The sequence below is a fragment of the Fistularia commersonii genome, chromosome 11 (assembly GCF_037954325.1).
Source record: "Fistularia commersonii isolate RoL2024-O1a breed Wild chromosome 11, RoL_Fcom_v1.0, whole genome shotgun sequence".
Lineage (NCBI taxonomy): Eukaryota > Metazoa > Chordata > Actinopteri > Syngnathiformes > Fistulariidae > Fistularia > Fistularia commersonii.
This window is the reverse complement of record NC_141294.1, coordinates 274,718-408,632: the sequence shown is the minus strand read 5'-3', so window position 1 is coordinate 408,632 and position 133,915 is coordinate 274,718. Positions and strand designations below refer to the sequence as shown.

Below are 133,915 nucleotides of genomic sequence, written 5' to 3'. Positions count from 1 at the left end.
CATGCTGTTCTGTGCCCGTCGGTTCTAACATGGTTTTTACTCATATTAAAGAAAAGCCAAAGCCCAGGCTTGTGAGGAGCAGGGAACAATCCATGATCAGTGGTTCAAAGTCAAATTTGGTTCGGATACAAATCATCGTTTAAAATTGCACCAGACGCATTGTCGTCAGTCGCTTTGCCGCTTTGACCGGTGGGTCTTAGATTAGACGATCAATCATTTACCTGTCAATCAATACTAGCTTGACCCTTTAATGTGCCGACCATCTGGCGAGTGCTTACGAAATGTCACTTTCGCTGGAAACGGTGATGATGTGCATTTGTAATTTCACCAGCCTCTCACACATCCACCCCCCTATTGAGCCTGACGTTCAGCCGCCAGGTCGGGACAAAAAGATGAAAACATGGAAGAACCCGGAGGTCGAGTCACCAAAACATCCAGCTAACATTAGCGCGCTCAACAAAGTCAAAAAATGAGCATGTAGCGGCGATGCTGCGAAGCTTTTCTGCTAAGCTACGCTGCTATTCTCAGCGATGATGCTACTCTGTGTTTCTCACCTCGACGCTCCGCGGAGCCGGCAGGAGCTGCCAGGATCTAATATTCACGCCGGACACAAACTCCCGAGGCTCCCGCCTCGCAGCCACAAGGTCCTCGGTCCGAATCCCAGCGGGGCCTGCGGGCGTGGAGCCGCCAGGTTCCCCCCGGCGACCCACGGCGTCGCACACACGACCGTCTGCAAGTGTGGACGGGTGAACGCTTGTCTGTCGCTCTGAGAGGTTTGAAATGAACGGGTGAATGTCGCACGTCTGCACGCGACGTGTGGACGAGATGTCTGGGCGTGAGGTGCGAGTGAGAGGGTGAATGCTGTGTCTTTGTACGCCGTGTGTGTGTGTGTGTGTGTGTGAGCCGGCGGGTGCTTGTGTGTCTCTATGATGCTAGAAATGAACGAGTGAATGTCGCACGTCTCCAAAAGATATGCGAACCAGTGAGCGAACGGCCGTCCGTCTCCATGAAACCCCGCCTCCGGCCCGGGCGCCGCTCACATCGGCTCCGCCCCCCCAGACCGGGACCGCAGGACAATGAACGAATCCTGACCCCCAAGCGAAGCTCCCCCTCTCCCTGCTGAAGTGGCTCCTCACAGAGGCGGCGCTGCGAGGCTCAGCGGTGGTTTACCTCCCCTCGTGCCTTCCCAGCCCAGAAAAGTGCATCGCCATCACAGGAGGCGGCTGACGGGGCGACGCCGAGCCCGACGGGACGCGCAGTGCCTCGGGTCGGGAATCAGTTCCACTTTGTCCTTCGCCATCTTCAGCTGTAGCACACACACACACACACACACACACACACACACACACACTTGCACGCCAGACTGTGAATGATTTACACTTTGTATTCCTCCAAAGCTCTGAAAGAGACGTCATGTTGTGTTGCCACTCTAACGTAGTAAAATGCATTGTAACACACACACACACACGCTCACACACACACACACACACACACACACACAGCACCCCCCCATGCCTCTGGCAGCTAGTTCTCTGTCACTCACAGCGCAGAAGCTCAAGTCCTGAACTTGCACAAATGTCTTCTGGCGCCAGGCTTTGGTTGGACCCCGAGGTGCACGAGCGGCGAGGAACTTTGCTCGCCGCTCGTGCAGGAAATGTTTTTATTTCACACACACTCTCACTGTAGCATTTTTTTCAGTGAAATCAAACGAAATCATTTTAATCATAAGTTATATTTTGTGGTATCCTTCCTTATCTTATTAATCTTCTTGCAAATTTATTCAGGTCACATGTTTTGTTAATTAAAAAAAATAAATGACATTTTAAAATAATTTTTGTTTGACTTCCATTTGATTTTCCTGCTGTTTTTTTTTTTTTTTTTTTTTAATTATTGTTTTATTTTAACTTCCAGGTGGGTTGAAATGCTCAATTTTGAGAGACGTCTCAATAAACTGCTCCCTGTCGATAGAAATGGTCTCTACTTGTAGATCGCTTTCACACTAGATTACACACACACACACACACACACACACACACACACACACACACACACACACACACACACACACACACACACACACACACAGATGGGAGGAGCTCCCCATGTGTCAGGTAAGCTTCGCAAACTGAGCCTCAGTGAACGTGAACTCGCACTCTGTGAGCCGTCCGCCATCTCCATCTTAAACATGCCGTGTCCACCTTCTTCTTCTATGTTCTGGTTGCTTCCTTTGGATCTCCACGGCCGGTCATCTGCCTCCATCCTCTTCTCCCACACCGACTCCCCGTCCTCTGTCCCTCCGGTCTTCCTCTAGACCTCCGACCCCGGCATCCTTCTCCACGGTTCTTCACCGCCTCTCCTCTGTCCGTGTCCAAACCATCTGAGCATGCCTTCATCTCCAGAACATCTAACCCGATGGACTCCTTCCCAATCCTCGCTGTCCATCGTCCTCATCTGGCCCTCAGCCTCCCGTCTCCTCCTCAGTGTCTCCAAAGCAGACGGCGTGGCCGCTCTGGCTTCCATCTTGACGCTTCCATCTTCTCTCCCTGAGGAGTTGTGTCTTCGTGCCAAAGCTCAGCAGGAATAATTCATGTTTCTTGAAGCCCGAGGTGTCGAGCCGAAGCTCCGTCCACGTGAGACGTTCATGTTTTGCACGTCCACGTGAACCAGGAGCCGCCGTCGATCCGCAGCTTCGTCTCCAACCTTTGTTTATCGCCGCGGCCCGTCTGAAAGCGGCGCCCGGCAGCTTCTGCGGCGAGCGACGCGATAGCAAAGTACAAACAGCCTCCTCGAGGTCACTCCGCCCGCTGACGCCCTCCCAAACAAGATTACATGAATCAACGCCGATAAAAAGGCCGCGAAGGAACCGGAGCCGGCCGAGGGCTCGGCCTTTTCACTTCTACAGGCGACGCAACAGATCTGTCAGAAACTCCCTGCAGGACTTGGTGAGTTGGATTCTCAGGGAATGAAAAGCACGGCGGTCACGCTGGAAAAGGCCGGCGAGCCACATCTCAGAATCACATGTGTGTGTGTGAGCATCGTGCGTGCATGAGCATCGTGTGTGTGTGTGTGTGTGTGTGTGTGTGTGTGGGTTTGCCAGTCAGAAAGTATTCAGTTTTATCCCGTTCAGGAGCGGGAGGTGGACGGGACGCGGCAGCGAGAAGGATGAGGCGGTGCTGAAGAAGAGCTGAGCCCAAAGGAGAAGCTCTCCATTTACCTTTGGATCCACGTTCCCTCTCCAGCGTCCGTCTGAACGCAGCGTGGGCGCCGACCCACAGCGAGCGTTTCCTCCTTCATCCCTCCGAGAGGCGAGGAGCTCCGTCCTCCACAGCGCCGGACACTGGAGCGACGTCTGACCAGACGCCTCCCGGATGCTGATCCCGGCATGTCCACCCTGGAGGACGGCCCGGGAAGACCCTGACCCTGACCCTGACCCTGACCCTGACCCTGACACACCAGTTGGAGGAGCCGGGCCGGGCGGCCGACGGGAGCCAGGTCTGGATGGGTGGACGCCGCCGGGCCTCTGGGCACGTCTGACCAACACTGAGAAGAAAAGAGGCTCAACCTCCATGATTCTCAGATTTCTCGCGGCTCCCCGACCAACATTCAGCCCGGCGGAGGGCCTGTTCTGATGAGATGTTTGGAATACTGGAATCAAACACAACGTGCGTGGAAAGGATGTGCGGGGGGGGTCGCAGCTCGCTTCAAAGCAAAAAGTACAGAAATACCAGAAAACAAATGGAGACAAGCGGAAAAGTGCAACCTGGGTTCACCCGGGCCGCCGTGGCTTCCTGCCGCCGGGGCTCGGGGCACGCGGGGCGGCTCGCTAAAAGAAAATATCGCCTCAAAAAGTAATTCTGCTGTCAAAGTTGAACAGCACGCGCTGTAAACACGGCTTCGCTGATCTCACGAACACACTCTTCCTCAACCGAAGAAGTTCTCGTCTTCGCCGCGTGTCGTGGCACGGATGCAGGGCGTCCACCTCCTCTCGCGGACTCACGGACGGGCCGCCGGGCACAATCTGTGTGCGGATCGCGCCTGCCGGAGTTGTAGTTTTGTAGTTTTTTAGTTTCAGATTTCAATGTTTATGGGTTCAAGGACCCGTCTGTAAAAACAACAGCTCTACGTCCGACCGCCAGCGGCGGGTTAGCGGACGTGTCGTGTCAGAACCTCAGCCGTCGATCACGGCGGGTCCCGGGAGGCCGATATAGCGGTGACCTCGTGCCGACCGCGGCGCGCCGAGTGACGGACAAGAAATAAGATAATAGAGACGCGTTCGGGGACGACGGGCGCCGAGACGCTTTCCGCTCGCAGGCGTCAATAAGACGGGGAACCGCCGGAGCACAGCCGCATCCTTGCCAATAAATTTAACAAATAAACAAAAATAAAAAGATTAAGCGGCTTTCCAGAGGACTAAAGAACTCCTTTTGTTTAAGGCACTGACAGATTATTTTGTTTTGTTGGAAGAGAAAGTGTCAACAAAGGGTGTTCCTTCGGTTAGCTCCACCCAGCCAACCGTGAAACGGGGGTTTATTTTATTCGAAGTTGAATGACTTTGGCGATCCAGACAAATATATGCTTTCAGCGCAGAGCCGCGGCTGAGCGAGCCCAGAGGTGCAGGTGGGCCGGTTCCAACGCTGAGAGAAAATACGCTTTTAAAACGGACACGGGCGGCGAGTGAGGGGTTCTTGGTTCGATCCCTGATCCTCCAGGGAAATAATGAACCCTTAATTGCCCCGTTGGCTCCGTCACAATTGTATGGGTTGTGTGTGTGTGTGTGTGTGCGTGCGTGTGTGTGTGTGTGTGAGACGGTCGTACAAAGGGGCCCGAGTGGTCCGCCGATGAGAAACGCGCTCCGTAAATGCAGTCCATTTGCCGTAATTGTCTTCTATCGCTGTCAAATTGGAGGCGACGGCGGCGCGCGGGAGCGGAGAATTCAATTTGTTAAATTGGATAAGTTACAGCGGAGTCACTCTCTGCCGCCGCGGAGAAGCAAAAAGAATTGGACCCGTGTGAATCACTTGACGAGAGCGCTCGCCCAACAAGGATCCCGCGGACGCCACGTGGCCGGTGCTCCTTTGGATTCTCCAGACCAGGAGCCGAGGACGCCCACGACCTCATGAATCGGAGGTGTTTGAAAAGCGGCGGAGCTTCTGCCCTCCCGGGGAAAACGGAACCAGAAGCCCGGGGGAGCCGACGTAGAAGAAACCAACCGATCCGAGAACTTTGTGCGGGAGAGTTTCTCCGGCCGGAGTCGCCATCTACAAGTTGGAGGACGTGAACGTGGAGCGAGCGTCGCAAGTAGGAGAGGCGTTCATAATGTGGAGGCCGGGAGGAGGCAGATGTGGAGCAGAAGGACCGGAGCATCGCAGAGGACGGGAGAACATTAGCGACCACTGGCTGAGAGCAGAACACCAGCCCTTCCCGTCTGCTCTTCCACCGCCGGCCGCCGACCTGCCGGCGCTCAGACGACCTCCTCTGCTCTCTGACGGCCGCCGGCTCGGCCGGAGGTGTTCGGACGGGATCCTGGGATCCTGGCGTTCTGCAGACACCAGGTGTCAAAAAGTCAAAGTCAAGTTTAAAAGAAAAGCAAAAAGGTACAGAGAAGGAAGCATTTCACCTTGTTTCCGCCCAAATCATTGGTTTGCTAAAACAGGAAGTCTGATTTTCCACCCTTCGATGAAATCCAGTAGCTTTACCCGGCGGGCGGCGGACGGGCAGACGGCCCTCCCGAGCGGGCGCCGACTGGACGTCCGACGCCTCACGGCGACGCAGCACCGGACGGCCGGTGCTTCACGGAAACTGAAGACGCATGAGACGGATGAGTGCCGGATCGGGACGCCAGCTTGTCGACGGCGGGAAAACGGCGGAACGCGTTCCAGGATTCGGGCGGCTCTGCAGAAAACCGTCGCCCGGATCTGAATAAATGACGGACAGTGCGGGACGGACAGAGGGCGTCCACACACGGACGGGCCGGGAGACGCCAACACCTTGACAACACCTTGACAACACCTTGACAACGGCCCGACACCGTGAGCCCGTGGCGGCGGTGAGCTCACCTGATGCGGCTGCGTGAGGCGGCGGCGGTAAATGATGGGACGCCGAGAAGGACGGAACCATCTGGAGGCTCCAAGAAAAAGAGGCTTCCTCTGTAAACCTGCTGTTCTTCTTGTTCTCGGGTTTTATTTCCTGGAAAGAAAAAATTCCAAGGTCTTGCGTTTGAACTCGGGGTTCTCGGTGTCTGGGTGTCTGGGTGTCTGGGTGTCTCCCCGGCGTGAGGAATCACTCGTGGCCACGAAGCCGCCGTTCAAATGGGACTCTTTGTATTTGCTTCCAAACGCAGCTCTTTTCGCCGGCCCTTCCGGCGCCTCATCGTTGGCTCTTTCTCTCTTTTCAAAGAAACTCTGCGCTGCATTTTTCAGCAAGGGTTAGGAGGGTTAGGAGGGTTAGGAGAGTTAGCGAGAGTTAGCGAGAGTTAGCGAGAGTTAGCTCGCCGCCGTACTTGCCCAAAAAACCTTCTGAGTGGCTCGAGCGCGGGAGTTACACGGGGGCGATTTTTTTTTTTTTTTTAAACAAAACACCCGCAAGACTTACTTTAAACAAGGTCATTCTTTCTCAGCGGCCCGACGGTCGGGCAGAGCAGCTCCCGGATGAAGGCTTCCCAGCAAAAGGCGGTCGTCGGTGTTTGTGTTCTTCAGCGGGTGGTGTGAGATCCAGCTGAGGCTCTGGGGTCGCGTGGAAGAAGCGGCGTCTTCTCATTCCCATGTTCTGCGTCAGAACCCCTGCGATGCCCGGACAGGAAGTTTTATAGACAAATAAATGACAGGGTTGAGCTTCGGTGTGACTGAAACCCTTTGCGTGCCGGATCGTCTCCGGCCGGAGCGCCGGCTCCGGTTTAACACTGAAGCGCTCGCAAAGAACAAAACAGGCCGTGTGTAATGAAGGAATCGGGGCGTCGCCTCCGACTCGCCCTGTTATTAGTGCTGATGGACCAGAGGAGGATGAGCAACCTTCCCGGCATTGTGCGCACACACACACACACACACACACACACACACACCTTACATCTACAGACATGTTCGCGATTTCATTCCCGCCTCCCATTATTTGCAGCGATGCACTTAAAGACTGCACGTGGCGGCAACGTGCACAGTTTATGATGCAGTGAATGATGTTCTCCTGCCGGGTGAACCGGGGCGACACCCCCCACACACACACACACACACACACACACACACCTCCTGCCAGCCGGAGACAGACACCCTCTCACCTCACAGATTTCAAATTCTCTTGGACCATGATGCCAAAAAAATTGTGTGTGTGTGTGTGTGTGTGTGTGTGTGTGTGTGTGTGTGTGTACCAGAAACAAATGAATGTTTATGGACAACATGCAGGTCCCTGAATGCACCCCATCTCTTTCTGGGGGTGCACACACACACACATCTACCCCATCCTGCAAACCTGTATGTATGTGTGTGTGTGTGTGTGTGTGTGTGTGTTTCTGCGGGCAGTGACAGGCCTTCATCAGAATAAATCCCGCAGGGAGCTGTGGGCGGTGCCGGCCTGATGTTTCTATCAGGGCAGATCTTCGTGTCAGTTGTGGAACATCATCCTGGTGCAAAGACTCCACGGGAAAGCCAGAGACACGGATGGCTGCCGGACCTGCAGCCGGACCGGCAGCCGGACCAGCAGCCGGACCCGCAGCCGGACCTGCAGCCGGACCCGCAGCCGGTTCTGCGGTTCCTCCCGCAGTCCGAACACATGCAGGAGCTTCACTGGAGACCCTAAGTTGACCAAAGGTGTGAACAAGAAGGTGAATAGAGGTCCGTGCCCGTATTCCATGTGAATGAAGGGGTGAATGTTGTTTGTATGACGTGTGAATGACGGAGCGAACGGCCTCGGGAGTGAAGGGGTGAAAGGTTGTACGTCTGCGTCGGATGTGTGAATGAGAGGGTGAACGTCCGATCGTCTCCAACTGACCCTGAATGTTTGCGTGTGCTGTGAATGAGTGAGTGAATATGTACGTGCGATCGACAGGCTTCCTGTCCAGGGCGACCCCGCCTCTCGCCCAGTGACGACCGGACGGATGAGCGGTGAAGACAATGAATGAATGAATGAATGAATGAATGGATGGAGCCTCACGTCCACAATGGAAGAGAAGCAGCTCAGCGGGGCGGAACGTGGCGGCCGTCGCTCAAACTCTCACGTTTAGGTCGCGACCTTTCCGGCGGGCGCTCTGATTTCCCAGCTAAAAGAGGAGAACCCGAACGCACCAATTCGGGTTGTTTTTTAAGGTGCGAGCGAAAGTTAAGCAACGTAAACATAAGCTAAGCTCCCTCCTCTCGGCTCTCGGACTCAGAACAGCTCCGAGGTCCCGTCTTTACGTTACATGACGACCCTCCTCCCTCCGGCGGAGACAGCTTTCTGGTCCCGGTGTGGCTTAAGAGCGCCACCGATCCCCGGCACCTCCGGCACCTCCGGCACCTCCGGCACGCCGAAAGACCACGGGCGCAGGACCTGAGGTGGTTCTCTGAGCCGAGGTCCAACATGGCGGCTCCTCCGTCGCCCCGGGAGACGGTCCGAGGCTTTGCAAAAAGTGCAAAAGGCAAGGGAGCCGGCGCATCCTGGGAAATCAACATTTGAGAAAATATCAAGGCAATTAGAGGAACGGCGACATGTTTAAACGTAAGGCTCGGAGCAGCTGCCTGCAGGAGAATAGTCTTGATTGATATTTCACTTTTTAAGGCGTCTCATTTTCCTCGAGTCTCCCTTCTGAGCGTCGATACGTAAGTTTGCGTTAATGCTTTATTCAAATCCGAGCGCCGCTGTCACCGGCTGCTGCTTCCGCACACACACACACACACACGCGCTGGCTTTCTGCAGTCCATTCAGTGCTAATTAAAGTTGTATAAAACATAACGAACACAGCGGTGTGTGTCAGCCGGCTCCTCCTGGGACCCCCCGCTTCTTTCAACCTCCAGCTCATTAGCCCGCTGTTTAGTCGACGTAAAGAACATCAGTCGGGGCCGGAAAGTGTTTTTCACGCGCGGGGGCCAGACGTCGACACGGAAACAGCGGGTCTTTCTGATGAGCCCATAATCACCAGCATCCAACCATCCGAGCCGCTTATTCTTAAATTCATCCGAATCCCCCGGAGTCGGCGCTCACCGGTCCAGACCAGAGAAAGTAAAGCATAACAAATATAAATGAAAAAAAAAAAAAAGGATATTAGATATGGACCTAATTAAAGTTTGCAGTGTTAAAAAAAATAAAAATAAATAGGGATTCAGTCATTAATTTCTATTGGGGAAATTACAAATAAAATAAGAAATAAATTAATTAAAAAAACAGGCAGAGTCGGAGATTGTTTGTGTCAAGGTGATTCCAGTGCAGAGAAAATGCTAAGTGTTTGACCTTGCAGTTCAATGCCATGAACCTCCTCCTCCTCTCAACACTTTGTTTCTTTCTAGATAAATCTGTGACGGGGAAATACAAGTCCCAGCACAAACGCTATTATCTCCCTCCTTGGTCTGCTGAGATATAACTTGCACATACAGATAAAACCATTAAAATTATCTCCACTTGCACACCGACGGATACAAATTCACACAGTTACACAGACACACACACAGACACACACACACTAACACACACGCTAAATACGCACGCCAGAGTATCCAGTTTACATTATCCTGAGATAATCTTAACAGAGTATCTGTGACAAAAACCAGAGCCGCAGTGTGTTTGGATAACCAGAGTGCCAGTTGACCTGATTTGTGCAGTTACATCAGGAGAAGGCATGGAGGTACGCACACACACACACACACACACACACACACACACACACACACACACGCACACGCACACACACACACACACACACACACACACGCAAATGAACAGGTGTTTTGTTGCTCATGTTTCTTTTTATCGTCAGCCTGAATTTGACCAAAAACAAAAAGTTAGAAAAGTGAATTCAGCCATGGCTCCGGCGACGCGTTCAAACGTCAGGAATCTCTCAAGACGGCATCAGGAGTGCTTTTCAATTAAAAAGTTCAGTTAAAACTCCTCCCAGGGGTTTGGAAAAGTCGTTTCTTGATTTGGGACAGATTCGATAAGTCGCCAGCAGTGACAGAAACACCCGGGGGGGGGGCTTTTATCGTTTATAAAACACAATGCGTGTTGCAGGGACCCGGGCGTTTATCTGCCAATACAAACGAGCGGACGGACTGGGACGGAGTGTAAAATTGGGTTTTTAATTTCTGCAAATGCAGGCCGGCGCTTCAGATTTAATTTTTCAATTTACCTATTTCATTTTGACGCCCAGCGTGGGAGTATTGGTGTGTAATTTAGCCCCTTATCGTTAAATAACGTCGTAGGATTATTTTCCGCTTGCCGGCGAGCAGAGGTGCGAGAGACCGTGAGTTTCAGCGTCTTCTGGATCGAGAGGCCGGGGTTTGGCGGCCGCTTTCAGACCGTTGACAAAAGTCCAGCGTCCTCTCGCAGGTTCTCGTCGGCTTTTTTCCCTGGACGATCCGTGAGCGAGCCGGCCCGCCGCCCGACAGATTGCGTCCGAGGCTCTGCGCCGTCGCCGGGTGGCTCGCAGGAGAGCTGAGCAGGTCAGGCTTGTGAAGCCGCGGGTCTGTTAGCTCGCGGCGCTGCCCTGCTACCTCATGTTCTCCGACGGTGCAGCCGCCGCTGTTTTTAGCATCCGCTTCATTTCGAGTTGTGCTTGGGATTGATCTTGGCTGGGGTCGCAGGTTTCCTCCCTGACGGAGCCAAATCAGCTCCTTTCTTTAGTAGTAGATGTTTTTCGCTGCGTTTGGCCCGGAGGTGGCGGCTCCCGTGAAGGCCGGACGCTTTTGGGCCTCTGCTTGCGAGAGCTGCGGCCCGAGGGTTCGCGTTCCCACGTGAGGCTCTGCGAGGATGCGAGGGTCTCAGGAGAGCCTCAGGGAATTTCTCTAAACCTGGTTCAGGCAGGCGTTGGGGCGGCGGGGGAACTGTCGGGAGCTGAAACGGGAAACATCCGCTGTCATTTCCTGAGATTAAATCTCCCGTAGGCGGCGCCACGGCCATTTCTAGCCATCGATTAGCGATTCCACCTCACGGCAAGAAGGTTTCTGGTTGGATTCCAGCAGGACGACTTCCTGTGCGGAGTCTCCACGTTCTCGTGTCTGCGTGGGCTTCCTGCCGCGGCCCAAAGACATGCAGGAGACCCCAAAACCTCCAGGTGGCCGAGTGTGTCCACAGGATGTGTGAATGAGAGGGTGAATGTGTTTCTGTGTGGGTGAGTGAATGAAACACTGAATGCATGCGAGTCTGTCGATGACGCGTGAATGGGTGAATGGTTGTATGAGAGAGTGACTTGTAGGATGTGAATGACAGACTGAATGGTTGTCTATCTCCATCTGGCATCGGAATGAGAGGGTGAATCCCGTTTCTCGCCGGACGCCAGCCGGGACAGAGTCCGGCTTCGCTCCATGATTGAATGAATGATTATTTTAGCGTGAGCTCACAGACGTCGATGCCGAGGCATTTTCTGGGCGAATCAGCTGTGATTGTGGCGGCGGCGGCGGCTGTGTCGCGTACAGCCGGGATAAACGTCCCGGGCTCCTCATTAGCAGGTTTGTACTTCTACAGACGTCTGGCATGTCGACCCCAGAAAACTGGCATTCCTCATATAGTGACGGAACAAAGTCCTTCCACATACCTTTGAGTTTTTGCCGCTGCATGTGAAACAAACTGGTGTAAATCAGCGCCTCCCCGCATATATTTATCTTCTCTGCCGGTGCCAAGTACACTGGTTTATTTCAGTATGACGGGATACGGATGGATAAAATAACTTACAGTCTCTATTGGCTACACGCTTAGAACCTCAGCAACTCAGAGTGACAAGCAATTTCAATTTTCTGTTCTGTTCTGACACGGAGACGGAACCAGTTGATCCGGAGGAGCCGCCCTTGAGGGCCCAGACCTCCTCCGTTCATTCATTCATTCATTGTCTGTCTGCAGCGGGGCGCCGGAGCCCATCTCAGAGGTCATCAGGTGAGCGGCGGGTTCGGGTTCGGGTTCCCCCTGAACCGATCGGCAGCCGATCACCCTCTCGTCCGCTCATCATTTAGACGTCCAGCCGTTCACACCAGACATTCGCTCATGACGTCATTCCTCGGCCGAGGCGCACACGCGTTCACACGTCATGTTGCCGTTCACCGCTTCATTCACACATTTGGGGGTCTTGGTTTTGTGTTTTTGTCTCCATGAGTGTTTTAAAGTCCACCCGGTGCGCCCAGAGCGCCCAGAGCGCCCAGAGCGCCCCGCGGAGCCGCGACAGACCAATCTCAGTTCCACGAACAAACTGACACAAACGTTCAAAGCAGATCGTCAGCGTTCGTCTGCAAAATGTGTCACGCAGCTGCCGGCTTTGAATTCACCTGAAAAACTGCCACCGTTGCGGCTCAGCTGAGAGCTGTCATAATAATGTAACAGACACACACACACACACACACACACACACACACACACACACACACACACACACACGCACACACACGCACACACACGCACACACACACACACACACACACACACACACACACACACACATACACGCACACACACACACACACACATTTTTTTTGCAAACACCGTTGCTTTGACACAGCAAGATGCTTTATAGCGCTCAAAATCAAATCAAACGCACTTTATTGCATTAAATGAAATATTTACATTCAGAAAGTGTCAGAAAACAGAGAGAAAGGATAGAAAATGGCCTTTGATTTTCTTTGACAACATTCATCCAATTGGCATCATGCAAAGTTTAACTCTTTGAGGGCTGCGGCGTGAAATCTCACCCAGAGGGAAGCTGTTGTGCCAGCCTGTCAGGTAGTTCGCCAGAATATAATAGATGCTTCAAAAAAAAGTGACTTGCATCAACCGCCTTAATTTCTCCGATTTTCAGAAAGCCTCCGAGGCCATCTTAAATGCCGAGATGCCTTTTTCGGCCGCAAAGATCTGGCATTTTCTGATCTGCGGGTCTTCACGTCTGCGAGGCCTTTTCCAGCACCCAGTCAATGACCTACAATAACAGGACGCGTGTTAAAAGGAGCGGGCGAAGCGTTCACGTCTGCGTTTAAAAGTAAAAGGCTTCACCTGCTTGGCGTTGCTCCCCGCCGCCTTCTTCATCTCGTCCTGCAAACCTCGGGACGTCTTGAGATCCTGCGCGGAAGCAGCGGGAGGCGGATCACTCGGACGGACGCTCTTATCGAGGGTCCAGAGAATTTTTTTTTTAAAAAGCGGTAAAGAAGGACGGGGTCGCTGTCTGGGGCCAAAGACGTCGGACACGCGGCAAGAGAACCAAACTACATACGAAACCGCAACCGGCGGATAGAGTTTTACTGTGAGAGGAGACGGGCTCGCTGTCTGCGGCCAGCAAAAAGACTAACCTTGAGATAGAATTTTGAGATATCAAATAGTCTTCTGCTGCAGGCCTCAAAGCGCTGGTGCTCGGCGTGGATCCCGTGGTGCCTCAGTGTTTTAGCGACCACCTCCTGCAGCATCTGAGGACACGCAAGACAGAAACACACATTTTTCTATTAGCGAAAGACTGAACTATTAAAATCTGCTCCTGTTTATTCCCTCCCCGCCGAACGCCGGCGCCCGCTTCAGAGGCTCTAATTTTAGCACGCCGGCCTTTTTTTTTTCATTTCTTTTTTTTTTTTTTTTTTTTTTTAAAGGAAAGCAATGTCAAAATGCCTCGACTTTTAGCGGAAATGCCTTTACATCCACGGTACGGGCTCGCGGTACAAACACCAACTCCTATGCCGGAAGAGTTGACGGGAAAAAGAAAAAAAATCCCTGAAATAAATAGATCCGCTTTTAATCTTGTCACCGCGACGCTTCTGAGGCACCATGAATTATTGTGAGGAATCATTGGTGCCATTCAGTCTCATGAGGAGCAGAAAGGCTGCTTTTAATCTCAGCCCTGAATAAACTGCTATCATTACTTCTGAATAGCGCCAACTGTTCTTTGCTATACTTGTGTTTGGATGATAAGCTTGTTTGCATAATAATCACCAATCGGAACGAGTCAAGGTCGGAAGCAAACTGCGAGCTGTACGTAGGACAGAGGGAAGGGTCTGCAGGTAATACAAGGGGGTGTAATCAAGTATGCCGCCATGGATGTCTTTGTGTGCACATGCAATGCTGAGTGTGTGTGTGTGTGTGTCAGCGGCAAACAGCAGGTGATATGATAATTGCGTAGCTGGTAAAGTGCTCCTGCCTTGGCATCATGATGAAGCCCACACATTTGCAGTGATAACATGCAAAGCATAAATCACTTATCCTTTTCTGGAGCGACCGCTCCGTTCTCATTCGTCAGGCGGGCCTTGCGTGCGTGCGTGCGTGCGTGCGTGCGTGCGTGCATCGCGCCAGTCTTGCTGGATGTTTGTGGTGAAAATGAATGTACGCGCATTATTCATAGGTACATATTAAAGCGGTGTTAATGTCTCAGCGATTGCTTTCCAACAACAAAATGCCTGAGCCGGCTGCTTGTCAACACAAATCACTCGCAGGCTGCACTTCTTGCTCGCCGTGACTCATTTAACTCCTTTCTTAATGTCGTGCAGGAAAACACTCTGAGTCGGGGCAGAAGGGGCCGTCTGCGCTCCGAGGACTTATACGGGCAGGTTTTTTTCTTGTTTATTTTCCGTCAGGCATGAAAAAGCTCCTGAGTTCGATGTGCGACCAAACGTAACGAGCGGCAAACTCACCCTGTTGTGTTTCTGCGAGCGCGACTCCTTGAGGGGCTTTTCCTCGGACGGAGTCCGATCCGTCGGATCCGTCGGATCCGTCGGATCCGTCGTCTGCTCGCCGGATGTGGTTTTGTCGGCGGACGAGTGACTTACCGAACCTGGAGACGTAACCGTGGACGGGAGGAGAGACAAAAGCTAATGAACACAAATGTGTGGCCGTCCAGAAGAAAGATCACTTAAAACTCTCAAGGCTCTTCACGTCGACCACAAAGTTCTTCACCGATCCTGTCTCGCTCCGTTGATTCTCACTCTCTAACCGGTGCAGAGTCGGGCGAGGCCATCGCATTTACAGCAAAGCCCAAAATCAAGATCTGGAACTTTAGGAGCCACGTCGACACGATTGTGGTTGTTCACTAGAATCTGATCTTGCGGATGGACACGTTAACGCAGGCGGATTCCACGCCGGATGTTTTGCTTCCTGATGCTTCCCGACAACGCCGTTTAAAAACAGTTGGACTCGCCGCAGGGCAGCCCTGAGAAAACCACGGCAACACACCAGCGACGAGTGTGTGTGGTGGACTCGCCCGTGAGGAGACGGAGAAGCTCTGGTCGGTGAGATACCGACAGCGAGAGCGTCGACCGTGAGAAGGCCGAAGACGTTTACGGGGATTTGGTTCAGCGGACGGCGGGAAGGTCGAGGGTCGAGGCGTCGGAAGAGTCACTCAAAGCCAGCGGGGGATGATTTGAATTGGACAGGTTTTTGAGGAGAGGAGGAGCGGCTTCACTCCGCAGATAATATTTTGCAAAGCGTGCACGTTACATTTAGCAGCACATTGTAGCATCGAAGGTGGAAGCCAGGAAGTGAAGTGAAGGAGCACCAATGAGAAGCTCCCCCTCCTTCGCTGCCGCCCGCATCTTTGTCCCATCAATGCAAACCCATAAATATCCATTTATTTCTTTTTCTATACATTATTAGTGATTTATAAAGTATGGTTTTCTTATTTAAGAAGATGGAACAAAACCGAGGGCCGCAATGTATTAATAGCGTTTCCGTTTAAGTTACGAGTCCGTTAAACTGGTAAGTCAAGTTCTTACGGCACAACCCGGCTTTAAACCCGGATCGACAGTCTCTCCCAGCGCTTTGCTTTAGTTTTACCTGAAGACGTCCTTGCGACAGAGGACGAGGAAGATCTGGACCGGGCCGGCTGCTGCCTCAGAGACCTGACGGCCGGATGCGTCCCGCCGCTGCTGCCGCTGCTCTGAGAGCACAGGGAGTCGCTGCTCTCCGACTTGGCCAGCCTGCGACGTTCAGACAAAACAGATGACGAGGCCGAGCCTCGTGAGAACCGCCGAGCGCAGCGGCGGCTGCGAGGAGCCCCCTTTGCAAAGACTGTCAACAAATCAATCAAGAAAAAAGTTGTTTGTGCTACGAGGGAATCCGGCGCCGCCGAACCTCTTTTGAGGAAAACCTCCGGATGCGTCCGTGTCCCGGCGGCGGCGCTTGAGTCGAGCGACGTCGGCGTTCTGCAGAGTCTCTCCGTCGGGTACGCTCCCCGGCTCCGACACGACGGCGGGAGAGGGCGCGGGGCTCAGGGCGAAGGCCAGCGCGCCGGGCTCCTTGGAGCAGGTCGTGTGGGTCTCGAAGCGAATCAGACGGGACTGGAGCCGGGCGAAGGCCTGGTCCCGGTCCAGCGAGCGCCGCTCGTCCAGGCAGAACCTGGAGGGAAAACACACAAAGGAAAACTTAAACCGCGAAACACGCCAGAAAAAGACTCAATGCAATTGTAATGTGATTTGTCCAGCTAGCGGATACCTTGACCTACAAGCTTAAGTGGTTCCCTGAACGAGCTCGGAACTCCAATCGCAAAAAACCTATCCGAATTCAAAGTGTCCTGCGGAGGAGGTCGGGGGAACACGTTTTTCAAGCTACTTTCCGCCCATCAACTCTTCCATTTTGTCCCCCAAAACCCTGTTAAACTCCCCGCGGGTCACTGGAGCTGAGGAAGCCTCTGGACGAGGGCTGAAACATCTTCAAGGGAAGCAGTTTTGGACCAGAGGTTGGGGAAGTTCAGTCATTTGGTGCTTTATCACTTCTATCCAACTCACTGGCTGCACACTTACTGTGCTGCTAAACGGAAGCTGTCGCTCAACTTGATGTATGCCGTTTGTCACCGATAACAACCCGTCCGTCTCTTCCTGGACAAGACCACCGCACACACACCTGGCTGGTGTTTTTCCAAGACTTTCTCCTGGCTTCCTACAGCGGCGCCACACACAATAATGTTTTGACACGCCGGCGTCAAACCCTCAACCCGCTCGCTTGTCACTAAGATCTCGGCTGGTACCGTAACGCCAAAAAATGACAAATGAATAAATAAAAAAACAACACTATTATTAGAATGACGATTGAAAAAGCATAGTAAAATTGAATCTAGTTTTTAAAAAAAGTTAGTAAAAATGAACTGAGCAAAGTCTTGTTTCTTGGCCGTTGATGCACTCATAAGTCAAGGTTATACTCAATTTAAACCTACAACCTGCACAGTATTGCTGAAGTTGTTTTGATTGCCACTCTGGAGTGTGTGTGTGTGTGTGTGTGTGTTTTACTCTATGCCGTGGTAGTGGGAGGCCGAGGCCTTGCTGAAGGGCATCCGACTGAGCCTCCCTGGAGAAAGGTCCGGGGACAACTGGAACATATTATCGCTGGAAGGGAAGACAAACGACAGAGGGAGGGAGGCAGACGGGGCGAGAAAGGAATCCTTTAATGAAAGAAAATGCAAGTGTTTGCATATTAATCAAAAAGTAATAATCATGGATTCAAATAGTTCTGCGTCAGAAAGGAATTAATGCCTGTACTAAGCTCGCTAATGGTGCTAATTACATGCCGATTATGAGCTTATTGAGCCTCCGTTCAGAGACGTCCAGGAAACAAACCTGAGAGGAAGAACATCATTTTTACCACATCTAATCTTGGAAAATTTGGAAACCTTCGGCAATCAAAAACGTTACAGGTGCTCTCCAAATATCAACCACAGCGTGAAATCCAAAGGCGGAATATTAGCAAACTGTGCTGTCGGTAAAGTGGAGACGGCGCTCATTCACCAGACTTGTACAATACAAATAAATTATAATTCAAGAGGTTTTATACCTCAAAAATAGTCACACGCGAGCACCGAGCATTGATTGTAATTAAAGGACGACCGACGATACGATGGCAAGCGAGGAGCTCAGAGTAACCTGGCCTGTAGCGTCGGAGCTGCCGCGGTTAACGGACAGGAAATAAACCGGTGAGTTTGAGCTCGCTATCATCACATCCACATCCTCACGCTGCCGTCCGGCCTGGAGCGAGCTGTTTCACAGGAAGTAACCACACCTCGCTTCCGCCTACCCGACCCCCGCTGGATTCATGGACTCCACGCTAGCAAGGTCAACCGTCGGACAGAAATACCCGACACGGGTTTTGCTATTCTGAAGTTCTAAAGCGTGTTGAGAATATTCCCTTCAGGGGAGAGTCTTGAGTCAGTTAGAAAAAATGCTTTAATGCTGTCGTTGCACCGACGGCGCAGTCGGAGCCTCAGAAGTCATCCTATGGCTGTCTTACTTCATCACGTCCGACATGGAGGAAGGTTCAAAGATGGCTGAGCCTACCCCCGGTTGACAGCCAGCGGTTGTAAGTCCCCGGTCGGCCTGCCGTCGGGCGTGAAGTGCTTCAGGAGTTCCTTGGCATCCAGTGCGGCGCAGGAGCCCCTCTGACCGTCTCTGGGACCCAGCAGGCTGTCGCTGCAACCCGGACCCAGCAGCCGGAGTCTGGGACACCACAGGAGAGTTACTGGCCGAACCCGGTCCGCAATAAGACGGCGAGAAACCCGGGTCACCTCGTCTTCTGCCGTCTCTTCTGGAGGCTCTCCAGGTTGTGGAGGACGCTCCTCTCCGGCCAGACCGACTGCTGATCAGAGATGTTCTGGAAAGCTTGGAAAAGAACAAAGAAGGTTTCACTTCAGGGGAAACGGATCGGTCCCCGTCTATCACTTGCAACTTAACAACAATATGGTAACACTTGAGAACTCCTTCAAAATTAACTGATGCTGAACACGAAGCCTCCTGCCAGGAACCAAACGTCCTCTGTTGGTTTTGTGCTTTGGCCTTCGACTCGCCCGCAACATTAATGTCCTATTATTTCCCATCTTGTGGAGCCTGTTGATTTGCAAACAGTGAGCTCTTTTCTGTCGCCACCGACCGCTCTTCCTCCGGACCGGTGCCCCAAATAAAAAGAAGATGACATTTCAGCCGGTTGGCGTTTCCACGGCAACCACCGACCCAAAGTTAGACACCTTCACCGGGACAGGGAGGTTTGTCCAACGGTAGTTATTGGTATGGCGCCGAGAAACTTGTTCTTCCAAATGAGATAGAACAGGATATTCATTCCTGCCTGTTCCCTGCATGGCGAGGGGACTTCAACGTCCCGCAAATCCATTTCAGAGTGATTCACCTTGTAAATATGACCTTGTAAATATATTCATTATTATAATTATCATCTTATTAGCTTTTTGAGAAAATTCTATTTCAATATTCCCTCAGTGGCGAGGGTGAACGGTCGCCGACTGCAAATGACACGTCAGGCGGGGACGATGGAAAACATTAACCTGACGCCAACCTCCTTAAAATTGCGCGGCCTTATGTTTTCACCGGATCGGGTTTTCGGCGGCGGGCCGCGGACCCAGTTGGAAGCGCAAGGTTTGTTTGTGCGGGGCAGCAAAACAATTATAAATCCTATCGAGCAAGAAAAATGCAAAAAGGCAAAAGGACAGACCGCGATGAAAATTGTTTTGGAGGAGTGCAGCTTTGTTTGCGTTTGTTCTCCCCAAACCACAATGACTTCATCGAGCGGCACAGATAAGTATTCAATGGGAAATATTGTGCGGTCTCCAAAATATAATTGACAAATAACATCCCAACATTGACGATACCGGAAAGCGCATGTGATGCAGGTCTGCAAACCCCGAGGCCGATTTTTTTGAAAAAGAAAAAAACATCGACCACCCTGTTGGCATTTAGCCGGAGCCTGCAGGCCCAGACTTGTTTTATCTGGTACTTTCCAAGTGTGTCACACCTGCGTCGTCTCCTTTGGAGGCAAAAGCCACTGCACATTTGGACACCGGTGGAAAAGAAGCGGCTCTCCATTGTCATGCCAGACCTCAGCCCTTTCCTTCCATTCATAATTCATCGGGGCCAAATCGATGAATCCCGCGTTCCGAGCAAAATCACGATGACTTTGTCAAACGTGGTTTTTAATTCTGCGCGAGCGGGACTCTTTATCCGCCCGACGGGTTCGGCTCACAGACCAAAGGGTTGCTGCGCTCGCGACGGCTTTGCCCTCCCGGCCGGCCGGCAGACGCCAGCCGTGGTCCAAAGAGGCCCCCGTCCTCCTCAGATACTGGACCCGGGCCAGACCCAGCACCGCCTTCAAGCCGTTGACGGGTCCGGGAGTCCAGGCGGAGACTCGCGCCTGCCCTGCCGACAGACACGGGCGGCGGGTAGATTTGACAACCGGCGGAAAAAGTCGGTAATTATGCGCGGCAGGCCTGATGAATGGCTGATTCTCCGCCGAAAAAGACAAAAAAAAAGAAGATATTATGCTTTTATGCCTTTTTTTAATGACCACAAAGGTCAAAATATAAGTTTCCCATTTCAACACTGCGGAAACAATCCTGTCTCTTCCTTGAAGTAAAAAAGTTAAAATGAGAAGAAAAAAAGCTTTTGCCTTTAGAGTTAATAAAGACATACATTTTTCCAATTTAATGCCGAATCAAAATACACTTCTGTAATTCCCAACTCCAGCGTGAGAAGGTCCCTTTCAAAGATTAGCGTTATTGGTTTTGTGGAAGTTAAAAGACTTTGGTACTATTTTCTTTAATATGGCTTGACAGCTCTACTGGTGCCTCGCTCTCCGCGGCGGCCCGAGGCCAGCCGTGCGTCTCTCGTACAAGCATATTACCACGCCGACGTTTTAAGCGCTAGCCGACGCTCAAAGCCAGAGGGATCTTCAGACCGACGACGGTCCGGGAAGTGCGGGCCCGTCGCCGCTCTGCCCAGTCTTGCATTTATAACGGCAGATTTTATGAATTCATGCCAACAGCCACCGTCACTTGGTTTATTCATGTTTCAGCAGATTCAGCAAGTCTACTTTCAGTGAAGTCGGTCGAGACCGCGAAGCTTTTCCGCTCAAACTCCGAGTGACAACCAGATGGATACACAATTGTTTCTTGCAGAAATTAAATGACGTTTTCTCTGTGCACTATTCATCTTTGCATAAAACAAGGGATTTGAACATGCAGCTCGGTCTGTGACGGTGATGGGAGGAGGAAACTTTTAGCGCAGGCGTCCACAAAAACACGCATGCATGCATGCGGGCTGAACAAAACTCTGACATGCAGCACCTTACGGGGATTAGACGGGAATAAATGAACATGAAAATCTTTCTTAATATCTCCAAATCCATTTGTTTTCTGCCCTTGCTATAATAAAAAGGTAATTTCCCTCATTGTGCAAAGGGATAACAGCCTTAGACTGACAGAAGCCAGTGTGCTCAAGGTACTGTATGTCACGGTCACTCCATCAGCGCACGTGTACATCTGAACGTGCGTTAACCAAGACCTCGCTTAAGTTGCATCCTTTTCCAGCGTTCTGACGTCACTGTTGGTTTGCGACCCGATCAAGAAAAGCCATTCCGTGTATCGCTTCCCTTTCGGCGCTGTGGCTCCGAGGAAGCGCACATTCGCGAGGCAACTGTTAACTACCATGATTACTATTACAGTTCCACGGAGATGCGGATGTGAGCCAGACAATCTAGTAGCTATTACTTTGTGTTTCTCTCTACGCCTTTTAATTCCCATGCAACAAGGAATAACATTTTAAAAACGCACCACTGAGCGCCCTCTATTCGTAAAAGATCAGGCCGACCGACTATTCCTCCCAAATGTGCATCCACACTTCTGTCACTCTCTCAGAATTGCGCTCCTTCTCTCGCGTGTGAAGAGAATGGCGTGACATCCGTGGCCTGGGTCGGCCCGGCTCCGCCACCAACACTCAGGATCCGGCGGTCGCCGTGACATTACCTCCATCAAGTGCCTGAGAGCAGCGTTTCTAAAGATGAGCTGCACGAAAGAGTGACTCAAAAGTCGGGGTTTCTGTGACCTTACAAAACACAAGGCGAAAAATCCACTGTGACGAGACCTTACCTGCGCTGCAAATGGTTAGAAGATGTACAAAGAGAAATGAAAAGGCAGTACTTGCCAGACCAAAATAGCTTCCGAAAGGAAGTGCCGGAGGCGTCTATTTGCGTAAAAGCCGTGCGAATGAGCTCCGCTCGCGTCGGATGGAGGAGTATCGGGTCCGAGCGGGGGCCAAGGAGGGCCAAGGAGGGCCAAGGAGGGCCAAGGAGGGCCAAGGAGGTCCCAGCGGGGCCAAGCCGGGCCAAGCCGGGCCAAGCCGGGCCGGCACCTCGTACTCACGGACGTATTCTCGGAGCACCAGCGTCTGGACCCGGGTCGACTCCCGCTCTCTCTTCAGCAGGTGGTCTCCGTGGAGACGGGGCAGAGAGCGGAGGATGTTGCCTGCAGCTCCTGCCGGTTGGAAGACGAGTGGAAGATGAAGGGAAAATAAAAAGTTAACAGCAGACTGGATTTCAAGGGATGCTTTATTTGCACTACTTGTTCAATTGCACCTCATGTTTTCACACGTTTAATTCTAGTTTTTTTCCTTTTGACTTTTAGAATTATTATTAATTATTCTCCGTTCTCCGCCGGGCAGCACTGAATCACAGCAAGTTCCCTGAACGTGAAACCTAATCCTGAATGTCTCATTTTAACGCAAGAAAGCAAAAAAACAATAGATTAGCAGCCGCTGATGGAAAACGGTTGTAGTTCCCTGCATTAATGATGCCTTTTGCTGAATGACATTGACACATTAGCGAGGCCACTGCCGTCAGCTGTGGAGGTAAAAAAACAATACCGCCTTGTTTCAGGCACATCTTGGAAAAGCCACACTGTGCATTTAAAAATCTTTCCAAGTCGTCTTCTGAAGGTTGTAGAATAAAATGACAGCGGGAACTCTCAGCGGGAGAGGACGCCATCAGATCTCCTGCATATCATACCAGCCGAGAGAGCAGACAAGGACACACACCGGCGGGGGTGGGTAGGGCCGGGTAGGGCTGGGGGGCCGGGGCTTTTAATTAAAAAAACCAAAAGGGCAAATGTGAGGATCTCCGGTCCGAGGCACCACAGCAAGTTGTGTCCGGCTGAGTGAGCGTCCGTCAAAACAACCCCTTCAGGAGGTGTGTGAGAGAGAAAGCCCTTCCAGAAGGCCTGCCGTGCCCCGCGTCTTTATTAAACAAAAAAAGCTTAACAGAAAGGCAGCCGAAGACAGGCAGCGTATTAAAGGTGAGAGGAAGGAGGAAGCTAACAAGCTCCTCATATTTAGAAAATCTATAGATTTGGAAGGGCCACCTTATTCTGCTGATATGGGGTTTTTGTTTAAAACCACAAGCCAGCTAGACATGCAATAACTTTTACAATAAAACGTTTTTTTTTTCATAAAGTCTCACTACCAAATATTTTTTCGACTTTTGTAGAACTGCAAATATCAAGAAAACAGGACGGACATTTTCTTTTTTTTAAAACAATAGAGAATTCCATTTTTTAGTCTGTTTCTGCTCACCGTCTCTCTATTTCTCTAACTTTCGCCGCCGCCCAGAAATGTAGACGTAGCAAATGAAAGTGATTCCATTCACGGTGATATACGGAGATACTAGCGCTCGTGACAGAATGATTTACCTGACGACGACAGCTCTTTCTCTCTCAGCAACCCGGAGACCGTCGCCATGGCAGCCGCTCCATTAATTTGGCTATCCGAGTGCAGCATCCTGACCCTGCAGGCTCCGTGCCCGGTGTTGTCGGAGCCCTGGACCAACAGGAAGTAGTGAGCGCTCTCGCCTTTGACCTCCACGTCAGGCCCTGCGGAGAAAGACGGGCGGGAATATTCACGATGGGGACGTGCGGCGCTGCAGCCTGTTTGAATTATCACAACAACGGGCGCAGCGTGAGGTCTGCAAATGAATGTAACGCACATGTAAATCCTGGCGGGCTCCAGGGTGTGTCACGTATAGTGCGTCTCCATTTCTGAGCCCAGTAGTTACGTCATACAAAAACAGTATTTCCTTTTGTCGTTTCCTTCCTGCAGTGTCTTTTCCCTCCCTCTTCCCCGACCCCAGCTACAAGCCCCACAACCGCGCAAAATTCTGCCGTGTACGGGAGAACGTCGGACGTCCGCCGTCACCAACTGGCCTGGTAAGGACTTGGGTCTCCTGGCGACAGACTCTCTCCAGCAGCGGGAGCTGAGCTGGCCGGCCGGGGGCTGGATGGCCGAGGTGACCGTGCAGGACAGGCTGAACAGCGCTCCTACCTACAGGTGCAAAAAAATCAAACGTACGAGTTTCCCTCACAAACACTCGAGCCTTGTATTTTAAATTCTGGAGCTTCTAGAGCCGGTACCTTTCCACGCAGGGACTTCAGCTGGTCCAGCAGGAGTTTGGCTTTCACCGACCTGCCGGACAGGCCTCTGTGTGTTGACGGTGAAGGTTTAACCTTTTTTCCACAGACATGATAGTTCTGCATGCTGCATTTATCATTTCACACATAAATTACTCGTTACAAAAAAAAAAAAATCAATTCATTCAAGTGTCACCTGGGCTTTTGCATTAATTCACATTAACATGCTACTTGAAATATTCTAATTATTTTTATTAAAATCTATTTGGGTCGCTGTGGTCATCAAAAAAAAAATGCTACAAATGCTAATGAGCACTTCCCCCTGATTTCCCACAATGCCCCAACTATATTAACACTGGAAAATGATTATTTTCCCACACACTCTCTGCTCAGTGCTCATTTACAGTGTTAAACAGAGATCACAGCTTACACACTTCTCGTAGTTTGCAAAATAAATTGGTTCTTGAATTGGACGGTTCTTGCAGGGTTTATTTGCTGGGAATGTTTGTGGGAGATCCTGCACGCAACGGCTCTTCCATAAAGCCTCTTTCAGATGGATGGAAAAATGTGTTAAAACTCCATGACAAACAGAAGCCCATCCCAAAACATAGCATTATATACTCCCTCAAAAAAACACTACAATTAACAGAACTGATTCTTTTTCCTCACATATTGAAATTCGCTCTCAGACATTAGTCGTTCTTAAACAACGGTAATAATCTTATTGTATTACACATATTTACAGTTTAATTCATTTTTAGCATGATGTGTGTCTCCCATGTTTGCTCTCCACTGGTCACTTTTGCTTTACTGATAAACTTTCACTTTTATTTCTAAAATGAGCTGGTCTACAGGTCTCGAGCGTGACAGGATTTTTAATGACACGAATATAAACATTTTCTTTGCTTGAATTTGTAAACGTACCGCCTGCTGTTGCCCGTCTGCTCAAGTCATTGGTGTCTGTGACAGCCTTCCAGAACCAGGAAATGATGCAAAAAAAAAAAAGGGATACCTAACGTTTGTTTAAAAAAAATAACCTCTATAACGAGCATTTATCCCGGTGTCGGCAGCGGTTGGTAAAACATCCAGCTCGGTGAATGGGACCAGGCTTGAAGAGCTCAAACACAAAAGGATACAGCTCGAAGTGGACGGCGGACAGCAGCAGGACGGGCAGCTCCGACACGCTGACCAGCTGGACCAGCTCTAAAACAGGCGCGTAGTAATGGAAGACCTGCAAATGAAAAAAGAACAGAGGGTGAACGGAACGTGTGTGTGTGTGTGTGTGTGTGTGTGTGTGGGCACACAAAGACAACAACCGGCCAGGCTCTCCTTAAACTGCTGGAGGGCATTTCAGACATCCTGGAGCACATTTGCACTGCTTGAGATGTTTTTGTTGCTACGATACATAATGCTGATACAAGAGTAAAAATATTGGCATCTGGCAGCGTTCTGGGTCCGGCCTTCACCCAGGCCATGGAGAAGACCGTGCTGAGGAAACGTTGCATCATTCAAGAGGCTCCGCCGTCGCTGCTGCTGCTGCTGTTGCTGTTATTATTTGGGATGCACATTTTTCTCTTTGCACTCCTTGTCCCGCTGTGTTTGGGGCCTGAACGGAGGCTGATACTGATGAGCACCATGTTTTGGCCAGAGTTTGGCATCTTGGGGTTTTCAGAACTCTCTGCCACTCCTCACACCGGAGGAGAAAACCTTCACGTTCGTCTCCTTCGGCCGTACGTTCAACACAACATCGGCCAAACCAGGGTCTTCCTCAACAACACTTCCAAGGGGCTCGGAGGAGCTCGGGAATGGAACAGAGAACCTTCCTCGCCGGGACGGCCGCTCCGAGCACCGAGCACCGAGCGGCGCCGCACAAACTTGCTGGTGTTTCCCCCGGTGTCTGGAGACCAGACATCCCTGCTCTCGCATCCGTCCGTCCCTCGCGCCTTTCCTTTTATTCTGCCTGATACCTTTATCCCACGCCACCCCTGATCCTTTCCTCCAGCTATTCCAACGCGATGACCACGTTTCTTCTCCACTGCTTTGGACTGATGACCCTCAAGACTTAAAAGTCCTCCGTCTTCGTTATCTCCCTGTAGCCTCAATGCTCCGCTAAAAAGCTATCGCCGTTAAAACAGAAAACCTGAAAGGGAATCGGAGAAAAATTTCCTGTGACTGCTGTTCCAGGGAGTGAGATTGAAAGTAGAAGAGAAGATAATTTGGGGATTTTTTTTTTAACTCTTCGCTTCTGCAAACCGGTGAACTTTTCTGCAAATCCAACTTTTGCATATGTAATACTTTTGTTTCTATTCCAATTAGTCAAACAATCTGTTTGAGGAAATCTCTAGAAACACGAGGCGCCGAGAAGCGTGGTTAAAGTACTGCGTCACCTCAGTCAGTAATGAAAAAAGCTCTGCGGTCAATGCTGAATATTTACTAGTTTCCTTCAGATTGTAGAAAAAAAAAAACAACCTACATTCAACCTTCTACAGCTGTCCCACTTATTTAACAAGCTGAGTGTGCTATGCAAAAAAATCATTTGTCGCAGAAAAAAAATTGGTCATTTGCATACACGAAAACTTAAAAGAAAACTTGAGGAAAGTGAAAATGTCATGATTTATTAATTCCAAGACGCCCGCCTTTTTCAGGAGGATTCCTATACATGAAAAGCAGAACAAGATTTTAATGGTGCCGGTTTGGGCAGAAAGAAAACAAAATGGATACGATTTTAAAAGTCTCTTGTTGAGTCAAGTAAAGAGAACGGAGGCAGTCGGATCATTAATCGTCCGGCGCTGAAGGAAAGCGAGGAGGGCTTCAGATGCCATCGAAGCGTCTCCACTACGGATTCACACACAGGATTTAGATTGTAATCATCCGTTCACAGGCAGGTTGACCTCGAATGGGCAGCGCTGGGAGGCAGACGTGCCAGGCAACGGCACGGCGCCGCCGCCCTGAATGACGAAGCACCGTGGCGTGCCGTCTTAGCCGTCTCACGCTTCAGGAGGCCGCGGTTCAAAGCTGCCAGAACGTGCTTATTTACCGGAAGACAAACGCAACGAGGTAACACGACATATATTAGCGCCGGGGCAGCTTCGTTTCAAACACTTTCACCCATTTACTATTAATTATGAGCCGAACTGTAATTACTGCAAATGTGACGCCATTCTGATAACCAAATAAAAATGTAACTATTACATAATACTATCCCCGGGGAAATCAGCGTCCCGATAGTTTGCGGCAAAATGTTCTTCATCACTGCGGCTCAGATTTTTAGGTAAAAAAGAATTTAAAGAAAGGCGGCATCCAGTTTTAATACGCTATGATTGGAAAAAAAATCCTGATTTCTGGATCTTTTTTTTTAACCGATTTAATATTTAACTAAACTTTGATTTTACCTTTGAACAGCCTTCTCACGGATCCTGCCGTATGGAACGCCCTCCCGTTGGATTGGCTGCGGATTAATAACCACCCAATTCTTTACGCGCCGCTCCGCTTTCATCCTCCTCTGATATGAAAGGATACCCAAAGGTCCGACCTGAAATCATCGGTTTTCCATGAAGAAGTAAAAACATGGAACAGAACACACGCCGAGACCATGAGAAATCATGTGCGCAATAAGAATCTCAGTCCTCGGTCTTCAGTGAATTATCTCATTTTCCTCTTTCTTACACTGTTCCTGATCTTTTATGGTGCAGGTTCCAAAAAGCACTTGGACCCTGGAGGGGTGATTTGTGCACGCAAAAGTTGCACACACTGATTAGCCACAAAAAAAAAAAAAAATGCACAAATCAAGCTATTCCCTTTTTACAGAAAAATTGAAAGTTTTTAGAAAAATGTATTTTTCACATATATCCACCGGTCACGCATGTCAGACACCTGCCTGCCTTCCTGGCCAGGGGAACCTCAGGTTGGTTTACTCAAGGAAGCGGAGAGCCTTCGCTTTGTATGAGGGCTGTGTGTGTGTGTGTGTGTGTGTGTGTGTGTGTGTGTGTGTGTGTGTGTGTGTGTGTGTGTATGTGTGCATCGTCATACAGTGCAGAGATGCAATAGATTAGTCATTCTTTGAGGGTTTTTTTTTCATTGTGCGCCAAGACAATCACAACCATCTGCTTCTCTGCAAGGATCTAATGAGATCACATAGCCCTGCTATCCATAGCTGCTGGGAAAAAAAACAACAAGGATCACATACGAACCACTCCACGACAGAAGTCCGCAATCGGATTTGAAGGATAAGGACGTTCATCCACAGTTAGTGACAGAAACATCCAATAATAATACCATATTACACTTCAGGGCGGCACCCTGGCCTAGTATTCTATTATATAGTACTATATAGTATATATATATATATATATATATATATATATATATATATATAATCCTATAGACTGGCATCATCTCTCTCAACCTTCAAGAAACAGGTAAAAACTGTTCTCTTTCAGGACTTTTTACTGCACTGATGCCCCAGTTTAGGTTAGGCAGCAAGTTAGGCTATGCAGTGTGTGTGTGTGTGTGTGTGTGTGTGTGTATGTCTTTGTCAAAAAAAAAAAAAAACAACTCACTAACCCCAGCTTACTGTTCTGTATATTTCCTGTGCATCGTGTATTTGCAAGTGTATTTGCAGTCCCTATGTCCTCTACTGTAAGTCGCTTTGGATAAAAGCGTCTGCCAAATGCAATGTAATGTAATATAATATTCTATTATATAGCACTTTCGCCTCACGCCACCTAGGTCCCCGGGTAGATTCCCACAGGGGATCTTTGTCTGTGGAGTCCCCATGTTCTCCCACACTTAGAAGAAAAAACCAACATATGTGTCAATGTGACGTGTGAATGAGAGGGTGAACGGTGAGCCAGTCCACTTTTATATCGCTGGAACACAGCTTTTAACACTAATGGCATCCGTTGGAACAAAACTCTTTCTCTGGCTGTGTGTGTTTTGTGTGTGTGTGTGTGTGTGTGTGCCCATACCATCTTCTGCCCAGCCCCAGTGTGGTTTTATTGTTATTGTTATTAATCCACATCAGAAAACTCATTACAGGACTGCGCTGTGCCAACTGTTATAAAAGACCTTGTCTCAGATAAAGCACCAATCGCCACACAAACGTACACAACCACCACCGAAAACAATCAACACACACACACACACACACACACACACACACAGTTCATCTGGAGAAAAGCTAATACGCAGTTAGAGCCATTATACTGCTGCAGCTTCACGTGGGGGGGTTCATATTTTTGCTCTATCGGGTGGAGTTTTGCAGCGTCGTCATTCATCTCAACAACAATGACGGCTGAAATTGGGCAAACTTTTTTTTTTTCTACTCTACTGTTTGTCTCAAAATACATTTTAAAGTCTGCGTCAACCTTTCAGACCAATCCTTCTAAAGACTTAGATAAATGATATGAGATTGTTTCCTGTAGATCCGCCACAGCTGGACAGCCTGCTGTAATGATATATATTAAATCTGTATTTTATACCTCAGAATTGCTACCCCGTAGTTGCCAGCGGGTCTGAAAGCAGGAAAAATCCAAGTTTAAAAAGGCACAACTTTCAGAAACACGCTCGATGATAAAATGGAGGTCATTATAATTTCCTCCGTTTGCATGAAATGACAGCATGGTGTCTCTACGTGCGGAACGTCAACGTGTCACATTGAAACTGATCGCGGACTATTTCGGGAAGGGAGTAACGAAATTTTTTTTAACCGACAATAACTAGAATACGTTGACTTCGTTGTCACCAAACGTTCGTTCGTTCATTTGTTGTCGACAGCGGATAACGCGGCCGTCAGTGGGCGAGAGGAGGCCTTCGGCAGGGTCGGACCAGGACAGGCCTTCAGCAGGGTCGGACCAGGACAGGCCTTTGGCAGGACCGGACCAGGACAGGCCTTCGGCAGGGTCGGACCAGGACAGGGCCTCCGGTGAGGACCAGACGCTCTGTCATGCACGTCATGGAGACACACAAATATTCACTCTCTCATTCACACCTCCAATAAAATGACGTGCGACGGGAGAGAACTTAAGGAGCCCATTTCCAGGGTGTTCCCCAAATGGCCGCCGCAGTCAATAAGACCATATCAAAGTCACTTAAGTCCACGTGTTCTTGTTCTACAACAGGGGTGGGCAAACTACGGCCCGCGGGCCACATCCGGCCCACTGGTCTTTGTAATCCGGCCCCCCAAAGATTGGTACAGAATTTATAGTTGATGTGAACGATTGAACCAATGAATGTGGCAGCTCAAATGGGAGATTATTTCATTTTTGGAGAAACTTGAGAACACTTTGGAACTTTCCTGAGCCCAATGACAGATTGGCTTTATGATTTAGCCTTTATCGTGGACAAACTGACAGTCATGTATGAGCCAGACGTGAAGCTACAAGAGAAGAGGCGGTTCCTACATGAAATGCAAGCAAACGTCAGAGCCTTCACAACCAAGCTGGTTTTATTTTCAAAGCAAATGTCAGACGAGTTTGATATGTATTGTTAACAAATGCGTTTTTTAATTTGATTTTTTTATATGTGTTGTATCTTGTGGTGAGCCTGCCTGTCTGTCAAATTTTAAAAGCCAATGCGTCCCCTGGGCCAGAAAGTTTGCCCACCTCTGTTTTATAGCTTCTAAAGTTGAATTCTGCTTGCTGGCGTTGGGTAGCCAGACAGCAGAAGGAAAGAAGGACTCCAGTCTGATCTCTGGAGGGCCGACCGCAGAGAACTGGAGGGATTTCGCCGGATTCGCCGCCACACCCGTTCCTACCAGGGGAGTTTGAACGCCTCATCGCAGAGCCCCGATTATCTCACGGCGCACTGTCATATCGGCCCATATGGCGTGAACATCCTCCCCGGCGATTGGAACCAACAAGTACCTGCGAGGACAGCGCGGAACATGGAAGTGCAGGGAAAAGCACCCTGCTCATTGAAGGCCTTATCTTCTGAGCTTCTTATGAACCCACCATCAAAACAATCAGAACTGACCAAAGAAAATATGCACGCCCATAAAAAGGCCCAGATGGTTTGGTGTTTGCCGCCACCGGGAGGTTTTCTTGGAGGAGGGGAGTCGTATTGTCACGGAAAGAAAAGCAGATAATGAAGTGAATATTGGATATTTCACATCACAATGTAATGCTTTGGAGACACGACACACTGGGTTAGCTGATGGAGATCGGGAGGGTTCGACCAGATCCCGCGAGAACAACACTCTGTATCACCACCTCGGGACTCCTCAGAGCTTTAACCCGACACAAGCGGTGAAAAATGACGGGGAAAAAACCCGCGGTTTGAATATTTCTTTGTGAACGACATCAAACTTACAAGCCTGCTTTTTGTCTTCAACCAATGATAAACAAAGGAAGGCGAGCGGACGCTGCTGCCACACAAAACGCTAAGAAAATGATGATAAACTAGGAGATGACGCACACACGGCTTATAAACTGCGGGGCAAAACGTCCCAAAACAATAACGGTGATTTGGACAAAACAAATTCAATAGAGATGCTTCATGAGAGACTTGACCTGCGGAGGATATCGCTGGGCTGGGGTTTAGGGATTAACATGCTCTGTACAGCCACTTGTACAAATGTACAGCCATTTTTGCAGCTTACAGTTCATCTACAGAGGTCACTCACTTCATTTTCACTTTAATTTATTTCAACTTTATTCTAAACATTTATTTTTATCTTATATATTTATAAATGTTGGTTCTTTTAGAGCATCTATGCTACCCCTTTTGCCCTCTAAGTGCATCTCAGGGACAAATAAAGTGTTACATAATGATTAAAAAAAAATTAAAAATGGGGGAAAAAAAGCCAAGAAAGACCAAGAGTGTAGATGTCAGTCGGAGTCAGAGGGGCTGAACTCACCTCGGAGTGTAAGCTGAGGTCCGTCCAGGTGCGAGGAGCCTCCGAGAGCCGGGACTCTGCTGGAGTTCGCAGAGAAAAGCCGTCGAAACGTAGCTCCGAAACGTACTGAGGCAAACGTATGCAAACAAAGAGGGGGGAAAAATAATCACACATTTCAGAAGTATTAGTGAATTTGATCATTCAACTCTTTTCAAAGCATATTCACAAATGAACCAACAGTAGCAATCAATTGCAGTCACAAAGCTGGGGGTTCACAGTCAACTCGCACGTACAAAACACAGACACACTCGTTGTTATGCGGTGTGTATATACAGCTGCGCCGTGGCGGTCGTTGCTCATTGTGGCAGCGCCCTCCCACTGTGAAGCTCTTACAGACTTCACCCGGTCCAATAATCTGGGGAAACAGCAACTCGTAAAATGCGCTTTCTGTTGGAGGGAGCGCAGCACTCACAAAAAAAAACAAAAACATGTATTCTTTAAGCATATTGATGATCGGGACGCACTCGGCGGTGAGATTGATGGCAGGGTGTTTTTCAACAGTGTAGTGTGTTTGTATTCAATGACGGTCAGCATGTGTGTGTGTGTGTGTGTTCAGCCATAATGGGTGAATTTGTACAAATTACCAGACAGCGTGAAGGATTAAAAGCACAATACATAATGTGATCTTAAAAATTAAAAGATAAATAAATAAGAATGGTGAATTTTCCGGCTGGCTTGTGCAGAGACGTTACACATTTCCGGCCTGTTTCACAAACACGGACACACACAGAGCATTGATTTTCAGACTGTCGCCGTCTCCGTCTGGAAACCTTATAAATGTTGAATCAGTTACCTGCTCTTCTGCCCGCCAGGGAGCCAGACACAGGATACTAAGAAAAATATGTTGATGTATTGTGAAACTGCTGTGTAACAGCGGTCTCAGACACTTGATTCTGGTGAAAACAAGCAGAGCGCTGTTTCTCTGCGATGCATATCATGAGTGCACTTGTTTCTCCCGAGCACTTTAATGAGGACAAATGAGGAGGTTACTGGGGAAATGAGAAGAAAAAGAAACACCTGTTAAAGATTATAGCCTCAGGTCAAGGAGCCTCCCTTGCCAATTAAAAAAGGAAGTCCTTTTCTTCCCGGTTGAATGGCTCCGCCACAAAAGAAAGGAGTATTTCCCGGCCATACAGAGCACATTAAGTCCTGACTATCAGCCAGCCGCTTCCTTTTTGCAATCAGATGAGCACTTGAGGATCCCGGTCCTCTGCCGACGGCGTCTTGTGAGAGCGTGTGAACGCAAATCGCACAAGGAGAAGGTCGACGGGCTTTCTCTCCGCCTCTTCTCCGATGATCTGGCGAGTTCGCTTCACGACGCAGAAACTAAAGATACGTGTATGACGTAACGGTGACCATATTTTCAAAATACCTCAAACGGAAGTTCTGCGTTCCACTTTCCGATACAACTTTCACACAATGCAATACACTGCTGAAGAGACAGCAGGAACACACACTTCCATATTTTGGCGTCTTAAGGTTCGTTCAAGACTTCCAGTTTTGGTTCCCTGTCCACGACATTAATTTCCATTAAGATACACTGATCACATCCCTTGGATTTGAATTTGGACTTTATTCAGACCATTAATTTCATTAATAACTTGCAAAACTTTCCAAAACAAATTCTGATATGTAGATTTATACAGATGATTAGTGTTATGAAAAGGTCCCTGATGAATATCTATAACATTTTAGCATCAATGTAACAACCATTTTCAGTTTATTTTAGTGGTTTAACATTTATTAGTTTGCCTTTTTGCTCAGTTTGTCCTCATTTCTAATTTTTCTGCAAAGGAAGCAGCATAGAGTATAACTCACAGGAAGCTTGAAACATCTGATACACTTTCTGATTTTAGCTAATGAAAGCTTAGAATTTGAAAACTGCCAGCGAAAACTCCTGAGATTTAAAAAAAAAAAAAAAACAAGCACACAAACTAACACACACACACACACAAAACAACAATGTGAGACTTGGAAGGAAGTCCAAAACGAAACAGATTGCCGACTATCCCAAGAGTACAAAAAAAAAAATTAGCCAATTCCGTCCTGCAACAAACAGCCGCTCCTGCCATGTTTTTTTTTTACTTAATGAGAAAGAATCAAAAGTAAATGTTCTGTTGTCACACACACACACACGCACACACACACACACACACACACACACACGCCTTACCTCAACCGATGCAATGCAACACCAAAGGTGAAGTACAGAGCTACTCGCCGGACATGAAATGCACTGTGCCGAGAGCCAAAGCCGAGCCGAACGCCCAGGAAAAACACCCCACGGTTCCTTTATGAACCCCTTTAAATTGGGGAAATAGTGTAGAACGAGTGAAAGGTGTGGCTGTTTCAGCCAGCGACCCGCAGACCTTCCTGTCCAAACAAACCGATGCACCGCTCAGCGAACCGCCGAGCGCCGTTTGAGAAAATGGTATTGACAATTCTTTTCAACTCTTCGGCGGCGGCGGCGAGTGTGTCGGGAATAAAGCGGTAATCGCTTTGCCAGCTTGATAGAATAGCGGTTTTCGAAAACTTAGCCGATTTGCAACTTTATTCATTATCTCATCGAAGAAAATGGGCGGTATTTCAGCACCCCAATCTTCCACTAATACCTCTATTGTGCCCAACAATTCAGTATCAGACACTCTTCTCACGGGGAGTCGCCTTCCCAACACCGTTATCACAAACACAAATAAACATCACGTCTAGAGTGAAACACCACCTATGAAGCTACAGGTGTGGCCATACTCTACCTGTCTGGGTGTGCACTGAAAGCAAACATGAAACTCTTTACATAGAACAGCTACCATGACAAAAAGACAGGAGGCAGAGTTGGAGATGCTGAGGTTCTCTTTGGGAGTCAGTAGGATGGAGAGGAGCAGGAATGAGTCCATCAGAGGAACATCTACCAGGTAGATGTTTTGGAGAGAAGCCAGACTGAGATGGTTGGGTCATGGACAGAGGAGGAGAACGAATATATTGGCAGACGGATGCTGGAATTGGAGCTGCCGGGCAGAAGGTCTCGATTAAGACCGACGAGAAGATTGATGGACGTAGTGAGAGATGAGATGAGAATGAGATGAGAACAACTTTATTAATCCCGAAGGAAATTGTTGTGCCAGAGTTTCAAGTAAAAACATAACAGTAATAGACAATAGTGGAAAGGAGGAAGAATAAGAAATATAATGAAATATAAATTGTCTCAGCTGTTAGCAGTAACTACAAAGATTGAAGATTCCCTGCGGCTGAGGGAAGAGGAATTAAAGAGAGGATATGAAGGTAGTTGGTGTAAGAGAGGAGGATCCAGAGAATAGGGTTAGATGGAGAAAGTGGATTTGCTGTGGAGACCCTGAAGGAAAAAGACCAAAGGAGAAGTTTACATATAAGACACTCCCTCTTGCTCCTTTTTGGGGGGAAACAAGGAGCCGTGTTGCTGAAATCCATTGATTTCCTTCTAAATTATCGTTTATCTTTCTATATTTGACAAAAAACACACACACACACACACACACACACACACACACACACACACACACACACACACACACACACACACAACTGGCACGGCCTGTTCAAAAAGAGACAGAACTCGCATGCAGGTTTTCCTGATGAAACTCGTCCGACTCCTGGTGGAAAGAGGTGGAGTTGGGAGGTTCGGGCAACGCTTGCCGGTCTAAGCTGTTTCCCACGACCCCTGGATGACCCCTGGATGACCCCTGGATGACCCCTGGATGACCCCTGGATGACCCCTGGATGACCCCCAGTGAGTCCTCTGGACTCAACCAGCAGCAAAGGGGAAAACATTAGCTTCGGCACTGCTATAGGAACATGTGGAACGGCCTGGACAGCAGCCGGGACACTTCCGCTCACAGATATGAACGGGGCGGCGCTCCTCCTCAGCATGGCTTGAATGCAAAGAGCGACGAGCTCCATCATCCAGACCAGCGGCGCTCCTGTTAAAATGCCTTGAGCGAGAAAGGCGAGGAAGTTCAAAAGGACACAGCTTTCTCTCATGGCCTTTAACGTGCTCAAAACACACTTGCAGCAAGTAAGACATATAAAGAAAGAAGATGGATGATTTTTAGCACTTGCGCTCCACATCACTCTTTACTGCAAATACGAACAGATTAAGAGGACCCTTTGTTTGAAGGAAACATTTTGCAGAAAACACACAGCCATCGTTGAATTATGGAAACTAAAAACCACAGCGATCGCCAACGTGAACATTTAGTTCAAGTTGCATCTTGGTATTGTGGAGCTTTTGTTTGAGACGTTTGATTTTCAGGGGCGACGGCTTGGATGGATGTGGCTGTGTAACAGCTGTGACACACACGCACGCACGCACGCACGCACGCACGCACGCACGCACGCACGCACGCACGCACGCACGCACGCACGCACGCACGCACGCACGCACGCACGCACGCACGCACGCACGCACGCACGCACGCACGCACGCACGCACGCACGCACGCACGCACGCACGCACGCACGCACGCACGCACGCACGCACGCACGCACGCACGCACGCACACACACACACACACACACACACACACACACACACACACACACACACACACACACACACACACACACACACACACACACACACACACACACACACACACACAGTCTGCTGCTGTCCATGTCTACGTATGTCTGCGGAGGTTCTCAGTCATCCAGGTCATGGTGAATTCTTGGAGAAATCTACTTGTTGCGGCAACTAGACTTAAAGACCCGAAGCAGCCTCTGGGACGAGGGCTGAAACGGCTTCAGGTGAAGAAATTCAAGTCCGGTGGCCACAAGAAGATTTTGACAGGCTTATTTACAATTTGATCTCCATTTCAACTATTTTTGTTTAACACAACTTGCCATCTGTTCATTTGTGCATCCTCACCTTAGTCATTTTTTCAGATTTTTCAGGAAACACAAACAACTGAACCATTTGACACACTCTTGACATTGGCAATTTCTACTAAAGGGGCAAAATGGCACAATCTGTTTAACTGAGGATGTAGGCAATTTTGCCAGAGGTGGGTCACCATCATGAGGAGATGATTCAGGCAAAAAAAAATGAAGAGATGTAAACTGCGTCCATAGTTCCTGTCTACGGTCGCCCACATTTGCCCCACATATCCGCCCGTCTAACATGCTCATACAACCCTGTCTGGAATCCATTGGTAAACTGCTGACATAATGTAGCGTGTACATGCTGCTGATAAATGCATGGCATCTGCACCTGGGACTTTGTTGCACTTCAGGTTAGGAGCTGAACTGCATTTCCATGCCCTTTACTTGCACACGCGTAATGTCGATAAAGATTAATCTCATCATAAACTCGGCCTGCGGTCATTTGGTCGGAGCCGCCGTCCTCAGTCTGGCGGTGAGCTTTTGTACGGACCGGAGACGACGGTCTGGCTCGTAACCCTTTCCCTTCCCGCTTGCTGCTCCCCTTCCGCCCCGGACCACCACAACACTCCTCTCCAGCCGCTCTACCCAGCCGGTACTCAATCACCTTGCCCCTCTGTGAACGCTGGAGCCTCAATATTGACACTCCACCACCGTCCTCACCTCCTCGCCGCACACGACTCAATACATCAGATCAATTTGTGGCCACTTCAAATGACCAATAATGTGACTAACATAATTGGAAAAATGCTAGGTCGCAGGTGTATCTTCAGTATTGGTATGAAGCGGACAACAGTGCGGTTGTGATTTGAACCTCTGGCTCCACCGCAACTTGCGGTACTAACCTTCTTCTCTCTGACAAGCAGAGCCCCCCTCCAGAGCTCCCTGGGGTCAATGCAGCGGTCCAGCTCAGTGGGCTCCACCAGACCGGCACACAGGTACAACGCTGCTTTCTGCCACCTGGAGACACGTCATCGCAACATGTCAGATATTTCCCAGTGCGGAGGAACTTTGACTTAGCATACCCCGGCTACGGAGTTTTCCCAGATGCCAGATGCCAGCCGTCGCCCGGTGCATTTTTTTGCTCTCACATACGTGACCGGCGTCGGACAAGGCGTCGGAATAGTCATTCAAAGCCGGTCGGGTACGCTTCGATGGGTTTAAAAAGAGGAGCGGCACTCAATCCGATGCTAAATGAAGTGGTACATTTTAGCGACACATCGCAGCATTAAGAGTGTGTGGCCAGTGCGCTAAGCTAGGACATGGAGCAGAAAATGAAAAACTCCTCCACGCATCGCCGCCGGCTTGTTTGGCTGATCTCCAAAGTGAATGCACTTCATAAAACCAGTTGTTTATCTTGACCTACCTTTCATTACGTATTATCATTTTTAATACGTCGTTGGTTATTTACAAAGTGCATTTTTTTTTTCTACTTAAAAACCACATAAAAAAAACTGGGGGGACGGAACGGATCAAAAGCAAGTTACAATTCATTCCAACGGGGAAACTACATTTGATATACGAGCAAAGTGAGTTAAAAGATCAGTCAGGGAACATACAAACTCCTAAGTCAAGGCTCCGCTCTGTTGAGAAGCATTTAAATCTTGACAACTGTAAATCGTAGACAACGGTCCTGAGCCGTACGTCGCATATCATTTGGCGCTCAATTCAGTTACGAGGTTCTCCAGCTATCTTCTACATCTTGTGGTCTAATAGGGTAACTTTGCCATTTACTCAGAGCTGTGTCGGCGGAAACCTCCTCTGTCTTCTACCTCCCCCTAGTGGCAGTACAAAGGACCCGGCTCTCACCCGGCGGCGTGCTGAGTAATGACGGTGACGTTAGCGGCGTGCCAGCAGCTCATGTGTTTCAGGGCTCCCAGCAGAGGCAGCAGGTCTTGGAGAGGCGGAGACTCCTGGGCCGATCCCAACACCAGCACGTCCAGCAGGGCTTTACCTGCGTGGAGGGGCTTCATTTACAGTCCTGACACTTGAATTCCATTAGGGGGTGATGATTATTCAAGCTACATTTTTCCAGTGACACACGGCGCTGAGCACACAGATAACACCTACTCAAACGCTCACAACAGGACATTAAGGGTGCTCCTGTGTGTGAGGCCACTGTGTTTCAGCGCAGCGTCGGGGGATGGCGTTTACCTGGCGGCGGCAGCTTGTCTGACAGAGAGTGTAGTCCTTCTGCAGCCTCCTCAAACAGCCTATACACAGAAAAAAAGACGGTTTCAGGGGCTCCGGTGTTTTGAAAATGACTGCATGTTTTGCACAAACAGTGTGTTTTATGTTCTTTTTTAATATTATAACTTTTCAGTATAGCAATTGCACTTTCGCTTAGGTCGAATCTTTGTTCACGGTTTGCCAAAACACCAAGTTGTGACAAATGAATCCACCTGACATTCAGAGACAGTTGTTATATTGACACGTTCCTATACGGACTTAACTTTTACTCGTGGCAAGGGTTTCAACAAGAAGCAGAAAACTAGCAGATCGACTCACTCTGTCAGTACTTGCGATTGAGCTCGTTGGTCAAATTCCTCCTGGTCGCCGAGCGAGCCGAGACATAACTCCAAGGCTGTGAGCTTCTGATCTTCGTCGTCTGCTTTCTGGAGGCCCGCTCCCAGCTCCTCCCAGTCCGAGCTGCAAAACTAGGGGGAAAGGTGAAACAAATATGCTGGCGAATCGAGAAGAAGTATCACAACGGTGTGAACTACATCGCTTATGTTCTGATATGTCCCTCTGTTGTATTATCGATCATCCTTAGAGTCCCTGTAGTCCAGGGGTTGCCAACCCATGCGGCTCTTCCATCTTTACACTGCGGCTCTGAGCGGCTTGGGAAAATAAATTATAAATATTTAATTGAAGTGTATTTCATTTGTGTTAATTCATTTTTTTAAGTTTTAGTTCTAAGTTGGAAGATTATTGTGATCTTGAAATATTAAATAAAATTATAATAATAACGTCACACTGGCAGAAGCTGGTATACCCGCCGGCCGGTAAAGTCCTGATTTGCAGATGCTGTGCGCAGAAGTTCAGGAGCAGAAGTCGCATAAATCAGGTAAAATAAATATTTATGACGATATTTTGCAAATATTTATTTTTATTGTTTAGTGACACAGTGATTTTTTCCCGATTTATTTTTAGAATTCAGGTCAAGGCTCTGCTACACGCTCTGAAAGCCCAAAGCTCAAAATGAGTTCCGTACATAAATAAAATTTAATTTTCTCTGTAATACTTTGTCAATTTCAGAAGCAAGACGCTACACACTTATTTATACAAAGTGTAAAGGTAATAAAAAGCAATATATACAGTGGTACCTTTATTTTAGACGTCAAAAAGTAATTTTGGCTCCCAGTGTTTTCTTTTCCGAGGAAACCGGGTCCAAATGGCTCTTTGGGTGTTACCGGTTGCCGAACCCTGGTTTAGACTCAAACTAAAGCTTTGCGCTGTTTCCGACCTGCACTGAAGGCGGTGCACTGATGCATTTCTGGTAACTAAGTCGCCAGAAACATCATGTAAATAAGACGTGGGTCGGACCTGTGCGGGTCCCTGGCAGGCCTGGAGAGCGAAGAACCACCTCTGCACACACGGACTGCCACTCAGAGAACAAGCTGGAACGGAAAGACGGGCGACAAGAAGAGAAGTTCATGTGCAAACTGGTACATTATTATGCAAGAGGCAAAGTTATGAGGAGCGATTTGGCCGCACCTGGAAGCACAGCGACCCTCCTCGACGATGCTGGACGTGAAAACTCAAGCAGCCGATCGAGAATCTGCTTCACCGGAGCCAAACCTGGACAGGAATGCACGGCAGTCACGGGAAACTCCCTTCTTTTTAACGACTCGTCTGAGGAAAGCGCGTCATTGAGTCGTTTGTTTTGTGAGACATAGAGAGAGAAAGTTTTGGTGCAGCGGCTGTACAAGAGTTAAATGAATGACAGCGTTTTATTTGCAGCTTCTTGACTTTCCGGAGCAGCGATGAATCCTGACGTCCCGCTCATCGCTAATGCATCTCCAAGCTAACAGACGAGCTAGCGGTTAGCATTGTAAACACACCGCGTTCAACTCACCTCGCCTTTAACGAAGAAAAGATGTCACTTGGACATTAAAGCGAGGGCAGAGTTAACAATCGGTGGTGTGTGAGTGTGTGTGTGTGTGTGTGTGTGTGTCGATGAAGACGCGTTGGCCGCTTCCCGGTCGCCTCGGCTCCCCGGAGTCGCTCCCGCCGACATTCACACTCACATTTGTCGCCTTCCAGTCCGTCGTCGTCGCGGTCCTGACCGAAGGACAAAACCAACACGTACCGGTCCATCGCTTTTACTCAGCATGAGTAAGTTGCTCTACGATTCAGTGTCGAGAGTTAAACTGTCAAATTTCCCACCACATCTTCTTCTTCTTCGTGTGTGTCTATTAGCCGCACGCTAGCTATGAGCTACACACCGCCGCCTGCCGAGGAGGCGACCGGACAGGAACGGGCAATATTCTCCTGCCACGTCAGATTTAACTGAAGATAACATTTAAAAACAGTCCCATATCCACTGCACACCGAGTTAATCACGTTTCCTAGTCCTAGACAATATCTATCTTACGGGACTGCTTGAAAAATCCCCTTCTTCTTGTCCTTGACAGATCGCATCTCGCCAACGAGTGTCTCTGCAGCGCCGCCCCTGGACGGGCAGGCGAGGAGCGGGGAGGAGCTGCCACTCACCGCGGCCTCCTCACGGCCTGGGGGCTCCAGGCTGCTTCATACATGCATACATACATACAAACATACATTCATACATACATACATGCATACATGCATGCATACATACACAAAATTACACCTTTGATAAATCACCTTGGAGTTTAACTTTACCAAAGAGCCACAGCATGCGGCTCAAAATCCAGATCTCTTTTCAGTCAAATGGGACAGAGGAGTTCATTACTTGGTTGATAATGTGCCTTGTAGCAACAAACCAAATCCTTGACTTTTTGTGTGGCAAGAAGTCTCCTCTTACGCTCAACATACTATCAAACTGTAGCGATCATTTAGTCCGCTGGTTTGAAACACATTTAAACTGAGTCTTATTTGTTGGCATTGTCCCCAACTTCCATCTAGCAGCCTTTGGGAGGACGTTACCGCGGCTCTCCCTGGCTTTGGGTTTGCATTATAGGCTTCACAGAGAGCGAGGAGGTCCCAGATGAGTCATACACACATACATACATACATGCATACATACATAGGAGTCATACATCCATGTCTATTCAAGTGATCCTGACTCAAATGCACTTTTCACGTGGACAAATAAACTGCTGCACGAGAGATATTTTATTAAATAGGCTTTGCAAACTACAAAAAAAAAAAAAATCATAATAATCACAAATCACTCATCAATCATAAAGCCAAGTATTGCACCTAATGTCTTGGTAATAAACACATCTTGGAACTGATCTAGAGTACTTGGGAATTGTTCATGAGAACAGGGAGATACTCTTTAAATCCCGATCCATCAGTACATTTCGTGCCGCTTGACTCGATTGTATTTACTAACCAACGAGCTCTGAGTGACTTCTAGTTGATTTCTACAGTGTGTTCCTGGACATAGACTATATAGTGGTGTGCATTTTCTCCCTGAGTGAGGACGGTCAGCGCCTCCAGGTCGTGTCCCTCTTCCACCACCATCACCTGGTCGCCGGTTAGATGGCCCTCTGCGTTCACCACCATCAGCTGGTTGCCGCAAATCTCCTTCTCATCGGCCACCTGCAACTTCAGACACAGTGCGGCGTCAGCACGCCGGTCCGCGCAGCCACCTCGGCGCCTCGGCACGCTGCCGGTTACCTGCTCAACCACGGCGACCGTCCCCGGAGCCACGGCGACCATCGAGGTGACGGCACTTTGAGCCTCTGTACTCAGCTCGGCGATGTGCTGCAGAATGTTAACCGCCCCTGCAGACGTGCAAATATTTAGCATGGATAGAAAACACGTAGGAACACGACGCTTCTCGCTGTCGCCTTTCCAGAACTTGTATGACGCTCGAGAAGGCCGGACAGGGTGTTGTTGTTACCGTTGTCCTGCAGGGCTGAAACATGTGCTTCTGTCAGGTGCTCCTCATCCTCCGCAGGCACATACTGAGCATCCACGGCCTCTTCAACCTACATTTAGCCATGAAGCGGAGACCGTACGAATCTGATACGTGCTTTTGACATTTTGACAGCTACAAAAGTATTATTTGTCCATCTCTGCGCTGTGCTCTGTGTACCTCCCAGGTGCCTTCCACTGCTTTTGGGCCGTGTTTCTTCTTCAGGTGTCGGTTCAGCTCCCACTTGGTGCCATAAACAAACTTACATTCTGGACATTTCACGCCACCTAAAGAGATAACGGAATAAGATTTGTGTCGAATACGCTTTTTTTTTTTTCTCCACCTAAACAAAGATATCAGACCTTGTCGTTTCAAAGCCTCTGCGTCAGTGAGCCCGGATCCTGCGTTCTGATATTCTTGATCCGGGTGTTTCCTGCTGTAGTGTCGCTTGAGGGGGCCGGCGATGTTGCAGGAGTAGTGGCAGTGGGCACAACGGAAAGGCTGCGTTCAATCAAAACAACAGAAGCACTTTTACATTTCTTTCTGTGCCATTCGGCCCCAAACAATATATAACTGACGCTGCCTCGTGGTTGACGTGATGTAGTGTCTTTGCAACGGAGCTCAAAAGCCTCACGTTCTCACCTTAAACTCGGCATGCTGTTCCATGTGTCTGAGCAGCGACGGCTTGGAGACGGACGTGAAGTCACACTCTGAACACTTAAACCGTTTCCCTGTGGAAAGAAACGCAACCAAAAAAGGCGTCAAAATCACCAAATGTAGTCAACACTTGAGGAAGCGGTGTGTGTGTGTGTGTGCGCGACCGTAAGCACCTTCGTCGGTGTGGCTCAACCGGTGGCTTTTCAGGGTCCCTTTCGATTTGAAGGTTTTACCGCACAGGTCGCAAACGTGGCACCGGTCTTTGCTGTGCCGGTTCATGTGCGTCTTCAGGTTGCTCCTGCTGCGGCCCGCATAGTCGCACTGGCTGCAGAGGTACGGCTTCAGACCTGCAAACACACACATCCACATACAGTGTGTGTTCACATCTTGGAAGATAATACAACCGCAACGGTGCTGGTGAAAAGTCATTATTTAGTCATTGAACTCTGATTGCGTTAAAGAAACAGGAGGTAGGATTTCATTTCACTGCATGATAATTCAACTCCCATTAATTAGAAAAATGAACCGCGACTCTCCCTATGCGTGTTTTGGGGCGGCATTAGGAGGGACGAGGACAAAGCCGCTACTCCGGTAATAGCAAAAACTGTGCAAAAGCAGGCGAGCACAAACATCGTTTGGCTTCCTGCACCAAGGGCTGCGTCCATGCCAGCGCCGGATCTCTCCCTGCCAGATCCCCCTCCGCCAGATCCCGCTCCGCCAGATCCCTCTCTGCCGGATCCCTCCCCGCCAGATCCCTCTCCACCAGATCCCTCCCGGGGACGGATGTAGCTTTAAGTTTAACAGCTGCCAATGAGCTACTTGCAAAACGGCAGATTCTGCTCGTCCCTGCAGCCAGATGTCCAATTTCTTCACAAGTTAGCAACAATGCTGGCGGCGCTGGGGGACGCTGTTCCAAATCCCACCGTTTCACAAGGAACCTGTGAAACCCGCGGGATGTGTGTTCTGTTGCTGGAGAGCAGCTGGCAGGCGGCAAGACAGACGGACGCTCAACTCAGCCAAGAAGTGTGTGTGTGTGTGTTGTTTTTCCTGGGGGGGGGTTTCACCTTGGTGGGCCCAGATGTGCTGCTGGAAGTCACTGCTGGTCTTCAGGAAGTAGGAATCACAGTATGGGCACTTCTCTGCACGCTTCACCATCAGCCCTTTGCTCGGAACAGCATCTGCTTCACACACACACACACACACACACACACACACACACACACACACACACACACACACACACACACACAGGTCATATATGAAATATGCTAAGCTAGTAAGCAAGTACTCATGAGGAGCTTCTTGAATGTATAAAACTGACAACAACGGATACTAATAGATTTAAAGGGCAGTATTGAAAGCGGGTGTTTTTGGATGGAGCTAGTACAACTAGTTACGTCTAAAGCGGAGATGGCGCGGCTCAGCCGGACATCCCCTCCGATCAGAAGGTTGGTCCTTCAAATCCCAGTTCCTCCAGGCTGAGTGCCAAAGTGTCTGCCGGTTGCTCCCGATGGTCTGGGTCGTGCTTTGCATAGTACACTGCTGTCTAAATGGCCGAACGCACGCATGCGGTACAAGCAGCACCATATCTGTGGGTCGTCCTGGAGCTGTTGAATTTTTTTTTGCGTTACCTGGGTGTGAAGTTTTGACGTGGTGTTTCAGCCGATGTTCGGGGAAGCTCTGGTGACACACGGGACAGGCTGCACTTTTCCCCTGCAAACACAGGACATGGAAACATACGTTCCTCGGAAAGCAATGTTTCTACCTGCTCGACAACATATTGACCGGGGCTTTACATCTTGTTCGGTTATAGAAATAACACTTTGTCAGAAATATTACAAAATTATATTTCGTGCCTCGAAATATCCTAACGACTGTGGTGGGTTGCAGCCAATCCCAGCTGTCATTGGCCGAGAGGCAGGTTCGCCCTGGGCCACCCACAGAGACTGACGGGCTACAATCGACCAAATGCATGTTTTTGGACTGTGCATTAACTATAATAACAACAATAACAACAATAACAACAAGGGTAAAATGATTGTAACTATAGTTTGTTGGATTCCCGGTTCCTCCTAGTGTGTCAAAGTGTTGTTGAGCAAGACATTGAACCCCTAACTGCTCCCCTGGCAGCTGCTGCTCATGGTTCATCCATGATGGCTTCGTTGCAGAGAATCATTTTCCCCGCGGGGATGAATAAAGGATAAATGATTATGATATAACTATAAGAGCGTTGGGATGAAGCCGGTCGATTGTCTATCACAGGGGAGGCGGCAGGTCACCTGGTCCTGGTGCGTCTTCTGATGGGCCTGCAGCTTGTATTTGTCGGGCGTGCTGTATTTACAGCCCGGGTATGAGCAGGGGAGCAGCAGGCCGCTGTGCTTCTGGATCAGGTGCCGCTTCAAGGAGCTCTTGGTGATGGACGAGTAGCTGCACTTTGAGCAGTAATGCAGATGCTCCTTGGTGTGCGTGCGAACATGGGCGTTATAGTGGACTTTGTACCAGAACAGCTTTCCTGCACGGAGAAGTGAGTGATTTAGGACCGGACTAACCCAGAAGAAGAGCATCCGGCACGACGCCCGCGAATTCTCGACGAGAGGCTCCGCCATCTCACCGCAGTACTGACACTCCAGCTCCCCGTACATCTTCCTGAGCCGCTGGAACGTCTCCATGTCGAGCTGAGACTTCTGGAGGGACGAGAACACCTGCTGGAAGGCGCTCTGGTGGGAACGTCCGGACACCTGCACAGAGTCAGGCCGCCTCCATCAGAACCTCTCAGATAGAAAGAGATCTGTGCTGTACCACCTCCATCACTCTCAATCGCAAAAACAAACAAATAGTACGAGTAATCGGTGTGAAGCAGCGACGTAGCAACCACTCCGGGTGGAACTGTTATGCGTATATCTTCCTTATTTTTAAGCGACGGGCTGTATTCCCTATATTCAGGCTCCAAGGCAGGGTGGAACTCCACGTACCTCCTGGGTCTGCTGAGCGTGACCCTCCTGCCTCGGCGGTGCAGACGGCTCAGACGGCTCAGTCGGCTGAGCTGTGGCGGCGGCGGGGTTCCCTGACGGCGTGCGGGTGCTCTGGGACAGTGGCGTGCGCTCCGGCGTGGCGTGTGCACCTCCTGGGAGAGGAGGGCCACTCCTTTGCCCGTTATCTACCTGCCGCAGCACTGCGTCGTCTGCCGACGCGCTGGTAGCCTGGAGCCTCTCCTCCGTCGTCACTCGGTGCCAGTCGGACGACCTCGTGTCGGGGGGACTCGTGGTTTCTATGGAAACCTCTTGGAAATCTCCTCTTCCGAGCTGTATCGCCCGCTCTTCACCTGCAATGTTCTCCTGAGAGTCTGCTCCCTCTTCATCATTCTCTGTTCCTTTCTCCTCCTCTTCTTCGGTGCTTCTTACATCCCGCTCGCTCCTCCCGTTTCCCGGCTCCCCGTCGGGCTCCCGCTCCGTTTCTGAGCGGGCATCATCTCCGGCTACGCCTCCGACGGGCTGCATCAGGTAGAAGCTGTGGTTAATGCATCCGGTAAAGCCCTGCTCCTGGTCCACGTCGGGGTGGGCCTCTTGGAGGTGGAGCTTGAGCCTCTGGGAGCTGACGAACTTGCCGTCGCACAGCGTGCACACGTATAGGAAAGGGTGCTTTCGGACGTGGGCGGCCAGGGCGGACATCTTGGTGGCGGCGTGATCGCACAGCAGGCAGGCGAAGGGGCGCTGCGGCCCGTGCACCAACAGGTGGCGCTCCAGCACCAGCTTGTTCTTGAAGCGGCGGTTGCAGGTGGGACAGTGGTAGAGGAGCTGCCGGAGGCCCTGACGAGTCTTCAGCCTGGACCGGACGGAGAGGTTAGACGGGCACGTTTGTGAGGGGAGTTAAATATTTCAACGCCGCGAATCTTACTTCAGCTGCTGGTACATCTGGAGGACAGCCGGGTCTTTCATGTTGTGCCATTTTTCAACGTGCATGAGCAGGTTCTTCACGTCGGAGTACTTTTTCTGACAGAAGGTGCAGTGCTGCTTCACCTTCAGGTGGACGCGCTCTACGTGCACCTGCGGGAACAGTCGGAGAGAGGAGGACACCCTCCAATCACAGCTTCGTACGGAATCGTAAGGCCTTTACGGAGGGTGACCGCGGTGGAAACGCAGGCTAACGACGGAGGACAAAGACCTTGAGGTGTCCCGGGCTGAGGCAAGTGAAGGGACAGTGCTGACAGCTGAACTTCTCTCCCGTGTGCTTCCTCAGGTGGACATTCAGGTTGGCTTCGAAAAAGATAAATCAGGGATGTCATGCAAAAGAATTCACAGCGAGGCCGCGTGCGGTCACGCAACGCAGCGACTGCTTCCCACGTTTGGCCGGAATGGCTGGAAACATCGACCCTCCCCGAGGAGTCCATGCAGCGGTCGACAGAGGATGTTTCTTAAAAGACACGGTTATCGGACAGAATTAGATTCTCCTGATCGGAATTTGCAGACAAGAAAATGCGACGCGGTGGGAAAAACGGACTCCCAAACAAAGAGCTGGACTCATATGGACCGAAAAATGAATTAAATTCTATGAAGATGCGTTGAAGTCACGGAAAAGTCAGGTTGGCAGGTTGTGCTGCAGAGCAACTGGCTGCGTGGCTCCACCTCAGAGCCCTCCGCTCATGGCGCTCACCTTTGATGGCCGATGCATATTCACAGTGTGGACACTTGAAGGGCTTCTCCTGCGTGTGCGTCCTGAGGTGGGAGATCAGCGAGTGCCTGAACTTGAATATCTTGTTGCAGAACTGGCAGGCAAAGATCTTCAGCTGGCTCTGGAGTAAACTGAGGGAAGGGGGGGGGGTGTCAGCCGATTAGAGTTGCTGTGGCGTCGTGGCGGCTGAAGGGTTAGCGAGTTGGACCGGGTCTAGAATACAGGTGACTCTGTGCTCATTGCATACCTTAGCACTTAAGCAGACGCTGGGCTTTACCTCCAAACAAAGCAACAAACTATGACAACTAAAACCAGATCGCCATGCATCCAATAAATACAAATATTCATACAGTACTTGGTTGCATCTTGCTTGATGGAATATTCCTGGAAGCCTCTGGCGGCAGTTATCCCGGGGTTGGAACTGGTAGAAGAAACAAAGACAAACACGCTGTTGCGAGCAGGGCTTTGCAAAACGCTGTGTGAGTTTCTGAAGTGAACGGCGATCCATGGGATTTTACTCTCAGACATTCGGGGTTGCGTGTCCTACCTCAGCTCCTGGTCTCTTTCAAAGGTCGTGGACTCGCCTGTCCCGGCCTGCGACTGATCCTGAAGGGCCGCTGGCTGCTGTACAGCCCGGAATACAAATCGTAGAATAATCGCATCCACCATTTCAACGTGACATGGCAAAAAGCAACTTTTCAACTAAAATAAAGCCTTTCCGTTCCGGCGATACCTTCACGGTTTAACAACCGCCCGGCCGAAGCCCGGCTCACCTGTGACGCCGCCTGGGTGTCCTGACTTTCTCTTTCTCCATCCAAACTGTTCTCGACCGGAACCATTTTTAAAACACCTGTTTGATTACAAATGAAACACGAGTGTAAATGTCCAGTCGGCAACCCGAGTCCACTAAAATGAAGGGAGGACTCCCGGACTGGCCTGGAAGGGTTTCGTCTTCTGTCAGCACAACGCTGATGACGGATTTTCGGCTTCCTTTTGCGAGGCCGTCTTCCTTAGCGACGCGGCTTTGGCCATCGGACGGCGGACGACTTCTCTTGCTGGCTCTTGTGTGCCGAAAATTTGTCGTCCCTACGAGCAAAGGCACGGCTCATGTCAGGCGAAAGTGCGGTTTTCATGAAGTCGCTGAAGTATCCTTCAGCAAGAAATGCATAAATGGTTCTGTGGAGGCGCTTGAGACTGCACACGTGTTGAAGTCCAAACGCATTAAAACCATGGGAAAAAAAAAAACCTACTTGTTGCTCTCTGAAGTCCCGATCTTGCCGAGTTCGGCTTCATCCGGTTCAGATCGTCTCCCTGAGGGTCGGGATTTCCCGAGCCGTCGGCCCCCGCCTCACTGGAGTCACCTGAAAAAGCAAAGCATACATCTGGCAGAGAACCTAAACACATGAATTCTCCCGAGTGTTCGCTGGACATCTGCGACTCCTCGGGTCAATTCAATCCTCGCTTTTCAAAACACATGGCAGGTATGACTCGTGAAACACGCCTCACCGTTCCCGTCTTCCTCTTCCTCCGCCTCTCGGCTCAGGCAGATGTGTTTGAGAATCTGTCGTCTGTTGCTGAACAAGCGGTGGCAGTCCCTACATTTCAAGTCCAACACCCTGTTATCGCCTTCACCTGGCGGGGGAGAGACAGGTTTATATAATATGTTGTTAATTATTGAAGGGAACGTTAAGAGTCACCAATTACTGGAGCGAGAGGGAATAAAACTGGGGTGCTTATTACTGCACCGCAAATTCACACGTCTTTGTCTCTGACGTAGATGACAAGCGATTGTTTCCGCGGTGATGCGTTGGAAAAATTGACAATGTTCATGACGGTCCATGGACATTCCACAGTGAGCATGAAGTTACCGTGCTGACCCTTCAGCATACAGGCTTCTCAAGAGGATTCATGTTCGCCCTTGTATTCGTTGGAATTAAGGGATATAAAAAGTAATTCCCTGCCTCTGGTGATTTACCTCCTGCGTCTCCATCCTCCTTGTTCTTCCCTTCCTCTCTTTGAACCTCATCCTCTTGGGAGTTGCTGCGGTCTGACTTGCCGTCTTTCCATTCCGTTCGAGTTTTCTTTGTGGAGCCTTTAGGCCGTCCTCGTTTTCGCTTCACTGGGTTATCTACGCCACAGAAAGCAGCGCAAGCGCGTCATCACAATAGGTGTATTTAAAGTAAATGGACATACGCGCACATGCCTCACGTCTTCTTTCTCATTAGCCTGCTAATTTTAATGACGGATGAGAAATCAGCCGTCGGCAGAACATTTTCATCACACCCGCGTGTTTCACACGCACGTCAGCACATCGTGCGTGGTCATATTCGGTGTATCGTTTTGTCTGCAAGTTCAGACGCGAGGACGGAGCGTGGGCGACCGCTGACCTGCATCTCCTGCAAGGGGCTGCAGGGCGACGATGATGTCCCCCCCGGGCTCCTGCTGGGGGTGCAGCTGGGAGCAGTGGGCCAGCAGCAGGGAGCGACTGGGAGAGAAGAGGTTGCACAGCCGACACATAAACACAGAACCCACTAGAGAGACACGAAGGAAAATGGTAGCAGACACAGGGGTCGAGAGAGGGGAAACAAATGAGGGAGGGGTGAATGTAATTTCTCATTGTTTTTGGCCGTACACAGGTAACACATCGGGTTAAATGGTAGTTTCGTTTTGCTGCTCTCATGGCTTTTTAAAGACGGAATGGAAAATGCTACATAAATAAATAAAAAGCGGGTGAGAAGGTTCACCTTGTGCCGTGGTTTGTCGGTCCCTCTCAAACGGATCCGGCAGCGGCTGTTCGGGTTCGATCATCACAACCCGCTCGGGATTTTGGCCGCAATCTTGGTCTCGGGGTGACTTGGGAACACATTGAGAGCGGTAAGAACTCGATGGCATTTCCGGCAGAATATACATTTTCCTTACTTATAATAACGGGCGACTGTTGCGGTTCGTTAGAGCTCGGATCGATCGTCCGTTATCACGAATCTGTGCATCTCACTGAATTGTTCCTCAGCTTATGGTTCCCTTTTCAAGTGGAATATTCTAATTGAAGCTAATCACAATGCACTGCGTTTCAAAGCCTTCCCACGATTTACTTGTATAATCGCTGCATAGCAAAGGATTCCGGAAACAATCGTCACCGGGAAACGGAGCTCTGTGACATTGTTTTCACCGACGAGATAGCGATAGAGATATTAATGCACGAAACATGTTTGTTTATTTTGATTTTGGCTCCAGCTAACGTGAAGACCAGACAAACATATTCGAGTAGAAACTAGCGCTAATTCCTACCTGTTTTTGTGCCTCCATTTCTTCCGTGCCTAACGAGAAAAAAGAGTACCGAGGTATAGTTTCATTTTAGCAATAATTCTAAATACATGTGGGGTTTAAAAGTAGATTCGAACACTAATTTGACTTTACGTACATGGAAATTTCTGTCGAATCTGCGACACATGTCCTTCGAAGCGCCGGAAGTGGACCTGGCCTGATGTCGCTTTCGCCGACAGCGCCCCTTGTGGCGGGAGGACCGCATTGCACCCAAATCGACAATTCCAATAGAAGTTGTTTTTGTCAAAGAAAAACACTTTCGCCAGTGTTTCTCGATTGGTAGTTTTGACCCTGACTTGAATTAGTTTTTTTTTTCTAGAGAGATAGAAGTACTGATTGGAATGTGCAAGCCCCGTTTAGAATACAAGTCACATGACAGGTGAATGGAAAATTGTTTTCAATTGTAATTTGGCTGCATCATAATATATGGGTGCTCTCATCAGCCAACAATTGTATTATTTCCTTGCATGAAAGGGGGAAAGTATGGCTCAGGTGCACATTCAAAATGGAAGGGAAACCCGGTGTAGCTGCATTGGTTGTAACCCGACATATTTAACCACCTGCATTTCTCATGAATATTTTATCACTTTCAGACAGATGTCGGATTTCATTTAAAAAAAAAATTCAAGGCTGTGAGAAATGTAATAGGATTTTAATGGGGCAGTGCCAATGTGTTTGGTTTCCACTCATAAATTCCACCTGCTGAGCACAGTCTGACTTGAATGCCTCGATGTATCATTAATTCATTATAGTTATTCATGCTTATTATTTTCAGTCTGTCATTCATCTGTGAAATGGGCGATTACGGGTTCCGCGTGCTCGACTTAACGCTTGAAACTGACCCATATAGAAAATTGACATCTTGTAAAACTCAGAATCTTTACAAGTGCTCAATTAGTAATAATTATTATTATTACTAATAGTTTTTTGATTGTTATTACATTGTTATTGTTGTTGTTTTTGTATGCAAATTTTTCATTAATTGCCGTTAAAAAAGTGTCAGCGTTGACCATTTCCAAAGATCAGCCACCACACACACACAGGTGCAAATCTCTTCCCCCACACACACAAACACACACTACGAATAAATAGACATATTTTTAGCTATGTCACATTGTTTGTTTTTGCTTTGCTTTTTTATTGCTTTACATCATTAGTGCTTTTTTAACCTCGACCGTTCCTCTTTTATTTCATTTACTCGAGTCACTTGACCAACTTAGTCTGTTTCTTATCACAGCTGCTCAACAGGATCTAAGGAAGAATTAAGCGGAAGCAATGCATTTTACAAAAAAGTCCTCAACTTGGACATTTGGGAGAAAAAAATCTCATTCTGCAGCTGTGTCCATGCATCAAGCAAAACTGCTAAGACACCCCAGAAGGTACATAGTCTGAAAATGAGGTGGTGCAAAGCAATAACTCTGCATCAAATGAATTGCAGTGGACCAACATAATCAGACCAATAATTCCATCTGAAATAGAGGAGTTAAAGAGTTGCCATCCTTACGTACAGCTACGGCGGAAGTAGAAACACATCCGTGACCTGCCTTTTTACCGGGGATGGGTGGGGTGGGGGGTATATGTTGCCAAGTTTGACATCAAATATTATTTACAAGTACTTTACATCTGTCATTTACAATGCACGCATTGTATACCTGGTGTTGTTTACGTGTGTTGTGCAGTTTCCCACTAAAACGAGACGTTTCGTTCCATAGGCGTCAGTAAAGTGCGCCATGGAATACCAACACTTATATGTAAACCCATAGCAATGACACGATCCCTGCGTGAACCACAGCGATGGCATCGCGGGTATCGACATCAACATGCCTCCTGGATGGAGAGAGGGGACTTTTTAGAATTATAGATAACGCCGGGAAAATATTTGTCCCAATATATCTCTGCCGATGGACTGCCTGCATTGTAATGTAAAGAAGTCCACATGAACAATTGGTAATTGATTGTTAACATCTGTACAGTATCAATATAAAATAATCCATCTTTGCACAAAATATAAACTTTGATATTTGGAAGGCCAGTTCACGCACGCTGTATCAGCCTTTAGAATGAAAGCCGACAGCGACTGTTTTCGGACGCTCACAGACTGCACACTTCGAGGTGACGCCTCCGTCTTTCCACGCTACCTTCGTAAAGCCTCAAAGAAAAGCAGATTGCAAATCACAAAAAAAGTTTTTTTTTCACTCCTTCACCACTATCTTCCAACGCACAGCTATCTAGAGAAGCAAACACGCCGATGCTCTTTAAAAAAAGTCATTGACGGATCGGTCATGAAATAAGTGCTGAGTGACGGTCGAAGCGGTGGCGGCGTCCGGAAGGGTTCTTCATGTATCTGTGACACATGGCCTCCACGCCGGGGTTCCTGAGAGCCTCTGTTTCCTGTCGAGGGGTTCAAGACGTGTCAATGTCTGCGCTCACATGGCGCAACACTTGTTCTTGTGTGCGTGGGAGTCCTTGAAGCGCAGTCGCTGCTTGGATCGGTATTTCTCCAGGTAGGTTAGCTGCTTGCTGTTGATGGCGCCGCGGCGCTTCCTGAAAACACACACATGTAAGATGGGTTTTCATTTGCTCTGTGAATTTTTATAGCAGGCAGTAGATGGAAATACACACCCACTCACAAACACACACACACACACACACACACACACACACGCGACTGGGATTCGGGTACTTTCTTCAAGGAAACACCAGATGTCTTTCAAGAAAGGTTTTCATTTTCAACGGAGAATATCCTAGGTTTCAGGCTGAAACTGGGCATTTAAAGTCTGGGATCGGGCCGCACCATCAGGGCACTGCCAGGGAACTCGGTTTGACCTCTGGTTTGGAGTGCGTTTTTAGTTTCTTCTTGCCAATCCAAATTAGCGGCAGGTTTGGTCGGCGGTTTGATTCTTGGCTCCTCCCGCCTGCGTGCCAGTGCGGTTAGCATCGGTTAGCATCCTGCACGGCTGCTCTGCCCGCATCGAGTCAGGCTTGAAGGCAGCTGATAAGCATCGCGATTTACTTTTGGAGATAAATGCCGTCCACTGGGCGCCAAATTCCTATAAAACATCTCAAACTGTCCTCACACATGTACGTGCTGATGAGGAATTCATCAGGATGGATTCGTGGCTGCAGGCGGACGTAGTACTGGTGCCATCAACATGGCGGTGCTTCGTAGACGTTCAATACCAAGCACCATCAAGTGGATGGATTTTCTCAAGCTGCCGACGCAGGTCGCTCCACCGCGCGCTCAACACGCTCCCCGCCGTTCATCATCGAGCTGCACATAAACTTCCTCTTAAACAGACGGCCCGTGGGTCCGTCAATCATCTCTGCTGTCCATCTTTACGGACGGATCAAGGGATCAGGGACGGCGGGCCGCGGCCGAGGCGTCCGCCACGTCAATGGTATTAGAATAGTCAAGCCACGGCGATGTAGTAATCTGGATCTGTGTCGGCGCTTAAAAGCATTGAAAGAGAAAGATCTCAGCAGGATCAGGGTCTGCCGGGCCGGCGAGGGTCGGAGCCCGGTGACATTTCAGGAGAAAGACTCTTCATGCACCCTTTCATTGTCCATGCGGCGCTCAAACCGGATCCATCGCTGGGACACTTTGAGTCGTACAACCAGAGGTTTACTACCGCTCGCTCTATCGATCACTATTTCTAAAATTCTACAAAGAGATAAACAATCTAACATCATGTGCGGACATTCACCCCCTCATTCTCACATCATCCGGAGGTAAACCTCACTTATTCAGGTCATATACGGACAAACAGCCATTCACCCTCTCACTCGCACATCACGGAGAGAGAATAAAACGTTCACCCACTCATTCACAAGTCATAGAGACAAACAACCACTCACTCAGTCACACACACATTCTATAAATATACACAACCATTCGCTCATCCACACACGTCAAACAGATTTAAACAACCCTCTCACTCTCACGTCATAAACCAGCATTCACTCATTCATTCACTTGTCATGTACGGACACACAAGCGTTCACAAGTCACTTAGAGATGAACAACCATTCGCTCATTTGTTCACACGTCATACAGTGAGATACAAGCTCTCGCCCTCATCGACATGTCATATGGAGACATAAAACCGTTCACCTTCTTCTCTCCACCTCATATGGAGATAAAACAACCCTTCTCTCACTCCTTCATTCATTCATGAGCCGGACGACTGTGAACCAGACGGAGCCATGCAACCGTTCGCCCTCTGGTTCCAAGTGAAGGTGTGAGGAGTGAAGGTTTCCTCCGTCCCGCTGCACTTACTGCCTGATGAGCTGGATGGCATCTTCATACTTCATCCCGCTCTCTATGAGGGCCAGAGCCACCAGGACGGGCGCCCTGAAAGCACATTTCTCATCAGGAGGAAAACCTCTTCACCAAGCAGTACCCCACTAATCACACCTAGCACCCCCACACACAAAAAAAAACCAAAAAAACAAAGAAATGAATGAATGTATGTTTATGGTTTTGAGATGGTTATTTGGCAGAGTGGTGACTTCTGAATAACGACTACTGGTACTTTGGATTTTCGGTTTAAAACGCAATTTTTGTAAGTTGCTTTGGATAAAAGCGTCTGCTGAATGACTGGAATGTGATGTCATGTAAAAACCTGTGAGGGTTTGTCTGATTAGGATTTATTTTCCAGCGTTGTGGCTAGAATACGTCTGTACGTCTGTCTGTCCTTGTAATTGCACCCATTAGATCCCAGAGCAATGTTTGTTTGTTCCTCTTGGTTTTTAATTTGAGCTAGTAGTTACTTATTTAACCCTCAGTCTCCAAACGAGAGGAAGATCAAGCAAGAGTTCTTCCTCTTTCTTTTTTTGAGATGAATGCGCTCCTTGTCCCCCCCAGGAAGCAGGTGATGGCGAGACCGGCCGACCGCGGCCACGGAAATCTGGGGGATTTCAACCTTGACGGACGTGAGCTGTGGATGAGGAGCAGCGTCTTCGTGTCAGGGAGCGTCGGAGGAGGCCTGGTCCTCGCGGCCCATCTGACCGGGAAACATGCCGACGTTTCCGCGAGAAGAACGACAGCGATGTCACCGCCGCCGTCTTCCTCTCCTTGTTTCCGTCGGGCCGCCCCCTCCGAGGCTCTCCACTGCCTCCGTCACATCCACAAGCTCCACGTCCTCTCGCCTCCACCCGTAAGTCTCCTCGCGGCTCCAACCTTCTCCTCCCTCCAGCCGGACCTCCGCCGTCCCTCCAGTCTCCGTGTCCGAGCGCCGTCACTCTATCTGACTGGTTCCTGATCCGCTCCGTCCTCCTCATCTTCACCTCCTCTTCCCCCCCGACCTTCTCCACCTCTCTCTATGGTCCTCTCCGTCCTCCACCTGCTCTATCTCCAGCCTCCGAGGCCTCGCCGCTCGGCTCGGGTGGCCTCTGGTCCACCACGTGGGATGACAGGAATCTGGGTCCGAGACCTGGTGCGTTGCGAGAGCAGACCCAACGGGTCTCAAAGGGGCGTGAATAAAAAGCTCTTGATGGTTTTGGACGAGGAGGTCGCCACGAGCGGCCCTCACGTCGGAGGAAAGGGTTCATCGAGGTGTCGGGAGGCTTTTTCCCACTCCGTCCCCCGATGTCACCGGACGCCAGAGACCGATACCTCAACGGGGCCGAACGCAGCGGACGCAGGAACCGCAAACGCAAAGCGTGACGGAGCTCAGACCTTCCCAGGCCGGCCACGCAGTGGACGGCCACGCAGCTCCCCGGGTCCTCTTGGAACTTCTTCTTCAGCAGATTCAGCCAGTCGTCCACCAGCTTGCCGGGAGGCGGGGCGCCGTCATCGAAGGGCCAATCCTGGGGGGGAGACGGAGGAGGCCAGAGTACGTTTAGCATCACGTGGAGGCGGCGCAGGAGCACGCGTGTGCGCCGCCTTCTCACCACCACGGTAATTCCATCCTTCTCCAGCGGCGTCTTGTCGTAGGTGACGTCGCAGACTCGGACCACCGTGGTGGCGCCGTAACGCTTCAGGTCCTGCGGAAACAACAGGGGTTCGGATTCGTCAACCGAATTAGAAATACTAGCGGCGCGTTGTTTGAAATGCGCGCGACCCCGTCGCTGAACCAAAGGCTGCATTTTTACCTCGGTGAAGGAGCCCAGCGTGCCGTCCGTCGGGTTGTGAGTGATGAGGAACCTCATGTTCTTGTGGCACAGTTCCACCGGGGCCGGGCGGTTCATGGTGGCCGGCTTTAACCTTTGACCTCCCGGGACAATGGCCGACCTCTAGACGGCGGAAGTCGGTTTTCCGCGGCGGGAAATCTCGTTGTTTTTGGAGAGGCGGAAGGCAGGAGGTGTATCGAATGGCCTCGCAAAAGTGCTGAAGAGAAAAGGCGCATGATCATCATGACCTCAAAGTGCCTTGGAAAACGATTCAAATCAGATTTCTGTTTATTGACTGGAAAAGGTGACGCGTCACTGAACAGCCCCGGCACTTCATGGCACTGTTTCATTTTTTCGGTGTCGCGACCCTGGGAAAATCTCTAAAACCGGGAAGAGGAAAAGAAAAGGCGCAGGTGTGAGTCCCATCCGACCATGCGGGAACGTGCGGGAACGTGCGGGAACGTGCGGGAACGTGCAGGAACGTGCACGCCGCGCTGCCGCGTTCCGTTGTTTCGACCAAACTCCGGTTCGAGTTGTTCATCGGAGCGGCTATTTGTAGAAGTGCTCGTACTTTCCTGTGGAATTTTAATTTCACGACCCGGGGATATCTCACACGGCTCCTATTTTGGTTCCGGAGCTGATATGTGTAATCCGGCCATCACCTCGGGCTCCATCATCTGACGCCTCCAACCTGTCGCCGCCGCCGCTGCCGCCGCCACCGCCGATCGTCTGATGTGAGCACAGTTTTCTCCGCCACAGATCGCCATCGCGTCCGAGGGCCGGGTTGAGGACCGGAAGCGGAGACGTGTTCCGACACGAGATCTTGCCTGAGGACCAATCGCACGCGGCCCTTTCTGGACGGCGTTTCGGTCAGCGAGCCCCACCCGAGTTTTCGGGAGATATTTTTTTTTCCTTCCTCACGCAAATTTCCGACATCTCTGCCAAGGAGGTGAAGATGTTCTGGGTCGGAGGGTGATTGTGTTGCAGCGCTTCACCACGAGACCGCTGACCTTTCCGTGGATTTCCGTGACGAGCTATTCCCGTTGGGCAATATTTTATTTCGGTAGCCGTCCACTAATAATAATGTCATCGGTGAAATGCAAGTGCAGTAACCCGTGTGTTTAGCGGGAAGCGGCCGCCGCTCACCTCTATGTTGCCGGCTCTGCCGGGCGGCTCTCGGCTGCTTGTCGTCGCCGGTGTCAGTTTCCCGATCCCAAGGTCCCGGCGTGTTGTTTTAACCCATCGGTTGTCCCTTTCCAAAAACTCCGGGGCGTCGACGGCGCGTCGGTCTCTTTGTTTGTTACCGTCACGGCTCGCTCGCTCTTCTGTCTTTGCTTTGGAGGGATCCACCGGTTACCCCATGGGCCGGCTGCTTCGGAAGGGCGGGCACTCAGGATTTAGGGTCCCGAGACGGCATGGTGCGGGCTCATCCCAGACGGGTCTATATGTGTTGAGCGTGGCAGTAGTCGCCGCTCCGCCGCACAAACTCCATCAACGAACAATTCTGCGACGGGAAACACGAGTCGGTCAATGAGATACGGCGATGTTGGATATTTATACGAGCGTGTATCGCCTGGAGGCGGTGCCGCACTCGTATGGTTTTTACTAATGGCTCAGCAGATAAGGGCGGCTCACGGGCGCTAAAGAGCTAATTCGCCGTCAGAATAGACGACGCTCGGCGCCGTCCTCTGTCGCCGCCATCGCGAGCACCACGTACTTGGGTCGGGTCGCCGACAAGCAAACCTGCCGAGGAGCCCGAAGGTCGGTGGCGTCCCGCTCACGTGCCTCTAAGACCCAGACAAACAAACCCAGAGGTAAGCTTGGTAATCTGTGGTCACCTCTTCGCCCCGGCTCTCGCTCCGCTCATAATCTCAGGCCGCTTTACTCGCGCGCTCTTCCAGAACACCCGGATCTATTTCGGGCTGTTGACTGTCTATAATTAGGAATTCATCCTTTGTTACTGCTAAGCAGGATAGAAAAGATTCATCACACACTCGCTCTAGCAAAACAAATGTCCCCAGCAGGGGATCATTAAGGTGTATCTCGGCTCGCTCTCGTCATCATTTCAAAACTATCCTGATTTCCCAGAAATGCCGAGTGTTACATCCTTCGGTAAGGATGGCGTTTAATCCCGCTTTAAAACCTCCGCGGCGCGCAGCCGTCAAAAACAAACCCACTAACTCGGCCCCAGGTCAGATTTGACATTTAGCCGGGTCACTTAAAATAAAAAGTAACCTTAGAAGCGTCGCAGGGCGTCCTGGGAGGGGGAGGGGCTGCCCGGAAGGTCGGGGTTATTTCAATTCAAGAAGATTCCCTGTTTACATTCGCCATCGGCCGGGTTTGTTTGTTTGTTTATCGGAGGGCGCAGGGTTTACGGCTGAATGAGCCGCTAAGCTCTCGGTGGACGGCGGAGACGCAGCCAGTCGGGTTAGTAGTGGCTCCAAATAGGACAAATCCCGTTATAGTACGTGCACGACTCCGCCGCGTCCCCGTCGACACCTGCAGAGCCTCGCCAAAGAAATGCGCGCTCGGAAAGCGGGGACGCGCCGAACCGTCCGGCCTCCCCTCTCCGACCCGGCGTCCGGGTGAGGGACGCCGGCGAGTCCGCGGGCGCCGACACACCGCCTGATATAGGAAACCCTGCAGACGCGGCTGTATTTATAGCGGTTTCCGTACGAGCGGCTGATTCTGTGACACCGGCGGTTTCTGGCCCGCTGGAACGCTTGCGAGCGGCTGTGGAAGCAGGTCGCCGCAGATGTTATTGTTTGTGCATTCCTCATGTGCACACATCGGTGGCTGAAAAGTGACAAAACCCGTTGGAGGAGGGCGCCGCGCCTCTTCCAGAGTTGACTACGGAAACGTCTTCCTGCCGCACGCTCGCAACAGGAGAAGTCAACGCCATAATATCTGCCACGGGTTTTGGTTGTCGCTCTGGTTTCCTTACCGCTCAGCTCTTCAGTCCGAACGCACGCTAAACATGGGTTCTTCTGTCTCCCGCCGGCAGTGTCCGACTGGTTTTGGCCGCCGCGACAAGAAGCTTAAAATATCTGCTGAGTCGCGGGGGGCCAATGTGCAGCGACCTGTGGCTCCTTCCCAATATAACGCCCAACTCTCGACCTCTCCCGTCCCGACCGAGCCGCGGCGTTGCGGCCCGCGGCCCTACCTCGTAGCGGCGGCGGCGGCGGCGTGGCGTGGCGGTCTGAGGATCTGCCGTGAGCCGGTGTAATCAGGCTGAGCAGCCATCTGACCCTGACAGCCCTGTCACTACCAGAACACTCCACTGTTTAATGCTCTTACAGGGAGAAGAGCCTCACTCCTCCCTCCTCTTCATCCACTCCTCCCTTCTTGGAGCGGTGAGTGAAGACAAGGTGGCGTTCCCTCCCCTCCTCCCTCCTCATGCCTTCCCGAAGGGCTGATAATCATGAGGTTCCATCAAATGACTCTTTCACGTGAAGGCGAGCGAACAGAGCCCAGAACGTCGGTCCCCCCGTCTCAAATAGAAACGCCGGGGTCGGCTTCGGGTTCCGGGCCCTTCCGCCTCTCCGTCCTCCCTTCTTTCCTCCTCCCTGGACACGCTAAAAATAGACGTCTCTCGGAGCCTCCAGACAAACCTTTGACTCTTAATTCACGGAATTGACTTTCCCGCGAACGGTAATCATGCCAGCTCGCTTGTTTTCCATGTTTTTAAACCTTTTTTCTTTTTAGCGACAGAGGTTGGCTCTGCACAAAGAATGAAAGTGGATTCTTCTACACCTCATATAGTAGAATTTGCCTGACTTGTGCTTCGGGGGAGTTTCTTCTGCTTTTATTTATAATTGCTCTGCTTGATCCAGTTTGTTTACATGTGAGCCGCGAGCGTCACAAGACTGTCACACAAACGGGGGGCGGTGGTGGTGGTTGTGGTTGTGGTGGTGCAGGGGGGGCTGAGGAGGGGCCGAGGGTGGCCGAGGGGGGCCGAGGGGGGCTGGGGGGGCCTGGGGGGGTGAGGCCGGGACCTGGCCGCCCCCCCTCACCCTGGATCACTCCGAGTGGACGTTAAAGTGACTCCTGGACACACATGAGCAGAGCTTCAAAAATGCCCCGTCCGGCTAAATTTAGCGTCGCTGCTGTTTGGATGAGTTGTATAAATGTGGAGTGTTTAATCCCCGGACTGGAAACATGAATGAGCCTCTATGTGTGTGTGTGTGTGTGTGTGTGTGTGTGTGTGTGTGTGTATGTGTGTGTGTGTGTGTGTGTTTTCTCGCAGTGTGCGGTGAAAGCTCCACTGCGTTTGTCCTCTTTCAAAAGACTTTTCACGATGATCCCTGAACACAGAGCTATTCTTTTTGGGACGTTTCTGATCGCCAGGCCAGTTCTGGACGTGGAAGGGCGTCGTGACATCGACCGCGGTTGTCATGGATATTGATCCGACTGCGCGGATTGAACCGACACACCTCGAGAGCGGTGCCTCGGTGTGTTTTGGTGCGACAAACAGCTGTCCTCCGACCCGAACGCCGCTCTTGCAACAGCGGTGACTGGAAATGTGAGCTGAGCCCCGAGAGGTCAGGGCCCGGCCGGCGGCCCCGAGCCTAAAGGACACTCCGGGCGCCGGATGAAAATCTGGCACACATTTACGGCTCACCTTTCACGGACGAAGTGCTTTCCTCACCGACGAGGTCCCGTTTTCAACCGCCGCCGCCGAAAGCCACTATTCTTGTGAAACGAAAGCCGTCTTCTAAAAAGGACGCCTCTCCCGGAGTGCCCTGACAGAGCTGGACAACATGTTAATGACTGTTTATGAGCTCTTTGTTTACAATAAGCATTGCATGCATTCATTCATTCATTCATTCATCCATCCCAGCTGTGATTGGGTGAGAGGAAGGGTTCACCCCAGACCCGTCGATCGCTGGGCCACATTTGGAGGCACGTCAGCGTTCACCCTCTCATTGTGACGTAGAGACGAACGAACGTCGGTTTCTTGTCTTCCAGCTGTCACCATGAGCTGAGACCAGGACTGACCGAGACCCGGGTGACTGAGAACTTCCTCTGACGCGTCATATCTCCTTTAGAAACCTTCTCCTTCACACATCATGAGGAGGCACACGACCATCACGATATCAGTTCCACATCCGGGCCCTTCAGGATCTCCTCTGGACCTCCCGCATGTTTTCGGTCAGCAGGAGGAACCCGACGCAGACGTGGGCAGAACAAGGAGACGCTTCACAGAAAGTGTCGCTTCCACCTTGAAGTGAAGACGCTCTAGTGGAAGTGCGTGAGTCCCGGTGAAAGCAGGCCGAGGGTGGTGATCCAGACACCCCCTCCCTCATAGGGCACCCCGTCTGGCCTCGTCTGGCCCCGGAGGCCCCGGAGGCCCCGGAGGCAGCCATACTTCACGTGACTTTACGTGATACACACTATCCATGCGACACTTTCTTGTCTTTTAGCTCCTCCCTCATGCCGGCGCTGGCTGGCAATCAGGGGTTTTTAAAAAGGCTTAGCGGTATGCCTGCCTGCCTGCCTGCCCGCCTGCCCGCTGGCCGCGTCCTCGGGTCAGATGATGTTTGTGAACGCAGCGGAGGTTACGTGTGGCGCCGTGACCCGGGTGGGGGTCGGGGTGGGAGGAAGGTAGTCCAGCGGTAGATGCCACACATGCTGGGGGGGCAGCCGAGGCCAGAGACCAAGAGCCCACTCAAAAATAAACAAACCCTCTGCGACGCTGCTCCCGTGGCTTTGACCGGCCTCAGGAACACCGGCGTCTGTCCGCTCCGACCGGAGCTCCGTGGTCCTCCGTGACCCTCCAAAGCACGAGGATCTCCACGCGGAGCTTCACCCCATGTCGTTGGCCTTCCTATCGATACGACTCGGGCTCCTCCGGTCCACCGCAGACGTACCGGCCGGGTCGGGACGTCCCCTGGAGTTTTTCCCCCGGTGGCCCGGTGAGGCTCCCGGTCGAGGCCATCGGTTCAGCGTCTCTGCCGTTGGCCGGCCAGGCCTCCCCCGCTTCCCCTGAGCCTCCTGAAGTTCTCTTTGTTACCCAGTACTTTCAGCGGCGCTCCTCCAGGAGACCTCCGGGCCGGGTCGGCCTCGGCTGCGCTCCAAAGCCCGCTTGACCCATTCAGGGTTCACAAAGGGACCAAATACAAGACAGTTCTCTATTGGATCGATGAGGTTCGTCGGGTCGACTCGAAAACCTGATCCAGCTCGTCTTCTGGCGCTCCCTCTAGGATGATTACGATGATGTGTCGGAGCCGGATGACTGCGGATCTTCAGAACCATCGCCCTGCAAACGGTTGGCCGATCGAAGTCGGCTTCATTGTGGATGACCCTGCATGTGCCGGACACGGACGACCCGAGAGGACCTTTCTCACAATCCCACCGTGATGCGAAGCTCACGAAATAATGATAATAATAATAAGACGGTAAACCAGCGGTAAAATCCACTGTTCCATTAAACGGTGCACATTAAACTCTGAGGGATGAAGTTCAGCGCAGAGGTCAGTCAGTTGTACCGTCATGGTGTTTGGTGCGGTGGCAGCATGATGGGATTTTCTGTGACCTTGCAAAGCGGCGGCAGTGAAAAAAAAGGGGTTGTGTTTCAATAAAAAAGTGGTCGCGTTCCGATGAGCGAGAGGCCGCGGCGTCGCCGTGCGCCGCCATCTTGGATCAACAGTAATGGTTAGTTGAGTCGGCCGCGCCCGCTATCACCGGCCATTCAAAGCCGGTATAAATACACGTCCTTTTATAAGTGTTATTCCTGCTGTTACGTCAAGGTGAGGACTATTTAAATCCCCTATGTGCCATAGAAGAATCTCTAATCCGCCTGAGGCCGATCGAAGGCCGGCTCGTCCAGACAGCGATCGTCTGTTACTTCAGATGAATCCGTTAGTTGTGCCGAACATCGGCGCTGCTCCGTCTCTCCAAACTGCTCTGCATCCCTGCCTCGACAAACCGCCCTCATTCTTTCACATTAACGACCAAGACGCTGTTCTTTTTTGCAGGAAGTCGACGCCAACGTGACCAGTTTGTCCAGGATGCCGCCGCTTTAACACGCTAGGCTGCAGGATTCAAGGCTAAAAGAGCAGAGGAGCCTGAGCGCCGTTCAAGTAGCCCATTGGAGATGAGGTCGCTACTTCCTGTCACAGTTCATCAGGTTTCCGATCGCAATGAAGCCGTCGTTCATCTTAGTCCAAAAACTCGGGGTTCGGGGATCACAAACAGGCCTCACCTATCTCGCCGAGGCCTCCCGCCGATATACAATTACACCGGAGGCGTGAGCGGCTTGTAATTCTGTCTGGCCGACGCACAACTCGTACGCACGTGTGAAATTCTACGTCGTTCCACGAACATCTCGGAAGAAACCGGATACGGCGCGGAAGCGTCGTTGCTCCGGTTCAATCGGTGAAAATATAAGCTGTGGTCTGGCGTCTCCTGAGACGGGTATACCTTATTTCCATACGACCCCTCCGTTCGTGGCCGACGTGCCGCGTTTATGTTAAGATTAGTGATCCGTCGCCGCTTGACGCCATGCCGATAATATCGTTCTTCCGTTCTCTCCGTTTCCAGTTGCGCTTGGCCGCTGGACGAGCCCGGAGGAGGCCGGGATCAGTAAATGCAGAGCGGCTTTTCTTTCTCCCTGCCGCTGATGTGGCGCTCAGGGTCGCAGCGGGGCTGGATCTGGATCTGGTGATGGGTCCATCACGGGGCCACATATGGACACGCGACCATTTATACAGACACGCCACCATTCACCCGCGATTCGGAGTCTCCGACGAACCTGCGAGGAACCCGGGGAACGTTCCTGTCGGAACTGAACCGCGGACCCTCTCGCTGTGAGGTGAGAGCACCAACACTAACCCTCACCTTTATGTCCTCCATATGTGATGACACAAACTGGGAGGATTAAATGCAAAGACACGTGGTTAATATTATGGCCGCGAGAGGCGTTTCCGTCACCAGAAGAAGGCCTTCGCGGGCGACAATAACACACAACTGGAATAAAAGTCAACCCCAAACTCTGTGTATTAACAAGGTGCATGAAGGAAAATGGCGATGCACGATCTTCCTCCTCTTTGTTTTGAAAGTCACCCTCACAGGCAGGCCCCAACTTTCTGGCAAAACAATGGATCAAATTCTTGCTCTTTCCGAGAACTGACAGGAGCGGCGCATGTCCTCGCTGCCGGTCGCACTATAAAAGGAGTCGTGGAAAGTCTCCGTGCGGTTTTGCACGTAAACACACAACAAACGCTCACGCTAAGGCGCCAGGCGCAGACAGAACGGAGACCGTGTTTGCAGGGCCATCCCTTGCACACACACACACACACACACACACACACACACACACACACACACACACACTCACACTGGTGCAAACAACAAAAACACGGCCACACGCGTGCACGGTGGAGCATGTGGCGAGCGGCAGCAGCTGCTGTGTGTATAATTAGACTGTTTTGAAAGCTGAGAGACGGACAGCAGGACTTTCACCTGCAGACAGAGAGGGCTGGTAACCGTGACAACCGGCTGTCAGCGCTACAACACACCTTTTTGGTTTGCAAAAAAAGAAAGAAAAATGTCCAAAACATCTCGGGCTTGCAAACTTTCCATCTCTCTGCCGACTCCTATTCTGGAAGGGACACTTCGACGCCACATGTTTCAAAAGAAAAAAAAAAAAAAGAGGAAAACGTGTTCGACTTCTTTCCGTGCGAATCTTCTCAAAATAGCCTCCGAAACGAAGCGTTTCCAGATCATGGATATTCACATCACTTATTTTGCTCATAAACAACTCCAGAGCGTGTCAGACCTTAATATGCGAGGAGTGAAATATGTGGAGGCCCTTTGGCACAAGTGTGTGTTCATCCTCTCGCCAAACAATACAAGTGTCAGGTGAAATGACAACATGAGGCGGTGCAGTTCCGCCACTCGCAGGCCGAGTCCCACGGCTGAGACGAGCCTCCATCTAGTGGACGCTGCCAACAAGTCACACACTCATCCCTGCCGCTTCGCTCTCCTCTTTACTGTCAAGTGGCAACGTGACTGTCATTATTATTATCATTGTTATTATTATTATTATTATTATTATTATTGTTGCTATTATAATAATTATTATTATTATTGTTGTTGTTGTTGCTGCAATTATTATCATCATCAGTATCATCAATAGTTTTATTATTATTATTATTATTATCATTGTTGTTGTTGTTGTTGTTGTTGTTGTTGTAGTGACAAGAATAATAATTATAATGATTAAAATGTGACTGTTGGCTGTCATTGGGTGAGAGGCAGGTCCACTCTGGGTGGAAAAATAGCCATTAACTCACTGATCCATATGTCTATTGTCATTGTTATTGTTGCCAATTTAATATTGTTGTTGCAAAACTAATAATAATATAAATAGAAAGAATTGGACAGAATAGACTGTGCCATATATCATCCAATAAAGGTGAAATTCAATTCAATTCACAGCAGAAAGTGGATGATGGAGTAGAGGTTAGCTTACAAAAGTATCAGAAAATATAAAAAATACAAAATATTAACAATATAAACGGTGCAAAAAACAGCAAACTAGCAGCAGAAAACAGCTGCCCACTTTATGGACAAATAGATGTGAGAATGAATAAATGTGTGAATGATAAAGTCTGTTGGGTCGGGATAAATAAAGTTGTTCTCATCTCATCTCAAAGCGGCTGTAATAATAATAATAACGATGATAATAATAATACAACAATAATTATTAATATTATCATTAATATTATTAATAGTTATTAATAATTATCATTGATAATAGTCATAACAAGTAATAGTAAGAATAAGAATGAGAATTATTATCATTAATAGTGTTATTGTACAAGTTGCTCCTACAGATTAAATCAATGCCTGCAGGAGAAACACACAATGACTTCATGATAATTATAAAGATAATTATTAGCAGTAGTTGTATATAATACAACAACAGGAATAATAATACTATTGATCATTATTATATACTGATAATTACTGTTGTTATTAGTGTTATTACATAGCACTTTCCACCAAAGCTCTGTGAAAATGAGAAGCTATTATGAAATTATTGTCAGTGTTATTTCATCATAAAAGAAAACAACACTATTACAAACCGTCTGGTAAAATCATTCAACGAGAGCCGTCTCACAAAAACATGGCAAATAATGCCACTTTTCCTCCTCAGCCTTTAGAAATACTTTGAATGGCTCAGTCGGTGTGCATTCCTCCCGCAGGTATTTCTTTATTCTTTGTTGTGATAGCTGAGGCAGGCATGGGCCGGGGCCGGGGCCGGGGCCGGGGCCGGGGCCGGGGCCGGGGCCGGGGCCGGGGCCGGGGCCGGGGCCGGGGCCGGTGCCGGTGTCGGTGCCGGGGCCGGGGCCGGTGCCGGGGCCGGGGCCGGGGCCGGGGCCGGACGGGGAACTAGGCCACCGGGGCAGGGTTTAGTCTGGGTTAGTATGATGTTAAAATGGCTTCACATTGACGTGAGGCTGAGTAAGACCCATCTGCCGCCCTCTGCTCTTCAGCCACCTCTAAATGGATTAAACCTGCTATGCTGACACACACACACACACACACACACACACACACACACTGCACTTGAGGCGCAGACGGCCTCTTGTGTTTCCGTTCAGCCCTCTGATGACCTCGTCTCTTTTAATGCCTTCTTTAACGAATCAAACATTCTGTCACCGGAAAACGGTCTTTCAAAGACTTCCCTCCACCACTTGGACTGTCCTGCACACACACACACACACACACACACACACACACACACACACACACTGCTCCACTATGCTACAGTAGTTCAGTAACCGTAGGCAGCCGCTGTCCATGTTATGAACAATCTAACGTCTGTGTGAAGTGTATTTTAGTCCGTCATTACTTATCATCTGCACCTTTCGGTGTGTGAATGACGTCCATGTTTTACTCCAGTCCACAACATTCCATGCACATTTGCATCCGTACGACATGTTCGTAGAACCAGATCCGTAAATTGCGTGAATTATTGACCTGATATACCGGGAACATACAGTTCATTTATTTCTTATTTCTGCACCGGACGGTTTTTTGGCACTTCTGGTTCGATGCCAAAGTGCATTTGGTCGCCCGCTTCTCGTGCATGTGGAAGGAACATAAAATGAAATGGAATCAAATGGTACAGCGGAAGTGCAGTAGAGGGAGGTGATAACGGACAAGTAATAGGAACCATAAATATCAGAAAAAATGTATATAAAAAGAGAAAATAAATCATAAATAATCATTTTTAAAAAAATGAGAAGGAGAGAAGTAAAACTAAGGAATATGAACCATCTGTGAGCAGTGTTTACATGGTGCAAAAGTGGCAAATGGCTGCATCAAGATGAGTGAGTGAAAAGACGTCTGCCGAGAGCTGCAAGGACTCTGCAAGGAAAGGCCACATCCTTCCTTCACACACTCGGTGAAGGAGTGTGTGGTCGCAGGAGCTGCGGCCATCTCTCCCCTGCGGGCCGGCAGACGTCGTCCAGGCGTGTTTTCATCTCGGTTTTATGAGAAGAAGATGACACGCGTGACGTCTTCCTGGATCTGACCCTCTCCTCTCTCTCACGCCCACCGACTTCCCGTCCTCTTTCCCTCCTTCTCTGAGGCTCTCCGGACGTCTTCCAGGCCACCGACCTCAGCGTCCTTCAAGGTGAGACGTGGACCTTCGCCGTCCCTCCTCTGTCCACGTCTCACCCTGACAGGACCTGACGTGCACCGTCCCTCTGACGGACGTGTCCCCGACCCTCTCCGTCCATCTACTCTTTCTCCATCCGATCCAACCTTCTGGCGATCCGACCTTCTCCCCTGGGCGCCCCGGCCCGTGGACCCTCAGCCCTTCCGTATCTGCGCTCCCGGTTCCCTCAGGTTCCGGTCCCGTCCGGATCATCCCCCCCCACGTCCACCTCTCTAGATGATCTTCCACCTGCTTCCTGCTCTCACTAAAGATCAGAACATCCTCTGCAAGCATCGCGGTCCATGTGTGTGTTCCAGGTGCACTTGTGTGTTACTGTTCACCAACAAGGACTATTTTGGAGCCGCTGCCTAAGATGTGTGTAAGGAGGCCGTCGGCGCGGCGCCGGCGCCAGCGGGGTCACCGCCAGCTGGAAATACACAACGCGCACAATGCTTAGCGACAGATGGCAGAGCCAGATTAGACGAATGACCTGCTCGGGGCTCGTCCGAGGGCCGCGCAGAGTCCGACCCGCCCGCCAGTTAAAAATAATAAGATTTACTCCTGAGTGTCACTGGATTTCATTCATACCGGGATTATTAGATTTTCTTTTAGCTGAGAAATAAAAGGTTGTCGATCAGGATCCTTGAGTCGGTTCGGAGGTGTTTTTACAAAACGCCCCGCACGTCTTTCGAGGCCTCGTACGCTCGATAAAAGCCGTGACGCCGGCGGCAGCACCGGAATTCGTCCCGTCAGGAAAGCCAGAGGACGGGTTGGTCGGACGGATGAGGACGGATGAGCGGTTTTGCCGGTAGATTCTGGAGGGTGCGTGGAAACGGCGCTCTGGAGCAGCGTGGGGGCAAACAGATCATCCGGTTAATTCCCGCGTGGGAATCCGGTGTGAGGCCGCAGCAGCCTGAGCTGAGATTAGGGAGGAAGGAGCCAGTTGGACACATGTGAGCCAGGTTGGGCTTGAGGCTTAGTGACAGATCAGCGCCGGTGGATATATAAACCGGCTCAGAGGAACGCTCCGACACGCCTGACGCACCCGCAGCCTCGTCTCCGGGAGCTCAAACTAGGACGAAGCCAGAGGAGCCGAAGGATCCGCGGCACCGCGACTGCTTCTCATCGCCCGGCGAGTCCACGTCCGTCCGTCGGCCAGCAGCCATGGTTCTGGAGGAAAACGAGTCCGACTCCGTCTTCGAGCCCCAAGTCGTCGTGAGTATCCTGCCGCCGAGAGCGACTCGCCATGGCAGCGAGCGTAACACACGGGTCAGAGAGCCGCGGCTGCTTCAGTGTGATGGAAAACACAAAGAAATGCGTCGATAATAGGAAGTGTTTTGTGTCCGTACATGTGAAGGAAGGGCCGCGTTCACACCGGCTTGCTGAAGGAAGCTTCTCTCTCCGTGTTTCAGGAGGAGCACGTGGACACCCAGTTCGGGAAGGTCCACTGCGTGATGACGGGCACGCCGCGGGCCAACCGCCCCGTCATCCTCACCTACCACGACGTGGGGCTGAACCGTACGGCCGACCGCACGCCGTTCCCTTGCGACTTTCCACGCCGTCTCGGCTCCGCGCCGTGTGTGATATAGACGTTCTGCGCGTGTGTGTTTTGTTCAGATAAGACGTGCTTCGAGAGCCTGCTGGACCACGAGGACATGCGGGAGATCTCCGGACATCTGCCCGTCTGTCACGTCGAGGCGCCGGGGCAACACGAAGGAGCCAAGACTCTTCCCGCCGGGTCGGACATCTTTGTAGTTTTTCGGGTGCGCCGCTTCCCCGCCGGTACGGTATTAACGGCGTTGACCTTTGACCCCTCAGATACACCTACCCCTCCATGGAGCAGCTGTCCGAGGCGCTGCCCGCCGTCCTCAAACACTTCGGGTGAGACCGAGCTGAAGATCGTGCGCCTTCCCGCGTAAAACCCATACTTTCCAAGCAAACTGACGCAGGATGTTCTCCGCAGGGTGCGCAGCGTGGTCGGCCTGGGAGTCGGAGCCGGCGCCTTCGTTCTGGCCAACTTCGCGGTGGGTGTCCCGTAGCTGAGACGGCGCCGCACCGCCGATTGTGTCTCTCCCCGACACTCCGGCTCGGCGAACGCCGTCTCGGGGTTTGACGGGCGGATGTTCGTTCTTCTTGTGTGCAGCTGAATCACCCCGACCTGGTGGACGGACTGGTCCTGATCAACATCAACCCAAACGCAGAGGGACTGATAGACTCCTTTGCCAATAAGGTCAGCCTTGTGTGTGCATGTGTGTGTGTGTGTGCGCGCGTGAATGCAGCCTGGAATGGATGTGTCTCAGGATTAAATTGCTTATAAATAGATGAGCTAAAGTGTCTTTGTGTGTGTGTGTGTGTGTGTGTGTGTGTGTGTGTGTGTGTGTGTGTGATAGCTCACCGAGTGGACTCACACTCTCCCGGACACAGTGATCACACACCTCTTTGGCAAGGCAAGTCCTGTGACGCTCGTAACCGTGACGACGACGCAGCGGCAGAAAGATAATGAGGGTCTTTTTCAGGAGGAGATCCAGACCAACCAGGACCTGGTGGCGACGTACCGCCACCGCATCACCACCACCATGAATCAGTCCAACGTCAGCCAGTTCCTGCGCTCCTACAACAGCCGCGTGGCGCTGGAGATGGAGAGGCCCGTTCCCGGCGGAAACATCAACGTCAGGACGCTCAAGTGAGTCCCGACGCGACATCGCCCGACCTTTTGCCGCCGCATCGGCGACGAAGGCCAAATCCCGATTGTCTTCGACGTGAACCGGCGTGGATTTGATGGGAACTTTGGGAAAAGAAGAAGCGTCGCTCCCCGTTGTGAAACCTCTGCCGGTGGTGGCCTCGGGGCTCCCTTTCACATGCAGTCACGCTAGAAGCGCTAACGTTCAATGGATTAACGGTTTTCCATTCACCCTCGCAGGTGCTCCACCCTGCTGCTGGTCGGGGACAACTCTCCGGCCGTGGAGGCCGTGGTGGACTGCAACTCCAAACTCAACCCGACAAAGACCACGCTGCTGAAGGTAACCGAGGGAGCGGGGACGAGATGAAACGCTACGGGCGACTTTAGAAGTCGGGGTCCTCGTCGGCGAGGTTCACCCTTCGGTCGAATTCGTCCGATAGCCGCCGCTGGTTTACGCCGACAGCGGATCCACCGGCTGTGTGCTTTGCCTCCACAGATGGCGGACTGCGGGGGGCTTCCTCAGGTGGATCAGGTGCGCTGACACGTCCTCGTCCTCATCCTGAGAATCTGTGCCGTAAATATTACAAATGAACTAAAAAAGCAGTTTTCCTTCCTCCCCCGCAGCCGGCCAAAGTGATCGAAGCCTTCAAGTATTTCATCCAGGGCCTGGGACACTGTACGTCTGCGCCGCCGCCTTTGCACCTCTAGGTCACGTAGCGCTTGTTCATTTGTTTGGGTTCAATGCATTCGCTCCATGTAGGTTTTCCCCAATATTGCATTTCCCCGGGGGGCAAATTGAAGGCCGCATTGAGGGGGGACGGTGTTAACTGTGAGCTCCCTGCAGTGTCCAGCGCCGGCATGACCAGGCTCCGGTCTCGGACCACCTCCAGCTCCAGCGTGTCGTCGGTGGACGGGTCCCGGGGTCGCGCCCACACCAACGAGCTGCAGCGCGGCCGGATACTCTCGCACGGCGCGGAGGACAGACGCGGACGCTCGCACACCGACGTCTCCATGGAGAGCATCTCCAACAGTACCGTGGATCACGCCATTTCCGTTTCCAAATCCGCCGAGGTGGCGTGCTGAGGCGCGCGATGCCACGCTCACGGTCCTTTCGAACGATACCTCATCGGGGCCACGCGGGGCTTCCCGGGTCGTTCGCCGACCTCGGCCCTCTTCACGGAAAGTCTTGGTCGTAGCCGGAGCTCTCCTCCTCCTCCTCCTCCTCCTCCTCCTCCAACTGCCCTTCCTGGTCCTCGCTTGTCTCCTCCGTCTCTCTTTCTTTCATTTGGTTTTCCTTTCCTTTCTTTTCGTGCATCGGACCGGAGGGTCTGCGTTTCCTCGTAGCCTTAGTATTTTTACAAGAAACAAGAATGCTCAGGGGATCACACACCTCCAAACCAAAGCGTTGGCTCTATGTATGTGAATGTTACATAACTAGACGGGTATAAAAATACATATTGATAGGATTTCTCCCTCTAAGGGCGTTTGTTATGCGGTATTTTCAGGATCGTGTCGCCGGAACGGGTCCTGCCACGTTCAATATTTCCGTCTTGATTCGGTTAATCAAACCCAGAGTTGGAACAGACGGCCCTTTGTAATCATTGTCAGTGCAAACAGGTGATTAAAGATGTCGCTGTAAATGAAATTGCTCCTTCCTCTCTTTTATTCTGCGGCAAAAAACACAACACCAAGCAATGACACACAGCAGCAAACAAATGAGAATTTGTTTGGTTCAAAGCGGCAAAATGATACAGTGCGCTCTATTTGTGTATTATTTATTGCTAGATTGAAAGTCACATAAGTACAATAGTTGAATTCCTGTATTCAGAGCGCAAACTTTAAGTACTCATGCAAAAGTTTGTGGAAACAAAGTGAATGCGCCTCTCTCGTTTGTCCACTAGATGGCGCCATTTCCCTGCCATCCCGTCGATCCCTCGGCAATCCCTCATTTTTCAACCCTTCATCTTTCAATCCCTCGTCTTTCAATCCCTCATCTTTCAATCCCTCGTCTTTCAATCCTCGTCTTTCAATCCCTCATCTTTCAATCCCTCATCTCTTAATCCCTCATCTCTGCGTTCGACCCAAACACGCTCAGGTCCGCTTCCTGCTCTCCGGACACGATCACAAAGCGCCTGCTGTGATGTCGTTCAATAACAGCTTTATGAATAGACATGTTAATCGGAATCATGGCTCATTTTGTTCATTTTTCATTTTTCATTTTTTCCCCCGGGGGCCGGATTAAAGCATGCATCACCATTTTTCCTTCATCCCGACACACACAGCCTGAAACTCATTCTGAGACAGATTTTTATTGTGCCTCACTTTTCTGTTTTGCCGTTTTATCAAAAAGGCACCGAATTACACCTCTTAACACGCATGCAAATCCATCTTTGTCGAGACGTCGATTAAAATGCCGCGCAAAGCACGTGCCAAATCCCAAAAAGACAGACATGAATGGAAATGAGACCAGAACACAAAGGACTTTTGTTTTCTTCTTTTGTCGTTGTTGTGAATGAATTAATTTGCAATTTATTCTGAGCTGGATTCGGTTCGATGCCAAAGCTCTTGTTGTTCTTCTGCTCGGGACCGGAAAAGGTGAAAGCGGCAGAAAAGAGCGGCCTTTCCATCAGCTGTGTGACTTTGCCGGAAAATGTTTACGTTAAAAAGCAAAGGCGCGCAAGTGACCCGCGCTCGGCGCTCGACCTTTGACCCGCCGCTCGCGTTTGATGTTCTCTCCCTGTCTTTGACTTCTCTGTGTTTATTGCAATAATGTTAATCAGCCCTGTGTGTCTGGGGTGAGCGTGGGCGGGGGGGCCTGCATGAATGTGCAGTGTGTGGGTGGGACCGTGAGCACGCACGCACGCACGCACGTGTGCACGCATGTGTGTGTGTGCGTGTGTGTGTGTGTGTGTGTGTGTATTACTGCGCGCGAGTGTGTCGGTGGGTGGTTTGTTTCGGACGGCGGCTGTCAAACAGAGGAGATACACAGAGCTGAGAAAATCAAAATGGCAGTGTGCGTTAAAATCACAATCATTTTGTCTGTGTGTCAGTGCTGGTGTTTTTGGGCGGCGGGGGAGGTGCATCTTTATTTCAAAGCTTCTTTTGTTTGCCTTTCCTTCTGATACCTCCATGAATAATGCATGGCTGAAATCTCTCAAGATTTTATTTAAACATGAGACGCCGGCGCTGGCACGGCCGCACATAGAATTCCGCCCCTTCCTGTATTTGCTGCGCTGCTGCAGCGGCAACGCAACGCCAGACTGCGCGACAAAACTGCTTCCTTCTGCAGATCTGGAGTCCTGTCACTAGTTATTTTGTCCTCCTCTCGCTGGCGGAGGACGGCGTATGGGGTGGGGGTGAAGGTGGGGGTGATGGTGGGGGTGAAGGTGGGGGTCGCCCCAGGGCTGCCCTGCAGTCTCAGAGAGGGGCTGAACTTGAGGGGCGACAGTGCCATGTGAATTTCCTTTAAATATGTATGACGGTGGTTAAAGTAACTTTGGTAAAAACCAAAGATGGGCTGATGTGGTTGGTTTGTTATCGCTCACACGTTTCTACTGAAATATAAGTTTCGGATCACCTTAAACACATTTGCCGGTCGACGTGTAACTGAGCAGAACCTTTGGCGAGGCGAGGCGAGGCGAGGCGAGGCGAGGCGAGGCGAGGCGAGGCGAGGCGAGGCGATGTCCCGTACGGCCGTACGATGCAAACTCAGTGCGACGAGGGCTTCGGCCGACCGACCTTCGGCTCACGGCCACGTTTCTCACTTTTGATTTCGTGCCGCATCGTGTCACGATTTCATACTGTAGCGATTCACGAACGTTAATTCTTCTTTTCTGTGTGATTTTGGGGTTGCAGGGAATTTCGCGGGTGCGGTTTTGGGCCACGAGAAATTCCATTGTTTCTCTTTTACCTGGCATAGAGCGGGAACAGTGACTTGTATTGAGTCTCGTGCGGCGCGGCTGTGGCCGACAACAGCTATTGCTTATTAAACTAACATTTTACCGTCAGCTGAGAGTTTTCCCTGACTAAAACGCAACAATGCATTCATTTTGCCCATCACTTCTTTGACAAATCAGGAAACTGTCTTCTATGTGAAATGGAAGTTAAAGCCGAGGCCATGGCTCCGGGGCCCTTTAAAGTTCACATTCCGCAGCGTCTTCCACCCAACGCCCTTTATTACACTATTATCCGTATTATGTCTCCTCTTTGTCACAAACATTGTCGCTCAGTAAGACAATGTAAAAGTAAGACTGGAATCGCGCAGGGAACGCGTTTCCCGAAGGCGCGTCGGAGGAGAAACGGAATGGACCCAAGTTGCTGATTAAATCCGTATCATGTGTTTTTTCGGAGATGCACCATTTCTCAGCGGCACTTTGATTCCGGACGGGATGGAGACCCGTCATGCGTGACATCATTGCAAAAGAAATCAGTGCAAAGGCATCCGACGCGCCGGTCCGTGTTCGTGTCGCGCGGCTCCGGTTCCTCCGGCGGCTCCGGTTCCTCCGGCGGCGCCCCTCCCCCTCCTCCCCCCGCCAGCTGCAGCCATGTTGGGAGGGCTCCGGCTCGGGCTCGGGCTGTAGCCGCGGCTGCGTCGGAGCTAACAGCTAGCAGCGGAGCCGGAGCTAACAGCTAGCGTCAGTGACGGCGGCGGCCGGGAACGGCGCTGTTGTGGACCAAACCCAGGCGGGGGGGACAGGGACCCACGGCGGGCGGACGCAGCCAGCGAGCCGGCTCGCAAGATCACCGGACTCGGGGGCGGCGGTCAAACACGCCGGCCGGGAGCGGAGGCCGGTGAGCGGGAATAGGCGCGGCCGGGCTCCGGGGGCCTCGAAGCGGGTGAGTATCGACCCTCTCGCGGGCGGGCAGACCGGGAACAACCGCCGCTAGCTCGGCGGCGGCTAGCTTAGCATTAAAGGGGGGTCACACACACACACAGACAATGGGGTTAACAACAACAACGCCGCGCGCTGCCTCTACCTTTAGACAGTTTTACGATCATTTATTTAGAAATGCGATGGAGTGTGTGTGTGTGTGTGTGTGTGTGTGTGTGTGTGTGTGTGTGTGTGTGTGTGTGTGTGTGTGTGTGTGTTTGTATGTATGTATGATTGTATGTGTATGTGTGTGTGTTTGTGTGTGTATGAATGTATGAGTGTGCGTTGGCGCGCGTGTACGTGTGTGTGTGTGTGTGTGTGTGAGGAGACGCTGGTCATCTGTGTCACGGCCCAGTCATTTGTATTCCTAGCAGCCGGCGCTGCGGTGGCCGAAGGCTCCCTCTGGTTCCCCGGCTCCGGGGGTGCAAAGGTCCTCGCCGTGTCTTCAGGAGGACGGGGTGTTGGATCAGTGACCGGCAGCGCTCGGCCGATGGCTCGCTCTCCATCCCAAAATACTTCTCCCTTTGGTTTTTGCATCATCCGCTCACGCGGGTGAAGAGCGCCCCTCACACACCGGCCTCCTCCACACCGGGCGTCTTTCTGCGTGGAATCCGACCCCGACGAGCGTCCTCATGATTTGCCCAATCAGGGGCGAAGACGACACCCGCCTCAAGTCGGTCAGTCAAAGCGGGCCAAAACCCGCGGGCGGATTTTGACCGATCCACGCGGCGGGTTCGGTATCAATCGATCGGCGGAGAGATCTCACCCGCCGGCGTTCTCACGACGGCGGTCTCGTTCCCACGGGGGACGCGGGAGTTTCGGCGTGGACGTCATCGAACATCTGGTTAATGTTTGCCACCCCGTCGGCCGAGGCGTGAATCCCCGCCTCGGCCGACGTTTATGCCCAAGTAAAAGATCGAAAGCGCTTTAACTGGCGTCGCCGGTGTTGAATGGAGCTGGCGTGCACAGACTGCACGTGCGCCCGGCCAGAGATGGCGAGGCGCTCTCTCTCCCGCCTCCTCTGTCGCTTCCTCTCGCATTTCCTCCGCTAATCTGATGAGGCGCGGTCGGCCAGAGCGCCGTCGGCCACGCCGGCTCCATCTTCACACCTGTCCGTTTCCCTCGGAAGTGCGATAAAGACGGGGCGCTCGGATGAAACCGGAGCAACGGGGTGGAATAAGAGCCGTGCAGCCGCCGCGTCACGCGACTCGGCCCCAGGTGCGCCGACGGGGAAGCGATCGGTGGGCGTGTCTTCTGCCTCCGCCTGTGTGACAGCGGCCAAACTAGGAAGTGGAGAGGAGAGACAAAGTCTCGCAGGTTCAGGTGAGAGGTCGGTTCCTCTGCCTACCGTCTGCCAGCATGCAGTTCTGGGACTTCCTGAGCTGCACCAACGGAGGTATGTTAGCGTGTCGTCGGACGATGGCCTCGGGGATTGTTTTTTTTCTTTCTTTTTCTTCTCTGAGGACTCGCTCGCGTGGGTTCTCTGCGCGAGGCAGGCACAGAGGGTCTGGAATTTGCGCCGTTCGCCGCCGTGCAAGCGGTTGCATGTGGAAAACCCTCGCAGACAGGTAGAGTGCCGAGCGCAAACAAGCCCCGAGCGGCGCCTTCCCTCCCCGTAGCCTCGAGTGGTACGCTCGCTTCGGCGTGTTTTGACAAACGTCAGCGAGCGCGGCGTGTCTATCCGGATGTTTTGGATCCTCGTGAGAGCCGTGTCCGAAACGCCACCCCGTATTCGGACCTGTTTACCTGCCCGAGTCATTATTTACTCCGGCGGATGTTTAGCAGCGTACAAACCCGGGCTCTAACAGACATTTCTCACACGCCCATTACGACGACCGCATCCGCTACGGTCATTAATATTCCGAGTTTTACCGTCGGTAGTTTCCGACGACTTGTTTCTGTCACACTCGGTGCCGCCGTGGTAATGCCCGTGATAAAAGATGGTTCCTGCTGCCGCTTATTCATAGCTGTCAGCCGGACAGAAGAGAGAGACCTCATTTATCGGTCGGTTAGCTGGACGCTCCTCTCCATCCAAATGTACTTTCGCACTGGGGGGAAAAAAGAAGTTTGCATATTTTTAACTCCCGTCTATGATTATTTGAAGGCGAACGGCGTGGAATCCTGGCTCTCTCGGGCAGTCGCGCCTGGTCAGACCAGCGACGAAAAGGAGCCCGTAGAAATGCGTTTTAAACAACCGCAGGGCGCAGCTATCAAATGTCACTTTTCTTGTCCGCAGAGTTACAGTCGGGCCTGCAGCTGACAGGACAGAACAAACAAACTGCACGGCTGGAAGTCGATATTTGGGCTGAAGTTTGAAGCTAAAAGGAGCGAGCGTTCAGACGTCTGCGTCCGTGGAGATTGTCGGATTGTGCCGGAGTTGCCTTTCGAGGGACTCGGGTTGGGGGGGTCCAATGCCCAACCTATGGAAATAAAATCCCACCCTTTGAGCGTGTGTGTGTGTGTGTGTGTGTGTGTGTGTGTGTGTGTGTGTGTGTGTGTGTGTGTGTGTGCGCGCTCACCATCTTTGAATGATGCAGCGCTGCTGGTGGTTTTTAGTTGTGTTCACTCATGCCCTGTGGTTACCGCTCCGTGTTGTATTTCCAGCGTCCGTCCCGTGGCCCGCGGCAGGCTTTTCTCAGCATGTGCTCAGGGCCGAGGTGGAGATTGTCGACGCTCTGTGTCACAGTCTTCCTACGTGTTGGCCAATAAAAGTTAGCAAGAGGCGTCCGGCGTAGTTTAATGGTGTCACGAGCGGTTCATGCCGTCCCGAACCCGTCACGGCTTCCTGTTCCAAAGTTTCAGCGCTGTGCGAAGCTGGATCTTGACCATATTTGAACCCTTGGCAGCGGCTCCGACTCCTGACAGCGAGCCGTCAGCAGGGAAGTAGTGAAAGTGCAACACGTGCTTCTGCCGTGTCGACGTGCGTTTCCCTTATTTGCGCCCGTCGGTCACTGGAGCGGCGAACTTATTCCACGTGGTCGTCAGTCTCAGGCGCGTCTGCTGTTTTTAAGGTTATTGAGGATTATGGTCCTAAATCTGAACGCGAGGGGTTGAACTTTTACGCAAAGTATTTGGAGGAAGTTCCCAATCCAAGTCCTTGTGGGACTTCGGTGGGTCCCGGCTCATTGTGATGCAGGTGCCTGAGACGCGAGATGCCGCTGACTACTTTCCCCGTCGTTCGCCGGACTCGGCCGTGATCCAATCGTCAGGATCGGCTCAGGACGTCTCCGCTCCCCTGTGGCGACGTCACCGCCAGGCTGTGCACCGCCGGGGCGAGGGGGGGGGGGGTCTGTTTCACAATCAGTGAAACACCTGCCTCCTAAATTCCTTAATGCCTCATCATTTGTTTATGTACACAAATCACATGTCGGGCTCTCATCTTGGTATTCATCACAGCGGCCTGCCTCGCTACAAGGAAGCCCCTCTGGGCAAGTCTTGGCAGCCATCTTGGAAACACCCACAATAATTCTATCATATAACAAGGCCGGGCTCCTCTTCTGTGGGTGTCGACGGAGCCGGGGCGGCACGTTCGTCTGCCAGCGGGTCACAAAACCTGGACGGATCCAATTTTGGGGAAGGAAGATGTAAAATTAAGAATAACAGGTTTTCACAGAGAGTCCTGCACCAAACACTGCCAGATGATCCAGCCAGCATTTTTGTCCAGCTGGTATTTACATTCAACAACTTGTCGATTAGTGTGTGTGTGTGTGTGTGCGTGTGCGTGTGTGTGAGCAGACTCTGTTTCTATGCTTTAGGGTGTTTTCACGGTGTGGGCTCATCATGTATGTGTTCAGTCCGAGGCAAACCTTCCCTGCAGCGCGGCCAACAGGAGGATTGTGAATCCAACCCCTTCCCTTCACCCTGATGTGTCTCCTGGTGTTAGTGTCTTCATGGGCCGTGGTGTCGGAGGCCCATCACGCCTGCCTCACAGATATGTGTTTATAGAGGGCTCTGGAAGTCTTACGTAAAACGGACGTCTCGATCAAAATGAGCCGAGTAATACGATTGCTTCTAGAACAAGTGTCATCGATGATAAAGTGAGATCAAGCATCAGTGTTTGTGTATGTAATATTTATTCAATTATTCAATTATTCATTTATTCATGCATTCATTCATTCATTCGTTATCAGTACCACCGATGCTGCTGTCAGGGTTGCAGGGGGAGCTGGACGCCAGTCCGTCACACGCCTGGGCAGTTCAGGGGTTCATATGAGCGTCCTGCACTGAAACTGGACCAAACATACTAAAACCTACTGCCTGTCCAAATCCAACCTGGGACGTCTTGCTCAAACCATTGTATTACTGTATATATTCTATATACATGTATATAGGTAATATACACGTATATAGAATATATGTATACGTGTATATATTCTATACATGTACATATATGTAAACATATGTGTGTGTGTGTGTGTGTGTATATATATATATATATATATATATATATATTTAATTTTTATAATAATAATCATTGTTTATATGTAAAATTGGATGATGCCCCTAAATGAGTGTAACTCCTCGGCCCACAAGCAAGCGATAGTTATTCAGATGCCTTGTTGGACTTCCTCGTCTGTCGAATGTTATATCGTTGCTCCATTTATTCATTGGTTTCAAGAACACTTCACGTGTCAAACATCGAAACGATCGAATACTTGAATGATATTTGTGCGATTAGTGTTTAGGTGGGTGGTTATTAGTAATCTTCCTCTTCGACGGTGACCGTAGACCTGGTCAGGATGGCCTCCTTGAATGTAATTTCCAATAGCAGGTGCGAGATTGCTATAGAGTTGAATTTAAGTATCCACATTTTTCATCTTCAGTTTAATTCAGGGAAACACGACAAGCGCCGGAGAAGTTATTTAGACAAATGAGCGCTGTGATCAATGTGGGTTCTTTCTTCTTTAGACTACCGCATAAGAATATGGAAATAGAACGGGGTTCACAATGAGGTGGTTGAGATTAGAGCGGCGCGGCACTCGGCATTAGAAATTACATTTCCAGGAACAGTGAGTGAGAACAAGCCTGGAACAGATGTGAGGGGTTTTTACATACTTCATAAAGGATTTGTAATATGTCCCGCCGACATCTGCGCTGCCGTGCATTATGTCTCCACTGTCGCGCAGTTTAACGGGGGGGGGGGGCTTCCAGGATTTGGCTTTTCTCTGGACCGAGTCGTGAAGATTAATTAACAAGGCGCTCTCAGCTGGCAACGTGAAAGGCCCCCTGTGCGTCTCATCAAACGGTCAACGGCGTTGGCCGGAATTCAAACACCGGCCGCCCTGATATGTCATCTCTGCAGAGTTAATCTCCTGGCTGACGTGCAGCGGCGCCTTCCGTCGCTCGGCCCCAAAGCCGGAGCCCCGTGTTAACTGTGGCTCTCTGTTTTCTGATCCCGGTAGGCGGGAGATGGAGAAAAGAGCATGAAGTGTGTGTGTGTGTGGGAGTGCAATGTGTTTATGCAAAGTGAAAATGTTTGAAGCCGTCCGAGGGTGACGGATGGCCCGGCGCTGTCTTAAATAAGCTCTCCTACTTATGGGGTCATTATTTGTGGATCTTAAAAAGAGGTCATAGATGGTGATGGTGAAGAGGTTTGTTTGAGATATGTAGAGGCGCTGAAGTAAGAGATTTCATATTTCTGTCTGGCGCTCGGAACATATAATAACATCGCACCGGCAGATTTGAGAGGAAATCTATGGGCTACGGCACTCGGGGTTGTATTTTATGTGTATATTTCTTGCACCGGGAAACATTCCAAGGATTTCCTGATGCTTCCGCCATCTTCACTGAACGCTCCACAATTTTATTTTACTTTTCTTAATAACATCCTACTTGTTTTCAACATTTTGGGGCAAAATTCTCCCACAAACAAATCGGATTACGCGCTTAGAGGAAATTAAGCGAGCCTTCAGAGCGCACGCACACACACACACACACACACACACACACACACACCGGGCGGCAATGAATCAGACCCAGCAGAATTGATTTATTGTGTAGTTTTTGAGCTCACAAAATAATACCCCGTGTTCACACAGGCGCGTGGCCGTAGAAGGGACCCCACGCCGGGCTCCTGCAGTGTTGGGCCCCTGAGACGGGCCGCCGCCCCGTCAAGCATACTTGAAGGTTCAGGGTCCACGCTAGGTTTTGTTACATGGTCAGTTACTCGCTGCTTGTAAAATTAGGAGTAATGGATGGTCAGCGAGACGTCCATGGAATGATCTCCCCTCGATGGCGGTCCCATGATGTTTCAACAGGCGTTATAATGTCGATTTTAAGAGGGATTTTTAAGTGTTTGACGTACTGTCCTGCACCTGGCGCCCCTGGGATGCTCTTTCTTTTGAGTTTCCATGGACTCATTCCTCCATTTCAGAGTGCAACAGAACCCGGGCTTTCCAACCCCCCCGATCACTAACAAATCAACCAGCGATCAGTTTTAGATCATGTTTTGAATCCAGATGCAAACAAGCCTCAGTGCACAAACACACAAAACAGTTTTTGTGCTTTTTTTTTCAGTAAGCTAGCCCTCATCATGGCTCCCCAAAAAGTTCAAAGTGCTCGTCCTCGTGGTATTAAGAAAAGTTCAGAATCAGTCAGTCAAACATGAGAGCGTGTTCATTTCCGACACGGCTCGGCCGACCGTCTGTACGATCCCGAAGAGCGAAGATGCGCTTAAGAGGAGCGGCTACGCTAACGGAGCAAAGGTCTCAAGTCTGGGTAGTTTGGATGAATGACACACAGCTAGCTGGAGGTAGCGTTAGCGGAGGTCTCGTGCGTGAGGAGGCTTTACTTTTGCCGATATAGTGAAGGAAACGGCGAGTACAAAGAGAAAAAGAACACCAGAGGCAAAGTCATCTTTAATTCTGGTCTGTATTTTGCCACAAATAAACCTATAAAAAGTTTCACAGAGTACAAACTGGAGGCTGGGGAACCGACCAATGGGATTTACATGGATTTCAACGGGACAAACGGGTTCGAATGAAATTGGAAAGCCGAGGTTCTGCTGTCTTCTATTGTTGCACGTGAAGAAAGTGGACACGATAACGGGGCGATATCCAGACCGTGTTGTTATTCGGTCGAAAATAATTTGCGTGTTTTGAATAGCGGATGCTGTTCGTGAAACGGCGAACTCGGTTCCCTTCAGCTCAGCCTAACGTCGACTATCCTCCGTGATTCGTACGCGCTGCTCAAACCGTAGCCCTGTGAAGGACTGCCGTAATTGCCTCCATTATACAACAGTAACGATCTTGTCATACTTGAAATCAGGAGGGCTCTCAGCTCTCAGCAAATTAGGGAGCTAATATTTGCCGCTTCCTGTGATTCTAATTTTGTATAATGAGCCCTTGAGCGGGCGGCGTGTCGCCTCGTGTGGAGTCTTAGCTTTCCCGGGCAGCCGTGTTCATTTTGTTTCCCTTTCAAAGGAAACGTGGGATAACCCTCCGGGTAACACCCTGCTCACTTTGCTCACTTGCACCGAGCAAAGGAACCAATCGATCTTCCTCGCGCCTCATAAAGAAAGTCAAACGGTCGAACCGGGAGAAGGAGGCGGTCGTACGCCTTTTTTTTGTCGCGCTGCTCTACTGGTCGGGGCCACGGGGTCGTGTCAGATATCAACAAGTAAAACAATGTAGGTCAAGATGACCACCTGAGCCGCAGTGATGAAGGAAGAAGAGCAGGCTCGAGAGCTGGGTACGCCAGATGAAATCCAGACTCTCTCTTTTAAGCACATTTATTTGGCAAAAGCCTTCCCCATAATGTGTAGGAGCAATCAGTGCCTTGACAGCCCTCTAACAACTGCTCCCCGGCGGTGTGTTTTTGTGGTCGCCGCCTCTGATGCCGTCTCGCTCTTTCTTTTTTCCCTCTCCCTCTCGCCGCTTCAAACACGTTTGTTGTTGATATTTTTATTTTATGTTCCATGACTCATGGCCACATATTTCTGCTCTGCATCTCCTCCGTGGCCGCCGGCCGCCTTTACCTCCCTCCCTCCGGTCCCACGGCTCCTCTGCGTCTTTGTGTCCGCGGCTCTGCTTACGCCCAGGCCGACTTCTGCCGGGGAAACGTCGGCGAACCCCCTCCGTCCGTCCGTCCGACTATATCACACCGCCGGTCGGAAGATTCGGCCAGAGTATGTGGCGTCCGTCCTGCGGACCCTGAGATGAACCTTTGAGAATAAGGTCGCAAGGGCTTATCATGACGAACGCTACGTAACGACGCAAAAGGTCCAAAACTGTAACGGAGAGTGGGGAAACTTCACACCTGCCGTCCACCTGATTCATCGAGACGTCTGGCAGAATATTTTAATTCTGCGAGATCAGACGGAGATGAAGGGCACAACGGGGAGGTGTGTTTCCTCTGTCGGTGCTCTGCTCCGCAGGACCTCAGGGGGTCCTGGAGGGACGGAGTGTGGCAACGTACAGTTGGTCCACAGTAAGTTTGGGAGCGTGGCGGACGTGACCTCCGTCCTTCCAATCAGAAAGCTGGCGGTGAGATTCCCGGCTCCCCCCGCCTGCATGTGGAAGCGTCCTCGGACGAATGTCGCTCCCGGTGGACTGGTCAGCGCCATCGTCATGGGAACGGGAATGTACTTTTGAATGGACTTTGAAACCCCGCGTACTCACCGAGATTAGCCGATCTGTCGGCCGATGTGCGCCGATTGTCACGCGCACTCACGTATGGAAGTCCGCGGCAGGTTTGTTTGTTCGAAGCCGAAGCGCGGGAGAATGTCGGTGGTTAATTGAGCTCCACGACAGAAAGGTTCTTTCACTCCGGACAGCCAGAATGTTGTCACAGGAGACCATGTAAGGTCATCGGCCCGACGGGTCGGCAACCATCAGTCCATTAGATTTCTTCTCTGCCTCTTGATTTCTCTTCTATCAGACTCCTGTCACAACGCAGGAAACCTTTGCATTTCAACACGTTCTGGCATCGAAGGCAATTATCCCTGGTCGTCCGATTCACGGGCCGCTCGCCCTCTCAGACGGATTGCATTGCACCGCCAGTTTCAGAGAAAAACAACAGATATTCGCATTTTAGTATCCGCAGACAGCATATGTTGGATTCTGTTGTTCTTGTGGAGGAGTGCAAATGAACTTGACGCGTTACAGCTACGCATTTCTCCTCCGAAGAGAAAGCTGCAAAGGTTTTCTGTACTTCTTAACGTGACTGGGGACGAACGCCACGTTTCAGCAGGCTTCACGCCCGTTGCTAAGCAACACAAGTTGGGATTTCATTGGTGAACTTGCTCTGTTTTTTTTGAGAGAGAGAGAGAGAGAGAGAGAGAGAGAGAGAGAGAGAGAGAGAGAGAGAGAGAGAGAGAGAGAGAGAGAGAGAGAGAGAGAGAGAGAGAGAGAGAGAGAGAGAGAGAGAGAGAGAGAGAGAGAGAGAGAGAGAGAGAGAGAGAGAGAGAGAGAGAGAGAGAGAGAGAGAGAGAGTGTGTGTGTGTGTGTGTGTGTGTGTGTGTGTGTGTGTGTGTGTGTGTGTGTGTGTGTGTGTGTGTGTGTGTGTGTGTGTGTGTGTGTGTGTGTGTGTGTGTGTGTGTGTGTGTGTGTGTGTGTGTGTGTGTGTGAGCAGCGGTAAGCAATTTTTAGAGGTCAGTGAGTAAGATTGTTACATCATGACAGAGCACATTAAATTCTGCCAAGTCATGATTCATGCCTCATGCCTGGTTCCAGCCCATAATCAGGTCCTCCCGATGCTCTCGCTGCCTCTCGCGTGTCGAGCCGTCAGACGTGACAGTCACTCAGAGGGAAAGCCACTCTTTTTGTGTAAGTAAACCGGCCACTGGAATCATTTCGGCGGCTTTGCGTCCTTCGCTTCATTCTTACTGGCCGCATATTTGGATTTATCCGTTATCTAATTGCTCTTAAGTAACAGGGTTACATTTATGGGTTGGCCTGATCTTTCAAACCCTGCTCTCTCTGGGCCTCGAGCCCGCGCACAGTCAGCGCACATGACCGGTCCACGATGTATAAAACCTACCGCGGCAACACAGAGCGGCCCCTCAGCATCACCTTGGAGACCCGGATAACGGATTCGTACGAATCGCTCTCTGCACGCGGCTGCATCCCGTTTTATCCTGCCGTCTTCTGCTGTCCGTCTCATCAGATGATGAGTTCCCCGTGAAGCCAGGCTTATGTGTCGTCACACGTCATTAATCACGACCTCGTCCCGTCCAGGCGAGTCAGCGCGTCTAACTCGGCGGCAACTCGCTAAATATAATTGGGAGTTGAGTAAATTTTTATCGCTGACAGGTTTGTTTATCCTGCCGCAACGTGTCCGGACAGATTCCGGAAGAGAAATGACGCTATTTTCTGGGGAATCTTAACACGTAGAGGAAACGAACGCTATTCCCCATCAATCGGAGATGACGAGTAGAAGAGGTGGGAGGGAGTGGATGCACAGCTGGGGCGTAAAAGTGCTGCAGCGATCGCAGCACATCTGCGCCGTAAGGCGCTAAAGGGGGCACAGGACACACTCACACACTCACACACTCGTACACTACCTTCTCCGGTGAACTCCATCTTCCCCACCTGCAACGTGTGTGTTAGACAGCTAATTACGGCTTGGAGACCCACGCACCCACGGGTGACCAGGAAGCTCCACGCATTCCCGGCTCGGCCGAATGTAAGGGGACGAGGGGCCGGACGGGGCGCCATCACACAGCTTTGATATCTGGGTGCGCCGCCTGTGGTTTTTGAGCCGGCGGAGGAGGATTCCCTTCAACGGGAGGTCGGCGGTTGGATTCCACGGAGCCCCGTGGCCTTCTGGCTGCTCCGCGTGAACATCTGAACCACTGCGGCGCTATCTACGCGAAGACCGTTGATGGACCTCGGTCACTAATAGTGCACTGTTTGATTTAACTCTCCGTTTCTCACCGACACTGAATTTCAGGATATATTTTAAAGTCTAATTATTTTTTCTCCTCCTCCCCCTCCTTCCCCCACCCTGCTGTGTTTCAGATATTTCCAGGATATCTTACTATGCCGGTGAGTAAGACCTTCAAGAATTCATTTCACAATCGAATGCAGATTCACTTTGTCTCTGATTACTTTCACACACACCCACACAAACACGTTCTGTCTCTCTCACACACACACAAACACGGTCTCATTCACTCACACACACACACACACACACACGACGGTATAACAATGATTTCATCAGGCGCTGTGCTGCACTCCATCAGCGGGCCTGGATGAGATCATGACTTCACTTCCAACAACAGATCAGACAGAAGAGCGGCCGGCCGAGCGAGACGGCTTTGAATACTTTCCACGCTGAACTCAAACGCTCAACTTCATAATGATCATCCATCACATCTTATCAACCGAGAAAAGCATTTTCTGCCGCGTCTCATCGGGCCTTCCTTCTGCTGCGTGTCCTCACTTGGCAGAGCGAGTCTCCAGTCAGAGGGTTGGCGGTTTGATTCCCGACTCCTTCTCCCTGTGTGAGCGTGTGTGTGTGTGTGTGTGTGTGTGTGTGTGTGTGTGTGTGTGTGTGTGTGTGTGCGCATCCAGTGTAAAGCGCTGCAAACCTGCTTTACAAGCAGTGAGCATTTTACGATGGATGAAGATGAAGCTGGCTTTGGGCTCCATGAACAACAAATGCCACTTGTGTTTCCCATGTCAGCCATTTTTCAAGAAGATCCTGACCTTTCAGATGCTGCATATCTGCACACCTCTGCCGGGCTTAGATTCTGTCTTTGTAAAATCAGTCTGAGACTCGGCTGCGACTAAAAACTTTACAAACTAGTCTTTCATTGTGATAGCATGTGTGAGATGATCATTTTCCACCCGTCTTTTCAAAGTCTTCAGATGTCCGGGCAGCTTTAGAAACAGATGAACAGCCGGCAAAGACACAAAAAGCAAAAATATGTTTCAAGCAATCAATCCATCAATCGACTTCACTTCGAAGGCATTAAAAGTGCAGGAAGTTCCTGCGAAATCAGCACCCGTCAATGAAACGGCGGCCGAAGGCTTGGGAGTCGGAGTGTTTTTGGAGGGTTTTTCCAGAAGGCGCTGATCTTTTGCAACCATCTGCAGGAGGAGGAGGGAGCGGCCGTCCGACTCCACAAGTACTATTTGGAAATGATCAAATAGGTTTATCTGCTTTCCCAGCAGGCTGGACGCCAAAGCCGTCTAAATGTCTCTGTCTCTGATGTTCCACCGGCCGGCGCCTCGGCCCTCCCGCCGTTTCCCGTGGATCATGGATTTGAGCGCCATCAAAACGCGGCACGAATATCTTACGAACGCATTTCCCGGGCGTTTTAGAAACCCGGGCTCTTGATGTCAGGCACGTTTTCGTATGTGGGATCCAGCGGCGGCCGGCGGGCTCGCCACCTACTTAGTCTCACCCAGAAGTAAAAGCTTCCCCGGTCCTGTTCCGCCGGTCACTCCGGATCACTGCCCCACCAAGGATACTTCTGCCAGCTTCAGGACATCTAACTTCACCTCGAAGATGGAGATGAACGCAAGTTGCCACTGACTCCCAAGTGTGATCGGGTCCTTGTGAAGGCCTTGCCGGAGTCCTTGGGGCGAGGCAGGGGGCAGCAGAGGCCCGCCGCTGCAGGAGAACGTCTCAGACAGAAGCCATGTAACAAAGAATTCTCAGCGTCCTACGCGAGTCAGAGAGAGAGAGAGAGAGAGAGACTGCGACGTATGTTTTTCGTGCCGCCGCCGTCCCGTCCCGTCCCAGAGAGAAGCGCCTCCGTGTGCACTTTGCTGGTCTGACCGCTGTTTCTTTTAAAACTGGAGTAATAGAGTGCTGCGTTTGTCATGTTTGTCCGGTCAGTTTGCTGAAATACCACCTCATCAAGTCTTCATTACAATGTTTGTGTCTCTGCCTCTTCCTGTCCTCTCCTCTGACCTGCACACACACACACACACACACACACACACACACACACACACACACACACACACACACACACTCCCACCCTTCTCCATCTCTGCCTGGAAGCGAGCAGATCACCTGTTTTTTTTTTTTTTTCTCTTTGCAGCCCGGTCGGGTTGCAGCAGCTCCCTCGGAGGAGAACCGCTCAGATCAGCACACACACACACACACACACACACACACACACACACACACTCTCCTACCTGTACCGCTTTAAATCTCCCACGCATCCATGCAGCCACCGGCTTGCTAACGCGCAGGCACATGCTCTCACTTTTGCATACGTAAACCTCTTTTTCACCGGCTTACACGCATACCTTCTGCTCTACGGTCTCTCCGGCGCACTCATTTCCACCGCCATGGATATACCGCTCGTGTGTGTGTGTGTGTTTGGCTGCGGCAGTGAGACGGCAGCGATGTTGTGATCTCCAACTGAAGTTACTCCTCAGAGGGAGGCGAGAGCGGAGGACTGGTCTCCGGCCGACCCGGGATGGATTTATCAGGTCTTTCTCTGGTCTTCAGCCCACACCTTCGTCCTCGCCCTCCTTCCTCGCCTCTTTGACACTTTGTCCATTTTAACAGCACGGCTTTTTCTTTTGCTGCCGCCCTTCGCTCTTTTTCATACCTCTGTTGTCATCCCTCACACACACACACACACACACACACACACACACACACACACTGCTAACCCCTGCAGCCTCAGAGCATTGTGGGAAAGCTCGGCTTGGATGTAAAGCTCACCTTCTCCCTGGGGTCTCCCTACCTTTTGCTTTTTCTCCCACGGTCGGTATTTTCCTTCTACCCAGATGTTCATTTTGATTCCCACGTCTCCCTTTCTTTCTCAACTCCTGCGCTCTTCTGTCTCCGCCTTCATCTGTCTTTTCCTCCCGCATCGCCGGCTCTATCCATCCCTCCCTCACTACGCTCCACTTCTCTATGCCCTCTCTGCCCTACATTTCCGTCCCTTTTTGTTAGACGATGCCAGTTATGGTGTCCTCTCTCCCCTGGCGGGGCGGCTGCCTCGCGCGGACCTCGCCGAGAACCACCTGCCCGCCACGGATGCCGCCGGTTTGATGCCGTCCTTTGTTTTGCTGGGATAAAAAAAGAAGGTCGGTGCGTTGTTTGGTGACAATATACCCGATCCTGCCATCGGAGACTCCTGAGCAGGAGAAGCTGACGCTCTCTTTGAGTTTCACCTCGGCGAGCGATGAACCGGATAACAGTATTTTTGGATTGTTTATTGGACCAGGGGACGTCCCGACGCGTGGAAAGATCCCCCTCGCCAACCAGCCGGCTCGAGTCGGAAAGCGCGGAAGGAGAAATCTTCTCGGAGGATGACGCCGTGCGCCCGGCGCCGCGCCGATGAAGATGTTTAGTCGTGCCCGAAGGTCACGGCCCACGGAAGATTGAAAGAAGACCCGGACCATAAGGATGCCCCCGGGAGAGCGAGCGGCGCTTCGTTCCCGGTGTGATGATTCTTTTCCACTGGAACCCCTGCGCCCCTGGACCTAACAAGCGGACTCACTTTATCAAGGTCCAATTTAAAGGTGCTTGGTTTGGAGCCTCTCTATTAGCCGGCCTCGGACCCTGACATCTGCTCTTTGGACGCGCAGTAATAGACCGCTTCTCCTCGCAGCTTCTCCCGTTTTACCTCTGCCGAGAACTCTGACATCCAGCCTCTCCTCTCGGTTCGCCCTCCGTCTCATTAGACAAGCCGACACGCCGACAAGCCGGACCCTGATTGATTTTCTCTGGCCGTCTTGTGAGGCGGCAGGAGGTTTCACAATGGATATTTAACCCGCCGAAACCAACGACAGCCCATAAGCCATTTATACTTCTTTTTTTTTGTTTCTGTTTTGCTTCTCCTGGGCGTTTCCAACCGTATCATGGAGGAATTAGGAATTTTCCATAGCGGCTCATCAATTCGGAGACCGATACAGTCTTAAGCCCCGTCCACTTTTCACAGTTCATCCATTTGTTTTCTGGTTTGAGTTTTTTTTTTTTTTTTTTTTTTTTTGGCCAGGCCTGGAACGGCGCCTCCTGCAAAGCCCATGGAGAACAGTGGCTGCATTCCTCTTTGCTGGAGCAAAGGGGCGTGCATCTATGCGCAGCACCCCCTGCCAAGTATGTGATGGGATGGGAATCTTAGAACATAGAACACAAGCTAATGCAGTTTTACAGAATACAACATGCGCTGGGCTAATAGTTTCGCATTTACCGTCGAAACGTCGCTTCTGTCCTGTTTATTTTTGGAACTCCCGAGATGCGGCGTCTTGTGGCCGATGTTGGGAAACCCAGCCGTCTAACGTGCGAATCCTGCCGGCTTGGTGAGACAAAACATACGAGTGTGTATCGCTTTGCGGTTCTAAGCTCATCTCACGTAACGGTGCGAACGAGCCGTACGTCGCTCCCGGTGGCTTGACGCTTGGCGTTTGTGGCCAGAAGTTTCCCGGCTTTCGCTGCTGCAACCCCTCAGGAGACACACGTCTCCATGCAGATGTTCCTCCTCACACTCTGAAGCGTGGCTCGAGGGGTTATTGAACCGAAGCTGCGGCAATAGATGATCATTTTGCTTGAAAATAACAAATAGACTGGTTTGCGTTTCTGCACGAGGTGCATCTTTTTTTGTTCTTCCAAAATGCAGCGGCAGCAGAGTGAGAAGCTACACGAGGGAGGAAGAGGAAACAGTTTGAGGATGTGAGAAAGACGAGAGGGAGGAAGGAAGGGCGAGCGGTTCAATAGGACAGGAGGATCAAATGTAGATGTAAAGGAAGGAAGCGAAAGGGTTGCGATCGACAGGCGGAGATGAGGCGGCTGCAGAGGACGCCGGAGCAGAGGAGAGCGTCGGAAGCCGAGAGCCTCAAAAGAGGGACCCGACGCGCGGCTGGAATGGAGGAAAAGATGAGGATGGCGAAGAAGATGGCGAGGCTTAGGCTCCCCCAGGATTGTGCCAGTAACCCAGATAAGGGCTTGACAGGGAGAGGCGCTATCCTGCCGCCGCAGCTGCGCCTCCCGCCTCCCGCCTCCTGCCGGTGGACTGGAACCCCTCAGAGAAAGGGTTAACCCTAACCCAGGCCAGGCGGGGAGTCGCCAGGGGGCGGCCACTCCCCGCCTGGCCTGGTTGACCGGACCGCCGTCCCCCTCTTTCTCCGTGCGTGCCAGAGAGCAGGCACGTTGGAGATTTGCCGCTGTTGTGATGATCCGGAACTAATCATCATTTTCCCAGTAAAACGGTGTCGTAACTGAGCGCGTCATTTGCCTTCGAATGCGTTTTGGCGTCAATGTGTAACAAACGGTTTGGCTTAAAGTCAGAATTCTCCAGAGGGATCTGTTTTTAGAGGCCCGAGTGGGAAAGTTCAAGCCTTCAAAACCCCACAGTAACAACACAAAGGCGGCAAAAGAGATGTTACATTCCTACAAAGAAGAACCCGACTCTTTGCCGTCCATCGTGATCGTTTGATTTCTCACCGACTGCCAGGCGAAGCACCTGGCTCTTATACTCTGTCCTTTTTTTTAACAAAATCCTTCCTCCAGAGTCGGTCCGTGGCTTTGGCGGTCGCTGGGAAACCAGGCGACATTCTTCGCCTGGATGTGTGATGTAAGAGCCTTCTCGGCACACCGAGGCCGCTGTCGCTACGCCCGCTTCGCTAATCCGATTTCAATCAGCCGCGTTGAGTATTTAGGGCAGACCGACCGGTCCGGGTTTTTGTTGTTGTTGTTGATGTTATCGGTGAATATGAATCGGCCCGAGCGCCGACGCCGTGCCGCAGCAGATTGCTGACTCCATTGCGACTGCGGCGCCGTTTGTGCAAATGCTTCTATTTAAAACAAGTTGCGGCGGACTGGCCCCGATACATTTTTAATGCGCCTCGCCGAGACAGAGCGGGAGAGCGTCTCCATGGAAATCCAGACGCGCAACTCGGCCGAACGGTACCGGGTACGGCTTCCCGGAGGCGAGAGAAGTCGAGGTTCTCCAGCAAACGTTTCCGTCACGGTCGTAGCATTTATGATTTACCACCCGCGAGATTTGTCTCTGCGAGGTTCGGCGAGCCGACCGTCCCCTCGCCACACCGGTTCGCCCGATCGAAAGCACAGAATGGACTCACAGAGGAGCCGATGGCGGGATGAGAAGGGGCCTCCTTTTCAAAACAAGCTACGCGTGACGTCTGCCATGAGCCGGCCCGCCTCGCTCTGAGGACCGCTACCTTGCATGTTGTCACGCCGGGACTGAAGAGAGCGGATCCTCCGGTAGTCTCCATGGTAACGCACGCCGTGCTTTCCTCTGTTGTGACGAGACGAAATGTTTTGCGGCGAGAAAAGCCTAGAAACGCGACGGGGCGGTGAGTATTGACTACGGCGGACTCCTGAAGTGGCGGCCGAGCCAGCCGTCTTCCAGCCGGGGCGCCGGCCCGCCGTACGCGACCCGTCCTCTGGGGACCCGATGATTGAACACGTGATCGGAACAATGACGCGTTTTTTTACGTCAACATTCCAGAGGCTCAAGGTCCCTCATCCACAGTGTGGCGATTGTGCGCCGGTAGGACGAGGTGTGGGAAAGTTCCCGCAGAGAAGCGTTATCTGTCAAGGCAAACCAAAGCCCAACCCTGGGCTTACATGCCACTACTTTGGAGGCAGGAGGACCAGAGGATACGTTGTTCTAAAGTCTCAAACTCTGGCCTGTGCGTCTTGTGTTGTCATTAACAACCAGTCTACAGCGACTGCTCTTTTGAAGGGCTGTTTTCTGTCCCCCGATATGAATGAATGAATGAATGGATGAATGAATGAATCTCACCACACTGTGCCGGATAGCTTCCCATGAGTGTACGGTGTAGCTGTGTTTCGAACGATGCCTTTTAAAATCATGAATTAAGGTCTAGCTTTACTAAGATTTGTGAAAATGAATCCAGTCAGAGTGAAGTTGAAGTCTGTTGTTTGTTTTTGTTGAGTCGTGAGGTGTGAACGTCCTCTAGGTGTGAACGCTTCAGCGCTCATGTAGTTTACGGCGAGGGCCCTTTGGCAGGACTTTGGCCGCTCGCTTCATTTACGCCGTTTCCCAACAGTCCCTCGGCAGACATGAAGGCAGGGCAGTAACTCTCTCCGTCCAGGTCGGGTCGAACGCAGGAGTCTGCGAAGGAGCGTCGCCAGGATGCAGCGTTTACCTCCTGAATGCCCGCCCGGTCTCTGGCCGACGGCGGCCGCGGCCTTTCCTCAAAATCCCCCCGATGCCAATGAAGCCGGTCCCTCCTAAGAAGGGGACCTTGTGTCCGCGAGTTCTGCGGGTGACAGCGACTCATTTACCCAGCCACCGTCAAAGCGGGGCAGTGTGTTTGTGTGTTTTTGAGTGCAGGCGTGCAAACATATGTCCCGGGATCCCCTTTCCCGGCCGGGCGGTCGCCATGAATCGGGATATTCATCTCCGCTCGGCACCTCGGGCTCCCGTATTGACTTGCGCTTTTTTTTTTCCCCTTCTGGTGCACTTTGCTTATGATTATAGGGTATATTATCCACCGCCTCCACCCACTTACAGTAAGTCCGTGACCACACCAAACCTTAGAGCTGCCTACAGATCTCTGTTCATCTGGAGTTCAAAAAAAGCGGGGGGGTTACACGTCGGTCGGAAAAATCAAAAGGAGGAGTTGAGCTGGGGCGCGGAACCTTCGGTATCGAGTGGTGCTGTGGGCCGCCAGCTCCCGCCGGACGTTGGTCTCGGTGTTTGGTTCGGGAGCGGTTCCGCCGGCCTCGCAGCGGCGGGAGCGACGGGAGCGGCGAGCAGCTTGCTGCTCGCCGCTCCCGTCGCTTTCATGTTTGGTTCAAGAGACGGCCGGCGAAGGCGGCGACGATGTGAGACGACGTCTCCGCAATGGTTAAGTCGGCCGCGGTGTGTTTTACCTTGACGGGCAGGCAGTTCCTCGGTGCAAGGACGCCAGATTGTAACCGCGGCGGTGCACGTGTGCCCTCTCTCCTCAGAATATGACGGCCAGTTAGCCCCGGCTCCGTCCGACTCAGGCATGGCGTCGTCTTCCTACTTGGAGCCCAACCTCAACCACGCGGCGGCGGGAGGCTGCGGGGTCAAATCCCGAGCCGGGATGGCCGGCGGGACCGGCGTGAGCACCGGCCTGGAGCGGCCTCCGGCCTCCATGGATCGAGTGCTGAAGATCTTCCACTACTTCGAGACCAACAGCGAGCCGTGCACGTGGGCCAGTAACATCAGGCACGGAGATGCCACCGACGTCAGGGTAAGAGCCAAGATGCCCCCCCCGATGCCCCCCCGATGCCCCCCCTCCCGCCCCGCGCTCACCCTCTCCGTTCCCGCCCGACTCACCAGGGCGTGATCCAGAAGATTGCGGAGATCCACAAATTGCGCTGCGTGTCTTCTCTCGGCCTGCGTCTCACGCATCTGCACTCGGAGGCGCGTCACTGGCTGCACCCGGACCTGGGCGTGTCCCACGTCCGCGAGAAGTACGAGAAACAGCACCCCCAGGAGGAGTGGAGGTAGAACTGCGGCGCCGTCCTCGCCCTTCTTTCCGTTCTTCTCCCCCGTTCTCGCTTCCTCCCGTGTTTGAGAGCGTTTTCTAGGCTTCCCCATAGTTAAGGGATTTAAAGATGGTATCTAACTCCCTTGCATCCTTGTTAACTTGGCAAGCCCTGTCCCCACGGAGGACATCATAATACAGGTAGAATAAAATAGAATAAGGTGATTCCTGGACTTGCCGGTTTAATGCGTCCCCCGGGCGAGCCGGTAACTCTGTTTGCTCGTTTCTCAAATTAAATTCGCCCTTTAAAATGAATTGCAAGGCTATCAATCTTTGCCTTTTTCTGTTTTTAAATAAAAATAATGAACTTTAGAAATGACAAATAATGTATAGGGAAATAATCATGTGTAATAAAAGAGAACGTAAAGAAATGAATGACTTCACTCTGGAGATCAGACGACGGTGCCGGCGGAGAAGATAAGGGAGTTTTTCATTCGGCGCTCCGTCACTTAACTCGACGCTGCGATGCTAAATGTAACGTGCACCCTTTGTTAAGTTTTATGTCTAAACTCCGTTTCTGGACAAAGTGAAGCGGCTCCTTTTTAAAACCATCAAACCGCCCGTGACCGTCTTTGAGCGACGCTTCCGACGTTCCCCCACATCCCCATAAACGTCTCCTCCCTTCTCCCAGACGACGCCCTCCGTCGCCGTGTCTCACCGCCAACAACGAATCCCCCGACTCGTGTTTTGAACTTGGCGTAAAGCGGCGTCCGCCTCGGTGTCAAACACTCAACCCTCTTAACTCAGATCGCCAAAACAGCTAAGTTGATGCGCTCGTGAGTCAAGGTTCCGCTGCAGGATGGAAGAAGGGCGATAAGCGGCGTACCTCAGCATTGTTGAGGAAATAAAAGCAGGATTCCAGAAAAGGCCCGAGCAAGTGAGGCGTCCTCAGGCCCGCGTCGGCTTTGCGTCTCAAATCATAGTTTCGCCTCTAACTGGAGCTGCTGCTGCGTCTAAGATGAAAACTGCACTGCTATCGTTGGAAGGCTGCTCTTATATATTCATGGAAATTACATCCTGCAATCATAAATAATTAAAGTGCCCGGAGCAAATAAGCACCCCTGGAGGAGTGGGATCAGAAAATAGGATTCCCTGGCATTTTGTTTCTAATAGATTGGAGACGAGTCGGAGCTGTATTCTATGAAGCCAATACAAGTTTAATTGGAATGCATATTATTATTATTATTATTATTATTGTCCGTGTGACGGCTGGAGGAGGCTGAGCAGACAAGCGGAAGGCTTCCACAGGAAACTTATAATTACCGCACAGCAATTCGGCACACGGGGAAAATTCTTCTCCCTGTGATCAATTGACCCATTTTGAAAGAGAGCGATCGGGCTGATCGACGTCGATTTTCCCCGAGAACGTCAGAAGCGGGTCGGCGCCCCGAGCAGGTGATTGAATTGTTCCGAACCCCCTGGCGTTTAGATAAGAGAGAAAAAAACCCGGTAGATTGATGGCTTCTCAGGGCGTCGGTTTGACCCGGCTCCTCCCATCAGGAGGATTAAAGCGGCTGGAATAAAACGGCGTCGGAGAATCATTACGGAACAAAGGCGGGCGCTCGGCTCCCTTTTAGACTTCCACCAGAAGAGTTCTTCATTCCCCTGAACCGCCCTCCGCGCTCCTCACTCGTATCGCAAATGTGGAAAAGCAACCGGCCTGGTATTTCAAAAAAGAGATGAATCGAACTGAGGGTCTGAATGTCGTGGAATCCTCCGGAGCCCGGTGACCGGCCCGTTCTCTGCCTGGTCTGGCCTGGAGGACGTCGGAGGGAAAAGGCTCGGCCCGGAGGGCTCATCAGAACGCTGCAACCGACCTGTGATTTCCACACGCGCCTCTGCTGAGACTCCCTCGCTGTTATCGGCCGTACAGTCGGCTCCGTTCTCAGCGCAAACTTTAAAAACTTAAATATTTTTGGAAACCCAGAGTCAGATAGGAAGTCGTAGCGGACGGGCCGAGGCTGCCGAGGCTGCCGGGCCTGAAGGAGCTGCTGAAGGAGCTGCTGAAGGAGCTGCTGAAGGAGCTGCTGAAGGAGCTGCTGCAGCTGCAAGGGTGTTGTTGGAAACACAGAGGCGGCTCAGGAGAAGGACACACTGCATCCATCTCTCTCTCTCTCTGTCTCTCTCCATCTCAGGGTCTCATGTGGCGTTGGTTTCCTCCTCTCTCTTTGATTCCTCTCTCTTTCCCCTCACATCTGTGTCCTCCTTTCTCTCCTCTTCCCTCGCACTCTGTTTTCTGGCTCATTCATTATAGAACAAGGATCTTTTATTCATTGCGTTTCCAGCCTTGATTACGGCTCTTATTTGTCTTCCCTCCTGTTGCATCGCGGCGACTGGAGCTCCTCTCCGCCCCGCCGACCCATTTCCCTCCGCCGTCGTCGCCGTAATGATAAAATGTCCGGATCGCATCGCTCAGGCTCTCATTTCAGCTTCGCGGGCTCCAAAGATGGATGCCGAGCACAGCGTGACTTCCCGGACTGAACTCGTCGTCGTGCGTCTTCGTGTCGTGAAACGCTCGGACTCAAGGCGGCAATCCTGCACCTTTAGATGAGTTTTTGAGACTCTAAAAAAACCCAAACAAGGTCACGCTTATTATTTCACAATCACAATCACAAAGCGTGTGAATCCCGGTGCGTCGGGCAGAGAGTCGCAGCTCCTCCCCCTCTGGAGGAGCTGTGGACACACACATCCTGCAGCCCTGCGCCTCCACGGGTCACCGCTCTTTATTTTTATTCGGATGTTATTCAGCGACCCAAGAGGAACTCCCGATGGACTGTTCTGAGGATGTGTCTTCAGGTCCGTGTTACGACATGAACTCTCCATCCTCAGGTACGAGTTGCGGATGCGATACCTGCCCAAAGGATACCTCGCTCACTTCTCCGAAGACAAACCCTCGCTCAACTACCTCTATCACCAGGTGCGGCGGTCAGGGAGACGGAATAGAATCAGAGCAACAGTTTGCGTAGGATTTGTTCTCGAGTTGAACGGTCATTCAAACCCTGTGCTGCTCGACCCTCTCGCCAGGTAAAGAGTGACTACATGCAGCTCATATCCGACCAGGTGGATCAAGAGGTGGCTCTGAAGCTGGGCTGTTTGGAGATCAGGTGAGAGCGATGGGCACGCGAGCGTCTCCCGCGGCAACGGGCGCCCGAACACTTGAATGGACGGTGTTTGTGTGAACCTCCGTCCGCAGGCGGTTCTTCAGAGAGATGCCGGGAAACGCCCTGGACAAGAAATCGAACTACGAGCTTCTGGAGTGAGTCGCCGGCGCTTCGCTGCCGGTGCACCGTCGCAAATCTCAAAGTGGAGGTGAATGTCCTGATGCTGTTTCTCTTTTTTCAGGAAAGATGTAGGTCTAAGAAGGTTCTTCCCCAAAAGCCTGCTGGATTCTCTGAAGGTGAGACGCCGTCGCCTCGCAGATGTCAAAGGAACGCCGTTGCTTTTGGGCATGCGGTCTGGCCCGGTCCCGTTCCCCGGGAGGATCACTGACCGGCATCATGATTGGCACAGACACCATCTCCTGGCCAAACGTCTGGTTATCTGATGGTCTGGAGTTGTGCGGAAGCTGTTGTCGTCGCTCCCGGCGCGCTTTTTCGCTCTCCTTGAAAATGCTCTTTGTCCTTGGACCAGGCGAAGACTCTTCGCAAGCAGATCCAGCAGACCTTCAAGCAGTTCGCCAACCTCAACGACGAGCAGAGCATCCTCAAGTTTTTCGAGATCCTCTCGCCCATCTACTGCTTCGACAAGGAGTGCTTCAAATGCGCCTTAGGGGTAGGACGTGATTTGTGAAGGATAAATACTGAGCGGTCCGTTGCGCCCTCGGCGAGTCGTCACGGCGATCCAGCAGAGGCTTTACGTTGGACGTAGATTGCGTTGCGGGGTGACACAGTTGAAGACGCGCGGTTTTAATCTTGTTTGTCTCTCCGTCTTTCACGCCCCTCCAGTCCAGCTGGGTCATTTCAGTGGAGTTAGCCATCGGACCCGAGGAAGGAATCAGCTACCTCACAGACAAGGGCTCAACGGTGAGTCTGCAGCGGGGAAGAAAATAAAAAATCACCCGACAGGTTGATGGGTTCCCTTGCAGTTGTCCACGTGGCGCCTTTATCCTGATTATGTTTTTGTTTCAGTCACCGGTTAATTGTAATAATTCATTTCCTCTCCTGATTGCGGCCGCAGCGGCCCTGTCGGCTGGTTCCGATGTTCTCTCCCGACGCTAAAATCAAGCTAAACGCTGTAGGAAGTGCAATGTAGAAATAGTCGTGATCAAAGCGGCCTACGTGTCCTGCCGAATGCTTCATAGGGGTTTTTTAAAAAGGTGGTTTTGAAACTGTGGTTGTCTTTTTGCTTTGTGTTTTCTCCGCAGCCCACACACTTAGCTAACTTCAACCAGGTTCAGTCCATCCAGTACTCGGCGTTAGAGGAGAAGGACAGGAAAGGCATGTTGCAGCTCAACGTAGCAGGAGCTCCGGAGGTAAAAAAAAAAACAAAACACACTCAAAATACTCGAATCCCGCGACATGCACTGCACCTTGCGATTGTTTGGGAAGCCACTTTTTCCTGTTGATCGGAAAGCCGAATACTGCGACTTTTAGTTCCCGTTAAATTTCCACGGAGGGATACCGAACGGCACGCTGTGAGTCACCAGTACAAATAACTCTGTTGAAAAGAGGGATGAATCGGGATAGAAATGCTTGAACAAACTGCTGAACAGCGCGCTGATGTGTTTTCTTTAAACATTAGCAGCGCGCTTCCATTGTGGCCTAACCGACTGCCTCAAACGCAAGTGCAGCGAATGCACACGTGCACAAACACGCCGACGACGCCGGGAGACTTGTGCTTCTTGCTGAAGGCCAGTTTCGTACGTGCGGAGGATTCCTGGGGTCCAAATCCGAGAAAACGGTTCCCCGACGTCGGCCGTGTCCTTGTTGAACGCTGCGGTTTGTGTGGTTATTCTGCGAGAGCGTGCATTTGCGGCGCGTTGCCACAGGTTTACATCACCCAATGCAAAATCAGCAGAGCCGCCGGACGCCGGAGGGCGAGGAAGAGTCACCATCTGCCCTGGAGTGCCGGCAACAGTGTGTCTGTCAAGTGTTGCCGCGTGTTTGCGGCGGGACTTCATAGCGGGAGCGTCCGGCGGCATCATTGGTCGAGTGTCCGTGAAAAGGATGCGCGTAGAAGTCCGTCTCCCCGATAAAGCTCCCGTTGTGTCGGAGGCGGCGCTGAAGCGACGCTCTGTCTCACACTTACACTCGTCCCTCTGTCCGTCTGCGCAGCCTCTTACAGTCACCACCGCATCCCTGACCACCGCCGAAAACATGGCCGACCTGATCGACGGCTACTGTCGACTCGTCTCCTCGGCGTCGCGCTCCTTCATCGTCAGGGTCCACAAAGGTAAGGCGCCAAAGCGCTTTGACCCGCTTCCGTGAGGCTTCGCGCCCCTCGCGGGCTCATGCTAAACGATTGTCGCCATGGCGACCCCGGACCGGCGCTCACAACACCCGGATATTAATAGCATGTACCGAAAAGATTGCCGTCAGCTCTCCGTCAGACGCTTCGGCCGACGCTGACCTCCGGGACTCCACGCGCGTCACTCTGAATATCCGTCTCGCGCCGGCCGGCCCGTTTCTAAAAATAAGATGTAAGCGGCGGTGAATGTTTGTCGCTGTTGCTCTTCTGACCTGATTCATGTGTTCATTGCAGAGGGCGACAGAGCGCTGCCCTCCATCCCAAAGTAAGTCGGCCCTTTGCTTTTGTACCGCCTCGCCTTTTTATGGCATTCCTGTCTCGTCAAGTCATCCGACTCTGCTCTTACTGAAAGTGTCAGTCAGTGTGAAAAGACCGTGAGACACATTTTAATGGATCGGCAACTATTTACAGAGGAGAGCAACCTCCCGATCACCTTGATGTCATCGCATTGATTACGCACTGATAGAAAGTATTAGGATGTAGCGTGAAGGAAACGTACCACGCCGCGTCTCTCACTGCTCTGCACTTTTATGTCACGGTTGATCGGTAACTGGTTTTGGGTTAATGTGAAACATGTGTGGAAAAAAAACAAAAAACGCAGGGTTTCCAATCACGAGAGGCGGATGGAGAAGCGGATGGACGGCGTGCGAACCCGAGCCGTGTGCGTGTCAGGTACGCCATCCCGTCTCGGCCTCTTCTTCCTCCACTGCCCTCCCTGCCTCGCTCTCCAAATGTCATGAATGACAGCAACCGCTCAGAGCTGGATAAAGACTTCATAGATATGTGTGTGTGTGTGTGTGTGTGTGTGTGTGTGTGCGTGTGTGTGTGTGTGCTCCATTTCCTCTATAAAGCCTGATCTGTGTGCAGTGAGGAGTCCTTGTCTTGCCAGATGTCTGCATGGAGCACTTTAGTCAGTGACTCTGCTTCGCTGCTCCGCCGACTTTTAGCAGACATGAAATCCCATCTAACGGGAGCTCAGGACCAGCAGTTTCCTGCTTTTCATTCTCCCAAACCGTCAAACTAATTTCTCTCTCTCTGTCTCTCGCCCCCCCGCTCGCCTCTCCTGCCGTGTGCCCTCTGCAGGTCACACAAGCGGCGATGGTAAACAGCGTTCTCTTCTATTAACCGCAGGGAATAGATAAAAGGCTGGGCTTGGGGCCTTGTTTTTGCAGGCTGTGTGTGTGTCAGTGTGTGTGTGTGTGTGTGTGTGTGTGTGTGTGTGTGTGTGTGTGTGCGTGTGCGTGTGTGTGTGTGTGTGCGTGTGTGTGTGCATGTGTGTGTGTGAGCCACAGCCTGATCCATGACTCAACCTGTTTTTCTTTGACTGGTGTTGCTGGAAAGAACAACCCTTTCCATCCCTCCCCTTCCTCTCTCTCCTTGTCTTTGGGTGTCTCTCACCCTGCACTCTCCCATTCGACCCTGCAACCGACATGGTGATTTTTAAGAAATGCTTTTTCTCTCAGCTGATCTATATTTGGGCGGTTGGTTGTCTCCGTGAGGTATTTTCACTATTTGCTGCCCGCACGCAGTCACTCCCGGGGCCAATGGCTCTCTCCGATTATGGAGGGCCGTAAAAGATCGCTTTTAATCTGTGATTTCTTTGCGGCGATATCTGATCTCGACTGGGCTTTGACGGCTTTTTCGAGACTTGATCGTTGTCTCCTCCGTTCCCCCTCCCAACTCTCTGTTGTGGTTGTTTTTTGGCAGAAACGGACGACTACGCCGAGATCATAGATGAGGAGGACACCTACACCATGCCCTCCAGTAAGTACTCGCACACATAAACGCTTTGCTAACACCCCGCGGGACAAATCCATCGGCGGCCCGTGAATCTCCGTCCGCGGGTGCTCACGCGGCGTGCGCTGCGCGTGTCCAGGGGCAAAGCCAAACCCGACGCCTGATCGGGGGCTTCCTTCTCGCGTCCCAAAAGACAGGCGTTTCAGTCAATCCCCCCCCCGTGGACTCTCATGCTAGCTTCGGCTTCCCCCCGCTATGTAGAGGTGTTTCCGTGGGAACCGGACCGGCAGGTGCGAGCCTCGCGCTTCCTCTCTGGATGAGGGTAAATCAGGATATGCCGTCCTTTTCCACGTCTCTCCGAGGGCTTCCTTGATATGGAAATGTGGCTGAATTGTCAGCGCTTTGAAGAGGTGGTGAGTGTTTTGCCCAGAAGAGTCACTCCTTGTGATACCACACTTCAGGCTTCACTACCCTTTCAGCGCCTACAAAGTATGGATACAATTATTTGGTGACAAAACTAATCCGCTATTATATCTGTCTGCCATGAGGATTACTATGTTTTATTTGAATTCAATGTGATTGACTGACTTTGTTAAAGCACTGCAATATATGCACAAGTCACAACTCAATTTTTATTTATTTTTTTTTATAACTAACTACATTATCATACACAATTTTTGTGGAAATCAATATGTTTGCAGCCAATTGATGCTAAGGAATAATAATTCCCAAATAAGGAGCAGAGGATAATGTCGGCCATTCCTTACGTTGGACTTCTTTGCTCAAATGCGGATGAACATTTGGCGAGCCCGTTTTAATTCGATGTTTTTAATCTTTATTTCATGACTTCTGTTTGTTTTTAAAGGAGTCGTCTCAGGCCTCGGGGGGGATTCTACCTTTAGAACGCCAACGCTGAACGTTTTAAACGTCTTGGTTTGATGAGTGCGGCATGTTGTTGATTCTTGATGCGGTTCACAGAGTGCAAGCCAGTTCTGCTGAGTTGCACGATTGTCCTCCGATGATTGCATCTCATCAATTTTCGCCATTAGAACACTTGCTTTATTTCACGCCGTGTTCTCTGATATGTGGCTCCAACCCGGTCCGACATCCTCTTCTGACAGTGTAATAACTGCTGGGGTCGTTCCTGGCTTTCACTTTGGAAAAGCTCAGAAGAAGGTCGGTCCATTTTCTACCGAGCGCCACCTCCGAATCCTTAGCAGATCCTTTCAAATATGGACAAGGTCTGTGGTCGTCTACGCTGCCGTCGCCGCTCGCAGCTTCGTGCTCTGCCAGTAACGCTAAGCGTCGCCGCCGCAGTGTCGGGTCAGATGGGTAGATTGGAGAAGGGCAAAAGAGTCCCGACTTCTCACCTCACCTCGTGCCATTCAACTCCATTTATTTACATTTCGAGCCCCTGCTACGCTAGCGTGCGCGCCACGTCCAACAGCGAAGGTTTCCTATGTTTCCATTTAAACACTCGTGGCTGGTTTCTGCTGCGAGGAAGGGAAGGGCCAGCCGGCGTGGCTGGTTCAGATGGCGGGTTCTGAAAGCATCAGGACCCCTAATGCCTCCCCGATGGTAGTCGCGTTCTTCCTGTCGGTCGGCCATCGCGTGAGCACCGAGCGAGCCGATGTAACGGGAAACTCCAATAACGGATCCTGAACCTCTGCACTCACAGCTAGTTGTTCTGTCTCCTATCACTAACCCACTCTCAGAATACTATGGACTAGATCAAGGTAATGACTGGAACGTTACCATAAGTCTGGTTGTGTTGTGATGCCAATTTGATTTGGTGGTTGTTGTGGTGCCCCCCCCCCCCCCCCCCCCCCCCCCGTTTTATGTTTGCTTGCAATTGTAAAAACAAAACAACACAATCAAACAAAGGAAAGCGTTTTGCATAAGTCGTCTGGCTACCTGTAGATTTGCTCGCCCCCCATCTGTTGGTGTTTGATGTGCTGTCAGTTTTGGGCCAAAGCCGTCCGTGCACAGCCGTGCGCAGCATTATGGTATCGGTTATTTATTTGTATCTCCAGTACAAATCAGCCGTAACTAAATGAACTAAATATTAAGCCAAAAAGCCCCACTCTTCTCAGCTCCAGATCCATGGGTTTATTCACGCAAAGACAAAACACACAAGCATTAATTGCGGCAAACTCCCGGTCCGTGCACGTCACAGCCCCTTTTCCCAGCCGGCCCGGCTCTCCTCTCCTGCATCGCCGTCTCCAAGTGCCGCTCACTCGCTAAGCATTTCACCAAAGTGGACGTAACCTGCTTTATCCAGTCCCGTTGACTAACGCCGACTGTTTTTTATGCCTTGTGTGTGTGTGTGTGTGTGTGTGTGTAGACCTAGCATACCTGGATCACATGGACAAAGTCAGGTCAACATGCATGCCAAGCAAAGCAAACCCACCATTCCTCCGAAAATTGACTGGTGGTTTTACAACAATTGAGGAAAAAAAAAAAAGAGGGATAATTAAGAAAATAGGCAAGCAAATATCAGACTGGTCCAACTCAGACGTGTGACTGACTGATACAGTGAACCTGACTTTATCCAGTGGTAGCTTTAGCTTCACCGTAGCTACTTATTTTCACATCCACGCAGAAATTGAATTGATTTATTCATTTACTAACCAGTCTGTTTTCTTTCCTACGGCATGCGTGGCTGTGGTTTGCTCTCGCTGCATGCTTCTGACATCCAGCCGTGCTGACCGCTAAACAAAAGCAAAAGACCCAAAACAAACCAAGCTTGCCAGAGTAGCAGGATGATTTGTTTCATTAGTACGCGGCACTTTTGGCTTCACGTGACTCCCGGCTACCGTCTCATGACACGCAAAAGCGGATGTTATTTCTTATTTTTTCACATGGCGTTGCGGTGTGCCACTTCCACCTCCGGCAAGTGATGCGTATCTGCTTTAAGGAGACGATTCACGCCGTCATTGGCGAACAACATTTGGAGATTGAAATGTAGAAAAGAAGAAATCCTGCAGTGCCCTGACAAGCTTGGCGAATGCTAGTGACTCGACAAAGAGTTCGCGGACGCGGGTTCTGGTGTGTCGTCCTCCTCATGGCGGCCGTGTGTGTGTTTCTTGTCCACGTGTGTCGTGTACTTACAGCGCAGGACTACGAGATCCAGCGGGACCGCATCGAGCTGGGGCGCTGCATAGGGGAGGGTCAGTTCGGAGACGTCCACCAGGGAGTCTACATCAGCCCGGTAAACAGAGCGCCGCCAGCGGCAGGAGATGAAGATTAGTGATGTGAAGGTCGTATTGCACGAAGGACTGAGCCAGAGGGTAAAGGGATTATTTACACCGGTGAAATCAAGATTTAATATCCGCGCATCGATATTTGGGTCACGTCTCCAACCCAGAACGGTCAACTTTCACTCACATTAGTCGCGGCTCTGCAGATCCAGAAAGGTACTTTTCCACCTGTTATATTTTCGCCTCGGTCTTCTTTCCCCCTTTGTCTCTCTCACACTCCGAGAAGGAAATCTGTCCCGTCCTCACCCGAGTGTCGTCCCTCACAAAGTAACTGAACGTGACCCCTTAAGTCAGAATTTCATTTGGAAGTAAGACAGACACCGTTGTGTCACTTGACGTAGTACCTTTATATACATGTACGCTCAGATTGAAAAATAAATGGGGATTTCTCTCTCTAGATTTCTCTCTCTCCTTCTGACTTTTGGCTCATATTTGTGTCCGTCAGGAGAACCCGGCCCTCTCTGTGGCCGTGAAAACCTGCAAGAACTCCACATCGGACAGCGTCAGGGAGAAGTTTCTCCAAGAAGCTCGTAAGACGCACGTCGCTTTGGTTCTCTGTGTCTTCTGACTCTCGATCGAGGTTGACCTCTGACCCCCCCGCCGCCCCCCAGTGACCATGCGTCAGTTTGACCACCCTCACATCGTGAAGCTGATGGGCGTCATCACCGAGAATCCAGTTTGGATCATCATGGAGCTTTGCACGCTTGGAGAGGTAGGAGGAGGAGGAGGAGGAGGAGGAGGCGGCGCTGTTTACGGCCGTGCTGCAAATGTTGGAACGTCCGATGAGAGGCCTCCTTCTCCATTTTGTTTGTCCATCGCCGCTCTCTTTCTCCTCCGCAGCTGCGCTCGTTCCTGCAGGTGAGGAAGTACAGCCTGGACCTGGCCACGCTCATCCTCTACTCCCACCAGCTCAGCACGGCGCTGGCGTATCTGGAGAGCAAACGCTTTGTACACAGGCACGTTGGGGGATTATTATCACCTGAAGTAAAGTTTGGAGCTCTGGCTTCCAAATCCAAGTACAGTCGTCCCCGGTGGCGACCATCTTTTAATGTGATTATCTCTTATAACTTTAAGTTTTATGACGTTCCCAACACTCTTATCAACCCTATTCACGGAGGCGGGGGGCGCAGGGCCAATCAGAGCACAGGATACAGAGCGCCACGCTTTGGTTGGTCACGACCCTAGAATATGCTCATTTCATCACTAAAATGATGGAAGTCACGAATGTATAAAAATACATTTCTACTGCAAAAACTCACGGTGCAGCGAAGAAACCGTGGCTTGAAATTGGAGAGTTTTTTTTTTAATTTTGAATCGATGATTTTTCCGTGCTATAAGATGCCAAAGATGCGCTGTGAGATAGTGAGACAGCTCAAAGTGAAGCCCCGTGTGACGGGGGGGCTGCCGTACTCTGAGTCGTCTCCTGGACCGTGATGTTTGCAGATGATGCAGAGATCGGTAGGCGGAGGTGTGACCTGGAGAGGAGAGCCATGGAGGTTAGCCGCAGCAAGACGGAATACAAGTGTGTGTTAATGAGAGGGACCTGAGCGGAACGGTGCAGAAGGGTCAGAAATCCAGAGCAGTGGAGATCGTGGAGAACAGGTGGAGAAACTTGAGCTAGAAGGTTTGAACAGGTGGAGAAAGTGTCAAGAGTGGGAGAAGAGAATCAGTTGTAATGAAAGGCCGAAAGGATCCATGGACTCCGGTTTGGAAACACTGAGGAGAAGACAGGAGGTGGAGATGAGCTGACGTGGAGGTTCCCTTTGGGAGCGAGGAGGACGGAGAAGATCGGGAGGGTGTCCGTCGGGGGGACGGTACACAGTAGATGTTCAAGAGGTAAAGTCACACTGAGATGGTTTGCACACTGCAGAGCAGAGCAGAGGAGGTGTAGATCCTGGTAGAAGGATGCGGGGCTGGAACTGCAGAGAAGAAGGTGCGATGGAGGCAGACTCCTGGCTGTGGTGAGTCCTGAAGGGAGCCGCCCAAAGGAGAAGCAGTTGCAAAGTAGTGCAAAATAAAAGCAGTTCCCTAGAATCCTCCGCCGCTAGTTTCACGCCACCGCAGAACGGAAGATGAGGCGAGAGCAAAGAAACATCACTTTCTTCCCCCTCAGGGACATCGCGGCGCGCAACGTGTTGGTGTCGACGGTGGACTGCGTGAAGCTCGGGGACTTCGGTCTGTCGCGATACATGGAAGACAGTTCTTACTACAAAGGTGAGGAAGGACCTCGCCGCTGGTCTCGGTGGGGCCGCCTTCATCCTGCCCAAGAGGAAGGGAGAGGAAGGCTCCAGTTGGGTGGTCATGGAGGCGTAACGCTCTGTGTTCCCTGTCTCCCAGCGTCCAAAGGTAAACTGCCTATTAAATGGATGGCTCCGGAATCTATCAACTTCAGACGGTTCACCACGGCGAGCGACGTCTGGATGTTCGGTGAGTCGGCGTCTCGTGCCGCTTCCTTCCCGGTCGGCGAGTCGGCGCTCACGGCTCGCTCTCCCTCGCCAGGCGTGTGCATGTGGGAGATCCTGATGTACGGCATCAAGCCCTTCCAGGGCGTGAAGAACAACGACGTGATCGGCAGGATAGAGAACGGCGAGCGTCTGGCCATGCCCCCCCAGTGCCCGCCCACGCTCTACAGCTTGATGACCAAGTGCTGGTCCTACGATCCCAGCAAGAGGCCGCGCTTCAACGAACTGAAAACCCAGCTCAGGTACTTTGGCTTTCATTTTTCCAGGCGTGCCATCCGAGTCTAGTCGTGAACAAGCGCTTTGTCATGGAGGTCATGGAAAACACCATGGAAAAACACCTGCGAGGGGTGTGTGTGTGTGTGTGTGTGTGTGTGTGTGTGTGTGTGTGTGTGTGTGTGTGTGACTCGTACGCAAAGAGACGCAGAGGTTGTTGTCTGTGAAATACGGCGATGGAGGCAAGAGGTTTCGAGGGATTCGGCGGGTGCACGGCGGTTCTGTGGACGGATGAGGTGTCGGAAGAGACGCTCAAAGTGGCTCGTGGACGGTTTGATGGTTTTAGAAGGAGTGCGTCACCTTTAGTGCAGCGTGTAGGATTAAAGGTGAAGCCAGTCGCTTAAAAGCAAAAGAGCGTCAAATGAAAAACTCCCCCGACCGCCTCCTCGGTCCGATCTTCAAGGTAAATACAATGAATATACTAATAAAAGCGGTTTATTCCCCACATTTACCACAGCAAACGGTGAGAGTTTGTCTTACACCTTCCCAGCACTAGATGTCGCTGTCAGACACTTAGTGAGCAAACAGCTGCAGCAGATCCACGCTTCGCTGTGGGGTCAGTTTCCTCAGATGGAATGAACGTGGTGTCCAGCAGCGAGCCTCTAACACGTCCTGCGCTGTGGAGGATATAATCCCAGGTACTCCGTAGTACTTCAGCAAATGAGGTGTGACGGAGTGTTTGGATTACCTTACGCTGCGCTCCACAAGAGCTCTAAAGCTGTTACTAGTTTGTTTGTATTTTTCTCCGTCGCACCGTCGCAGTGATATTTGTCCTCCCGTCGTCACCGGATATGAAAAGCGAGACAGATCGCTGTCTCACCCCTGCAGTTGGGAGTATTCTGGGATGGTTTTGGGGTGAAAAAAAAAGAAGCTCATTCACATCAATAAGTGCGTGGGAGTACGAAGCAGCCAAAACACACGTTACACACCTAACCGCACCTCCTGTTTGGGTAGATGACTTCCAGTTGTCATGGTTACGCGGCGGAGATGGACGGACTAGACGTCACGCCTCGCCTCCCCGTGAAAGGACACGTCAGGGCGGCGCTGCCGGTCCGACCTGGATTCAGACAGACGGGGAGACGGTCGGGCCGGGAGAGAGATTTCATCTATCGGGAGATTATTACGTGGGCACGTCGTGATGGGATGACACAGAGGCAGGCAACACTCTGTGTCGCCCTGGAAACGCACCGCCAACAATTACATCAGCGCTCTCTTCAGGATGGCGAGCCAAGCGCCGAGTCGGGTCACGTCATAACGTTTTGTTATTATAATCGGATTTGGCTAACGAGGCCAGATGAATGACGTCGCGGACTCGCTGCGGTCTAGAAAGTCACAAAGTCTTGGATGACGCGGAGGCTCCGGCTCTTTAGCGATTTGGAGAGAGAACTTGAAAAGAAGAGACGCTCGTCAGAAGAGGAGGACATGAACCGGGGCGGCGGGCTTCAGTATACGTGCCATCCAGAGCCGGGGGGGGGTCGGGCGCCAACGTGACATCACCGGCTCCCGTCATTTCCCCTCCCGACAACACCGGACCCATTCCAAGAGCATGGAAGAAGTGACCAGGCAAGAAATGAGCCTGCTGATAATCATCTCAGGACAGAGGGGGCAGAACACTCGGTGCACCGTGACGTCAACATGCTCGTCCTCCAGGCTCCCTGCAGAGAGATCTCAGGGTCGGCGGTCCACAGCCCGGGGAGACCGGAAAAGACGGGAAGAAATGCCTTCAAGCAGCCGGGAAGGGCTGGAGAAATGTGTCAGGGGAGATAAGAGAGAAAAGAGGATCAGCCTGAAAGAGAGGGAAAGGTGTCCAGGACAGACCAGGACAGACCAGGACAGACCAGCCAGTGAGAACCAGTGAGAACCAGTGAGAACCAGTCTGGTTCACAGGACAGGAGGAGCTGGCGGTCGCAAGGATGAAGATGTTGAGGTGACCAGGAGGGACCGGAGAGGGAAGGAGATGGCAGGTTTTACTTGTTCAGAGAAGTCAGACTGAGGCGGCCAGGTTGGTGTGCAGAGGAGGGACGCTGAGCGTACGGCCGGAGGGATGGCGGGGTCGGAACTGGCGGCGGGAGATAGTAGAGGAAAGATTGGGGAGGAGATTCGTGGACGTAGTGAGAGCGCGTGGTGATCGCTGGTGTGGGAGAGGAGGATGCAGAGAATAGGGTGAGATGGAGGAGGCTGGAGGGAGTAACTGAAAGGAAAGGAAGACGGCGACCTGTGAAACGCTACGGCCGCCTCTCCTCGGCTCCACTTCTGAGTCTCTGCTTGATCTTTGGGCTTTTTGCACAATGTTGAACGCCGCATTTGAAGTGCAGAAATATGGCTGTCAGACACTTAATGAGCAGCAGATCCACGCTGCATGGGGGGTCAGTTTCCTTCAGATGAAATGAACATGGTGTCCAACAGCGGGCGTCTAATACGTCCGCCTTTTAGAGGATATAATCCAAGTTACTACGTGGTATTTCAGCAAATGAGGTGTGCGGGAGTGTTTGGATTACCTCGGGCTTCGCTCCACAAGAGCTCTAAATCTGTATTTAGAAATTGCTTGTTTGTTGATATTTGTCCTCCCATCGTCACCAGATATGAAAAAGCCAGACAGATAGCTGCCACATCTGCAGCTTGGAGCATTCCGGGACGGTTTGGGGTGAAAAAAAGAAGCTCATAGTCCAATAAGTGCGTGGAAGTAAGAAGCTGCCACAACACAAGTTGCACACCTAACTGTGAAAGCCTCAACACATCTGTGTCCGGCTTCCAAATCCAACGCTACGTCCTTGCTAAGGTCACCATTTTTCTGAGACCCGTTCATCTGGACCCGTGTTCCTGCACGGGCTCAGGCCTTTGCAAGCGGTCCAGATGGACCGGCGGAGGCCTCCGTCCTCGCCTTCTCATCGACAAAATGCAATCTGGGCGGAAAATAAAGAGGAACCAGTACGAGCTTGTCCCGGGAACTTACTCGGTATCCCTTTCACAACGCAAACTAGATGTGATCTCAGCTTACCTGGCCTTGTTTGTGTCAATCCCTGGGCACCTATGAGAGCGGCGGTGTTATCAGCCACGCACCTTCCCGCTCACAGCGAGACAAACCTTAGGTACTTTCCCCTCTTCCATGGGTTAATATGCAGCGCGCCGCCTCAAAACAATCGCTCTGCCGCGCAGCCGGGGTTTGGGAAGGGCTTTTCCCGGGTGCCGTGAATCAGCGTTTTCCTCACAGGTATCGACACGAGCAGACACGTATCGGCGACAGCGGGCCGAAACAATAACAGGGCTAACAAACCCTCGCTTTTAACGTAAACGTCGGCCCCGCGGAGGCTCTAAACTCTGAATGCCGGGTTCTCATCGAGACATTCTGGTGGTGAAGGTTTTGTTCAGCAGTTATAAGAATCATTTCTGCTCCTTCGTAACACGTTCTATTCTCGGCCTGTTATGGGCCGCGATGACGGTTTGCCGCACGTACAGCAAATACACAAATGCGCGCAAAGACTTGCAGGCAAACGAATGTAGCCGTCTGAGTTTCAGCTGCGCAGCCAGATAACATCACGGTTTCCTTCAGCGTGCACATTGTCGGGGTCTCACTCTCCTCTACATACGCAGAAAGAAGAAGAGGAAGAAAAAAAAAAAGAGTAGATATTTAACTCCTGCGGTTTTATGGGTTTGCTTAAAACCAGCATGACTCACACCTTAAATTCCACCAGCATCTCCCGACCCTCTCCAGCGGGGCTCCTCCGGCTCTGCTCCTCCAATACCCTCTTCCCGTCTTTGCGTCTCCGCCCCCGACCGGGTCGTGCATCCTTTCGCCCTCTTTTGCGTCGCCGAATCGTCCAAACGGCCGCGGTCATGTTTGGTCCGCTCATTAGCGCGACGCAGCCTCGCCGTATTTTCATGCCTGACTTTTAAAGAGTTGCAAAAACGCAACATGGGAAAAAAAGATCTCACGCCAACTGCATTTGAAGGCTTCGCCAAAAATACCGTCTTTACGGCCGTGTTATAAACAGCGTGAAACGTGCCTCGGTAGCCCGTCGTGGGGTTTAATCGATTGTCTTGGAGACGGAGTCAATATTGACCGTGTTAACTGTGGTCACCGGTCATTAATGGGAGAAAATCATGCCGTAAAAGGCTACATGATTTGGTTTAGTGCCGGTCTGGCTGGCTTTTATGTTACAATATCAATTACAGGCTGTGCCTGCCAACTATGCAGTTCTCTGTTACTATTACGCTTTTCCCGAGACGGCGGACCAACATCTGTGTGTGTGTGTGTGTGTGTGTGTGTGTGTGTGTGTGTGTGTGTGTGTGTGTGTGTGTGTGTGTGTGTGTGTGTGTGTGTGTGTGTGTGTGTGTGTGTGTGTGTGTGTGTGTGTGTGTGTGTGTGTGTGTGTGTGTCTGTGTGCGCACCGTGGGCAGCTGCCAGGAGCTGCAGCACGCTGCAGAGCAGAGCCAGTGAGGGAAGGGAACAGCGAGGAATGAAAAGGGAAGAGCCGAGCTTCCGTTGAGTTGTTCCCGCCGTCGTGGTGGTTTCGCTGCGTCGGCGTCGGCGTGGCCCCTCTTGAAAGTGGGCTCCGTGTTTACGAGCGATGCCGGGACCCTTTGCCGTCGCGAGGGCCGGATCTCGGACGCCACGCCGTCCTCGCTTTTCTCGGTGGATAGTTTTGTTCCCCTGAAAGTGTGTTTTCTGGAGCGGGCCGGTGTCATCGAGAGGTAAGGAATCGTCTCCTCTCCAGGCGAAATATCTTTAGCGACTCCGGCTGGTTTTGAGATGTGTAAATAGTTTGTGAGCAGCAGAAGCGACATTATGGAGCCCGTCGGACCAAAACTTTACAGCTCGGCTCTTTGGTACCTGCTCCGCTGATTTGAAGAGCAAGTAAACATTTTTCTCGCCTGAGCACATTTCCGTCCGGTGAAAGGTTTGCAGCGCTGCGACGGCCATCGTGTCGCTGTCCTGTCAGCCAAAAGGACTCGGCGGGCCAGTTCAATAAAGACGCGACAGTTTAATAAAGACGCGACTGCCCTTCGTTCGTGGTGCAATTTCAAGTTTTAGCGCCAGGAAAAGTAAAGTGCGGTTTCTTCACGACGTGTGTCGTATTTTCAGTTGAGTTTGGTCGGGTTCTCCGAGTGGGTTGTGACTTTTCCACCTTTTTCGGTTCCCTCGGAGGACCGGGGAGCAGCAGCCGGGCATCTACTGCACGCGCTCGCTCGCCTGCGTCCATCTTACTCCGATGCGCACGAAAAGGTCACTGGACTTAAATCCCGGGCCAGATATTTGCACGGTTTGCGCCGCCGTCGGCGCCCGACGGCCAGCAGGTGAGAGCGGCGTCGGAGCGAAGCGGAATATTTCTGAAGAGCATTCGGCCCCGCCTGAGTAAATAAAGTAAGCAGGGCTTGTTGTTCCAGATGGCGGTGTGAGTTGGCCGGGGGTGGAGAGGCGCTGATAGTATCCTGGTCTCAACCGGCCCGAGTCATTTACGGGCCAAAACCAGAGGCAGACTCGGATCCGTTCCAGACGGGAAACTTTTTAATCATTTGGTTATTTTTTGGCGGCGGAGCTCATCAGGAAGAGCGATTCAAGACGCAGAAACACGTGAAAACGTAACTTGTGCGTCCGATCTATCGGCAACTGCCACGCCGCGTTGAAATGACGGTTCTCTGTGGAATTTTGGCATTCATGTCTTCTTCCACGGCGGCTCGGTTACCCTTCAACCGCTTCGCCTCATCAGACTCACGCCAACCATCAGTGACCGTGAGATTGCAGTGCAAATGTGTGCCGCTGCGCTGTGATGGAAAAGATTAACAGTACTTGACAGGAGACGGGCTGAGACAGGTGCGCACACACACACACACACACACACACACACACACACACACACACACACACACACACACGGCGGGGGACAACAGAACAGCGGGGTAATGATGTGTCCAGAAATAGCCCCAAGCCTTGTTGAGGCAGCAGAGAAGAAGGAAGGGCGCTTTCCATTGTGTGACCTCAGTTCTGGAGGATCTTATCGACGGTCCGGCGGCAGCAGCAGCAGCAGCAGCAGCTCTGCCTCCTGGGAATCGATTCGGGCCGATCTTCTTCTGTGTTTGGTGTCTATCCGCAATCAGGTCAGTACCAGTAATTGCGGCGGGTAAATTCGGTGAGCTCTCGCTGGCGATAAACGTGGAAGAGCTGGGTTTCAGGGAGCGGCTGCTTGCCTGATCTCGCAGGGATTCAACACGATATAGTCTCTCTATATATATGTGTGTGTGCGTGTGTGTGTGCGTGTGTGTGTGTGTATATGTATACAACTGTGATATGTACCTCCTCTTGCCATTTTTTCATGAATACATTTTGAGACAGCAAGCCTTCCTGGTGTCTGCAGCACTATACTGGAGGAGGAGAAGGTGCAGCAGAAGGAGAGGAACAGGATGGAGATGAGGAGGCAGGTCACCGTGTCCTGGGACTCCGGCGGGTCGGACGAAGCGCCGCCAAAGGTAAGACGCTTCTTAGTAGGTGTTGCCGTTGGTGTGTGCGTCGTGTTTGTGTAAATATGACAGCGGGAAACATCTTGTCCCCGTGACTTGCAGCGTTCGTCCTGATTTTGCAGTTTGCAGGGAGACACGCTGATCATGGCAACTCCCCCTTTGGTCGATGATAACGTTTTAATCATTTCCAAGTGGAATAAGGGACTCTTTCCTCGGTTCCATATCTCACCACCTCATGGAGGGTTCAAAGTGGCCGCCGTCCATTGCAAAACACTTCATTTGGAGTTGAGGAAGGTCCCGGGTCGAATCGCGAAGGCGCTTTCATGGGTTTGAATTTTGGACTCTTTGGGACGAAGCCGGTCGTTTCTTCTCCGATGGAAGGCCGGTGTTTTTCAGCGCGAGCCGTGTCGCCGTCTGGTGAATTGAATTGTAGAGCAGGTCTCACGGCTCCCGGGGCATCGTGCATAGAGTGTGAATTTCTCCGAATTCGCCGCAGATAATCGAGCTTTGAAATATCGGGCGTTGTCGGTTACGGCGTCGGGACCCCCGCCTCCCTCCGCGGGCCGGCCTCCTCGCCCGACGCCCCCCCGCTGGCAGCATCTGATCTTTTGGCAGCGAGTACAAGCCGTCCGTGGGTCGCGACACGGAGGTGTTTGTGCACCTGCGGTGGCGGCGGGACGGTCCTTCCTCGGGGTGCCAGTCAGTGGAAGCCAGTGCTTGGCCGCCGTCTCCTCGGCTTTTCGGGGTTCTAAGGTTCTGCTCAGGCGTCGCCCCGTTTGCAGTATTCCATGCTTCTGTCTTCTGTCCACCTCATGTTTCCGTCCTCTGCGCTAACTTTCATTCCCACGTGTCCCTCCTACATTTTTCCTCCTGTTGTTCGGTTGTTGCCCCCCCCCCGCAGCCGACCTTCAGTCTGGATTGTCTGTCTGCTTCTTCTCCTCGCCGCCATCAAAACCAGTGCTTTGCCTCACAGCTTTCCCACTGCCTCCAAAACCCTCCCCCCCCCCCCCCCCCCCTGCACCTCCCCTCACCCGCCCATCCCATTTCCACTTCCCACTTTTCCCAGTCATCGGCCGAGCAAAGCGGACCGCGATTGCCGCGCCGTCCCGAACCCCGAATCCCCAACCGACGCCGACCCGCTCCCGAAGTCTCGTACGAGTTTCCGTTTGTTACCTCTTCTGAATTCAAACCCCTGTGGCGGCAGCTCCCCTCCGGTGGCCTCCTCCCGCGTTTGTGCCATCGAAAGACAAGCGACTCCAAACCCCGGCATTTGCATCACCTTCAGCCCAGAACGACCCCCGGCCAGAATCCTCCCACCTCGGCGTGGCCGACGCTCGTCCCGGCCACCTTCAGAATGTCTTCTTCGCGTCGGACTCCAGCGGCAAAGCCCCGCTATTTCCCGCCTTTCAACATGGCTGTCACGCCAACGCTCTCGGCCGTCTCAAATCGGGTCTTCACCTCCGGAGCCGGTGTGGGAAGCCTTCACTTCCAAATCCGGAGAGAGTTCCCGAGGCCCCCGAGGCCCCCGAGGGCCCCGAGGGCCCCGAGGTTCCCGCCTGTCCCGTGCACAGCCCTTCCCCCACCACCTGCTCGCGCCCCCAGTCCAGGCCGTCAGAGGCAGGTGGCTTTACTCACTCACAACTACTCACTCTGTGTGAATCATAAAAATGTTGCAACATTCACTCATGAAAAGGAAGCTCACGTCCTCCGTTACAAGTCGAAACGCAACAACACAACGGTGTCATGCTGGAGATTTCAGTCGTGGGTTCATTTTGCAGAACACTCGAGCTCCGCCTTTTAGATTTCCTAAAGATATGACGTATTATCACAAACCAACGCAACACTATTGGAAGCATTCGCAGAACACTATGACCGCTGGATAATAATAACAATAATAATTTAATCATGTATCCTCCATTAATTGTTTCTCATCATTGAAGCCGTCCTGGCTGAACCCTGAGCAGCAGCTGCCAGGGGAGCAGTCGGGGGTTCGGCGTCTTGCTCAACAACACTTGGACTCACCAGGAGGAGCCGCAGACGACCGCTCGACCCTGATGGTGTGATTGATGTGTAACTCCAACCAACCGTTGGCCGGGAGGACGTCTGGATCATGAACGTGCAAAATGACATAGCCTGGGTTCATGATTGTTTTATTTTGGAGGTCAAATTGACATCTTCGCAGGAACCAGCTAAATTCCAATATTGGGAAATATTGCAATGTTGCAATATTTTTTGCATCCAGAACTAACTCATCCACCGATTTCATCTGACTTACAAGACCGGAGTGTTTTCTTTTGATGCACCCTGCAGCACAAAGCACCGTGTGAAACGTTTGCTTCACTGCACTGCACTGACACGTCCTGCTCTTATTTCAAACACGTGTCATTCAAAAGGCCACCTGCGATGGGAGGTCAGGCACCGCTCTCTATGCCGATCCCGCCTACCTTACGTTCCTTTCCTCGCTCTCAAATCGCCGCCGGTGCCGATGCCTGTCTTGCGTTTGTTCCCCGTGAGCGGATCGCTCCATCGGCGCCGCCGCCGATCATGGCGTCCTCGTTCTGTTCTGGCTGCAGGTTCGTTCCTCTGCTGCTCCTGATGTTTGAATCAGTCATCGCAGGTCACACCGCTAACCATGTGGCCGAGTGAGACTGCGTTGCCTTTGACTTTGTGCGCCCGGCCGAGTCCCGGCTACTAACCGTCGCTGGTCTGGCCAGTCGCGACCGTCCCGCTCAGGCCGCACGTCCGCTGGCGTTGATGTGTCGTCAGATTATCACGGCCTATTTCCGGACACTGAGGAATCCAGCGTCCGATCCGTAGCCCGTCGGCCTCACGGCCGTGGAGCTTTGACGCTGACGATAGCTGAAAGAACACGGTGTCTTACGGAGTTTTGTTGACGCGAAGCTATTGAGGTACAAGCGATGCTGCTGTTCCGGCCATTATTGAACCTGTAACCTGCTGCGATGTGGACGCATCCTTCTACGGCTCGGAGGCTTCTGACAAGCCGTAAGGACGCCTGCGCGTTCCGCTCTTTTGTACCTACGACAGATCTTTAGGCGAAGGTGCGAAGCCCTGGTCCGAAATCTTCCTTTAAAAAGCTGAAGGACCTGCTTCTGCTGATTCTGCGGCGGCGCCGTCGCTACCCCCTCCTGTGTCACGTCCTTTTGGAGTGCTATTTGGATTGTTGTGTTAGGTGATGCCATTCCAGGGGTGAAAATGTAGTGTTCCTCGCAGGACTTTAAAATCACTTCGCGAGCCCCCTTTTCACGGTACGACCGCCTATTTTTGAATGCCGTTAAGACATTGATTTATCTGCCTAAGAGTTGTTGCCGTGTTGTAGATATAAAAATACACGTTTCAGAAGCCGCTACGGCGCCAGCTGGAAAGAAAAAAAGACTTGAAACATGAAGTTCAGTGCGGCTGAATACTTAAGACCGGCAATCAGTCACGCATTATGTTCGGCCGCCGGCTTGAAAAAAAGAAGTCTACGATAGTCCGACTCCAGTCTTGTTTGTGTTGTCCCTGTATTTGTGCTTCGCTGAGAGCTTTGTGATGATCCATGCATCTGTGTCAAAAGAATTTGGCCACAAATCTTAATGACGGCGCGGCGCTGGACATCGTTCAACTCTTCCTGGCCGTAGGCCGCGGGAATCCATGGCTCGTTCTTCAAGATCACACACACTGTTCTTGCAACTTGAGATTTTAAACACATGTTGGATCCCGGTGGGACAAAGGGTGACAACGGCTGGGTTCGGAGTTCTTACTTCTTAGCCAGCGGATGGTCTGTTCCCAGCCCGAACCCCTGTGGGCTCACTGTTACCTCGGTAACCCCAAGGGTTGGGGGGGGGGGGGGCTTTCCAATGACACCGTGGTTTCATCCCTTCATTCACTCCCATTCACTCCCATTCCGTCGCAGCCACGGTTCCCAGGTGTTTTCCCTCCCTGTGCATTGGAGCTCCCCCTCCAATCTGCTCTGCTTTACATTTGTCCACATTGAAAGCAGGCTTCTTCCCTCCCCAGGAAAGGCGGTCTGGGACAGACTCAGTCACAAAATACAGTTTTATTTGTTTCTCGTGCAGAAGAAACGGGTCGGTCGTTTGTAATGATCACAAACATGCTGAACATCTCTGTGTCTGTCTGTGTTTGTCCAAGACCTAAAAGCACTTTGTGTTTCATCCTCAGTGTCTTTGTCTCGTTTGCCTCCCTGTCCTTCCCTCCCTCCCTCCTCCCTCCTTCCTCCCTCCTTCCTCCCTCCTTCCTCCTTCCTTCTTCCCTCCTTCCTCCCTCCTTCCTCCCTCCTTCCTCCTTCCTCCCTCCTTCCTCCTTCCTTCCTCCCTCCTTCCTCCCTCCTTCCTCCCTCCTCCCTCCTTCCTCCCTCCTTCCTCCCTCCTTCCTCCCTCCTTCCTCCCTCCTTCCTCCCTCCTTCCTCCCTGCCCCTCCCGTCTCTGGTTGCCATCCGTCTCCCTCTTGTTTCCGTCTCGCTTTCGGAGGCGTGGTCCAGAGAAAGCTACCATGAGAGGCCGTGGAAGGTAGATGGTCGCGCTAAATGTCGCGGCAGAGACCAGATCCGTGTCACGAGGCCGTCGCACCCGTCGGGAACGGCGCCCGGTCGTCTCACGACCGGGGAAATGGGTCATCCATCACGGGCATCTTCACCTGAACAAAACTCTGGAAGCCGGCGGAAGAAACGGGGATGTGGTTTCTCCGGACGCTTCCCTTTCTCACAGCGCTGGTCTTCATCCGGATGTTAAATACCAGGCAGAGTGTGCAGACATCGGATAAAAACTGAAGGAGGCCAGTGAGAAAAGAGAAGCGCTCGGCGAAAACACACCTGCGCGCCTGCATCCCACCTAACCAGCCGCCCTAATCCCTGATCATCCGGGGTTCCACTTAATCCACATTCAACCCACACCCGTTAATAGTTGCTACTGGGTGCCACTTGGACTAATTGGACTAACAGCTTGCTGGACTTGCAGCCCAGTGTGTGTGTGTGTGTGTGTGTGTGTCACTTTGACCGCTAACACAGCCACACAAAGGCGTCCAGGCGCGTTGTGTGTTGCGTGTCTTGTCCCGGCGCCTCATGAAGGACTGTTGATGTAAAGACGAGCGATGGCTTCCATCCTCAGCGTTGTCCTTGTCCTTCTGCTCTGTGTCTGCACCTCCAGCCCAGCAGACCAGGCTACCCCAGCCCTCGCTCCAGTGAGGGCTTCTACCCCAGTCCCCAGCACCCCGGACACTACCAGGTAGGTGGTGTTTACCCCTCCCGCCCGCCCGCCCGCCCGCCCGCCCGCCCGCCCGCCCGCCGGCCCCGTGGTGACGGCGTATCCGTGTCCCCCTGCTGTCAGATGTCGGGGTACCCCGGCCCCCACACGCTGCCCTCGGTGCCCAGCGCCCTCTACCCCCCGCAGGCGGCCATGCTGGACAGCCATCACGCGCACACGCACCCCCGCCACCACGTCCACACGCACTCGCACGTGCAGCACCTTCCCCAGCCGCACGGGCAGGACTTGACGCCGTGGGGCTCGGTGATGGAGGTAAGAGCGCGCGCCCGTACGTGCACAGGTGAGCCGGCGGATCGGCGCCGCTGGTTACGAACGGCCCGTTCGTGAATTCCATCACTGAGTTACTCGGACTCTCATCGCGAGTCCAGGAAGTAACCAGCGACCGGGTTAACGTGCGGTGGCGCCATCGTGACGGGGAAACCTCTTCTTCTGCGCCGATGGAGACTCACTTCCTCCGCTGACATCATCTTTTTCAGTTTGCTTTTTTTTAATTTTCCATTCCATATACTGTAAGTGCAGCGTCTCATCAGTTTGGTGTGTGTGTTTCTTTGTGTGTGTGTGTGTGTGTCCATGTGCTGTGTATGGTCCCGTGTTGCATGTCTGTCGCTGCGCCCTGTCCTCTGTTGCATGCTTGTTTTTATTTGTTCACCCCTGCATGTGTGTGTGTGTGTGTGTGTGTGTGTGTGTGTGTGTGTGTGTGTGTGTGTGTGTGTGTGTGTAGGACAGGGCAGTAGACATGCAGCAGTGTGTAGGACAGCAGTGCCTGTTAATGGAGGAACAGCTGATGATACAACAACAACAGATGGAGGAGGATCAGAGGTGGCTGGAGCAGGAGGAGAGGCTGCTGGTAACAGACTCAGCACACATGTAGTGGAGATACACACACACACACACACACACACACACACACACACACACACACACACACACACACTTTATAAACCCCAGAGGCCAACACTGATTTACGGAGATGTTTGTGAGTCGTGATGTGTACGGCAGGTGTCAGTTTGTGAAGGCCGTCCTCCAAACCCCCAGACAGAGTTCAAAAACTGCATTTCCCCACCTTTGGTTGCTCCTGAGATGCGTGATGATGTTCCACCGCTGGCGTTGACGTGGTCGCTCCCTCCATGGTGCATGCTGTCTTGTTATTGTGAACTCCATGGGATTCATCCGTGTCGTCGCTGTTAAACGTGACCCTTTTTCCCATGTTGAACCGAATACAGCGCATCTGCCGTCTCCTCAATCACACCCCTCTGGATCCTGGTCGTCATCTGCACAATCCTTATTTAATCGTGAAACAAAGAAGTGACCGAGTGATGAAGAACGTGACCCTTCTTATCGCGATGTCTTTTTAAAGTAATAGTTGAAATGTTGAAGCGTCTGGTGTCGGCTGCTTGGCGTGCTCTCCGAGACGGTACGAGGCGCCCCGGGATCCGCCCCTGCTTTTAACCGCCTTCAGTTCCCCCAAAACCGGGGCGTGAAATTACAGCCGGTGCCACGGCAGCTCGACAATCTCGAACCGGAGATTAACCGTGTTGGATTGCACAGTTCGCGAGCAATTAGGCCGACAGTTATGTAATTTTCAAGACCGTTGACTTCGACCGATGATGTCTAAATTACAAACAATGCCAGATAATGTGTACTATTGTGTGTTTTACCCATGAAAAATAGGATTTGTCGCCACGGTTATTATCGGGGATCTTAGGAGAATGGATTCTCAGCCAAATTTGCCGCTGAAAGGGGGATTTTCAGCGATGTGGCCGCCTTTACCTTTACCAGGCCTTAACCTGGCCTTTACCTGGCCTTAACCTGGCCTTAACCTGGCCTTTACCTGGCCTTTACCTGGCCTTAACCTGGCCTTTACCTGGCCTTAACCTGGCCTTAACCTGGCCTTAACCTGGCCTTAACCTGGCCTTTACCTGGCCTTAACCTGGCCTTAACCTGGCCTTAACCTGGCCTCAGCTGGAGTGGATGAATGAGTGACCGCCAGGTCTGTGAGGAAGCCCCTCCCAGAAATGAATATTGTATAGGCTCCGTGCATATTTCTGGAAGGACTGACTCAAGTGGCAGGCTTGGGACGTTGTGTGTGTGTGTGTGTGTGTGTGTGTGTGTGTGTGTGTGTGTGTGTGTGTGTGTGATGAAGGCAGGTGTGGCCTGTGTGAATTCCAAGTTAATGATAGGCTTAGAGAATCTGACAGCCCAGTCAACAGTTTGTCTTTGACCCACAACCGCTAACTGACAACGCACAAGATTACTGTAAAGCTCAGGATGTGTGTGTGTGCGTGCATGTGTATGCGTGCGTGTGTGTGGTGTACATATGGAAGTGTGTGTTGTAGCATTGCGTTTTTTTTTTTGTTTGTTTTCTTCAAATGTTACTTAAGGAGGGGTGTGTGAGAAGGAGGAGAGAGGAAGAAAGTTTAGCTTAAAAAAAAACAGAAACGTCAGACATGCTCTCTCAGTGACAGCTCACTGCCAGTGCGCACACACACACACACACACACACACACACACACACACACACACACACACACACACACACCCTGCACCCTCCACCCTCCACTCCTTCCCTCTCTCTCTGCGCTCGGAGTGGTATATAAGCGTGCCGGAGGCAGGAAGCGGCGGCTGACTCTGAATGCTCCTCCCGACAAACAACACACAGATACTGAAGGAGAAAAACAGGAGGAAACAGATACCGGCTCACACACACACACACACACACACACACACACACACACACTCACATTGGCTCGAGCGACTCGCCAGACAACCCAGATGGCGATGCTGGTCTTCAAGTCCTGTCTTGGAAAACTGGTAGGCACGGGGGTGTGATGGTTCGGCCGACGTGCCCGTGAGAGAGAGTGTGTGTGTGTGTGTGAGTGTGTGTGAGTTTGGTTTTACAGTTTGCAGGGTTTGTCGGTGTGATATGCTTTGCTAAGGTTGGGGAAAGCGAGGTATGTGCTTGTGCTCCAGCTTGAGCTTGCTTCAGCGCGTTTGTGTTTTACTGTTGGACGCTTCCTGCGGCCAAAGTGTGTTTGCGCACGTGCATTCTGTGCGTTGAGCTGTTGTCGCCGTTCTCTCGGTCACCGTCGAACCGGCGGGTTCACGTTCCCGGCGATGACGGCGCAGGAATCGCTTCGACTTGCGAGCACCAGGATTGATGAAGAGACCCGGCGTCGGGAGTGCAGCGGCATTAAGAGCGATAGGAAAGCATATTGAGCCGATAGCATGTCATGAAAGGCTTTCTGTTCGGAGCAGATTCCCAGAATCAAACGTCTTACTTGTGACAAAAAGTCACACACGGAGGCAACACAATCGCCGCCATTCTTCAAAGCGGAACCTCGTATCTGGGCGCCGATAAACAGATATGAGATTTGTCATTGTGTCGTTGTGTTGTTAATGTTTAGAAACCAGACACCAGAAGCTCTCGGGGCAGTCTGGACCGGGAAGAAAGTGGACTCCAGCCACCGGTAAGACATTTTCTCTTCATTTTTCTGCGTCTATCATTTCGCCCGTTTGCCGTCGGTCGTTGAAATAAAGCAACGGCTGCAAGTTCCGCCGTTTCTTGAATCTAATGTTGTGGTTCCTGCGGCCGCCGGGCTCCTTGTAGATCGTGCTGTCAGAGGCCCTCACAGACTCGTATCTTCAGGTGTCGACGGAGGCCGTCCCTCCGGTCGGACTCGCCGCGATCCGTTTGTTTTGAGTGGAACTTGAGGGATTGATTCGGGAGCGGGAAGTGATCCGTCGGGGGCGGGGTCAGTGGCGAGGGGTCGACGGCGAGGGGTCGGCGGATTCCCACAGCATCCCGGGCTATTAATAGAGCGGCGCTGCATGCAAACAAAGCGGCCATCTTCACGCGCCTCCTCCGCCTGCTGGCTGCTGGGCGCTGGGCGCTGCCCAAACTCACCACATGTAATTACACTCACAGAAAAAACAGCCAGAGAGATCACACTGTGAAACACCGCTTGAGGGGAAAAGCCCAGAGGGGCCCAGAGGGGGCCGGGGGGGGAGAGGGGGGCAGAGGGGTCACAGAGGGGGGCCCAGAGGGGGGCAGACGGGCCTAGAGGGGTCACAGAGGGCCTCCGCCTTTGACTTTGGCTTCTACATGCGTCTGGAGCGGTCCGACGTTACTCCGTCCATGACTGTCCCAGGATGCCATCAGCCTCCCTCAGTGAGCGGTCAGGCTGGACCTTCAGGTCCTGGACTGAGACCTGACTGCTTGCAGCTACTGACTAATTACAAAAACCAGATATGGGGCGTCTGCAAGCGTGGCGAGATGTGATCCCGTTGGCGGGCGGCCTGGGCCCCGAGCGTCCGCCGCGCTTTAGAGGTGGCGACGCAAAGATGAGGCCGGCGAGAGTCTGGGTGCAGGAGAACCAGTACGTGCAGGAGAACCAGTACCAAGCATGTGGGCTTCTGTGGCCGTTCGGTGTCAGACAGCGGCCGTCGCCACTTTACTACTTACGCTTGATATTCTTTTCAGCCTATTTTATTTCATGGAATTTCACGCTCCTTTTTCCAGCTTTTTTCTAAAAGAAAAATGAAAAAGTACCGCGAGCTCTTTCCGATCCACCTTTTCTATCCACAACGTGACTCGAGGTTTCTGGTTTTTCCCGTCTCGTGGGGCTCCAACGTTTCAGGCTGGAGCGAAGTTCTAGTTTGACGCCAAACTGTTTTCTCTGCGTTTTATATTTTGTTTGGAAAACAATGGCTCAGATGATGGCTACGTCATCTGAAGCAATTCTAGGGTCAGAGTCGGAACGGCCGTATAATCCGACCCGCTGTTTCTGTGAGCGGACCAGAAGTCGGCGATGGGAACGAGCTCACGGTTCCCGGCGAAGGAATCTGCGACGCCGAACACTGGATGTCGTCGCGTCAGGCGCGGCTCTCGGCGTCTGCATGCAGCGCCACCGGCAACACGGGATATTTCTGTTTCTCTATAATTCCTCTCACTGCTCGTCCTCCTCCCACTGAATGGCTGTGGTTTGTGGTGGGAAAAATCTCCCTTCTGTGTGTGTGTGTGTGTGTGTGTATAAGCTGCTGTAGTGGAGTATTTCGGGTGTGGGCGGTTGTGAACCCACCCTCCTGTTCTTGAGACGAGGTCGTGTTGTTTTTCTGCGAGCAGAGAAACAGTAATCGGTGACAGAGAGCTGAAGGTGTCGCCGCCGCGTCACGCTCGTAAAAAAAACACACCTCGGGTTTTCAGGGTTTTTTTTTAAATGGATACTGAATATGTGTTTACACGTGCAATGCAGCATTAGACCACACACACACACACACACACACACACAAAACAGAGGCTGAATTAGCAGTGTTTGGTCTGGGCTGCAGAGGAGCTGAGTGTCCCGTGACATGAAATTGAAGTCGGATTCCCTGCATATCTTAGACCCGCTTTTGTGTCTTGTTTTTTTTTTCTTTCTGCGTGCCTGGTTGTGATTTCCTGTCGGCGTCTTGATCATGCGGGTTATCTAACCTTGTTGTGTGTGTGTGTGTGTGTGTTCCACTTGCAGACGGGAAACCAGCACATATACCAGCCCGTCGGCAAGTCAGGTAATGAAGTCTCCCTCCACGTATTGACTTTTCTCTGTGTTTCCCGTGAGTTTCCAGTAGATTCTGTCCCCGGCAGCCTTCGGCCGTCGGTCCTCGGCGGTGCGGACGGCGGCGTTCAGCCTGTAGCGGGCCGGCCGGCACGCGGAGCTCCGGTTATACAGTCGGCCTGCACGCGGGCCAGCATGGTGCGCGCTCCGTGCACGCACATACCTACCCACCCGTGCAAGTGTGGAGGGGAAAAAGAAACACATTTTATTTCAAAGTACCTTCACAGTGGGCCATTATTTAACTGCATCTGCGTGTTCCCAGGGAACCCGCCATCATTGTTTGGCGTGTTTCATAGTTGAGCACGAGAATAGCGTCGGACGGGTCGGTTCCCCGGAACGTCGGTAATCAGAGCGGAGGTTTCGGTTTGTCTCGCTGCATATTTGCAGCTTTTTTGTGACGTTTTGACGGCGTGCTGAAATCGTGGACGGATCCCAGTTCGGCCTTCCACCTGGACCGCCGGCGGAGGGTAGGAGGGTTGGGAGGCCAATAATATATACGGTATATATATATATAATGTAACGGGAGCGCTAATGGCTGAAAGGACACTATAACAGCTTGAATATTCATAAAAGAAATAACAGAGAGAATATATTGGTAGACGGATGCTGGAATTGAAGCTGCCAGGCAGGAGGTCTCGAGGAAGAACAAAGAGAAGATTTATGGACGTCGTGAGAGAAGATATGAGGGTAGTTGGTGAGAGAGGAGGATGAGGAGAACACGGTTAGATGGAGAAGGTGGATTCGCTGTGGGAAAAGACGAAAGAAGAAGAGGAAGAAGAAGAAGAAGAAGATTCATTAAGGAACGAACACTTGCGGACGCCGGGGGGGGCAGTGGATCAAGCCCCGCCCCCAGGAAACCTGCAGAACTGTGGGCGCTCTCGTGCATCGATGAGGGGATGTGAGCGCAGACGGGAAGGAAGTGCAGACCTGCGGTCTCTGAATGGCTTTCAGCGCGTCGAAGCTTTTTCCTGGCGCAGCGCCGTTTGCCCAGAGTCTGCACTCATATTCTCACTGTCACCCCCGCAGAGCATGCTGCCCCTCCAAAGAAACCCCCCCGACCCGGGGCCCAGAGCCAGGTGGGCGGTCTGGCAGGTCTGAACACAGGGGACAGCTACAACGACGGCGTCAAGGTACACACACACACACACACACACACACACTAACCTCATCACATTGCTCAAAGTGAACAGTCGTCGTCCTCCGGAAGAGCCGCAGAAACCTCTTTTATTAAAACCTGTGAATGAAGGAAGGAGAACGCCGAAGAGGAACGTCATTCCTCTTTACTGAGCTTCTTTCTACGTTCGCTGAATTCCCCCGTCAGATGTTAAGATGGTCAGATTTCTGGAAAGGCCTTTATCTCGGGCAGAACCGCCAAATTCCATTGCTTCAGAAACAGTGAAGCGCATCATTGGATTTCCGTCTTTTGCGGGTGAAGATGAAGCCGCGACCGTTTGACCTTTGACGAAGAGCGTACGAATAACTCTTCCGAGCTCTTGGAGCTCTGCTCCCCGAATTCACCCCAAAACTCCCGCTGGGGGTAAACAGAGGGAAACGCCGGAAGCCAAAGGAAATAGACCGGGAGCAAAAGCAGGTTCATCTTTCTGCACCCGATGACGACCACATGTAGGGAATATTCACATCGCACATTTAATTCAATGCTAATGGCAGTAATTTCTTCCTTTTTTTTCTTCCTCTCCCTCCCCTCCTTTGCCTTCCTGTCGACCCCCAGCCCTGGCGGGTAAGAGCCACTCTGGCCCTGTGTGTTTCCTGTGAGCGTCGGCCCGCCGTCTCCTCCACCACCCGATCGGACCAACTCTCTTCCTCCTCTCTTCCCCCTCTCTTCCTCCTCTCTTCCTCCTCTCTTCCTCCTCTCTGCCGCTCCGTCCATCTTCTCGGCGTCCTCGTCATCGTCTGCTCTGTTTTTGACGGCGCGCTGGTCTTCGGTGGCCTTGATTCCGACCCGCTGATCTGACGTCTAAATCTCAAGCGTCTCCTTCGTACTAACGACCCGCCGTCATCCTGCCGTCGCGCCGTCCTTATTTTACGATCATCTCGGGATCTTTGTAGTCATAACAAGGACGCCTGAAAATAATCTGCCACACGCAGCTTTGAATGCAACAATATTTTTCCGTCTCGGTGTTTTACCGACGTCAGAGAAATCAAGCTCTCTCGGACTCGTGTTCCGGCAGCGAATCGGTCGGTAGAGATGATGTCGGCGATGTCGGCGATGTCAGCGATGGCAGATGACGGTGTGAAAGAAGCCCGTCAGACCCGGCACCTCACACCCTCAGATCCACTGGACAGGAGTGTTATTTCTGTGCGGGGACGACCTCTGGTGGCCGGATCGGGGCGCCGCACCTGCAGCACAGGGGCCGCGGGGCCGCCGGCGCCAAACACGTCCGTCCGTCCCTCGGCGAATCACGCCTTCGCTCTGCCGTCACGCCTTTTCAAATCATTTCTTTTTTTCCCCGAGGCAATCTTAACACGCCGTGTGTCTTAAAACCCCGCTTTGCGCCGCTGTCACATGCACATTCACCATCCAAAGCGGCGAGCGCTTTAGGACATGCGTTTGGTAGATACTCATTGTTTCCGGCTTGATTTCCCGTCCGCGTGTTTGCTTTTTTGTCCCGCCGGCCGTCATCGCCGCCACCTCCTGACCCTCGGCGCTTCTGTCTCCGTCCAGCTGCAGCCCCAGGAGATCAGCCCCCCCCCCACCGCCAACTTGGACCGCTCCAACGACAAGGTGTACGAGAACGTGACGGGGCTGGTCAAAGCCGTCATCGAGATGTCCAGCAAGATCCAGCCGGCTCCTCCGGAGGAGTACGTTCCCATGGTGAAGGTACGCCGGGCTCGCGACCGGACGTCCCACATCCTATAATACGGATCTACAAGATCCCTGGAGAGATGAGGCCCTGAACCCAGAGCCCTGAACCCAGAGCCCTGAGTCCAGAACCCTGAGTCCAGAACCCTGAACCCAGAGCCCCGAACCAGAGCCCTGAGTCCAGAACCCTAAACCAGAACCCTGAACCCAGAGCCCTGAACCCAGAACCCTGAACCTTCCCCTCTGACACGTCATATCTGCCTGTGTCCAGGACGTAGGGTTGGCTCTGCGGACGTTGCTGGCTACCGTGGACGAGACGCTGCCACAGCTTCCGGCCAGCACCCACAGAGAGGTCACGACACTGACACACGCACACATGCACACACACACACACACACACACACACACACACACACACACTGCAGAATTCCTGTCCTGTCCTGTTGTGACGTTTGTTTGTCGTGTCTTACAGATTGAGATGGCACAAAAGCTTTTGAACTCTGACCTGGCGGAGCTTATTGGAAAGATGAAGTTAGCCCAACAATATGTGATGACCAGGTACGTGCACACGTGCGCGCACATCGATAGCATTTAAGGTGCCACGCCAGGTGAAATGGAACCAAGACCTTCTGGCCAGCTTCCCTGACGTCCCGCGTGTGCGTTTGTGTCGCAGCCTCCAGCAGGACTACAAGAAGCAGATGCTGACGGCGGCGCACGCCCTCGCCGTCGACGCCAAGAATCTGCTGGACGTCATCGACCAATCCCGGCTCAAGATGATGGCCCACTCCCGCCCGCACTAGCCCCGCTCGGCCAGGCGGACCGACGGGAGCCGGTCCGCGGGGGCAACCAAGGACTCCTGGACTAGCGTTCGGTCACGGGACTAAATCAGAGGAGATGGCGGTCCGCCGTCCGCGACGAGGTCATCCGTTCATCTGGGATCCGACTCCGCCACTGTGACTTTTTATAAAAAACTCGAGCGGACCCGAGCGGCAAGGGTCGGAGGCGGGATTAAACAGAAAGAGGTCTCCGGCTCGCCGGAAGACCGGCGCCCGACCCGGACACGGAGTCTGGATTCACGGACCGGGTGCACCGCCCCTCCTTTACCACAAAAAAACAAAACCACCAAAAGCCATCCGGGCCCGACAGGGACCGCCTCCGATGGACTGCGGATCTGCACGACCCCTCGCCGCGCCGGGAGAGGCCCGACCCCCGAACCCCAGCGGCAGCCATGTTGGTCCACCTTCTGTGACTAAACCATCAGGGACCAGACGGGCGTCTCATGCAGAACGGCTTGCAGGAGTGACGACCGTGCGGGAAACACAAGCAGGCGGTTGCATATCACAACTGGAAAGATACACCTGCTCCCCCACGCCTCACACACACACACACACACACACACACACACACATCCTACCGTCGTCGGCCAAAGAAAGCACTTTGATTGGCCGTTGTCAACCTATCAGGGAGGAGCAGGGTGCCGCCACGCGTCTGATCGTGATGGCGACGTCCTTGCGAAGCGGCGTTGTCTGTTGCCGGCTGAGCGCCGCTGGCCGTCAGGGCGCCGCTGGCCGTCAGGGCGCCGCTGGCCGTCAGGGCGCCGCTCCCCGCCTCAAGCTTTAATTACCCGGGTTCTTTTTCTGTTCGTCTGGGCCGATGTTTGCGGCCCCGTGCAGTCGGTGCAGGAGGTGTCGGGACGCGTGCAGGAACGACTCAAGACAAAAACACTTGTTCCTGTATGGGGGTCGTCTTGATGTTACCATGGTGACGGAAGGGGAGGCTCCGTGTCCCGACAGAACGTCCACGCGGCTCCTCCAAAGCCCACGCCTGGTTTCAGACGCCGAGTCGTTTCATTGTTTTTATTGTTGTTGTTATTATTATTATTATTATTATTTATAGACTGCAGACTGTGGAAGGACGGGCTGCCGGCGGCGGGTCACCGAACGAGGCGCCGGTCCTCTCCGCCGTCTCCTCGCTCCGGGAATCCCTCACACTACAGGCAGTACTGGGTTGGTCTCCTTCCATCCCCGTCTTCCCTCCGTCTCGCCGCCTCTTATTTATGGACTGGAGGAGGAGACGGTCGCCGACCCTCGTCTCATTCTGGCGAAGCTCCCGTCTTCCTCAGCTCCGCTCGGAGCCGCTTTCTCAAAGACTCCACAATGTGAAGAATCCCAAACCCCGAGTCGCCGCCGCCGCTCGGCCGGCCGCTTCCACGCCGAGCCTCCGCCGCTCGCGCTCCTCTAAAACTGGACAGACGTTCTGTATTCAGTCCCGGCAACTGGCTCAGAGGAGCGAAGGCGGCCGAAGAAGGCAAGATGGCGGAGGAAGAGGCCCGGACGTCCGCCTCTCCTGCCCCGCGAGCGAGTCCCCTGATCCGCTGTCGCCATGTTGGAGGCGCCGAAGCCAAGTGAAAGCACCCGACGCGCAGCGCAGCATAGCATGCTATCCTGGTACGGAGAAGAGCATATTTGCACAGCACCAAAATAAACCCCATTTGTTTGGAACCCCCTCCCTTTTTTTTTTTTTACCTAAATTTGATTCTCATGTTTAGCCAGCAATTAATCATATCAAACACCTGGGTATTATGGGATGAAAATGTAAAAAAAAAAAATTTATCTTTGTTGTTGCGTAAATCTGCTCATGTTGATATATTGTAAGGTGGACTGGTGTGCACCGCTGGTGACTTGTACAGAACTCATACTAGTAAACACTGGTTTTTATTTTGTCTTCTGGGCTCAGTCAGCCGTCTTGTCAAATAGGAGGGAAATAAAAAATATTAAAAAAACAAAAAAAACAATGAAATAAATTGAAGCTGGAATGGATTTCAGCCTCTCCCTGATGGAGTGTTGGTTTGAAAGCTCGTCTTGCGGGTCCCGTTTGAAATGAAAAGGCAGCGCGTGGCTCGGGTCGGTCCCGGTCGGATGGCCGAGTCCAGGTGGGCCTTTCTGGGTGGAGTCTCCGTGTTCTGCCCGTGTCCAAAAACACGCCGGAGCGCCATGCGGCGTTTTGACATCGATTTTCATTTTTTTCCACTTCATTATGAAGCCACATGATGCACTCAACGGGATTTTGGACATCGTGAGGTTGAAGCTCAGCGGTCGTCGGCACGGATGTCAACGGCTGAGCTGAACATCAAGCAAATCTTCTCAAAAGCAGATATTGATTCAGGAAGGAACATTTTTGAACACGATGTGAAAGCCTGATATTTGATGATAAACTGATGATCAAGCTGGAGTTGGTGGGATTGGCTGGGGTGGAAAAACATCAGGATTGTAGGAGTTTAAAATGCAAGAGCAACCAGGTAGAGAAATGAAATCCAGTGTGAGAGACGCCAAAGCCATGAGACAAAATCTGCAATCATTGAAAAAGTAAACACACACACACACACAAACACACATATGTATGTATGTATATATATGTATATATAATCAAACAGCAAAGCTTATACCTCTGTCCTAAGCATTCAAAATTGCATCTTTAAGTATTACAAAATCATTTCTGTTGCTTTGACTTGTCGACCGCGTGATGGCCGCAGGCCTTTGGCGCCTCAAGGCCGCAGCAGCAACAGCAGCGTTGCCACGGCACTCAGGAGCAGCGGCGGCGCTCGTGCACGGAGCGACTCGGCGCCGCTGAAGTTGCACAGGCTGAAAGCACTGCAGCAGGTCACCACGCTTCCGTTACCGTCGGAGTCGATCGTAGCGGACGCCGCGGCGCCGCTGCAGATCTCCTGGCTGGAACACTGCTTCACGATGGCCTTCGAAGGACCTGAGCGTCACAAAAACACACACACAGACACACAGAAGGATGGCGATGTGTGGATTTGCACGCAAACCCTGGGACACTGTGCCGACGTGCAGCTTTGGTTACCCAAAGTGACGACGATGGTCATGCAGGTGTCCAGTGGCGCCGGGCACTCCTGGGTTTGGTTGTTGCATTGCTGGTTGGTGGGAGAGGAGTTGCAGACGTAGCACCTCAGGGAAGCAACTGTCAGCAAAAGCGG

At 51.7% G+C, this 133,915-nt stretch overlaps 6 protein-coding genes and 1 long non-coding RNA gene across 20 annotated transcripts in view; 3 read left to right on the top strand and 4 right to left on the bottom strand.

The window, feature by feature from the left end:
* Positions 1-12,685: 12,685 nt before the first annotated feature.
* On the bottom strand, positions 12,686-41,548 carry mtbp (MDM2 binding protein). Its single transcript, XM_086155979.1, has 22 exons — positions 41,345-41,548; positions 40,812-40,895; positions 40,641-40,714; positions 39,603-39,751; positions 39,249-39,307; positions 38,904-39,048; positions 37,940-38,054; positions 32,145-32,249; positions 25,426-25,520; positions 24,293-24,359; positions 24,086-24,203; positions 23,576-23,755; positions 22,256-22,366; positions 18,620-18,713; positions 18,393-18,551; positions 17,352-17,447; positions 16,201-16,464; positions 15,904-16,046; positions 14,766-14,905; positions 13,440-13,553; positions 13,147-13,212; positions 12,686-13,072 (listed from the first exon to the last, which is right to left on the bottom strand). The coding sequence occupies exons 1-22, from the start codon at positions 41,412-41,414 to the stop codon at positions 13,034-13,036; spliced, it is 2,487 nt and encodes an 828-aa protein (XP_086012105.1). The 5' UTR covers positions 41,415-41,548; the 3' UTR covers positions 12,686-13,033.
* Positions 41,549-42,400: 852 nt separating this feature from the next.
* zfat (zinc finger and AT hook domain containing) lies at positions 42,401-51,947 on the bottom strand. Of its 6 annotated transcripts, none has more exons than XM_086155997.1 (26): positions 51,911-51,947; positions 51,778-51,806; positions 51,234-51,342; positions 50,877-51,020; positions 50,465-50,617; positions 49,996-50,121; positions 49,740-49,850; positions 49,426-49,575; positions 49,263-49,339; positions 49,037-49,113; positions 48,845-48,910; positions 48,472-48,620; positions 47,983-48,074; positions 47,716-47,864; positions 46,794-47,643; positions 46,433-46,559; positions 46,101-46,333; positions 45,453-45,534; positions 44,886-45,002; positions 43,995-44,168; positions 43,807-43,895; positions 43,527-43,665; positions 43,345-43,451; positions 43,150-43,237; positions 42,924-43,030; positions 42,401-42,851 (listed from the first exon to the last, which is right to left on the bottom strand). In XM_086155997.1, the coding sequence occupies exons 2-26, from the start codon at positions 51,793-51,795 to the stop codon at positions 42,657-42,659; spliced, it is 3,729 nt and encodes a 1,242-aa protein (XP_086012123.1). In that variant the 5' UTR covers positions 51,796-51,806; positions 51,911-51,947; the 3' UTR covers positions 42,401-42,656. The 6 variants fall into 6 exon arrangements, with proteins under 6 accessions (XP_086012123.1, XP_086012124.1, XP_086012125.1 ...); XM_086155998.1 differs by having other exon boundaries at positions 42,401-42,845; XM_086155999.1 differs by having other exon boundaries at positions 42,401-42,845; positions 44,886-44,999.
* A 963-nt stretch (positions 51,948-52,910) lies between these two features.
* LOC147229163 (protein tyrosine phosphatase type IVA 3) lies at positions 52,911-59,287 on the bottom strand. The gene is made up of 6 exons (XM_086155993.1): positions 59,071-59,287; positions 57,907-58,141; positions 57,706-57,798; positions 57,491-57,621; positions 56,090-56,164; positions 52,911-54,357 (listed from the first exon to the last, which is right to left on the bottom strand). The coding sequence occupies exons 2-6, from the start codon at positions 58,000-58,002 to the stop codon at positions 54,240-54,242; spliced, it is 513 nt and encodes a 170-aa protein (XP_086012119.1). The 5' UTR covers positions 58,003-58,141; positions 59,071-59,287; the 3' UTR covers positions 52,911-54,239.
* A 140-nt stretch (positions 59,288-59,427) lies between these two features.
* On the top strand, positions 59,428-66,962 carry LOC147229162 (uncharacterized). The gene is made up of 3 exons (XR_015106864.1): positions 59,428-59,738; positions 64,902-65,025; positions 65,467-66,962. It is a non-coding gene; the product is annotated as an uncharacterized LOC147229162 (long non-coding RNA).
* Positions 66,963-70,584: 3,622 nt separating this feature from the next.
* Positions 70,585-73,910, top strand: LOC147229161 (protein NDRG1-like). The gene is made up of 12 exons (XM_086155817.1): positions 70,585-70,810; positions 71,008-71,113; positions 71,213-71,333; positions 71,414-71,476; positions 71,559-71,619; positions 71,739-71,825; positions 71,986-72,042; positions 72,112-72,278; positions 72,516-72,615; positions 72,772-72,807; positions 72,900-72,951; positions 73,120-73,910. Exons 1-12 carry the CDS (start codon positions 70,760-70,762, stop codon positions 73,356-73,358), a joined length of 1,140 nt encoding a protein of 379 aa, XP_086011943.1. The 5' UTR covers positions 70,585-70,759; the 3' UTR covers positions 73,359-73,910.
* A 3,046-nt stretch (positions 73,911-76,956) lies between these two features.
* On the top strand, positions 76,957-132,754 carry LOC147229160 (focal adhesion kinase 1-like). Of its 9 annotated transcripts, none has more exons than XM_086155985.1 (35): positions 76,957-77,111; positions 88,105-88,131; positions 96,005-96,273; positions 96,363-96,496; positions 99,400-99,487; positions 99,595-99,674; positions 99,764-99,826; positions 99,913-99,967; positions 100,201-100,341; positions 100,515-100,592; positions 100,934-101,041; positions 101,844-101,961; positions 102,271-102,301; positions 102,638-102,708; positions 103,120-103,137; positions 103,744-103,800; positions 105,489-105,509; positions 106,887-106,984; positions 107,479-107,563; positions 107,645-107,745; positions 107,874-107,989; positions 109,147-109,247; positions 109,371-109,460; positions 109,533-109,737; positions 116,122-116,233; positions 121,387-121,464; positions 121,567-121,755; positions 122,225-122,350; positions 124,908-124,970; positions 127,011-127,050; positions 128,124-128,227; positions 129,781-129,936; positions 130,190-130,270; positions 130,391-130,476; positions 130,592-132,754. In XM_086155985.1, exons 3-35 carry the CDS (start codon positions 96,046-96,048, stop codon positions 130,716-130,718), a joined length of 3,249 nt encoding a protein of 1,082 aa, XP_086012111.1. In that variant the 5' UTR covers positions 76,957-77,111; positions 88,105-88,131; positions 96,005-96,045; the 3' UTR covers positions 130,719-132,754. The 9 variants fall into 9 exon arrangements, with proteins under 9 accessions (XP_086012111.1, XP_086012108.1, XP_086012109.1 ...); XM_086155982.1 differs by having other exon boundaries at positions 96,363-96,529; XM_086155983.1 differs by lacking the exon at positions 103,120-103,137 and having other exon boundaries at positions 96,363-96,529.
* A 578-nt stretch (positions 132,755-133,332) lies between these two features.
* The window catches only part of LOC147229159 (uncharacterized), a 1,867-nt gene continuing 1,284 nt past the window's right edge, over positions 133,333-133,915 (bottom strand). Inside the window, exons 2-3 of the mRNA XM_086155992.1 lie at positions 133,783-133,899; positions 133,333-133,680 (exon numbers count right to left, since the gene is read on the bottom strand). Coding sequence (XP_086012118.1) covers positions 133,463-133,680; positions 133,783-133,899 — 335 coding nt within the window. The 3' untranslated portion in view covers positions 133,333-133,462. The remainder of the gene's footprint in view (positions 133,681-133,782; positions 133,900-133,915) is intronic.

What these genes read in the sequence shown, in the direction of transcription:
- mtbp (XM_086155979.1), bottom strand. Translation starts at nt 41,414, where the DNA reads ATGGACCGGTACGTGTTGGTTTTGTCCTTCGGTCAGGACCGCGACGAC. An exon ending in GAGGGTCGCTGTGCTTCCAG is followed by an intron (nt 40,715 to 40,811) that starts GTGCGGCCAAAT and finishes TTTCCGTTCCAG; the next exon opens with CTTGTTCTCTGAGTGGCAGT. An exon ending in AAGAGACGGCAGAAGACGAG is followed by an intron (nt 18,552 to 18,619) that starts GTGACCCGGGTT and finishes GTGGTGTCCCAG; the next exon opens with ACTCCGGCTGCTGGGTCCGG.
- zfat (XM_086155994.1), bottom strand. An exon ending in TCAGCCCGGGACACCTCAAG is followed by an intron (nt 47,865 to 47,982) that starts GTCTTTGTCCTC and finishes CTGTTCCCGCAG; the next exon opens with GTGCACGTAGAGCGCGTCCA. An exon ending in GCTGGAGTGTCAGTACTGCG is followed by an intron (nt 46,334 to 46,432) that starts GTGAGATGGCGG and finishes TTCTCCGTGCAG; the next exon opens with GAAAGCTGTTCTGGTACAAA.
- LOC147229163 (XM_086155993.1), bottom strand. Translation starts at nt 58,002, where the DNA reads ATGAACCGCCCGGCCCCGGTGGAACTGTGCCACAAGAACATGAGGTTC. An exon ending in AGGATGGAATTACCGTGGTG is followed by an intron (nt 57,622 to 57,705) that starts GTGAGAAGGCGG and finishes TCTCCCCCCCAG; the next exon opens with GATTGGCCCTTCGATGACGG. An exon ending in GCCATCCAGCTCATCAGGCA is followed by an intron (nt 54,358 to 56,089) that starts GTAAGTGCAGCG and finishes GTGTGTTTTCAG; the next exon opens with GAAGCGCCGCGGCGCCATCA.
- LOC147229161 (XM_086155817.1), top strand. Translation starts at nt 70,760, where the DNA reads ATGGTTCTGGAGGAAAACGAGTCCGACTCCGTCTTCGAGCCCCAAGTC. An exon ending in TCGTTCTGGCCAACTTCGCG is followed by an intron (nt 71,620 to 71,738) that starts GTGGGTGTCCCG and finishes TCTTGTGTGCAG; the next exon opens with CTGAATCACCCCGACCTGGT. An exon ending in ATCAACGTCAGGACGCTCAA is followed by an intron (nt 72,279 to 72,515) that starts GTGAGTCCCGAC and finishes TCACCCTCGCAG; the next exon opens with GTGCTCCACCCTGCTGCTGG.
- LOC147229160 (XM_086155990.1), top strand. Translation starts at nt 92,089, where the DNA reads ATGGAGAACAGTGGCTGCATTCCTCTTTGCTGGAGCAAAGGGGCGTGC. An exon ending in GAGATGCCACCGACGTCAGG is followed by an intron (nt 96,274 to 96,362) that starts GTAAGAGCCAAG and finishes CCGACTCACCAG; the next exon opens with GGCGTGATCCAGAAGATTGC. An exon ending in GAACTGAAAACCCAGCTCAG is followed by an intron (nt 109,738 to 116,121) that starts GTACTTTGGCTT and finishes TGGTGTCTGCAG; the next exon opens with CACTATACTGGAGGAGGAGA.